This window comes from Puntigrus tetrazona, chromosome 12 (genome assembly GCF_018831695.1).
Source record: "Puntigrus tetrazona isolate hp1 chromosome 12, ASM1883169v1, whole genome shotgun sequence".
In the NCBI taxonomy this organism is placed as follows: Eukaryota; Metazoa; Chordata; class Actinopteri; order Cypriniformes; family Cyprinidae; genus Puntigrus; species Puntigrus tetrazona.
The window spans coordinates 16,223,943-16,350,823 of record NC_056710.1 but is presented as its reverse complement, the minus strand read 5'-3'; the positions used below and the strand labels follow the sequence as shown (position 1 = coordinate 16,350,823).

Genomic DNA, 126,881 nt, shown 5'->3' with positions numbered 1-126,881 from the left:
AATGAAAATAATGCATTGTGAGTTTTTCATAAATATATACATTCCAGGATTGGATTGTAATTAACTAAAACTTGAAAATGAAAAAATGAATAAATAAATAAAATACAATTATATATATATATATATATATATATATATATATATATATATATATATATATATATATATATATATATTTATATTTATGTATTTTACATCAATTTAAATCAATATATGTATTTTACATTATAGTAACATATACATACACATACATACATATACATATACATACCATTTTGATTTAAATACATAATCTTAATAAATGTAATTACACTCAAGTTGTGCTCTTGTTGGGTTTCTTAATATCATTATTGTTTAGTTTTTTCTGCAACAATATCTCCACATTCAACAACTCACCTCTGAAACAGTGAGTACAGATCATCCCTACAGCATCTGGTGCTGCTAAAGAGAAAAAAATAAAATCCTAATGATTTAAATGTGCTGATCTTGGTAGATGAAGTAGCAAAAGGCTGATAAAAATCTAGGTAAAATAAGGAAGAGATATTTGAGACAGGTCAATCCACCCAGCACAGATGTTGTGTGAATGGTTCATAAAAAAGGTCATGCAATGTAAATGAGAACGTGGAGGGGATCAGTAGTCACCTTTGATGCTATAAAGTGATTTTGGTCTCTACAAGTGACTCACACATGTAACATTTCTGACATTATATCGTGCATAAACACACGCACCCAGAGAGCAGTCAGCCCTGCGGTTGGCCATCAAGGAGATCTGCACTTTGTTTTCGCTAGATCTCAGAAGCTATGCTTAATCTTCATAATCATCTGAGCAAACACAATTCAAAAACGCAGCCTAAAGCCTGTATTAATAAAAGAGCTTCGTCTCGGATGGGTTTTTAAATGGTTTTGTTTCATCTTCGTGTGGACGTACAGTCCAGACAAAGAGCAAGTGATTTTCAGATGAGGCAGAGCTCAAGGCCAAGCGTCCTGGGTAAACATATCAAAATCTGCATTTAATAGACTCATTTGTCGCTGTCACGAAACAGACTACTTCTTTTTAGGATCTGATTAAGAGGTATTTTATGAACAGATGTCACTCCGACTGGAAATATGTTGTTTATAGAAAGAGTTCTTTTCAAGTGCCAGCCTGGAAATAAAGAAAATGGACAAAATTGGCCAATTTTAGAGCAAGCGAATGTCCCGTTATAACACTTGGGATATTAAGACATCTGTTCAAGAGGAAAACAGCAGCACCTCTTTAGAAGACTTTATATTGCAATTAGCTCTCAAAGAAAGTTGCGGCTTTTCAAGGAAATATTAATCACGATTTCTCCTCAATGCCCAGAAAAGCCAGGTAATGGCAGTCTTAACAGACCAGAGTTGGACAAAAAGTTAAAGATGTGGACAGGTAGATGAACACATTATTTTGTGTGTATCATATACACATACACAGATAACGTTAGTGATACCTTTTTAAGGATTGTTTTAAAGATATATAAGGGATTATAAGGACTGTTCAGCATGCACATTTAATAAATGTTATTCTGTGGAACATTTAAAGTGGATCAAAATCTTTCATCAGGGTTGTGCCAAAACCTAAAACCTAGTCTTAGGACAAATTTGATTAACAGTTTCAATTTAAAGTTTAAAGTTTTCTTTCCTGAATGTTTCTCTTACGCACACACACACACACACACACACACATATTTGTACATTTGTACATATTGTGTATTTGTATATATTTGTAGCTTATATATAGTATATATATATATATATATATATATATATATATATATATATATATATATATATAGAATAAATTTTCAACTTAGACAGATATCCTGTGTCTGTACATTAAAAGAGTATATATTGACTTCATGCTGACTTGACATTTTGTTTAGCTTTGAAGAATTGAAGAAAAACTCTGAAAGCAGATATTTCAAACCGAATTCTAGTAAAAACCATGTGACACTGATTTATTGCAATAATTGACTTTTATCACATTTGGCGGGAGGTCCTCTTACACTAGTGAACACGATGAAACCGTATCACCCTATTGAATCCGCCGAACACGAAACACTCGGTCAGATACTCCATCAAATATGCATGCTGATAAATGGCTCGTCCTTGTGATAGGGACAGTAAGAAAGCGCAGACGCGTGAGACGAGTGGGACTGTCTTGTTTCCTGGTGGCCCTCAACAAACGGCTCTGAATAAGTAATAAACGAGTTAGTCTATCCAGCGAGTTTATAAATTAATGAAAAGCTCAGTGTTTACCCCGTCCTCATTATAAAGGGCAGAACCTGAAAACACTACGACACACAGAGCGCATCGCATTCACACACACACACAGATGAAACCACACACACACACACTTGAACAACACAGCTCAGTCAAGCAAAGCAAGTGATGATGAAGATTATAAATAATTAACGCCGCCCGAGTGCCAAAGTGCCATGCTAAGAGATGACATGCAAACAGACGGGGGGCAAAGTCAGCGACTTGAGCGGGAATTATTCATGACCCCGGCACGCTGGATCAAGAAGCGCTGGGAGTGATGGACAGGGTGCCACCTAAATAGTGTGCTTGTTTGCCATCCCAGTCAACATCACAAAGGACCACACTCGCTGAAGAGCTGAAGAACGGTCTGGAAATGCAGTCTGCTCTGGATTTATTGGGTTCTGGGCTCTGGTGTGCCGACACTTTCTGCCAGGGTGCTGCTGGATAAATCAAGCTGCGCTCAGGAAGCCTGTATGTGGTTACGATGGAAATTGTGGAGAGTACATAAATTCTGCTCGTGCAAGAAAAGGCCAAAGGGCGGCAATGAACCTCCTTGGGGAAGGTGAAACAGACCACTGGAAAATTTCTGGGAGAGTCGGGGTGAATGAAGTAGAGAAAGAAAGAGAACAATGGCTGATCGGCTCATAGGGAATCAGGACGTCCAACAATCTATATTTACTTTTCAGCCTACTCTTATCACAGCATGAGTTTCCTACTCCTGTTTCGCCCCATAGGACAGAAAAAGCAAAAATTGTATATTTCAGATGATTACAGTGGTGCGCCGCAAACCGAGAACACACAATTACCTCATTTTAAACAATAGGAAGAAACAACTGCAATAATATTAAGTTATGTCAGCATGATATAGAACTGAAGGTTTTATATGCAAAGTAAATATCTATATGCTAATAAAGTCTGATTTATTCGCACGTGAACAAGGCACAGTTATTAATTTTATGTATGTTTGAAAATATCATAAACTGAATATTTTGCACTATTAATATTTTATTAGAAATTTGGGAAAATATAATGCTAATTAAAAATAGAACCAAGCAAGCACCACGTGACACTGAAGACTGGAGTAACTGCTAGAAAAACTATTTTATATGATCTTTATATTTTATACTTTTACTGTTTTTACTGTAATTTTGATCAAATTAACGCAGCCTCTGTAAGCATAAGAAACCTAAAGAAAATATTTATGTATTTATTTTTTTCATTTTCAGCAGTCATTATGTCAGTCCTCAGTCTCACAGGATCCTTCAGAAATTTGTATATGCTGGTAATAAATTTTTAATGACATGAAAGTATTAATAACTGTGAAAAATGTTTTTCACTGTCATCTTGTATCTGAATCTGTATACTCTTAAGTAAACATTCATCTCTTCTAAACAATTTCTTTCTACAGTAAATTTACTGTAAGGAATTAAAGGAGAAACATCTGAGAAAAAAAACAAAAAAACAATTTTAATTCAAACAAAATGAAGAAAATCACACTTTTCTCCATAATGCGTCATGCAATAACTTCCTCGTTTATTTTTTTTGTTTCACCAGCCATGACATGTGTTTTGCCGTGAAGTTCAGTGAGTCTATAAGACCCATGCAGCCACAGCCTTATAAATATGCAGTTTGTTATTTTTCACAGTAGTGGGTTTTCTCAAGGTCTCGCTATATGATTAATGCATCTTAAACCTGACGACAGTGTAAACAGGTTATATTACGTCTGAGCCAATGCCGAGCCAGACGAGTTCACACAGACATTCCATGTTTGGCTTTAGCATGACATGAAATGTGCCATTGTTTGCTTGAGGCACCTTTTCTTGAGACATGCACATAAGTTACTGTACATATTTATGGAATTTATCATGGAATAAGGCCCATAATTACAGACAAACTGGCTGGCAATTTAAAAAATGAAAGAAAGACATAAATTACCCAACCGTGTTTGCTCAGGTGATTGACCTCTTGGTAAACAAAGCCTATGTTGTAGCACTTAACTAATGTGCTGTATATAAAATAGCATGTTAAGCTAATTTTTACTGGTCTGCTTCATCTTAGAATATTGCACATGTATCACTGCATGATTAATTATGTGCAAATGAAATCAAGCAAAACCAACTTTTACTGCAGCCCATCTTTGGCCGAGGGTGATATAGGGAACATGATCCAGGTAAGTGTGGTGGCATCTATGTGTGTGTACTAGGGTCAGATAACAAAGTCCAGGTGGCAAACCAGGAGCACCCTGAAGACATGCTTGAGAGCTTTGTTTTGCATTTCTAATCCCTCGTTCCCTTTCTCTCTTGTTGGTGTCACCTGATCCAAGGTGAGGTGAAAAGGAGGATCGGATCAACACAATGAAGCCCTTTTAATTAGCAGCAGCGCTGGGATTCGCTCGAGAAGAGCCGTTGAAAGACGAGCATCGCCAGCACAGGCTATACAGTAATTTCTCTGTGCTTTACGTTTTATCAACTGACATTAAATTATTGAAGAATTTGGATTCAAGCCAACAGTATCAATTTCTACAGTCAATATGAAATCAAAACAGACCTTATTTATTTAACATACATTCCTGGCTTTTGCTGTATGCAATTCACCTACTGCACAGGGGCAGACTTAACATTTAAGCAAGGTAAGCAGCCGCTTAGGGACACAGGGAATCAGAGGGGCCCATCTGATACATTTAGCAATTTAGCCAATCACTGAGATATCGATTAATTTTCTTGAGTGCAATGACCAGAAGTGTTTTAGTTAGAATCCACTCATCTCTCCAAATGCTGAGTTCGGCAAGCTTGGGAACCGTCTCATTAAAGCTAAGTGTGGATACGATGTAAATAAGATATTCACTGTGCAGTGTTGAGAGCTTATTAACAGAATGTTGTGAGATCCCAATGAACTGAATGAGTGACAGCTTTTAGCGATTATATGAGGGGGAGCTCTTTGCGTGCATTCTAGGCTATACAATGTATTCAAATATTGTATTTACAGCAGTAAAAAGATTTTTTTCCTTGATGTTTCAAATGACTCTCTTTGTTATTTTCCTAAGCACACTGGTGTGAAATGCCAAGATTTGCTCTTGATAATAGATTACATTTTCGATTAGCTTCCCAATAAACCCTACCACCTGTCTTCAGAACCCTGGTGAAAAATAAATATACTTAAATGTTTTTTAAATGCAATTAGTATAATTTTGGTATGCTAAACTGGTATACTTTAAGTCTGCTAAATTGGAACAACTAATTTTGTATCTCATGCAATTTAATTGTGCAGATGAAGCGCTGATGTATATTTTATTGTGCTAAAGTGGAGCTATTGCACTTATACTTCAGGTACGATTGAAATATTTTGCATTTAAAATTTGATCTTATTCAATACATGCAACCCTCATCAAAAGTGACATTAAAAATTTTAGACTTTGTAACCTTCCAAGTACCTCCCGTCTTCCAAGTTATAATTTTTATATCTGCAAGTTTCGAGTTATCTGTCAGTAAATATGTTTTTTGAGTTGAATTATACTTATTATGGGATACATGTATTTTAAATATAAGCCTATTACTTTTTTATTAGGGTACATGAATGAGTTACATTGGAAAAAGTAATACTTGTAAAAAGATAGAAAGAATTTATAATTTATTAAATTAACAAGTGCTAGAATTATTTTTTGTTCATGTCATCTTTTGTGAAAGAAAGGTAAAAAAAAAAAAGTAAAAAGGTGGCCTAATATAGCTTTAGAATAGCATCAAGTGGACTAAAGTCAGGTCAAATAGAGTAACCAAGAAACATTAGCATGTTCCTAAATAAAAAAAATAGGATAATCATGTAATCAACATATGAAAAATACTATTTTTATGAAAATACAGATAAAGGCTGTCAGTAAGGTTGGCAGGGAGTGTTCATTTTCAGAGAAAAGAAATGTTTTGAATCAATTAGTTTGACATTTAGCACGGAGCAGGCATGCCGTCGCTTCTAACCTCTAGGTTACAGAAAGCCTGTATTTGTTTAAGCCCTCTCTCTAACCCACATTACTGAAATATTGCTTCTCATAATGAGCAACACACCATGGCTTCTTTCAACAGCGGAAGTCTGACACGCCTGCTGGGCCTTTGGCTCTCCATCTCCCTAGTTTAGCAGTCCGACCACACTAACATCCCCAAAACAGCCCCCACTACAGTATACCACAGCACACGGGACCACCGTGACAAATGAGTCACTGGAGGAGAAACAAATGCCAACAAAGTACAAATGAGGCCTCTCTTGAGATTTAGAGGTGAGGTGAGCTCACCTATCATCACACGAATACAGTAGTCCAGGGCAACTTTCTCTTGGCATTAGGTCACCAAACAGATGCATAGGTTCTCAAAGAAGAGGTTAGAGGTCAAGTTTGTGTTTTGATGGAGCCCTCTCTCTGGATTTTCTCAGGCAACGGTTCAGAATAGGAGTTTGACTTTGCCTCAGGGCTGTCTGGGGAACAGCGATCCAGGATGACGGCCAAACGAGACATCGATAAGAATCATGACAGAAACAGGGTTGTGTTAAGTCACTCAGCAAGTTGTTTGAGTAGATTTTAAAGATGAATAATGGTAAAAGAACGAGCAATACATCAGCACGTTTCTCGATTTGTCCAAAACAACATACGCCAGCAATGTCAGTAGGACATGAATGAAAAGAACTGGACCTTCCTTGGTCCTTGTGGAGCCTGTGGGACGTCTGAAACGATGACTATTTCAGCCGCTTCAATATCTCTTCATGCCAGAGCAGGTTATATGGCCCGTATTAAAAGATCTTTATTTCCTGGTTTCAGATGGCGTCCTCTCCAGCACACCATGGAAATTGAGTTTCAGGCCAAAAAAAAGCAGTGGCAGCAGCAGCAAGCCGTTAAAATCTCTACCCAGCCTACAGACTTCCCTTTGAGGACTAACCAGGCAAAACGAGGGAGGACTGGCTCTTCGTAAGAGTTATGGAAGCCCTGATCCCATTACTCGCCCCTTGAAGAATGTATATGTGTGGCTCGAGCGCTTTTAACCTTTCACTGCTCCTGGCTCTGGATCACCAGGGCAGTCCAGCGCCTTTTTAAAGCGTTGCTTTTTGTCAACCTGATGGGCCTTCCCCTAAAGAGCATCTGTATTTCAGGGAGCTTCAGTTAGGAAGTAGTATATCCTCATTTCGAGAGCAATAGCCTCTGGACACATGGAGCAATTTTCAAACTGAAGAGCAATGGAAATGATATAAGCGCTGTCAGTTTGAGCAAAGCAAAGTCATTAGTAATCCTATAAAACATGCGAAGGCAATCACAGTAATAGTTGAGGAAAAGACGCAGGGTTAATCAGTTAGTGACAGTGGTCTGTATTATTCAAGCTGAAATACTCTTGAGTTAACTCAAAAGGTTGCATTTGGTTTCAGTGTAATCTTTTTACTTGCAAATGGGTTTGTATGCAAAACAAAAACAAGGTGTGGATGAATGGAAAGTGAACACACCCTGGCTGGTTAATGCTAGTTAAGATGTCTTATGGAAAGAGCATCCGAGGTACAACAACAACATATTCTGGTCTTTTTAACAGGATTACCAAAAGCACAGGTGGAGGAACCAGGTGTTTTTATCTCATTTTCTATACCAGCAGTCAATATGACTTCTTGGAAAGAATCTAACTAAATTCTAAGATCAAATAGGTTGTTAAGATCAATTAAAAAGACCAAGACCCGATGTGACGCACTGCTGTAAAAGTTAAAGCTATTAAAGTTGAGCTCTGAGCTAGCACCAAATTTGGACTTATTCTTCATAATGTATCTTTATCCCCCTTTTGATGAGACAGGTGCAACAGTGATGTGAATGTAAAATACATTCTTAAAACCATGTGCATATGCCAAAAGTACTCGACAGATGCCAAGAAATGGATTCCTACAGCATGTGAACAACAGATGCTGGATAAGCAACGCTTCAGTAACATGTCTGTTTGCACAAAGCCACTAAATGATTAACAGGAGTGGGTGCATTGAGAAGCTTAACATTAAACTGTACAAAAATACAAGTGGGAATAAACACAGCAAAAAATAATGACCAAAAACTAGCAAGCCTCGAGTGATAAGTGAAGAGAGAAATTGTAAGAGGAAAAAAATTTAAATAAAGTACTGTAATGAATGAAAATGGAAAATTGGATTGAATTCCATTGAGCATATCAATGGTCACACTACCAGTTTGGAGCTGTACAATATAATGCAAAATATCAAGTTTCCTAAAGTTTAGGAGGAAAAGATGTCTAGACGTGGTCTAATGTGCTATATTTGGTCTGTTTTTCCATCAGTTTAGTGATAAAGACTGTGGTTTTGCCTCACAGACATCAGCTCTTTAATTTATGAAAAACAAATTGTTGAGTTAATCCCTGTTGTTATGGGATTTTCCAGTCCTGAAGATCATAAGTTATCCAATTCATCAGTTCATCAGGTGAGACTATGGCTTTACAGCTTTTGTGAATTTTGCAAACACAAAATGGCTAACGTGTTACAAATTTATAGCTTTTTGGATTCAAGATAGATTAAATTGGCCAGATAGCTGTAAAAAACTTGTATCGGTTGCAAACCGCCGAATGCATCTTTTTAAAATATAGATCCAAAGTCACTAATGACTTCCAGGAATACAGAGAGGGAAAAAATCATGGAACATTATATTCAGACGCACACATTTTCGTAATGCTGCGGTAATGTACGGAAAAACGTCGTAAATTTGACTCTATAGTTCATGCTCTTGGGGTTCCAGGGCTCAGAACATTTCATGCGGTTCTAGATTGTTAATTTTAATGTAAGGAGGTAAAAGTGTAAAGGTAAAGTGTGGAACACTATCAAATCTTGGTCAATGAAGCATCAGAATGGATTTTTAAGAAGGCCAGTGCCTACACATGAGCTTGTACAAAGAGTAAATATACCAAAATCCATTAAACCTACATCTATAAAGCTTTCCTAACTCAAAAGACATTTTCGTTTGTAGCGCTCTCCTTTTACCAGTGGTTACAGAAAATCAGAAAGCCATCATGACACTTTATTTTCGTCTGAGTGCCGATGTTGTGATACATTCCAACAACTTGTTCAAATCCCTGTATTCTCAGCTCGTAAATCGCGAAGTGTTGACTGGTTTACTGGTAAGGTTTCTGTGGCGACAAGTTCCTAGGTGATGGTTTGGTACTCTTGGGGTCTACAGTGCATTTTATGAATGACCGTGGCTGTTTAGAGTTGATCCAGTGGCTTAGAAAAAGGCCCAACAGCACAGCTTGGGAACAGCTGTAGAAACATTTTCTCAGCATGTTTTTTTTTGCTCGCAGATTCAAAGAGTTATTAGCAGCTCCACGATGAACCTTCAGCAGGCGCAGTGGAATGGATTCCTCTGAAGGGGACAAAAAGAAATATTTGGAATATAATGAATAGGACTCGCAGTAAGGAGCATGTATTCAATCCACACCAGAGGTTCGGTTTGTCTTCAGATCTCCCCTCCAAAACCATTCCCCAGTCTCTTCATAATGGATTTATGATCGATAATCTCATCAATCTGTTATATATCAATTGCAGTCACGTCTGTGTTCTGAATGCCTAAGATAGCGGGTCAGCTGAGAGATGCTGTCAGACATGCTCGGAACATACTGTTGAAAGAACGCAGATGTTAGTGGTGGGAGAGAATGAATCTCTGACATAGCCAAACGTCCAACTCGCATACACAAATGGCAAAAACACACACACACGGGGATATTCTGACTTTTAGCAGACCCATAACAAGTTATTTGCTACAAGCTTATTAGTCAATACCACAAACAGTATAAAGCCAGTTGTAGTTTTTATTTATTTATTTATAGACAAGGCAATAGCTTATTTAGTAAAGAACTGTTTGGTTAAAAAAAATAAATAAACTGAAAACATGAATTTAATACAAGTTGTGTATCCAATCTTAATAATGAGGAAAAAAAAATAAAATAAAAAAATAAAATGGCACTACTTAATATGACTGCCTCTGGAAATGTGATTTATTATTTAATTCAGAATATTTAACATTTAATAAATAATAGATTTTATTTAAAAATTATAAATAAATACTCAAAAACATAAAAATATACATATACATATACATATATATATATATATATATATATATATATATATATATATATATATATATATATATATATATAACTAGTGCTGTCAAACAATCACATCCAAAATAAACGTTTGTTTACTTAAAGTTTGAAGTTATTTTATATGCATGTATATACAAACTTTTATTTTGGAATATATATATATATATATATATATATATATATATATATATATATATATATATATATATATATATATATATTTATATATATATTCAAAACATTTATTAAATGTATTATACTTTCCCTAAATTTCTGGAATCAGTCTACTTACATGATTCATCACAATTAATAACAGAAAACTGTGCAATGATTTATTGCTACTTTTTGGAGTGCAGATATTACAGTACAGACAACTGGGCAATTATTCTCTGGGCAACATATACAATAAAAAAATTACTATTTACAGTTTATAGGATAATTGACCATGCACATTCTATCCATTCACAAGTGCAGCAACGGTGCTCAAGAGCAATACTAACAAACTGGGGTGCTAACAGAGCCCTCTCAAGGTCTCTATCCCCATCTGTTGTTTCACTAACAGCTCAAACTTACTCAAAACCTTGTGTAAAGGTCATGCAACCTCACAATTTTACATGCACACTTTCTTTCTGCTTCTGGAAGCTTCGGGTGCAGCCGTGATTTCTTTTTGGCAGCGCCTGGCTCTCAGCAGCAACGCTACAACAGATGTGTTAATGCTGATGCTCTCTCTCATTCTCAGTCATTCTTGTTTTCTCATTCCTCTTTCTTAGTAAGTGAACGAAAACCCTCTAGAACAGCCCAAGCGACAGGGGGTCTGTGTGCAAATATGATAAGAGCAAACAAAGAAACAAAAAAAAGAGCGAAACAGAAAGAGAATCATGGGAAAACAAAAGCGTGGAAAAGGAGTTGAATGAAAAGGCGGATTAAGGGACTAAGAGAACGAATAGTGCACTGGATAAAAGGGCAAGCAGCAGCAGCAGAAGTGATGGATGAATGAGTCTGGTTGTGTGGATGAGTGGAAAGAGGTCTGGTTGTGGGATGGCACGGATTTTCGAGCAGGTTGCGGGGCTGGTCCTGGCAGCTGAATACAAGCCGTTTGTTAACAGCGAAGCATTAACGACCTCCACGGCCTGCGCCAAAAAACATGAACGAGCTTTAATCAAACCGTGCCTGTGTTACAGCTGTAGAGGCTCTCCAAAAAAGGAGAAGGAAGAAGGAAGAAGGGGGCCGGGCGCAGGTCCGGGCTTGGCCAGTTGTGGTTTCTGGGATGCAGAGGTGGGAAGCTGCGAAAACAATTTGGGCATCTGTGTGTGGAGCACATGTGGAGGAAATGAGAGAACATGCTGATTATTTGAAGCGTGGGGAGAGATGGAGAGAGCATGAAGAACAAACACAGACACAGAGTTTTTGGCTGGTACTGGCAAATATTGAGGAAGTCCTAATATACTGGACAGAATTTCTGTGTATCTGAACATCAGTGTGATGCCAGGAATTAGTAAACATTACTTTGTTTGAAGGTACACTGCAAAGCATTTGTCAAAAAATGTATTAAATAAATCAATCAATCAAAGAAGTGGTAAAAAGATTTTAAAATGATTTAAAAAAATTATAATTTTGAGCCAGTCTATAAAAAATGTGTTATTCCCTCATCTTGGTAAATCACTAAAATTAAGTAAAATTAAGTAAAAATTAAATAAAATGCAAAATAGTTTAAAAATAAATCAATTGTAAAAAAAAAAAAAAAAAAAAAAAAACAATGAGATGTTTAACAATAAATAACTTTTAAAATAAAAATGCTTATAATAAATATAAAAAAATTAAAGATTTTAATAGATAAACTATTTAGAAAACATACATTTTACATTTTATATATACAATTTTATATTCAATGGTGAACTAGTTTGATCATAAAGCTCACTAGCTCTAACTAAATAATGAACGTTGTTTGGAGTTCCTGTTTTCAGCAAGGAAACTAGACTAATTCAGTTGCTTAGCTGGTTGTACTCACAAAATTGAGTTAAATGACAACTCTGAGTGAGACCACTGCACAACATGCTCTATCATTCCCCTCAGTAGTGCTCCGATATAAAAAAAGGTCTGCGATGGTTTTAATCGTTGATTAATGAGACCTGCCTGCAGGCTACATCTGTGTCGCATTAACCTGTTTGCTGAATCATACCGGTTCCTGTTTATAGTGACTTGTCTAAATAAACCAGGCAGTGTAGCTAATGAAATCAGTGCTCTTCTGCTCCAGCAAGAGCACGCATTTACGGCATCCAGAGCAGCTGTTCCCAAAGTGCTACAGCTATCTCTGCACTACACCTGTTAGTTTAACCTGGATAGAAGTTTCTGGAGCAGAGAGGTTTAGTTATTCTGGAGGAGGCCCAATGGTCTCACAAAATAAGCGTAATTCGGGTTCAAAGTTTGGAAAATGCACTATAATTGCATTATTCTCAATATACAAGGTACAAGTGCTAAATAAAAAGAAATGCATTCGAAAATACAATCTGTATGGAGGGATATGATGCTACACCTCTCGAGGCTTTCAACAAAAAAATTTTATAATCATTGTATACACAAATAAAATGCAAACCATACACATTAACTACAACAAAAACAACAACTCATGTTTAAATGCTTTAAATTACTTTTTTGCAAATCAATCTATACTACACACAACATAACTATACAGCAAAAAACTGTTTTTTAACATCTATATATAACATATACAGTATGTTATGTACACACAATATGGACACACGTTTTAGTGCTAGGCCAAAATAAAAAAATAAGTTATGCATGTATATTAAATGTTTTAATATATTTTAATACACACACACACACGCACATGCATTTGAGAATTCTTTGAAAATGTTATATTCAAGCCACTGGGACCATTCTAAAGAAAAAATGACCACTAAGTCAAAGCCTTTAGAGTTTGCCCAAGGTTAAGATTGCCATGCGGTCACTGAATGAGGCCACAACAATAACATAAATATAAAGAAATCCAAAAGAATTCAACAGTTGGCTTTGAAAGGTGTCATGGCACCAGTGATGAGTTAAATTAGACAACATAAAAAAACATAAAAGCAGACAAAAGGGTGAAATTATATTACCAAGTTTCCAGCAAAGAGGGAAAAACTGCAACAAAAACCAAGACATCAAAAGGACATGAGAGAAAAAAATGTGTGTGGAGCTTCCTGCTTTCCCGCTTTTATAATAACACTCTCTCTGCTTCCAAAGCTGGACTTTATTCTGTTCCTTCAATTTAATGCAGCTTCTTGCAGTAATTAGGTTGATAGCTCATAATTTGCTACTACCGCTCATATCGTGATTCAAGCCAGAATGTCACACCATGGAAAGGATAAACCACTGGCCTAGAACCAAACAATACACTTACACTGACCACTAGGGAAATCTGGTCATTGATTGGTCCAGTCAGTGCTTGGGCACCTTCAGGAGCTCCTTGAGGGAGTATGTCAAGTTCAGTGTTCGGAGGAACATGTTTTCCTTTCCTGACAAGCTGTTTTGTGAATGACCGCAATGCGTTTCTCCTCCGCGTTATCTCGTGCCCTTTCCCTATCGCCTCTTTGTCTCTCGTCCCCCAACTCTTTTTACTTCTCTCCCGGCGAGGGGAATCTGCTCCGAGACTTTGGCTCACGAAGAAAGGGAAGCTCCTCGGTGTAATTGGCAAGCTCCCTGCAAAGCAGCTCTTTTTCATTACAAGCTTTCACAACAAGCTGTTAGACAGATATCATGCATTATAGAGCCCACAGAACAGCAAGGCCAGGTGAGAAGCAGGGCATGGGGGGAGGCAGCTCGCAAAGCAACGACCGTAATGTTGTCACCAAGAGATTTTCCCCTCGAAGAACGACCATTCTTCAGTATGAGGTTATGGCTGAAAATTACAGTACAGACCCCAAGGTGTGTGACAGGGTGTTTTCTGATGGACAAATGAGAAAATAAGGGAAAATGGAAACAGTCGGGGGTTCAAGGTGCTGGCAAAGTGCTGGCTAGCCTCTACTTCACATTATATGGTTTCCTTTGTGGTGGCGGGACTGTCATTCTTAGTGATTGAAGGGTCTAGTACTGTGCTCCCAAAGCAAACAGCAATAGTAGACTGTGCTCCCATGAGCTTTAAAATAAAGAAGGATTTCATTTTCATAAGTATGATTTCCAAGGAGTATGCAGTGACATTAAAATCAAAGTATTTTACGATGATAACACAATATTAAAGGAACACTCCACTTTTTTCGGAAATAGGCTTACTCTCCAACTTTCCCAGAGTTAATAAGTTGAGTTTTACCTGAAAACAGCCAGATCCTTTTGCTTGCACATGGAGCGTGTCTTGCTAGCTGGGGACTATTTTCCAGAGGAGCTGTGTGATATCACTGCACCTGCTGCGGCCATCTTACGGCAGCAAACCTGCTTGATTATTACGCCAGAAAGAGTATAGTTCCTAGTTATAACGGCATAGAAAATCGCAACTTTTCATTTCTTTCCAGTCTTAATACATGATATAACTACAGAACAGTCAAGTTTTAAATAGGAAAATACTGAAACTGTTTTGGTCATTTTTGAATGCCATGCTATTTGTCTAATTGGATTCAGTCATCTATGCTAAGCTATGCTAAAGATGCTAATTTATTAACTCTGGGGGAGTTGGAGCATGAGCCTATTTTCAAAAATAAATGGAGTGCTCCAGATATAAAGAGAGAAACATAAAATGTTCTCACACACTTTTAAAATTTAAAACACACAACCTAAAATAAATAAAGTACACAAGTTGTTTGTCAGTTTGTTGTTCACCTGCTTTTGCTTTTAGATCTCTAATAACAGTTATCAGATTTTCTGAACCGTTTAGCCTCGGGTCGGTGGACTCAACCGAAATGTTTTTAGCAGACAGTTGGAGATTTTCAGGTTCATTAACTTGACCAAGAGCCAGGATTCTTGTGTCAATAACACTGAAAGCTCTATCGATTTGTAAAAACGGGAGCGGGTTTCACAGATACGGTGCTTATAGTTTTAGGAGGCTTTTCTAAGAACTGTTCAGAAAATCTGATGAGCTGTAAGTGCTCTTCACTGAGCTGTAAGTGGTTGCCGCCATTACCTACAAAAAGTGTTCCTGCTGGGATCTGAAGTGGAAACTCTTTACCACAGGTCTCTGTTTTGGATACTTCACAGTAGTAGAATCCATTGTTTCGTTAAAACAACCCCGGTATGTTCTGAAACTTACTCCACTGAGGTATGTAACCTCCCAACACCTGTAACAAAAATAAATAAAATTTTCCTCAAAGTTGTGCTTAAACCTAAAGCAAAATGTTTTCTTGTTTTAGTATTAACTTTGATTAACTTTTTGATTAACTTTTTTCCCCTTAAAAAAACACACACACACTTGAGTATCAACACTGTCTCAGACGTTTCTCTTAAAATTCATTGTCTTTATTTTAGTTGAAACAAAACTATTTAGAGAACAGATTTTTGAGATTACTTCACCAGGTAGATTACTAAAATATGTCTTAGGAGAAATATCTGAGAAACAGAACTTTAGCAGTCAATCATTCAAAAAAACAGTTCTTCATTTAAAATAAGATTTTAACATTTTTAAAAAACACAGGGAAATAAACTGTATGTATTGTAAAACTGCTATTTTTCAAATTAACTTCTTTTGGGTTTCACAGAAGAAAGAAGTCATTCAGATTTGAAGGATATGAGGGTAAATGCATGACAGAATTTTCAATTTCAAGTAAACTTTCCCTTTAAACTCATTACTGCCTAAAACATTTGAAATATTGTCTGTCATTTTTGTAAACTCACAGAATTACTGGAATAAATTCACATTTTTTTTCACTTGTTGTTGATGCATGACTGAATAAAGTGTTCTGCAGTCTGCTAAATTGAAATTGCAGTTGCTTGTCTAGCCTCTCTGTCTTTAGCCAAACGTTGTGGTTTGTTTATGAGACAGGAGGGAGGGATGCAGGAAGAGAGAGAGAGAGAGAGAGAGAGAGATTTGGAATCGTCTGGATGATGAGACTCTCAATCTCAGACTCTGAGCAGAGCTCGAAAGCGCACGACCGCCACGCACAGCAGGATCCATGTTCTGCGGTTATGACAGGAAAAGCACAATCTAAAAGAACATAGTCTAAGGAAGCAAGACCTTTAAATGCTCCACATATTTATTCTATTTAAGATGCACCAAATTAGAAATGAAGGGGCGAACTGACCGACATCAACCGACCAGTCTTCCATCCAGTTCATGTTTTTACATGAATAAATTCATATAATGTACTGGCAAGCTCAAGGATATCTTGTTTACTTGCTGCTGGCTTGAATAAAAACACAAAATTTTAAAGATTCAATTTTATGAACCTTTGTCACTAGCAGTTATTCTCTCCTTACCATCACTCACTCTCCCCGACTCCCAAAATTTTAACAGAATTAATTATTATACAATTATTGTTATTATTGTATTGACAATATTTAAGTAGACTACAGTCCAAAAAACATGTGCTTGCTTGTTTTAAAGAAGAGAAGTTATTTAAATATACTACTATATTCTGAGACCTCTCAGAAGACATCTTTTACACTCAGCAAGACATTTATTACACTAACAAAAATGGTTTTCAATTTTGCAATGTATTTATTCCTATAATGGCAGAGCAAAATTTTTAGCAGCCATTAGTCTTCGGTGTCACATGATCCTTCAAAAACATACTAATACTATACTATAATACTTCTGATTTAGTGCTTAAGAAACATTATTATTATTATTATTATTATTATTATTATTAACCATGTTGAAATCAGCTGCTTAATATGGAAATGTGATATATGTATATAATATCGGTTATGTGAAAAAAAAGTATTCTGAATCATTATAAATGTATTTATTGTTTATTCTGTTCAATTTATTGTACACTTGCTATATACGAATATAAAATGCCAAAAATTATTAACCTTCAACATGTGAATATTTATTGGTGCTTAAACACAGGCTCATTATGTGAACCCTGGCACTTTTTTATTACATTGATATAGGTGCGTATCACTGTGTTTTTATTACATTAAACATCAAGGGACTGACACTAAATATGCCCTAAACCAAATCTAACCCTAAATCTACCCGATATTGTTAGCCATTTCAGTTTCCTTTTATGCAGATTTGAACTGTTTAGTAAAACCATTGTTACACAGGATTCGAAGGACCTCTCAAGTACATCTCCCAAACAGACCGTCTACAAAAATCCATACATATGAAGCTGGATATGTGCGATGCTAACATTCAAAAGCATGTTTTCAGTTTTCAAATCTTCCAGCATATCAGTGTTGTATTGAAGCCTTTACGTTATTAACTAAAACTCTGTAACTTTGTGTAGAAAAGGAGTTTTACTGCTTCTAGTGTCCATTAGACAAAAACTGCTTATTATATACATACCAAACACGTTCGTTCCATACGTGTGCCAAAATCTATTTTTGTCTATCAATTCCACAGGTTTTCATTTTTATTTGGCATACTATTTATACACATTTACATGAGACGGGCTCGCTGAGACTATAGAACATTTGTGAGTGCCTTGCATTAATAGAGGCTTTTGGCATCAAACTAACAGGTGCATGTAAAAAGAAACATTCATTTTAGTATTTTGACATTTAGTGTGCTTTGACATTCAGCCATTCAAGCTGCTTTTAAAAGAACAAAACCCTCAAGTCATTCACAAATATGCAGCGATGGCTGAGCTACAAAGACCGAGAGACCTTCAAAGTACAAAGCCCTTTACTTGAAGATGTCTGTAAACCTCTAGAGAAGCTCCCAATTGTGTCTTTTTCACCTTCTGAGTCTTATGTCATTTTTATTACTTTGCTCTTTTCATGTGTGAGAACACCTGAAAAACATTAATGCACACTTCTCTCTCCCACTCTATGCATAGAGAGCATTACATAATGCCTCTGCTGACAGTAACTGGAGCTGTCATGTTGATGTTTTCATGATGGTTAGAGGCTGTATTACCTGAACGTGAGTAAATGCACGGCTTTGGCATTACAGCAGCAAAAAAAACAGCAGTTTTGTATTCTGCATCTGTTATGTTTGTTTAATTAACTACTCGATGCAAAGTTAAACTTTCACATATGCAACAGCTTTGCAATATAGAAGAAAACCCTCAATGTACAACACATGACTGATATACTAGGGATGTGGCTATAAATCCAAACAAGAGCAATAAAAAACTCAGAAAGGAAAACCTGTAAAAGCCTAAATGGAATAAATAAAAATCCAAACTAAAAAGCAGAGGAAGAGCCTTATGTCTTCAAAAAAGAGAGAGCTAAAGATGACTCAAACCTTTTTCTCTCCCTAAATCAAACGTATACACATATATGTGGTGATTGAAAAATATTATTTAGAGAACACTAGCCTGGAAAGGATATTCAGTCAAATCAAGCTATGCTTTTTTTTTACTTTCAAATGAGTGTAAATGTTTGTGTATAAGAAGATGATTTTCTTTGGGTTTACAAGCCACTAAGCAGACCAGTGGTTTAATTAAGACAAACTGGAGACTTTGTTTATGTGACAGAAAGCAATATATCGTAAGCCAATTAAGTCTTACATCATTAAAATCAAAACTGTCTGTAACTAATTACTGGTTATCCCAAAACACTTTCCTTGCAATAATACACGCCCCAAAAAAGAAAAACATAACGTTATGTCCATTTAGATTAAAGTAGGGTCAATCACAAGTTTAGGGAAGTTAGGCTACTTAATATTCTTGCTTGTTATTCTCACAAACTCTGCATGAATAAAGATTCAGTAAAATGCTAATTCATATTTTTGCTGAAAATGTGGTATTTTTTTCAAAAGATTATACGATTGAACGAATAGAAAGTTGAAAAAGTTTAAAATATGTTATATAATAAATGTCTAACATAACAAAAAATTATTTTTTTTAGTTCAGATGTAGATGAAATAACTAGAGTAAATTAGCATACATGTAAAATAAATAGAACACAAAAACAACTAGTACTGGTCAATAACCAACATGGTACCTATATATCGTGCATCTCTAGCATGCATTTTTTTACATAAGCTTGCATCTCTCACGCTTAGTCAAGAGTCCAAAGTCTAGTGTGAATGCAACTTCGGCTGCTTTTTTATGCAAATAGGACTTTTGGAAAAGGCACTTTCCAGAATATACAATGTCATAACGACAAGTATGTGTAAACGGTCTCTTTCCAATCAACACAAACTACAGTAGAAACCACAGATCAGTTCACTATGAGATTAAAAGATAATCATCATCTCAGTGCCAAGGATTACTTGAATTACAGAACTGCAGGTGATGAATGGACGCATTTAGCTTCGACGTTGTTTCAGCATATTTTTGTCTCCACTCCGCTACACGGTCATTTGCATAGAGCAGGGGGTCTCCACATAGCTGTGGTCTTGCTGAAAAACACAGGGTGGTGCAGTTCTAAAGCCTTTGGGTTAAAGGTGGCCAAAGGCCAAGTTCAGGGTGGACCTCACGCTGGCACAATGCCTGCAATATGCTGCACAGAGCCAGAGCATGTGGAAGTGCTTTAGGCCTGGGGAAGGAGCAGCCAGCCTCGCACAGAATCCCTCGCCGCAAAGACAGAGAAGCTGAAAGCAAATTACTCTTCATTAGAGCCACACAGCCTGTTGCCAGGGACCCGAGCGTGGAAAAACAACAGGCCTCAGAATTTATGATGAACGCATCATAAAGGAAAGAGGTTGACATGCAACATGCCACCTGCTGAACGCACTTCAATTTCGCTTCGGATGAGAGAACGGTGGCCCTCATCACCGATGATAAAGTGCTTTTGCATCTGTGTGCGAACTGCACATTCTTCTACTTTATAGTTCTGTCTGTTACATCGAGAAACGCCAGTCGTAATTCTGCCGATCCGAATTCATGTATTTCCAGCTCCCTGCGGAGGCTTTAGAGTTAGCATTCTCTGTTCCTACGCGTTGGTATAAGAGCAAGCGAATTTTAATGTGCATATTGAAAGTATTACTCCTTAAACAGAACATCTTGTCCTTCAAGATCAAGTGACAACACTAGGCCAAAACTGCATAAAAAATCCGCTAAGTCCAATTGAAAAGATTTGCCGAAGCTTTCGCAGATGTTCTGAAGAACTTTTTTTTTTTTTCGGAGCTACAGCACTGTGGTAAATTGAATTGCTATAGATATGGTTTCGTAGAGGCCATTACCCTCTGAAATGTTCCAGTCTCCACCGCGCCAGAGAGCAGAGACCCATTACGTACGCCGGCAGCACCCCTGGCCCTGATGACAGGCCTCAGCCACCCAGGGATATCATCAGCTCTAGTCCAGCGTCTCTGCTGTCGTAATATCACCGTCTCCGAGGTGTCGTGATAACCATCATTTTCTCCTGCGCAAAAGCCTCCACCCGGCCTCTAATGAAAACAGCCGTCTCTGAAATCTGTTTTCGCTCTGGTCTGCATTGTCGCTGAAACATTTTCATTATATTACACCCCACAGAGTCATAATGACCCCCACGTAGACAAAACAGGACACAGAGCTATGATGCTGTCTGGAATCGGTTGTTATGGTGCTCAAGAAACCTGGTCCAAGGTGAGGCTGATGGGGCGACTGGCTACCAGCAAAAGTAAGCAGCGAACTCAAGTACTCCTGAGGGATTGCTCAAATCTTTTCATGTGTTTCACTCGGTTACTGCAATAAGAAAAATCCCTCAACTGACCGAGTCGCTCTAATACTTTAAAGATGTCTCAGTTTATGATGTAGTAAAACAAGGAATATATGAGATTGTAGCCTGAGCCAAGGCTGATGTATCTGGAGAACCTCCAGGTACCAAGTTGGACAATTCCAAAGCCAAAACACAAAAGACTTCCATAACAACAACCTGGAAAGAGAGAAGGTAAAAGACAAAAAGAACAAAAAGCCACCAAAGAGCTTTTTTTTCAAAGCCACATTAAAAAAACATAATTTCGTACCTACTTAATTAGTGTAATAACCTGACATCTAAATCTAAACATAATGCCAAGACTACTTATTTGAAAAGTCTTTAATTATTGTTTTATCAGTTAATTTAACTCAATGTCCACTTATCCAAAGTGTAACTCATTAAAATAATGTTAATACATATAAATATATCTAAATATATCCAGTGTTTACACATACATTATACATAGCATTTTTGTGCATATTATGTACACACACACAATACACACACAATACATATGTGTGTAAATCTGTAGAGATGTTACCATATTCTTTTTTTTTAGGGCCAAAAGAGTGAAGAAAGGCACAGCATGTCTGGCTGTCACAGCCAGTAGAAGTCTCTTGCAGTCACACTTTTGGATTCAAAGCGAGTGTGAAACGAAGTTGCCGCCACCTCCATCACCAACTGAAATCTCCCATTCTGAGTTCGTCATTCGGGCCAAGATTCCCATGCTGGGTGTGACTGTCTGACTGTGCGTCTGCTTGGTGTTCCCCCAGATCTCTAATGGGATGAATGAGCATCAAAACGTTTTGAGACAGGAAATGGGCTTTCGTCCCAACCTCTGTCTTCTGAATTTGATGTATTTGTTTACAGGCAAAAATAGATAAAATAAATAAATAAAATGAAAGACCATAATGAAGTCTGCACTTGCATACCTGACCATCCCTCTTTTATAGCACATAATCTGTGGTCAACTAGATGATTTTAACTAGATCTAGATCAAGGTATTCTGGTAGCAGCTTTGGGTGGCAGGGCCTTGCCTCTGTTTTGTGGCAGCTAAAGTGACAGCATACTTGTTTGCGACGTGCCTGTCCCTGTAATTATGTCCGCTCATCACCCAACCCTCTCGCCTCTGTCTTCCACATCATTTCCAAATCAAATGTGCAACTTGAAGCCAGAGACAGAGTGAAAGCTTGTTCTGTGGTTGACAGTAAACAGCTTCACCGGCTATATTCAGCTCGAGTCTCGAGGTGTTATGACAGTCCCCACGACATGTAGAAGCTGTCATTTTGAATTTGTCAGAGAGAACGGACTTACGATTTCTTTACATTACATATTTCCCTTCAGTCTGTTAGGAATAGTAATTCATTCACTCCCCCTGATTTGCAAAAGATGCATTACGTATGAGCAAATAGCTTCACTATTATTTTAACGCTTTTTTTTTAAAATATTTTTATAGTCAATTCAGATATTAGCCGTATCCTGTAATATTACATTTCAATTGATTAAAATGAACATTTTTACTATTTGTAAGCTAAAACGGTACAAGCATGACACGATTCAACACATTACTGTAAACTAGCAAGATAATTTCTGACCACTGTCACAATCAAAACTTATTGCATATATCTATTTTTATTAAAACGCATCATGTCTTTCTGCTCACAAGGAGTAACGAAATGGAGACAGTAAGCGCCACAATCTTCAAAGCTCTTTTTCAATATTTAAACATGGCGCTATCGATAACAAAAAAATAGTGAAACACTCCCACTACAAACGTCTTCTACTATTTTTCACTCTTTTGCGAAGAACGCTGCAAACGCAACACGTTACTTCGATGTAAATTACGCGATGATGTCACGTATCTGCGCGTATATGCAAAACTAACGTACATTTGTATTTTAAAAATATGAGATAAGTGAATAAACAAGCAATTAAGCAATAAACGTTCATTTTAAATGTTTTTTATCATTAACCCACATAAAAACAAATCTTACGATCAACAAGAACCCACAGGAATGTATGCATACCTCATGCTACTACGCTCGTGACATCACTTCCCCGCTCTGTTATTCTGTTACTCTGAACTGTGTATGAGGCACAGCTGTCCCACTCCTGAGTGCACTAGTTGGGCAGCACACCGGGACAGCAGATGCTACACTGGACTACTCATGCACACATTCCTGATCCTACATGATTGTCTGTAATTACCAGCTGTAAGCTGATAGCAGGGGGAATAAGGAGTCTATTGAGCTGTCAGCGGAGGCAGAACGCTGACAAGCACAGGTACAGGCTGAACTGCAGAACACCGTAACCATACACTGACATCCTTTGACTGACCAGGAGAGTGAGTGTTATCGTCTCATACTGAATATTAAAGGTCTGTCCAACTATTACCATGCACTGCTTAAAACACTACAGTTTAACTATTTAGATAGATAGATAGATAGATAGATAGATAGATCTAGACCAGATTTAAAGAAGAGACAGAACAGGAGGCTTGGGGCAGGAAGTCAGAGAGCTTGTTGGGGAGGCACCTAATTGTCTACTGCGGCATGTAATTACAAGCTTACTCAACATAAATCTTTCATTATTAAGCGCTATTTCTGTCCTGCAACACTAACGCTGTGCATCCCTCAGCGAGCGAGAGAAACCTCTGCTTTTTGCCTAATTCAGAGCGAGGATCGTGAAATAAAAGGCTGAAAAGCAATGCTGTTTTAATGCCATAAAATAGCGTTTTTCGTTTTAATCTGCAAAGAGGAGAAGCAGATTGAATTAAATCTGTCCAAAACAAGAAAACGGGAAACCTTGCTCACATCAGAACACAAAGAAGGTTCCCCGAGGCCACAAATTTTCCTCAATTCATATCCTGACCTTTAAGAGCGAAAGTGGGGGGAAAAGATCCAATATGATCTTGTTGTGAGATTAGATTTTGTTCAGTGGAGCCAGAAGCATCCAAAAAAAAAAAAAAAAAAAAAAAAAACGTGGATGCAATTATGGCATTGTTGTGAAGAGGCATGCGTAAGTGTTCACCCGCAGGCTGATTTCACATATGCCCTCAGGGTCATGAAGATGCATTTAAATGCTTGTTCAGCTTCATCTTATGATTTTGCAGGATAAGCAAAAATTCCTCTTTTAAATTATTTAGTGGCTCCTTTACCATCAAAACTGATGTTAATAGACACTCTCTATCCTAATGTGATACTATTGACTCATCAGTGCACATTATTCCAAGAAAAGCTATATTTGTCTTCATAATCTTTCATCAAAATGTAATCGTTTGCTTCACCTCTGACATTACTTTTCGGCTGACCTCACGAAGGCCTCTTTATTTTTCAACCACCTGCCATATAGAGACCACTTTTCATCATCCAGCCTATTCCCAGCAGACAAACCCAAGCCATTTTTCACTTGTAATTACACCATATTTTAAAATAAAATATCTGAACACCGCTTCAAGCAGATTTTGAATATCAGATGAGCCTGCTGTTGAGAAACTTGAATCTCTATGCATTTCTGTTACTTTTTTGCCTTTAATAATGTATCGTGTTAAGATGCATGCAGCATTTTTGAACATGGAAATATGCACAATGCAGCTATGAAAGCCAGCATCGTTGTTTTATGTTGATATTTTGCCTTTAGACTGCATTTTAAAACCTGTCCATATATGTAACATCTCGATCTCTGCAATAAGGACCTCTAAGAACTTTGAGAAGGACTCTTGGCCTTCTATCTATCTTTTGTTTGTAGATACTGCCCCCTATGCTTCAAAAATGCAATAACATTCTCCTTTTTTCACTATGAAAAGAAACTCTTGAGCTGGTAGTTCTCATAGAGTTTTAGTAAAGAATATGTTTGAAAAAAGGCCTTTTTTACAAGAGAAAAAAGGTTTTGGTAATGAACAGACGATTGTATTCATGAACTCTGTGAAAGTCATAGCAAACCACTCAAAGAACAGAATAAGCGATGCATTAAACGCTTCTCTCTTAAATCCTGTTTTCACTGGCTGATGTTTTCTGCACTTCATTACTCAGTTCATGTGCTGAATCTACAGTAACAGTCAATCCATTCTTAACGCCACAGAATTAGCGTCTGGGCTAAATGCCAGCCAGGAGGAGTTGAGCTAAACGCTAGTTTCGCTAATCTCATCTGTCTTCTCATTTTCACCTGATTGATCACGTCTGTAGTTTGAAAGAAGTAGTTCAACCAAAAATTAACATTCTGTCATTACACTCATCCTCGTGATGTTATTTTTTGGAACTCAACAGCAGAAATGAAGTTGTTTTTTCCATTTAACTCCACTTCATTGTAACCAGGTTCTGTCAAGCTCAAAATCAAAATACAAAAAAACACCATAAAAATAATAATAGTAGGCTTCTGAAGCCATACGATGAAATTAACATCTTAATTCTCTGACAATATTCACCTCGACTGTCCAGAATTAAACATGGGACTGTAAATTGACATGATGGGTGCCAAAACACTAACAGCATTTCAACTGCGTGCCATGGAAAAATGAACAGCGTGATGGACTGGAACAACATGATGGTGAGTAAATAATGCCAGAATTATCATTTTTGGGAGAACTAGTCGTTTAATGTACCCTTTTACTTCATTATAACGCTGTGTGCTTTTTCTCTGTGTATGTCTCTTGTTTGGTTTCCAAGTAAACATGAGTTAAAGGCACCAATGTAATCACAGTTTGGAGCCATACTGCAGGACGGAATTGCTCGATTCAGCAAAACAGAAATAAATCGTCGAATTAGATGTGCAGCTCTGTGTATAAATTTAAGAAGAAGAAAAAATAAAGTCAATCAATCAATACAGATGGTAAAGCACTAAATATATCAGCATTAAAGGTATACTGTAAACATTTTATTTAATTTACTTTTTAGATAGAACAAGACACATTGACTTTAAAAATGAAAACGACTGACTAAGAACCTCTATTCATCAAAACAACACTACATTACTATAAACCTCTGTATAGACAAGGAGAGTGTTTAACTCCCCCATAGTCTGCGGATCTTAAATTCCGAACTGCTTTTCCAGCTGTTGAAAGCACGGAAGGCATGAGTGAGATCCACAGAGGAGTAACGGATGTCTGTCCTGTGGGATTATCATGCTGAACAGATCCCCGTGCTGAGAAGCAGCGGATTTAAAAGCACTTTACCGATAATAAAGGCACTCCTGACTGAAGAACAAGACCCCTTAACAGTAAAGGGGGGAAAAGACACTGTAAGCTAAGCAGAGTGCTGCAGTAAAGAAAACACTGCCTCATCTCTGGACTCTTTGAACTCCCTAACCACCTGCTCTCTAGCAGAATAATCCCTTGTTCTTTGCTTTCCTCCCTTCTTCTCCACAGCACTATAACACATGTCGTAGTACAGTGTAAGTTTGTTTCTTCTGTAATTCAAAGGATGGGATCTTCGGGGTTGTTACAGAAGGGGAAAGGAATTTGTTGAACTTGTTCAGCTTCTGCACTGCAAACATTTTAAGTGGATTTAACTTATTATTATTTAGCAACTAGTTTATTTCTCCAAAGTGTTGTTTTTTAGTTGGCCTTAACTTTATTTTTTGCTCAAGCAGTTTTATAGTTCATTCAACTAAATGAGTTTTTTTGGTCCAGCATTTAGAAAAATAAGGCAAAGATTATATCAGTTCAATTTTAAGCATTTACTCAGTGTGTTTTATATGTTTCCTAAACTAAGATTTATTACATAAGCTAGAAGTTGATGTGGGTTAGTGTTGGAGGTGATTGACTGACCTCTATTAAGTTTTTATTCCACTTAAAGATGATTGAAATCGCAGATGCGTAACTGTTGCATTTTGTGGTAGTGGTATTTTGGGGTAAAATTTATAGAGCATTAAAATGAAAAAAAAAAAATCTGACAAATTTTTGATGGCTAGCTCATAAAATCTACTTGGCTGTGTTAAGGTAGCTCTTAGTGTTAGCAAAACTTTTGGCTTTTCAGCATACCTTTTTAACCTGTCAAAACAATCCTTATAATTGAATGAGTTCTCGACATCGTGGTTTTAGGTCCTCATAGCAAGCCACTGTTTCAGCCCCGCTGATAACTGTAATGTTTTTGAAGAATAACCAAAGTCTTATAGAATTGGATTGAAATGAGGATGAGTAAGTAATGGAAGTGATGGTGAACGGAAGAAACACATTTATATTTTTAGACAATGTACAGCATCTTAAATAAACACAAAGATTCCAAAATACAGAATTCTGTACTAAATTGAAGTACAAAAGCCACATACATGAACAACTAAAAGAAAAACACGCTGACATTTGTTTTCAGATGTGCACCTTTTGTGCCCAAGCGCAGCGGTGTGTTCGAGGAAATCAAGAGTTTGAATCAAAGACATCACAGGAGCCCTGTTCATCTTAACTGACTCGTCACACAGACCCTTTCATCTTTCTCAGCTGCCATCTTGAAAGGTCACAGGGTTTTGGGCAGCATGGGGCAGAGCATGCTGGGATACATAGGCAGTGCAGAGGCCACCCTCCAGTCGCCCTGACCTTCACACGCTTCTGTGCCACTTGTAGCCAGGGTGAGCTGCCAGCTGTCTGGCAACAGAAGCCATTGACATTTGTTCTGGTTCTTTCAACAACAGCGCTTTAATGTTACCACTTCACCTATATTCAAATTGAGTTTTGAGGTCAAACTACACTTGAATCCATCTTTTCAGGCCTATGCAATGTTTGCACTTTTGCATTTAAAACCAATAACGACTAAACACTTGGTGAAGAACAGCAACAACAACAACAATAATAATAATAATAATACTAATAATAACAATAATAATAATAATGCATAAGGAAACATGAAAATATTATTTAATTACCTAAGTTGACATTACAAATAAATGCACAGCACACTGGTTGAGGTTAAACATCATGAAGGGGAAAATAGCTTTTTTCTTAAAAAATGATTAAAACAAAACTGAAACTTTGAATGAAAAATGTAGAAAAAGTTAAAAATTGTACTGGCTTTTTCTGGCTGAGCTTAAACCTATATCATGAAGGGGAAAAAGAAATATTACAATAAAGCTAAAACATTAAATAAAAAAATGTAAATAAAATGTTTTCATTTATTTTTATTCTTTTTTGAAGTTTTTTGTTGTTGTTGTTATTTTATTTCAGTTCACATTCATTTTGTTTCACATTATGAATGTTTGTCATGGTTTTAGTTTTAGGTAAATATAATAATCGTACATTTTTACTTTAAAATGATTGCAGTTATTTAAATTAAATTTTTTTGAAAATAAATATAAAAACTGCACAAGTAAAATTCTTTATTTGAACTGTATTTCTTAATATCAGTGTGCAAAACAGGATATCATGATAGTTTTTGGTTTTTTTTAGTCCATTAGATTACAATAATTAGATGGATCTGTTTCAAATTAAAAACTGTGTTATATATACATTGGTGTTAGTGTTGTGTGCTTTGAATAGCATTTTTGTCTAACATGGAATTATGCCTGCCCGACAGTTCTTCAGTCTACAAACCTGGCAAACCAGCATCATTAGCTATAAATGTGCTTGATCCCTGCCCTAATCCATCTGACTAGACATGTTAATGCAGACTAACACCTTAAGTTCCCCAATTAAAGTGATCAGACAAACAATGTTCTTGTTCATTTTCTTTAATCCGCTCATGCAGAGGGCCCAGCAGTGAGGGAATATGACACCGCCTATTCGAAAGTGCTGAAAGAAGTGAATACTTTTACTTAGCAAATGTTTCAGTAAATAAATTAAACTTTAAAAATAAACCCTGATTTCAAATCTCGGTCACAGGAAGCAGTCGCTCCGAAGGGACTATTTGGTGAGTTGAGCCTTTTTTTTACATGCATAAATACGTACAGTCGTATTGTGGATCTGCGGGCCCTAGTTTCCCATGGAAACAATGAAGGAAGGGCTCCTGTAACCGGAGAGGGCCGAATGGTTCACAATGGCACCGCTGAGAGATAAAATGAAATCAAAACAAGCTGATGACAGTGATGGCACTTGTGTCAGAATTTGAGACGAGGTCCACCACCACCCTGCAGAGATATTTCAGAACGTCCTTTCCAAACACACACACATACTCATGTCCGTTTCGTATTTGTAGCCAGTTGACGACTGATAACTATATCCTTTCATTCACTTTTAATAACCTGCATTTCAACACTGAAGTGAAGGTCTGAACAAGCGAATTATGAAATCATATCTGGGATTACAAAGTAAAAGCATTTATGTCAAAAGCAGGGTGAACCTGATTGGTCGGGCCCCCCATCACTCAGCCGTATGTATGGCCTGTCTTCTTTGAGGGGGTCTATGTCATTCTCGTCCACTATAGGGATCAGTCACACATCTGCCACCATCCTTTGGAGGCCTACAAAGACATGGTCATACGCTGGGATTTCTCTGATGAGATGTGCCATCAGTTCCCCTTTCCTTGACGGTTATAATGGCAACAGTGTCAGGTTCCTTTAAGCGTTGCTAAGAGAAAAGCTAGCACACCGAGGCCAGAGCTAGGCTATGAAATGACTAGACCAATCTCTTCCCCTTTAAAATGAACGGCTGTCAAACCACGATGGAGACTGTCGTTAATATAGAAGATTGAGGCTGTTAAAAAGGGTGGTTTTCTATACAGAAAAAAGTTCTTGTTGAAGGTCTTGCACATATTTATCAATGCGGATGAAACACAGTACTATTTAGTACTAAAAAACAAAGGGCAGTTCACACAGAACGTGTTTTCCTGTTCTATTGTTTTCTTTGTAAACATGCTAGATAATGATTTGATCTTTTGCAGCATTGTGTGCAAAATTCGTCATTATAAAAAAAAAAAGTTAATAATAATAAGTTCAATAAGTTAAATTGAGATATAGGTATATAGATATATATGTATATATAGCATATTGAGAAATATTGGTTTTAAAAAAACGAATAATGTGAGCAGTCAAATGGGGATAAAATTTTTTTTTTTTTTAAGTCTATTATTTTTCATGAATCAAAAATATAATTTTAGCAAATCTAAGTCTCACTTCTTGTAGTAGCGTAAACCTGCTATATATAGAAAAATATATTTAAAAAAATGACTCAAATGTGTTCTTGGTTGCCAATGAAGTGCATGCATTTTAAATTCTGCAGCTTTTAAAATAAAGAATGATTTAAAGAATGAGCAATCCAAAAGTTCTATAATTCAAATAATTATCTTTTTTATTTCTTGTAGCTCAAAACGTATACAACCAAGGTTATGAAATGTAAGTTCTCCTGGATAAAATGTCTGCTAAACAAAAAATGTAAATATGAAATGTAATAAAATCATGTAATGTAATTTGATTAAAACCACATCAGAAGAACTGTTCTTAATCGTTATGGTTACCATCCCTTTTCAATTTCCAAACACAAAACACCAGTCAACAGTTTGAGCTCACCTACCCCTTTTTTGGAAAACCACTATAAAATGTACATTTTAGTAAAAATAATTATTTAGAAAAGTAAAGTCATTCGAATTATGGAAAGTATAGGAAAAAATGCACGCATCACAAAAATGTTAAACTAATATTTAGCAAAAGAAGCTATTCTTTTTCAAAGTGTCAGGGAGCACTTTTGTTTGATTCAGGTCCTCTTAAAATGTTGCTCTCTGCCAAGCTTTATAAATCCACCAGTTCTGATTGACCACAGGAGTTTTGCCCATTTTCCTAGTCAGCCTTAACTTTTTTCATTTTGTTCAAGGAAGTCCAGGCTTTACCCCAATTAGACCTGTTCTGGAAACATTACACCATAATGGCAGATCTTGAGCAGCACGTGTTTTTCATTTGGGACAAGTCTTGAGCCTTGGCAAAGTATAATTTCAAAACAATTTCAACAATTGGATGGTTTACATTTTTGGTACTTTGTCGGACCTCTCTGAAATCGAGCTCTGTTGTTCATTAACTGCAGACGAGAGCTCGTATTATCACCTGCTTCGATGCAGGGATGTACGACTAAAAGAGTCAGCATAAATTTCGCATTCATGCCACGTTGTTGATTTGGAACGACTCGGCTTTCCAACAAATCAAACTTAAATGCTGCTACTTAGTCAGTGTTGCTTTTGGACCCTTCCAGCTCTAATTTTGCATTGCTAAGGCAGCATAGCAACATGCCGTCACTATCAGACTGACTGTATACGACTTGCATGTTGCATGAAAGGATACCCTTGTGGTTTCAACCCATTCCCAATTTACGTTTTTTCCGGAACTGGCAAGTTTCGTGCTCAGTGTAGGCCTTTAAACACCTCTGAGCTCCCATACTCGACCCACCACAGACACTGGAGCATCTCAGCGAGACTGAGGCAGACAGGGATGAATTGGAGCCCACACTGCTTACATCCAGCTGGGTCATTAAGAACCACATCCTGGGCCAAATCAAACACAGCCCCTGCCCACAGACAGCCGACAGTCCACTTCCTCCAGCTTTATGTTGGAAGGTATTAAACCGAACACGGCTACATTTTGGACGACGATGTTATGAAATATATTCATTAATCTGCACATGTCAAACATATGAACATTGCCTGTTGTTCAGGGGTTGAGATCTGCATTCTTTGTGGTTCCGATATTCAAATATCTTCCAGGTTTAAAGCCACGTAGAGAAATGTGTAAAGCAGATTATGTGTGATATATTAAAAATAAAGTCTCTTGTGGGGCCCCAGAAAACATTAGCTCTCACTTATGCAGAATTAACTTGCTATGAAGTGAAATTTAAATATTAGTGTTTACATTCGTGCCATCTAACTCTGTTAGTTAGTGTTTCCCCACTAGTCATAACCCTGTTGATTTTGGATTTGAGGCCTTCACCACAGAACACTCAAATTTATACAACTGTGCTATGCCCTGACAGACGACTTCATTTGGAAACTACACAAATATTACTTTTTAGCATTACCTGCCATTTATTAGTAAGAACTGGAATCATAAAAAATGTAATGGGGTGGATTCTGCTGAGTCCTCAAACAAGCTCGGTCCCTTAACTGTTACGATAACAATTCTTTTAGTAGGGCTATTAGCAAGGAATAAATATTTGGAAAAAAGAAATGCAATTTCCTCGCCAAATGATTCGATAATTTCGATATGTTTAAAATAATTCTCGCAGAACGTGTTTACAAAGGCTCTAATGACTTTTTTATAGTGCTTTTAATCCAGTAACTTTCCTTAACTATATTTTAAAGAACGAAAAGCACAAAAGCGTGCACACGATGCCCTTTACGAATAAAAGAAATCTCTATTCAGAGTCCGTAAAAAAAAGGATCGGATTGAGTGCTTAGTGAATACTAAAAAAAGTGCACTTAATTCAAAATAAATAATTAAAGCATTCATTAATTTATTATTTTTTTCCATTCCATTTTATTTTAGAGTATTGATGCATATAATGAAAAGAATCGTTGCAGTCATTTTTTCAGGAGTCATACATGGTTGCGCTGTTATGCTGTATGTTATTCACAAAAAAAAAAAACTGTCTAGTTAAATTTGCTTATTCTGAAACCAGACAACATCGGTTGTAATTTATTCTGTGACAGTAAACAACATTTAAAGAGCCTGTTTAAAGAGCGACTGACTCGATAATGATTCGAAAACTGCTAACATTCAGAAAATCACTGGATAATGTATTGTTCTTCCCTTTTCTTTGACCTGTATTTAGTTGTCTTTCCTTTGCTACAAGTAGAAACTAACTTTTAGTAGGACGTGGCCTTCTTTGCATTAGATGTGCCAGATGTATTTCATAAGTCATTCACAGCCTGTCTCATAACATTACATTTTCCCAGGATTTATAGTACAGGCACCTCTTACGGGGCATTTTCCCTCCTGTCTTGCAATACTAATCAACCTGTAAAACTCACACTGCCGCACCAGAGTGGCGAAGCAAAAATAAACGGTGATCAACCGGGCGTCTATAAACTTTGGGCACAATGCCCATATGCTCATAAGTGCCACGGCGGTTCCTGTAACTCAACAATGAGAAAAGTAAATACGCTGATGGATGAATAACTAGTTTCGTGCAGAGTAGGACTTACTTGTGCACTTTATCAATCCTTAAGAAGGAGTCAAGTTTTGACTGGTTAGCACGGTCTGGTTAGCTACTGAAAAATGCTGCAACTACAAAAGTAACTGTATATTCTGGTTATTTTTCCTTCTTTTTTGGCAAAAAAAATTATAAAAAAATGCAGTTTTATTATTTATTTAATTTTTAAAGTTCATGGATGGATAGGTAGATAGGCTTCCTAATTTTAGGGTATTTTTTAATCAAATTTATTACTATTTTATTTTTCTACTTTATTCTAAGCTAGTGCTTGATCAGATCTATGACTTCATTCTAAAAAAAAAGTGTCAGTGGTGCCTTGTGGCAAATGACATAGACAGTACAGACAGCTGACAGTCATTTCGTGTGAAAAGTGACACCAGTAAACCACGCTTGTGGGTCACATTAAAATCATCTTTTCTCCAGTCTGTAATTATATGTGACAAAATAAAACAAACAGAAGGACAAAAGCAGATCTGTGTCTTTAACTGTGGATCAGCATCCAGCACGCACGTTTCAAATCCCACGTTTGGGGAATCAGGGAAGACTGCACAGAGGCTCTTCTTGTCTGTTTGATTTCCTTTGCATAAGACATGCTTCTCACATGACCAGATAACGTTCTTGTCCTCCAGCAGCTGGGTCAGACAGGTGGGAGCCCTCCATCTGATTGGACAAATTCAGTAGCCAATGTCTACCTACACAACTCTTTAGACGAGGGGTCTAATTGCTTTAAGCCGAGGGTAGATGAAGGAGAACATGTTCCAGAATGAACTTGAGACGTTTACCCAAGGGGCTGACAGACAAGTGGGGGACTGCTGGCACTTGTAATATTTGACTCATTGGGCAAGCTGTGGAAGGCATAAAGGGGTCCATCAGGAATTCCAAAACAGCTTTGTAAAATGACGACTAATTAACCACTATTGTGTCTCACAGCCGGTCTGTTTGCGTTATTTTACTGACAAGTTCTTGAGACAAGAAATTTCTATTTCTACATACTGTATTTTATGTTTCATTAATTTCCAACAATCAAGAAGTGCTCCTGTGGTCAATACTGTTTTAAAATTATTGTATCTCTTAATTCAAGTTTTAGCTAATTTTGTTTTTGTCTTTATTATGTCTCTATTTTTGTCTCTAATTATATGCAATAATATTTGATAGCAAGTACATTATTTAAATAAACTGTATTATGGATCATTTATTAGCTTAAGTCCATTACATTTATGATTCTAGTCTTTAAAAATTTTGATCTTTCATTTTTGAGCTTTCATTAACAGCTCAAATCAGTCATGCTGTGCTTAATAATTATTAATTATAAAATAGTTACAAATAAGTTTTATTGACATTCATAACAAGCCAAACAAACTGTCTACAAGCAACTGAGGACTTAATATATCAGTGATTTTGAAAGAATCGGTTGAATAAATAATTCAATGACTTGCTTGTACAATAGATACCCGTTTTGAGTCTTAAATGAATCAGTGTTTGAACAAATCAATGGAATGAATGATTCAACTCACTTAAAAACAAAAAAGTTAATTCCACCTACTGCACTTTCAAACACACACACATTTAATGACATACACTCTGCAATGGCTCCATTCAAGTTTCTCTTCACGTATCACTGGGGATAGTTATAGAAACAAGACAAATACAAAGAGACAAATTGACCATGAGCTGTTCTAATATATCTCACAGAGGAACAACAGTTTTGATGTCATATTTCTAAATGGAGAAGGAGCCAGAACCACTAATATGTCTTTGATGTGTGGGGTTTTCCATAACCAGATCTGGGGACTGAATCTAGTGACAGCAGGGCTTCTCATTATTATGCAATTAAGAGAGTTTTTCTCTCTCTGGCTGTATAGCTTACTCAAATAGAGTGTCTGGAATAATTAGGGCTCTAGTCTTGTCTGGTCTTGGAGAGCCGGACTGTCTGCCAGGAGATGCTTAAAAAAATTATGGAAAGCAGGAATTTAATGGAACAATTTAGGGACAGTGACAAGAAGCACAAACAGTTTGTAACGATAATGTGGCCAAAACCAAAAACTCTTTACAGAATTAGAAAGTGGTTACTCCAGCATACTTGAATGGCAATACCGTAAATCTTTAGTGTGTACTTAGAATCTGAGTACAAAATTCTCCCCTAAGATCTTTGTTTTAGCATGTGACGATCATTGCCATGCCCATCGGCAAAGTCAGAGGTCAGAGTAAGCCGTGACCTTGAGGTCAAGGCCTCATTAGGCCACGCTGTTCTGCCATGACTGATTACCTGACAGCCCAATCAGTGAACAGAACAGGTTGATGTATGTATTAGAGCCTGTGGTGTCATGCATAGATGTATGAGCCGAACGCAGACGGCAACGCACCATCAGGACATCAACGCAAGCAGCAGGCAGCTAGACAGATGACTTTAGCACTTACTAGCACACACACACACACACACTCTCCTGCCTAAAAAAGCTCTGGTTATTTATTTCTGGCAGTCACAAGAGTGTTCTTCATCTTGGACTTGATGACAGGTCTATACTAAGAATGCACTCTTCAGAAAGTCTCCATAGGAATCATCTTCTCAGATGTGGTTACAAGAGAGAGCGGTTTGTTCGTTCTATCAGCGGGTAGGTGTGCTTGTACCAGCTGGGGTTTTTCATCAGGGTGAACCAGCATACGCAGAGATCTCGAGGGCCGTGTCTCCAGGCTGTACTCCATTGCAATGTTCCAAAGACTTGAAGTCATCAATCCTTCCCTCAAGTCTATATATATTTTACCTCCTTTGTATAACACCTTTATATATTCAATACACACATACACATTTATATCTATCTATCTATCTATCTATCATTATGCATATCTATCTTTCTATCTTTATATATGTAGTGTCTAGTGATAGTTCTACGGATTTTTCTATTTATCGTTATGAACTATGTCTGCCTTTCTGTTCATTGAATTTTTTTTAGATTTAAAAAAATGGCTGTAAAAAGAATGCCTATATTCTATTTTTTTTTACTTTTAAATACAAATTAAAATTCTTTATCTGATTTGAAATCCTGTTATTCCTAAAGGGGTCATATGATGCGATTAATATTTTTCCTTTTCTTTAGTGTGGTATATATAGCTGTTTGCGCATGTATTAGATCTACAGACTTACAAAAAAGTCTCCCACAAAAGGATTTATTCTGTCTAAAAGAGAAGGCTGATCCAGCCCAGGTTGAAACACACCCACATATGTCCATGTCACAATGTGGTGATGTTTGCATAATTCAGCCCAAAAGTCCACGCAAAGAAAGAAGGCATGGTTTAAGTAACGGCATTAGCAGCCATATCAGGGAGACGATGTGTGTTTCTGTGCGAATGCAAAAGCACTTTAATTGGCTTTCTGAAAGTAGATGCAGTTAGAAATCATTAAGATTATTTACAACAGAAAGGGTCTAGTGTGTGTGTGAAAGAGAGGGTCGCATCACAGTGAAGTCAATCGAAGCTATGCATTCTTATGGCTTTCAGCCAATCATATGCACTGGGTCAGCTGGCCAATCAGAGTAGACTGTGCTTGTCTGAAGGAGGGTTTTTTTTTATAAAATTATGCGTTTGACAGAGGTATTAATGTACAGTATTTTTAAATGTATTTGTTTTTTTTAACATTAAAGCCGGTACACATATTCTGTTACACCAAACGGCATCATATGACCCCTTTAATTTAGCTTTGAATGGTGCAAAACACTGTTGGATTCATAAAGACTGATAAAAGAATTGCACTAGAATTGGCTACAGCCAACAGCAAAACAAAACCATTCGGATTAAAACACATCTGCCTAGTGTAAACACAGTACGCTGGCTGTGGATTTAGGCCAGGTACACATCTGAACCCAATACACAAACTATTTTTACCCAGCTGACAACTGGAAAAGCACTTATCTTTGTAAAAGTCGAGTGGTATCGTTTTCCATCATTTAGAGGCGTTTTATGACTACTGTGAGGCTCAAGGGTGCTAATTAAAATGGAATTCGGTGCCTTTTACTATATTTCGCGACAAGGTTCTGCTGTGCATTTGTCAAATGGTGGTAACCGTGTTTTCTCAATTAGACAGTATAAAGCTGTCATTAGCTTTTCACTGAAGGAACAAATACTGTGTCAACCGCCAACTTCTGGTACACGTGCAGCTCTGTAACTCTCCCAGTGATGTTTTTGCTGCATGGTTCCATGGGAAAAAAAAGACGCCACGGAGGATTTTTTGAGCTGACTAATATCTCACACCCCAATAATGTGAGTCTGTTTTCAGCTATTTTCTCAGAATGAATAGACACTTCTGTCTGTGAGAACTCTGTTTAGTTTGGGGAAACATATAATGGCAAGCAATTGGTCTGGAAGAGATCAAGTGATCAGATGAAGAAGAATCTACTTAAAATGAAATGTGTGCACACTGGAGCAGTAGTCTTGATTTAACAGGATGTCACGGTTAATGACCTACAGACAGAGGGGACTTTTATGTCTGAACATCTCAGTATAATAACCAGCATTCATATGAAGCAAATAAATCTGATGAGGTTATTCCGACTTTTCAAATTACAATAATTTAAATACAAAATATTTTGGTTGAAAATAGCCAAGATGTCATGATTAACGTAATCATTTAAGTTCAGGATTTTACATGACATTAGTGTTTAAAAAAAAAAAAAAAAAAAAAACTTAGTTAAAAAAAACTACAAAAATTTAATTATTAGATTAGATTAAGAAAAAAAAGGCCAAAGACAAACAAAACTTGAAATGTAAAAGATGACAAAACAGAGACATACAGGGCAAGTAAAGCTATGAATTGAATGCATAATAAAATTGTCTTGCACATATTTATCATATATGCAGCTGTGTATATATATATATATATATATATATATATATATATATATATATGCTGTGAAAATTTAATCCAATTATGTACTTTATATATTTATTATGAATGTATTAATCCACAAAAATTCATGTATATATTTTGCTTTGCTTTATTTATAAATATATTTAATACATTACATTTTTTTAATAAATATATTCATGCATATGTTTATTTATATATCCGTAATAAATATGCACAGTACACACATGTTACGTAAACAAAAACCATTACAAACTTTTTATTTGCATCTGGTTACATACTTTTACAACAACCATTAAAAATGTATTTTCAGGCAATATTTCATTTCTACGTGTCCATGCTGAGATCACCACTGCGAAGAACATTGCAGAACGTTGCCAATGGCACATCCCAATTTATTTTTCTTTCAAGCCCGCCATCCGTTCCTGCAGGGTACAAAGCTGCCCTGCTATGAGGAGCATTTCCTGTTTCCCCCGACAGCCGTGATCTCAGGTAAGAGACCATTACAGGACTGCTGAGTTTGCTGAGACAGAAAGAAAGACGGTGGTCGCTCTTCAGGTAGCCGGCACAGTCTGCAGGTGGCATTGTTAAAGAACAAAGGCTAGACAAAGCAAAATCATGAGCGACGTCTATATTTCCAGGAAGACGCTTATAGAACAGACACAGTTTGTTCTGGTTAACCAGGGCAGCTGAGCAGGGGGGCGAATAAATCTAACGGTTAAAAGAGGATCTTCTGTTCATCAACTCCTTACTAGTAAGTCTGCAATTAACCACCAGGCATCATCCGTTACAGTAATCGTGGGTAGGGCAGACATTAATAATCGCATGTGGCTGTGATTATTGCAAGATTATGAGCAGAATACCTTTCTGTTGCATTGCGAAGTCAGACTATAAATATCAAATGGGTCTCATTTTTATGCAGAGCAGAAAATAATGAAACTGTCAAGTCAGGCTCAATATGATCAATGATGGAAAAAAACTCATCTGGGCCACGTTTGTTGGATACAAACAAAATCAGTGTTTGTCTATTTCTTGGCTTCCTTGAGTGTGATGTATTTTTTTTAATAGCACATTGTATCTCTATCAGACTGTGACTTGCCAGAGACGGTTTGCAAGCCAGATGTGTGAACTAAAAGCAGCAGTCAAGTTTTCAAATTTCCTTATTTTTACAATTATTTATCCTGCTTTAATGCAGCATAGGTTTCTAAATGAACTGCAATGATTTGTTCATTATCTTTATTATTTTGCTAGTAAATGCGTGTGATCTTATTTCCTCAATGTTGTGGTCTTGACCACCAATATTCAGCGGATTTTAAATGTTCCATGCATCAAGAGAAAAGAGTCGATGCGATAAAACATTTAAGATGGACCGTCTGATGTCTGTTTTCTCCCTCTTGTCTGTTCCGGGTCTCATGGGCATCAGCAGAGAAGAGCGAGTCTAAAGACAGATGTGGATCATCAATAAAGATGGTGTCTGCAATTTTAAAATTCATTTTACTCTGGTTTCCAAATTCTACTCTTTTTCGCATCAAGTATTAGGAAGTACATCTTTCACTCCCACTGCAGAAAAATGCCAAATAAACAAATACAATTACAAATACATTAACTTAGATTCAGTGTATGTTGTATAGAATTAATTATATTACACAGAATTAATACTATTATAAAAATAATAGACTATATATGGGTAAAAAAAGATGTTAAGAGGTCCGCATTGAAGGAAATTTACAAAAGTGATTTTTTTTGTCCATAGAAACCACATTAAATATAAGTGAAATGTTTTTTTTTTAAGGGTTAAAATTTTCATCAAAGATTTTGGAAAATAAAATGTCAAAATTTGGTTGAAATAATCTTACATTCTCATTCAAAAATTATAAATTATGAAATAAAAATTAATCCAAGGTGCTTATTCTGACTTGTACACATTAAAAATATCTAAGAATAAAGGAGCATATTACATTTTGTGCTTTAAATGAGTAAAGAATTGTTGCTGGGAAATGGGCAAAACCTAGGATAGTGACAAATTGAAAAAATGTAAATTAAAATGAATAAAAAATTTGTCTTTTAATGTCATAAATCGATTTTTGTTGTAAATATGCCTTACAAGATTGTTAGAGTGAATGACATTTTAAATTTAGTAAATTAGGGAAAAAAATGTATGATATTTATTTTTGCTCAGAAAAACAAAAACACAAAATTGCAATATCGGTGAGTTTAACAAATTCAGCTAGACCTGACAGATGCAGCACCGATATCTGTGGCGTCTAACCCACTGGAGGTTCAAAGAAAATCTGTGCTTTTCACTACAGTACACATAAAGCCATTCCCTGGACTGAAGAACGCCCATAAAGTGGATGGGTGTTCTTTGGGCAGCTTGCGCTATTGCTGTGAATCAGCTGACGTGTATTTGTTTTTAGGGCCAATAACTCAACCGTAACGCTCTTGGCTACTTCCTTGGCTTGTCACTTGGAACACGTTAAAAATGTGAATGTGAAAAGAAACACTCGGAAAATGGAAAACTACAATGGCAATAACTGTTGAAGAGAGACCGAGAGAGAGAATATAATCCAGATCAGAAAGCACACAGAGAGAGTTGTTAGTGAGCATGAGATGAAAGCTTATTTGGATTGGCGTGGGTGTCTATAAAACTGTTTTTATTTCCTTTATTCCTCATCAGTGCTGTAATGAAAGGCACAGATCATGTGGCTCTGGTCAAATGAATGATTGAATACCTTGGCTGTTCTTCACTTTTCCTTTAAGTCTACAAGTCTCTTACACCAATATACATGACCGGTTCTGCATCTTCTTAGTCTTGGTCTCAGACGTCCCACCCCGGACCACCCAGTCCGGTCACTGACCATTTGATGGATCCTGCACACAACATTGGAAAGCAGTTGCAAGATCACAAGATCAAGTCAGACTGTTGGGCGTCATTCAGAATTCAACTGAGAATGACTTTCAATTCTGAATTTGATTTGAGCTATGAAAAAGCTGTCACCTTTACAAAGGTTGCATCCTTATTTACCCCTAAAGAATGCATATGAATTTGTAAAATATCTATATTTTTGTTAAATACAACAATCATTTTTAAGCATATTTATCAAGACACAATCAAAACAACTTGATACCATCTTTAATTTAAAAAAGGCTCTAAAAAAAACTAAAAACAAAAACAAATCTATCTATCTATCTATCTATCTATATATATATATATATATATATATATATTATATATATATCTATATATATATATATATATATATATATATATATATATATATATATATATATATATATATATATATATATATATATATATACCAGCAGAACCAGAACACATTGTCTCAGTAGCTTAATTCAATTTAAATTCTCTCTCGTGTCTTGACAGGCAGCCAATTCTTCAGTCCTGAGTTAATTATTCATATAAATATATTATAGATTCTGCAATGGTTTTAAAACAAATGTGCATAAGCTCTGAAGATTCCATTTGCATTCATTTTAATAGCATCGTGATTAGATTACCATCCATGACCTGGCAAGCACTCCTCTTCTTCCTAGGCATCCCTCACCATCCACGTTCAATTGCTTTACCCAGAGATTTTACAGCTGCTGTGCTGTACAAATGGAGCGTCTGAAGGGACTTCTCAGGATGTGGACTAACAGCTCTGGTCTGTTTGAACGGTGCGATAAAAGAAGAGAGGTTAAATGCGCAGGAAAGTAATTCTCATCCGAGTCATTAAGGATTCCAATGGAGAGAGTAGATCCAAAGGGACCATCCTTTAGTATCACTTAGCCCTAGGGCAACGTTATTTGAGGGCTTTAGTCCAGATACTGTCAGGGGTGAAGATGTGAAAGTGATCTTTCCACTTGTGTGATGAGAAAGAGATGAGCTGCTCTACAGAGGATTGATGAAGGAGCAGCCAAACCAGCTACGATTGATTTGAGCCGGGTGACTGTGTATCGGAATGTGGAATCTCTGGAAGTTCACGATTCTTTTTTTTTCTTCTGATAAAAAAAAAAAAGTAATGCCTTTTTATCTCACAATTCTCAGAATTTATATCAAAATTATATTAAATAATAGTAATAACAATCGGTTTATATATATATATATATATATATATATATATATATATATATATATATATATATATATATATATATATATATATATAGATAGATAGATAGATAGATAGATAGATAGATAGGAATGCTTTTTTACAGTAAAAAACTTCAGTACTATGAAATTATTTTATTTCAAATTGGTCATTTAATTGATGATAGATCTCTGAAAAATTAATCTCTTGGTCTCAGCAGACATTCATTTCTTATTAATTTAAAGTACCTCTACCATCGGTAATGAAGGATTCATATTTTGGTTTTGGAAGTCAGCATACAAGGTCAAAAACACTTATTTTTACTTACTTGCTCAATGACTCCAATAACTTTATACACAGATTTAAACCTTTGCAGGATGTTTTCATTCACAGCTGTTCTACACAATCCATAATAGGGGCAAATTTGAATGTTTTAGCATGTGTGCAAAATATTGTGTACAATTTGCACAATAACTAAATACACATGGGTTGCCGATCAAAACTAATAAGTGAAAGTCATGCTCTTTACAACTTGTAAACATTCTTTCATCGTGAGAGCTATCACATGCAACGACCAATTTACTGTTATGTAATGTTTTGGGTGAGTTATTACGCTTTTGCAGGCATGGAATAGACTTGTGACATCCCATGTAACAGTTCATTTTACTAACAGAGAATGTTTAGAAAAATGAGCCAAGGCAATAAATAAGTTCAATGACATCATATTTATTTAACACATTTACCTAATTTGACAATTTCATTCTGTTCTGTGTGATTTCTGGTGCTGCATTCAAGTCATTTTGAAAGTTTCCATCACTTACCCCAGCCTTAAGTATAAAATGTTTGAATAAATGAAAATTCTGTCATCATTCAATCAATACTTAATCTTTTTTATTACTTAAAATGATAAAACGACAAAAAACTGTAACAGAGGCTTATGTAGTGAACATTTATCTGCCTGAAATGGGTTTTTTTTTTTATACTGTTGATTGCGTTAATATTTGTAGATGGGTTGTGCTGGAATTTTTTATTTTCTTGGGGTAAAGAACAAACTCTTTCTCCAGAAGCATCTGGACTTATTGAGGGGAGATGGGGGACGTTGAGATATCTGCTGAAGTGATGGCTTTTTTTCACCAGCAAAAAGATCACAGCTCATTTGTCAACCTTGTATTCCCGTGACAACGCATGAAAGGAAAATGGAGGTCTGTTATTCCGTTCTGACATGCCAAACGTCATGATGTATAGTTGCATGATAAAATCCCTCATACAGATCTTACTTCAGAGCTGTGTCCATCGAAAAAGCTTCTCAAGAATTCAAGCAGAACAGAAAATTCTACAGTCGATTTAGATAATCCGGATTTATATATTTCCCGCTTTCCAGTATTTCTCGTCGCTACTTTTTAAAACATTTTTAATTGATGCTTTTCCAACCTGGTCCCATTAATATGTACCTCTTGTGAAACACCATAGGTGAGACCTGCAACATGTTTTCTTTTCTTTATGTGAATTTAAGATAAAGTTAAGATCCGACCCAAACATTACGATGCTCTCAGATAATCCATACCTAAAAGATTGCAAGTCTAGTCTCTTGTCTGTATAGCAATCTGTCAAGCGTTTCGCATCAGAAACTGTAGAAAGGTTTAAGTGCGCTGCGTGTTAGCTTGTGTGAGCAATAGCGTACGCGCGGCTGTTAATGTAATGGGATAAACATTCAACTTCACTCCACTATCCATCACTCCCAGTTTATTTCTAGACAACTCTGGAAGTGGATGCAGGGGTCTGTTAATGACATTACACCACAAACAGGAAGAGCGTGGAGCGGTGATGACTTTTAAGAGAATTGGACGTGTTAAAATGTCTGGCTATCTTACTATCTCTCAGAAACACACTCAACACGCTCTGCTTTTTGCATGTTCATATAGCTTTTGCAGTTGGAATCCATCTCACTCGAGCCATTGGAATAAACACAGAATTAGAAAGTTCTGCCAAAAGTGCCATTGGGGAAAATGAGATGTCATAATTCACGTGAATTTATAACAAAGCCATGTCAGGCGTGAATGAATTATGCTGAATTTATTCATACACATCATTTGTGGATTAGTAACTGGTCTTAATTGAAACCATCTCGTGCAAGTCGGCCCATCGCGTGTCGGGTATAGTCAAACAGGGCCTTATGCGTTCCAGTCCCATAATGTTCGGTGAAATATGAAGAGCACTGGCACTTTCAAAGGGGGAATTATGGGTCTTTATTTTTCCTAGAGGAACCAGGTTGGTAGGTTTTGTGGTGAGAGGCAGAGCAGGAGGTTTTGATGGAGACCGAGTCTGCTGGTTTTGCACCTCCTTTGCATTTTGGCAGCTATGCTGCATTTGGGCTTGTGGAGACTACTTTTATGCTGGACTTAATCACACGTTACAGCTATTTAATATCTCAATTGTTTCTCATAGACCTCAATTAGATTAAACAGAAAGCAAAGGGAGACTATATAAAGAAAAAAAAAGAAAAGAATCCTTTAAGTATTGGTTGTAAGCCGTGAACAGTCCTCAACCCAGCAAAAGATAAATGGTCTGACAAATAGCACAGATCAGGAAGAAAAACATAATTAATGACATTATCAATTATTAAATATGGTATAATTAATTGTCATTCATTTGTTATTAATGACTAGTAATTTATTACTTATTTATTAGTAATACTAGTCACTCACTAAAAAAATATTGACTAGTAATGTATTTCTTCATTACTAAAATAAGTAATTTATTAGTTATTTAATGTACTAGGTGAAACTGTTGTGTCTATATTTTTCTCTTTTTTTCTATCAGTGTCTGTTCCTTTTTTGAACGTAAGGATAAACATTAATAGTTGATAGTTTCTCTGAAAATATAATAATAATGATGATAATGATAATAATAATAATAATAATAATTCTTAAAGAAAATGACACCAATTTGCTTCTAGTGATTTAGGCAAATTAATAGATTAAAAATAGATTCTGATATTTGCGACTCAACTCATGAAGCCTCAAAAATGTTAACTCAACAATATTTCACAGTGTGCTCAAATGGTTTGCAATCAAATATTACATTTCATTATAAACCAGCTGTTTCATCTGCATCTATTTTTATTTAATTTTAGGAGAAATGTATGAATTCAGTTGATATGCCACGAACCCTAACTCTAAATTAATTCTCCAGATCTATAAATAAAATAAAATATAGAAAACCCAAGTCCAGAACATTATGAATTATTAATTGTGACCCAAGCGCTGCTGATGATTTATCGTGCTAGGCGAGTTAAATAATATTGTTGTAAAAACGTACAACCACAAATCGATTTTTGCCTCAACTCATAAAACCTCAAAAATCTCAACTCAAGAGTCGTGAATCAACCTCTTGCAGCTGTCTCGCTTTGTTTCTCACTCTCTCTCTCTCTCTCTCTCTTTAACACATACACACATGGGACGCCCATGTCTGCTTTTCGACCCAGTGTACATGCCTATCAATCTCTATGATATATTCAAGTGGGAGACAAATTGCCCCGCGCCTGGTCTGCACCCAGTCAGCCTGTCTGGCGTGAGCTCATTGGTGGCCTGCTCTCTCGTTTGTCTTTGACAGCCGCCTGTTGTTCGCCACCAGCTCTATTCATCTCAGTGTCAGTCACTAAATAGGAAGTCCCACGGTGAAGACCTGCTCATTAATATAGATCTGATCACGGCCAGACAAAAGATGGAGTGTGTGGATGCCTTTTCCACTCGTGACCCAGGTGAGAAACTGTCTCACATCACAGAAATGTCTAAGAGACAAAACACAGCTGGCCGAAGATGAGAAATGAAACGAATGAGGAAATAATATGCAAATCTGTCAATGTGCCATTTAGAACGAACACAAATGCAACACGCATATCAACGCAAGATACCTTCTAAAATGCTTTGTAGTAAACTGCTGAGATCTTTTCCTACCACATATACTTTTCTGGTTGGGAAATAAAAGACTAATACTAAAACTAATTTTGAAACAGCACAGTTCTGTTACAGACCTGAACTGCTTTCAGCAAAAAAAAAAAAAAAAAAAAGCTGTAAATAACAGACACTAAATAAATATCAAGTGGACGTTGTTGAAAAATGAATAGAAGCAGACCTTTTCGTCAAGTGGGAAGAAAAAAAAAATGGCAGGCAACTGAACCTTCTGATACTCATACATTTTTCATAAAAATGTTTTTTTAATGATGACCTTTAAACAGAGAGACGAGGCGAGAAGGAAAGAAAAAATACTTTCTTCACCAATACAATCGGTCGCGTACCACTAATACTTCTCAGGGGGGAAAAACAAACAAATAAATAATTAATCTATCATCATTTACTCATAATCGAGTCATTTCAAACCTGATGGCTTCATTTCTTCTGCAGAACACAATATAAGAATTTCTAAAGACTGCTTTTGTCCGAGCAACGACATTAGATTCAATCTCTTTTCGCTGTATGACAAAAACCCAGCGTACGTTATTGCAATTTTTATCAACTGTAAAATGCGAAAAACCTGTTCTAAATAAATGTATATGCAAGCAAATTTATATACACACGTATGCACTCGCACACACACACACACACACATACACAAATATGAATACTGCTTCAGAATAGCTTCGCCAACACTGGTAGCAGCACCTTACATTTGTGGTATTATTCGATGAATAAATACCAGTACTTCAAACAGTAGAACTGAATTTCGAGATGCTGTCCCACCGACATCATGGGATTTTTATGGAATCATTGCTTTCAGACCTAAAATAAAATCTGGTTCATTTGAGGTACAGTTGAGAGCTGAAATGACCATTCATAAGTCACTTGTGGTTTGATAATGTTTGGTTTGCAAATTGATTTTTGATGGATGTACATTTAAATACCCTTAAGAGACCTGCTTATTACATTCACTATGCAAGTCCACCACCAAAGGGCCAAGACATACAACAGGCCTGCAATTTTTTTGTCAGAGTCACGGCTGGAAGCCTACATTGTAATTTACACCTTTATTAAAAACATGCCTTTCGATTTTCTACCCCTCTCCATCTCTCTTTTTATATCTCAGATTTCAACACAACCATCTCCACCACTTTTTATCTGTCTATCTATCGCTGTATGCATCGGGCAACATATTCATTATAACTCACTGTTTGACTCCTCTGTGCTTTTAAAAGCCGTGTTATCCGTCCTCGCTCACTGTCCCGGTTCACCCTGCACTCACAGCACCTCTTCTCTGAATCCCAGCCAAACAGGCCAGCCTTAAAAGGTTTCCCGCTTACCGGCGTGGACACTCACAAAAAAAGGGGGTCAAGTTTGAAGCGCTCATCTTGTTATCTCTTTTAAGCCAGCAGCAGTCTGGTGGCTTCAACGCTATTATCACTTGTCTGACCATGTATGAGTAAAGCTGCATGGGGAAATATTGCACTTGGCAGTGGAGCCGGGATTTTACTGCGGCCAGGAAAAGCGCCTCATGTGGCCATGCCTGTTTTCTTTCATTTTCAAAGGCTATGCTTGTGCCAAAGAGAGGAAGAAGAGTCAGGCAAATAAGACTAAACTTCCATCGTCTAACAATTTATACGCACTACTGTTCAAACATTTGGTGTTGGTAAGATTTTTTAACAGGAAGTCTCTTATGTTCACCAAGGCAGGTTAAATATTTGGTTTAATATACAGAAAAAACGTACATTTAAAGTAACTGCTTTGTATTGTAATATATTGTAAAATGTAATTTATTCCTCGTGTCAAAGCTGAATTTTCAGCAGCCATCTTTCAGAAATTGATTTTTTGTCCTAGGCTGATATTTATTTATATTTATATGTCAATAGATGTCTAAAAAGTGTCAGTTTCCATTAAATCTCCATTAATTTATCTGATTTGCTCAAAAACACAGATTCATCTAGCAATGAATCATGACAAAAGCGACTGTCTATGAATAAAATAATGTTAAAAAAGTGACTGTTCCCAAAATGGACATTCGTTAAAATGCTTCATGCAACAACAACGGTTCATTCAGAAATTAAATAAGTACTGTCCTTATGAGTCATTCTCGCAATTTACTTGTTCAAAATCACATTTATATTTAGTGTCATGAGTGCTGTGTTGCTCAGAAATACAATGTATTCATATATATATGAATATCTTGAGAGAAGAGGAGCTGTGTGTCTTTCAAGGCAGCGATGTTGCTACTTCAACACTTCACCCCCTCGCCAAATAACTGCATTGAAGGCTGTAAAGGTGAAAATCACACATATTTAAAAATACCTGCATTAATTGGCTCTCCTTTTCTTTTCAGTGTCCATTTACCTCCTCGGGGACTCACAAAAAGTACCCAGCATCATCTGAATGAAGGACCGAGAAGAAAAGAACAGGGGTTTCGGCTTTTTGATATTAATGATATCGTCAGCCCTCTAAAGCAGAACCAAAAAAACAGACACCTTGAAATTTCCATGTCGGCTGGAGGATGTGGATAAGTGTGTGATATTTCACACTCTCCCACTAATCACATTGCAAAGTGATATGAAAGACTCTCCTTCATGGTCATCTGAGAGCGCTGCGACTGACTGAAAAAGGATGGCACGCTATTCTGAACTGCAGCTGCACTGAAATCAGGAATATCTCGATAGGACACAGTGCAGCAGACATTCCTTTTGGAAATCTGTGGCTAATTAGCCATTTCAGAGAGACCTAAGGTGGGTTTAAGTTAAGCCTATAAGGTTTATGGCTTATACCTGTTTTTTAGAATTCCTCGAAATCTGCCAGAATTCTCTCCTCATTATTTAGGTTAGGCATTATTCCCATTGCCAAGATTCCCAGATGCTGCTGATGCACAGCTGGAAAAAATGAGCTCATGGTTCTGTCTGGGAGAGACTCATCCACCGGAAAATGTCTTACTCTGTGAATGAATGACTTATAGTGCTGTCATTCATCTCAAATATTCAGTCAAATGCATCCTAACATCATTTTAACATTAGTTTAGATCAATGTTTTTTAAGCTTTTAAGCTACATACCCTTTCCTAAGATATCAAGGCAGCTTCACTACTATTCAAAAGTCAAGTTTTTGAAGTAAATCAGTTAACACGTTAAATTGAAGTGTCAGGCGTGTGGTAAGCAGGAGAGCACACAACAAGTATAAATGAAAAATAAAGCGTTTTAATCTACTCAATGACGAAATAAACAATATAAATGCAGGCAGATAAAACAAAAAAAAAAAATCACACGCACATAAAGACGAGATCGGACAAACAGAACTGAAATCACAGGACTTAAATACACCAGGTAAAACACTAAATTAATCACACACAGCTGAAGACAATAAGCACAATTAACTAAAGTAGGTAACATGGAACACATGGCACACAACAAAAACAATAACACAAGTCCAGAGAACGTGACACAAAGACATTTATAATAAAATATTTAAGTTTTAAATGTGGTTCTTTCTATATATATACATACATATATATATATATACATATATATACATACATATATATATATATATATATATATATATATATATATATATATATATATATATATATACATATATATATACATATATATATATATATATATACATATATATATATACATATATATATATATATATATATATATATATATATATATATATATATATATATATATATATATATATATATATATATATATATATATATATATATATATATATATATATCTTTCTATATAAAAATATAAATGAACAATTTTTAGCATTTTTAGCATTGATAATGATTAGAAATGTTTAGGCACATTTTCTGAAGGATCATGTCACAGACGATATTCTTAAAATATATCGAATACATAAAAATATATCAAAATAATAAACAGTCATTTTAAATTGGAACAATATTTCACAATAATAATTTAATATAAAATGCATGTAGCATTACGTGGACTATATATTTTATGTATTTAAATCTAAAAAATGTTTGAAATGTTATAGTACCACAAAAAGTATTTAAATACATTTTAAATATAATTTGCTATTACTTTTTGTCAACTCAAGGAAATTACTTTGACACTGAACAATAAAAAAGGAGCACGTACTGTATTCATTTTGGTGGCACTTTTAACTGCAGGCATAAGCAAGAGCATAGATGCATGTGGGGTTAAACGACTGAAAAAAAAAGTTTGACTGAATTAATTATGAAAACAAAGAATGGAGAAATAAAAAAAAAAACATGATGAAAGAAAACTATAGACGGACCCAATTTCAAGACCCCCCTCCTCCGGCGGAAAGATAAATCGTCTGAACCGGTCCTGAACCTTATCACTGTATGAACTGAAAGAGAATCACTTCATTAAGATTCCCAGCTCGTCTATCCTCCTCTTCTCCTGCTGTTTATTAAGTCTAGCTCTATCGGCATGGCACTTATCTCTGTTTTCATGTCTGCAGAATGTTTATTGTCATTTCAAGCTTGTTTTCTGTGACTACAGGGAGATTGTATTCCTCTTGCTGTCATTATTAATCACGAGAGGAGGAATGCATGCGGAATTAGATCCACCGACACAATCACGGCAGCCATCCGTTCACAGGTCTTTTCAAAAGTGTATTTTAAAGCGTGCTTCGCTTTTGTAATCAGACCGGCCCGCGAAACGCTCGACTTGCATGCGATTATTAACATGCTGTTCAGAAAACTATGATGTAGCACCTTTGATAGGAATTTCACACATGAGTGAAACTGGCTCCAAACAATCTCATTTTTCGAATTTTCTCAGTGTTTATCCGTGTCTGGTTTATTTTCCAGGTCCGTACGCTGTGTGAAACCAATAATGAACTGACAAAACTGATGTCAACGGTTACACAATGCTGAACGCCTCACCTGTAGCTTACACTGGGAGCACGAGACCTAGCGCTAAACCCAAATATTAGGGTTGAGCGTTTCTCCCCCTTTTCCCATGATGCAGACAGCGCTAACACCCTTTCCATCATTCTAGGCATGTTTACAAGCGCTATTGCTACAAGATCGTCCAAAATCAGTTTGCGTATGTCAAAAAAAAAAAAAAAAAAGCTTAAATATCGCTTAAAGCGTAAAGCATTCTTTTTTTCCTCCGTAGAGTTGTTTTTATGTATGAATGTAAACCTTTTTAGTCAGACCTATCATGAGCACTAAGATTAAGTGGTGATATATTCATTAGTAGAACACAAGTGTGCTTTAAATATTGTATAATATCAAACAAATGTGCAAATAAGAAGGGAAGAAAAAATAAACCGCAGCCCCATCCACTCCCACGAAGCCTAGCAAATTACATAATCCTGCTATACTCTCACAAAAAAACTCTACCATGGAAAATAAACCTCTTTCATGCTATTTGTATCTCTAAAAATTAATATAATTTTTCTTATGTTTTTGTATGTTAAGTTTATCTTCTAGATTTTTATGTCGAACCATAGGACACTAATATATACACTACCCATATATGTAAGCATCTAGAAGCCTATATTAATGCAAATAGTACTGCAAGTCAAAATTTTGTGCAGTTTAGAACAGTCTGATTTATAATAAAAAAAAAAAAAAAAAAAAAAAAAAATTATAATAATAATAATAATAAACACAGAGACAATAAATATTAAACATGGAGACGGAAAATGAAAAAAAAAAAAAAAGTATGAAAGGAAATTTTGTCATTACATTTCTGACATAGATCATATTTTATTGTTTATTTTAAAATAAAACAGTTATATTTTGAACCATTAAAAAAATATATAATTTTTTTTATTCCTGTGATGGCAAAGCTACATATTCAGCAGCCATTCTTCTGCTACCAGTCTTCAGTATTACATGACATGACTTAAGAAATATAATGTACCCTTGTGAAATAACAATATCCATTTAAAACAAACAAACAAATAAATAAATGTACTAACCTCAAGCTCATAAAATGTGAACCTGGATCAAAAAAAATCACCTTTAAAGCTGTCCAAATTAAGTTCTTAGTAATGTATATTACTAATCAAAAAGTAAGTAGGAAATTTACAAAATATCTTCATATAACATCATCTTTACTTAATATACTAATGATTTTTGGAAAAATAAAAATGGATCATTTTGACCCATGTATCTTTGGCTACTGCTACAAATATACCCCAGTCACAAAAGACGGGCTTTGTTTTCCAGGGTCACAAATGTAAATATATTAAGAAATAAAATCTGAAATAAAATCTAACCAAACTCGCAGCAGCATTTTGAGTAATAAACAACGGTTTATTTTGTCCATGAAACCGTAATCATCAGTGTCTCGCTATAGCTCTCTGCAGGTGAATGTCTATGAAATGTCTGCTATGTTGATCGTGGAATGGATAGAGGATATTGGCAGCCACTACAATTCCTTTCCAAAAGCTGTACAAATAAATGCAGACCTCTAGCTAATGTCAGCAGATATGAGAGGAAGTAGGCCTGGCAGGACATTCTGACACTCGTGGGGCATAAACAGAGAAAGAGCCTGAATGGGGACATCAGACATGCTAACCGCTAGGCCGTGGTATGTTATTGTTGCCGTGGGAGAAAAGGGCGTTAAAAAGTACACAGAGATATTTTACTCTCCCAAACCAAGAAAAACATCCACGGTTAGACCTTTACAGCTCCTGAGCATTGGGGTATTGTTATACTATAACGGTACTGCAGTGCACGTTAAAGCTAGCGCTGCCAAGAAACATGGTTTTTCATAGATATTCTCCAGCCTGGGTACATTCACACAACCGGAACCACTGAAATATGAATATGGAGCGTTAAAGATAAACGAGCGGATGGAACGAGGAACAGCCCTTGCGAGTTCAGTTCAACTGTATCATCTCCAATCTGATACCGAGCCAGTCATGCCCACTGCTCACATATGGAAAATATGTCTTTTTGAAAGGCTTTGGATTCAATCAAACAGCATTCGCGGCTCTCTTACAGGAAAAGGCTATTATTTAGGGCCCACTGACATGGCGCAATATCATCTGAGAAGGATCGGGCGAGAGTTTCCTTTTAAAGCGCACCGCTTGCCCTTGATGATGACAGATTTAATACGGGCATACAGACACAAGGCAGATCTGATATCAAACGTATCTCGCTATTTTATTCGTCTCCTCTGGAGTTATTTTCAGCCGCCTGTGACAAGTCGCGCAGGTCGCAAAATACCATCCGAAGCCAGACGTCGAAAGGCCTGGGTGGGCAAAACCACAACGTTTTCGGAGTTTTCGAGACCTGAACGTGGACGGCGAGTTGGTGCTGATTAGCCATGGAGATTATTCCCAGTTGGTTTTCATTTTCCCACCTTGTTTATAAAACATTACATTCCCCTAGAGTCCCAAAACAGCAGCTGAGGTTTCAGCAAGATTACACACTGTACACGGAGAGAACGGGGTATTTGTTACTTTAGACGAGGCTTTAGAGTACAATTGGGTAAGTCAAACATCCAATTAGTTTTACTGAAACATTTGCGGCCAGCCTTTACTGTAATGTTTTAATTGCGCAGTCTGTTGGCGAATGTTTCGTGCCCGAGTCCTCTCTGTGCTTTTACTGGCTGACAATGAGCTTGCAAAGTAGGTGGTGAATTACAACGTAAACGTGTCATATATAAAGCGTTCCTCTTTCCAAATTGGTCGTGATGTATTGATGCCATTAGCGCGCTTGGTCTAATCATAAGCACAACTTGTAAAGTTAGTTTTGGCCACCAGTGATGTGATTATACACGTTATGTATGTATTGGTAGACATCTCAGTTTCAAATTCATTTATCAACACATTGTTTGAGGGGTGACATATTTTTTCTCTTATAGACCTTTTTCAGGGAACGCAAAATTACGATTATGTAGGGAGTATATATATATATGTATCTAAGTAATAAAGTAATAGATACATATGTATGTGTCGCTTTATTGCATAGTTTGCTTTTTCGCTTAGAGTAATTTCTTAATATGGAATTTGAATAATGTGACAATTAGAGATTAGACTGTAAAGAAATGTTAACATTAGTAATTTGAGAATATAATACAATAATAATAACCCATGGATGGGATATAATTCCCGCAAGGAACTGCAATGCCAGGTTTTCGAAAGAAGCAGCCTTAATATAATACACAGTTTTTACATATTAGTAGTCAGACATAATTTATGTATTTATTAATTTATTTTTTTAATCTACACTTCTGTCTGCTATGGAGTTTTGAGTTCTGATCAAGTTGTCATAATACAGATTTTATTTTAGTATCTGTATAAATATAAATATATTTTATGTATATACAAATATTATATATATATATATATATATATATATATATATATATATATATATATATATATATATATATAAATTGATATTATCTACAAATATATTTAATGTATAAACATAACATATGTTTATATATTAAATATATTTTTAGATAATATCAATTATAAGAATATAAATGTATATACATGTAAATAGTATGTAATAGTATGTATATATATATATATATATATATATATATATATATATATATATTTTAATTTTGGATGCTGGATTGATAACATTCACTTGACAGCACTATTAAATATGTTTTTGCAATGATACAATGCGTCACTTGACGACATAAAAGGCTAAAATATCAAGGTGCAGTAAAGTCACTGTATGAAGTTACAGAGCACTGGCACAGAATCTAAGGAACCTCAACAGGATGTGTTTTTATGATGCATCCTCAAATGTCTAACCCACTAGAGCTGTGGGTGACGGCCAGCAGTGTGCGTCATACTGTAGCCACCAGCGGTTGGATGCTTTGCACTTTTTCCCCTTAAAGGGACATTTGCAAGAAGCCATAACCATTTGCTAACACTGCCTGCTTATACTTCTCTCTCACACTCATTTCCATTTTTACAGCTTGAAGAACTTGATGGAGGTTTGCTGCTAGCAAACATTCTCATAAAACGAGAGATGATATCATAATGGCTTGACACATTTACAGAGTGTGGAAACATGAGATATAGCTTGTTTGCGATGCCATTATAATCTAAAACAAAATTGAAAAGAGGAATACGGACTCGTTATACACAAGCTGTAAAAATAAAAATATAGCATTATTTTATTATTATTGATTGAAAATTTTTGCTATATTAGTCTAGATTTATATTTTATAATCAATATATACTTTAAAAACACATACACACACATATGTATATGTATTATAAATATATATATATATATATATATATATATATAAACTCTTAATTTTCAGCAATTTTTCATTTTGGTGCGTGTACATTTCCCCAAACCTTGAAAAAGTTCCAGTTTGGGAAATCCAGAATCCAAATGGTGTCACAGTTAAATTTTGTCATTCACAAAGGAAAAAATTATGAAATAAGTAAATAAAACCGTGCTCAAAAACATGTTGAGCTTTGTGTCCATCTGGAAAGTTTAACTGTGTGGCAATTGTGGGCTTTTATGTGACCGTGCAAAATTGGTCAGTAAATTTGGTTACTCTACTGAGACTTTCATTACTTGCAGAGTTCAATGGAATTCAACTGGAAAAAATACATATAGATACATTTTCCAAGATAAAGATACAAAACCCATATATCGGATGTCACAGTTTTGCTTTAAACTGAAAGGCTTCGTTTTACTTTGGAAGCTGGTTTAAGTTGCCATCCTAATACACTCGCTCTTTCAAAAACACTTGCCTTTCAAAGCCAACCAGACCATCAAACCACTCTTGCAAAAAAAAAAAAAAAAAAACTAAGATGTAATCATCCCTCGATATGCACAAATCCCAAGATATCCACTCTTTTGGATAAATTCTGATACGGAATACATTGTCTTGGGCAGAAAACGGACTTTCAGAGATCATTTCTGACTTCTCCGCATCAAATATGTCAGCATACAAACCCTGACGCATGTGGAAGCCTGACATATCTGACTTATCAAATCAGATCAGGTTACCTCTTCGGGGCACTTTTTCTCAGGCTTCAACCGCATGAGGCTCTTAGCAGTATTGTCAAGATCGAGGACCCCATTACCAGCCCATTCAGCAGATTGCAAGTGATATTCGTCAGCCGCTGTCGCTTTGCCCTTTATCATATTCCACTGGCAGAACTCCACCGTTTGCCCTAGTTAAATTGTAGATATGCTCTCTATCCATCTGGCAGTAAGTACTTAGGACTAATGCCAAAGAGAGTTTGGTTAACACTCCAGCTACCCATTTGCATGCCGGACACAGCCAAGATGCTGAGGGATCAATTACTTTCCAATCTTGTGCAATTGTGGCCGCATAAACACTCCAAACAATGCTGTTTATATGTTCGTAAGGTGGCCAGCAATATTGTTTTATTATCTAGTTTTGTAAACTCTCACTTCGGCCTCTTAATTAATTTCTGTGCAGCTGTTAACAGATGTTGCGAGGTGAAACCCTGAAATATGTTTCATTAGAATCGTTATAGGCGGCCGGGGAGAGCGTAATAAAACAGGCACGTCAGAGCAAACCGACAGCCAAACGGACGCAGCCGTGAAAACATTTGCTCAGAGCGAAGAAAACTGACAAAAAAAGCCACCAGTGATTTGTGGGTCCTGGGAAGGTTTTGCCCACTTCATCGCTTCGAAACCAAGATAAACAAAGTTGAAAGAGATATGAATCTGTGAACAAGCTTTTAAAAGCATCGAGGGACAAAATTTGCGGTTTGTGTGTAATTTTATAAGTCCCTGTATATAAGTCCCTGAAATGGGGTATTAAAAATTTTGCATTTTAAAAGCATCTTGAAGCTGTTTATCAGGCTAATCAATTGCATCTAGATATATCAAATATGAATATTTGTAATTAAAACAATTATATATTCATATTAATATTAATAATTTCAATAATAAAAATACATATAAATATAAAATTAATTATAAAGTAATTTGGAATTTAAAAATAATAAATTTAAATATTTATGTAATTTTTTTTCTAAAACTTCATTTCCCCCAATGAATATAAATAACTAAGATTAACGGCCACTTTTTGTGTGTGTGCAAACTTTTATACTTTTTTACTGCATTTAATTTTAACACATCCTCTAATGTTGATGGGGGGTATAGCACAGTAAAAAAAAATCATATGTGACGTTGGACCACTAAACTAGTCTTAAGTCAGTGGGGTATATTCATAGCAATAGTCAAAATGGGTCAAAATGCAATTTTAAGACATAATAAGACATTAATTAATGGCCTCTCCAGTGGACCCAGTGAGGAGATGACCTTCCTGCGATGACGTCGAGGAAAACTGAACCTTCTGTCTGGACTAATTCTATCTTGAACTTTCTGCATTGTAATTCATCCTGCTATTTTGTAACGCATCCTGCTGTGTAGTGACTTGCTTTTGTCTGTGGAATGATTTGCTTTTGTTATATAATAATTTGCTTTTGTGAAGCTGCTTTGGAACAATAGCCATTGTAAAAAGCGCTATACAAATAAACTTGAATTGAATTGAATTGAACTGTTCTGGACTGCTTTTGGATTATTGTGATGTTTTCATCATTCTGTCATTCTGGCCGGAAAGCATCCATTGGTGAGTGATTGTTTTAATGCTGAATTTTTCCAGATATCTTGGACGTCATAAGAGTGAGTATTTTCAGCATATGATTCAGCATAGCTATTCCTTTAATACCTGACTTAAAAGGAATATTTAGTAAACTACTGCTTTAAAACCTGACAAAATTATACATTTTTTATTATGCATTTTTTTCCTTCTTTCCTTCTTCCTTCTAAATTGCATTCAATAAAAAAACGGCTGCTAAAAATGTAAATGTACATTTTAAAACACAAACATGTGCACAACTACAAACATGAATGCACAAATGTGAACTCTCTTTCTCGAAGCTATAAATTAATACCATTTTGCCGCTAAGGAATACAAAAAGTCCTTTTACGGACCATATTTAAATCATAGAGGAGCCAACATAGCAACTGACCTCCATTTTCTATTCCAAACAATTTGGTTAGCGCTGAGAAAATCAAAGCGGCCTACATTCCATGTTTACCTTCCCACAGACTCCATTAAAAGCCTCGCGTTCGCATGACACAAACACCCAGACTTACTGACACGAGTAACACGTACAAACTGCAGAATGAAGTGGATCTGGACGTTACCACATCAAAGGCAGCTGGTTAACAAGGCTCCTCAGATGGTCAGAGATGAGTGGACTAAAGCGCATTTTATAGAATGTCAAAAGACTAAGATGGCCGAGTGTGTGTTTGCAGCTGTGCAAAGTTGCACTGAAAGTCCGCTCTGGCTCTATTGTTTGGTTAACATGACAAATGCTGGTGGTTGTTGTGTGTGGGAACATCATCATTCTGGGTTTGGCCTGCTCTTAGGACAGTTTCTGATTTTATTTTTTATAACAATGGAGACCAGTTTTCTGGTTCACGAGAATGGAATTCTCATGAACATCCAACAATCCCTTTAAATGGTCCATCAAACCAGATCCCACCCATAAGGCTCAGTCTTAAAACTTAGTCAAATGTTTATTGCTAATTTAAAGTATCGGATTGAGAGGAGAATAATACGAATTGAGAATAGATTAACTTATGTGGAACATTTTCAGATGAAACAATATGTTTTAGATCAGGGTTGTCGGTGAAATTTAAAATAATCTTTTGATGTGTGAAGTACAATTCTGATCAGAAACAGAATTCTACTTCACAGATCAAAAGATTATTTTAAATTTACTTTATTTAAAAATGCAATTTTTAGTATCAGTATCAGACTAATATATATATATATATATATATATATATATATATATATATATATATATATATATATATATATATATATATATATTAGTGCTGTCAAATGACTAATCACATTTAATCGCATCTCAAATAATAAAATTCAATATAAATATGTATACATAAATACACATAAACACTGTATGTATTTAATTTTTTTTTTCTAAAAAGATACATACACATGCATTTATAAATACATAATATATATTAACTGTATACAATGAATATTATTACAGTGCTTATATTATAAATTAATGTAAAATTTCTTGAAAAAGTACTAAAGTAATAATCCGTTTTATTTAGTGTATTCATAACTGCATCCATACCCTGGTAACAATTGCATCAACAGACGTTTGCAACAGTACCAATCAGACCCCCACAAACAAACAAATATATACGCTTAAAAGGCACAAAATCAAAAGCTGAAACATTTTAGCAGCTTTATGTTTCTCTAGCATGGCTGTAACAAGTCCCAGGGTTTGATTTCCCAAAAAATGCACAAACTTCGAAATACACCTTCAATGCAACGTCTCTTTGGATAAAAGTGTTAGTATTAAGCACTGAAGCACTGAACGTCTATCCTTCTCTACGCTGCTCATCAAGATCACTTTTTTGACCGAAGCGGAGGCTTTATTCAATACCTATTCTGTCATCCACAAATCTCTACATCGTTACGTTTTTATAAGACGGACTGTTTACATTTTTCACACAGCTGCCATGAAAGGTTTCAATGTGCTTCATGTAGTCACTATTAAAGAATTTTCCAGAATGTCAGCAGACGTATCTCTCAGCCTCAGCACCTAACGGCGCTCAGAGCGGGCTCTGTTTTCACCCTCCCCGACCGAGGTGTCCATTACACATCACTGGGGACGAATTGAAAACACCTGATGAACAAGGCGGATTATTACACTGAAGGTTGTGAATACCGCAGCTGAGAGGAATGTCAGTAGTCGAAGAAACTCATGCCAGTCACCGCAGCTCCCTAACAGACCTGACTCACTCTGCTTGGCACCTTCAGCTCCACACGGAAACAATCATCGGCGTAATTTTGAGTGTTTTAACAGCTGACTTGCCGAGCGCATCTGTATGAGTGCGCTTTGTGACTGGGAAGATGACAAGCACAATACCCATCATGCCGCGTGTCAGTGCCCGGCTCTCGGAGCTGTCGACCTGGGGTCACTGCTCGGCGAACAGTGCTGGGGTTCATTTTCTCACACTTTAGCCTTAATAGTGGGTTCAGTTTAGTCCTGGGAAAAGAAAAGCCTTTTGCTAACCGCATGTTTCTATCCACAATGTGAAAGCCAATGTTTTTTTTTACATTTCAAAACCGACTGCATTAATTATTATTATTAACTCCTCCTTAAGACATATAACTAGTGGACTTCATAGTGAGTTGCTGAATTACTAAAGCAGGAAAACCCGACGCAATAACAGAAAAACCATCCCCAGGATTGATTTTTCTGATCTGTGAGCACAAACTATCACTCAGACCAGGTACATTTGCCAGGAACAATTATGTTAGAAAATAAAAAAGGTTCTCTACATGCATTTTGTCAAATTTTCCAGTTAATTATAATAATTAAAAATTGTTCTTCATTTCTGTAATAATTTGGGTAGGGTTTTTTTTTAAATATAATGAAATATTAATGAATGTTAATTATTTTGAATGTTATATAAAATTTTATATATATATACATACATATATATATATATATATATATATATATATATATATATATAACAAAAATCTTTATTTTGAATATGATTAATTTCGATTAATTAACAGCACTATTTTAAATGTAATTTATTCTCGTGATACAAAGCAGAATTTTCAACAGTCACATGATCCTTAAGAAATCGTTCTTATACGCTGACTTGGTGGTCAAGAAACATTTCTTATTATCATTAACAATTCAATATAAAAAACCATAATTCATTCATCTCAGGACTTTCTGATGAAACAGAAGATCAAAAGAACATAATTTATAAAATTTCATTATTTTATAACATCGCCTTGGCCCTTTTGATCAGTTTAATGCATTCTTACTAATTAAAAGTAGCAAAAAATATTTTCTCACAATATTCCACAACTACTGTGGACCACTGTACCCTCTACTTGAACTGCAACACATTAAAGTCTCTCCAATCGGTAAAGTCGATCAAAAAAAAAAGAGGCTTTCGAACATCTGGTCTCGGAGTATAGGTTGTTTCCTACATTGCAACAATTGACAATAGAACTCTTTTAATAACGTAATTCAAAACACAAATCATTCGTATGGTCCATTTTTGATGTGGCACTTGAGTTTATGTGAAAAGGATCGCTGGTGAACAGTGAAGTCAGTCAAAGAGAACAATGGGCGCCTGTGTGGAGAGGCCATTGAAGTTGTGACTTAACATTAAACAGTGTCACATAAGGGAAAGGGCGTCGCAAACAGAGTTACCGGTTCTGAAAAATGAACAAGTTAACTGACATTTAGATTAAACGATGAAATCATTCATCAATGACTTCCTCGATCCAGCCAGAACATTAATAACCTCAACATAATTGATCTTCTGAACCGTGAAACATTTGAGTAATGGAAAGAAATGTAATTGATATCACCATTACAGTGTGTTGAAGTTTCGCTCAATGTTTATATTAAACTATAATGAAATGTGTATCTATTTTGAGTTTGTACTCGAAGCTGATTGTGTTTTAATGGGGTTAAGTTACAGATTTTATCACTTCATATATTTCAGCATTGACTGTAGCTCTACTGAACTCAAGCCAAATCTTACAGCCTGCAATCCCTCTTGTACCAGGTTAAATCCAGTTTAAACCCACAGCTTGAATTTAAATCTGATCAGACAAATCTGACAAAAAAAGTCTTTCCTGATAACAACCACTATAGTAGCTCAAATGTATTTCAAAATGTGTTTTGTGCATTAATGCGTCTCTCTAAACGACTAAGCTTTCTAAATAACGTATCGCACATTGTTCTTCTGTTTCCTGTGCCTTTAAGAACTAAGAAAGAGTAATACCTCTGGCGAGCGTGTAGTAATGGCTAATTGCTTGTTAAAGCAGGATGAAGTTTTGGAGTCGCAGCCCTTAGGACGTGTCTAATAGCGCTCTTCATTAACTGTTATGCTCAGTGACCGCTTTGTCTGTGTTAGCCGACTAATCCCATCGATTAGCACCAATTACAAAGCAGCCCTGATAGTGTACCGGGGCAGAAAGAAGTCAAACCCCGTTCTTAAAGTGCTAAATAGATTAGACTTTTTTTTAACTGATAGGAGTAAATTGGCTTCGTACGCATTTTGGTTTTAGGTTTTAGGATAACTTTGATGAAAGGTTTTGATCCACTTAAAGTGTATATGAGCTAATTATTCACATTTAGTCCTATAGATATATTCACAGCAAATTCCAAGAATAAAAATCGCAGAATGAAGCACATATCTATTTATTTTATTATTGTTATATAAAATTAAATAAGTGAATTTAGGTTTAGGTAGAATTTTAGGTTTTGTAGACTTTTGTAGACTTATGCTCAGTTTGTTTGTTAATATTTAATATTTTTGTCATTTAGTCACATTTTACACAAAGAAAAAAAATGAAGGTTTCTTTAACACCTCTCTTGTTTCTCCTAAAGAACATTGAGATACACTACCTTTAAGTTTTTTTTTTTTTTTTTATTTTTTGCTTTCTGTATAAAACAACAGCAGTTTCCCCATTAACTTTAATCAATTTAATTTAATTTAATGATTTCTTGCTAATTAATAGTTTTATAACTATTTTGGATGGTTGTGTAAATTGCAAGAAATTATCCCATTAATAGCACACGTGTTCCCTTTTATAGTCTCAAACTGTGCTCGGATTTCCCAATATACCAACATCTACTATTAAAAGTTAGATTTTAATACGATCTTTCAACTTTCAAACTGTATGACAGCAATTGCAGAGTTTGTACTGTATCTGTTTCTAATTGTTCTGCAGGAACGTAGAGAAACATCTAAAACAAACTTTGATAGTATAATAAAATATAATCAAGAACTCACTGCCCAACACAGACCGCATAAATCATCCAAACCCAACAATAGGCAATTGAAAATACATTAAAAGAATAGCACAAGATCTCATAAACAGAGAATCCAATCCTGCGAAAGACCATCTTATGAGCAATAAAACTTTCCTCTTGGTCGCTGTGAGCAGGCCTTTATTCGTCAAACGAACCTAAATTCATGGAATCTGTGCATAAAACTCTTACTGCAGGACTATTTGATTAAACATTTGGTAAATAACTGGAAATGCCCTGAATACACAAATTCTAGAACGCTCGTCAACTAACCTGTAGCTTAGAATGACAGACGGTGCCTGCTTGAATTAGACTTCCATTCATTTCAGCTTGGCATTAAAAGTCAGAAAAAAATAGCAAAGCTTGCTTATGGAAATCTTTCCTGTGTGAATTGGCTACTTGTTTGAGGCTGCCTCCCGCCATTGCCCCCCTCAGATCAGGAAGTTTTATGCAGTTCACCTTTGACTTTCACGTCTCCGTATTTATGCCTTTGAAAACAGGCAAATTATAACAATCATCACTTTCGGCTCTACATGTCTGGGTCACCATGGTTGACCAGGACTGAGAGCCTTTTAAAACTCCAAAGTCTCCTCTGAGAATAAAACCAATAATATTATCTTCTTGAATAGGGTGCTTGTCTTAAACACACGGGTTGCAAAAAATGGTGCCAGCAGCGGCCATGAAAAGTACCATTTGTATTCTGATTTGTTTTTTAAGACTTCCTTTATGGAATAAATATGCAAATATTACATTAAAAAGTTAGGCAACTATTTACATCATACTTTTTAAGTGTAACCCAAACAACAACCGAATAAATATCGAAACTGTAGAAAGTTTATAACCAAACAGTTTCCAGTAGCCATTGACCTCTATTAGCAACTATTTGGTTACCGACATTCTTCAAAATATATTATATAAAATACTATTCAACAGAAGAAATAAACTTATGGAGTACCTCAAGTGTGAGTAAACGATGGCAGAATATGTAAACTACAGCTTTTAGAGGAAACTGGAATTCAAATGGTAGAATAAATGTCAAGTGGCATGGTACAGTTACTAAACTGATGAGGAGCTGACAAAGTAAAATGCCGTATTTATGTGGAAATAATGACAGGCTGTTGCATGAGGCTGGTAAATCATTTCTAACCAGCAGCAGCGTAAGACTTTTTCATTAGCAATGTGTAGATCGACGGCACCACCTACAGGTTATTCCTTGCCCTCAGGTCTGTCAAAAGTTGGTAACCTGAGCCCAACAGGGAGGCATCACGGAAAACAAAGACTGACACTTGAAAATAACATTCTGTCAACTTGAAAAAATCAGCACTCCACTCTTTGATCCACACTTTTCTTTCCACAGAGCTGAACCAATCAAGGGCTCATTGAACAAGGTAATGTTACCAAAAACACACAATGTCTGCTATTGATAAAAAAAAAAAACAATCAATGAGCAATCAGGTTAACGATATGAATTAGCTAGGAAGGAATTAGTCCAATACCAAAGCTCTGAATTAGAGGCAATTGCCCACCCAAGTTCAGCTTACGTTTTCAATCCTTATCGGCAAAGCTAATTGATCCAACTTATATCTGCTTTTTCTAGAAACGTGACCTACTAGCAAAAGTTCCCAGTTAGCTTTAGACAATCCACAGATCTTTAGACACTATTGTCCTTACACACATTGAGGCTCTTTTCAAAAACCTGAGCTGCCTGCGTACTCAGCATTTTAAAGCATTATGGGTATTTATAGGCATATGCTGCTTTCTGAGATATGTGATCTCTGTGACAGCGCTAGCTATTTTAGTATTAATTATATGTAATTATATATATAGCTTTTTAGCTATTTCAGTTTAAACAATTTTAGTACTTCATCAAAGCTTTTCTAATATACATATTTTAACTTTTTTTTTTAATTTAAGAAAAGATTTTAATAGATTTTAATGATTCTTTTTTTTTTAATCAAGGTAATCTTCACAAATTACCAGCTTTTTTAGAATTTTGGAAACAATAAAGGGTGGGGTATTATTAGAATAAAAAACGAAAATATCTTAAGCTTATATTCACCACAGACCTTATTTCAAGGCATTTATTCAAGAACTCACTGGGACAATTTGGAAGTGCAAAAATATCTAACTTATTTCCAGGATCAACTCTTTTTGTGACATTAATATAAATCAAATGTCGAGTCAAACCTTTTGTGCACTTTGTGCTCGTGTAACCCTCCCAAATCACCTTCTTGTGAAGTTATATTTCTTAGAAGGCAGTTCACTTCGTTTTAGTGTCTTAAAAAAAAAATGGCTTCAACTGTTTTTGTATTTAAGTGACGTCATCAGGTTTAGATAGAGTTACAACATCACGCTCCTGACAGAATATTTAGTCAGCGACTGAAGTATTTACTTCAGCCACTGGATATTTAGCCTCAGATTTCTCTCCATAGAAAATATTATTAGGAAATAAAGAGAAACACAGTTTTGACAAAGAAAACCAAACCATCTGTTTCTACTGTGTTTCCTTTTCCCATCACATCCTGCTGGAGAATAACACGTACTAGATTTTTGATATAATGGCGATTCCTTTGTTGTGACACTGTGGCTTGACGTTATGACACAAGCACTTCTGGACGGAGAACTAACACTGGACTGCACTATGAATCATTTTAAACCTCTTAAATAAATCTATCTACACGTCAATCTTTTTGGCAGAAATTTTCTTACCAAAGACTTACAAAAAAACATTTATGTTGCTGGCAGTACATATAAGCGGGCCCACACAGAATCTGTGGTCACAGAACAGCCCTCATGCCTTACCCTACCCTGAACTACACCTGAACTTTGCATATTTATCTAGTATTTGCCTAATGATAATGCTCGCATCAGCTGACAGCTGTTGATTGAACTTCATGGACTTGGTTTCAAAGGAACAAAATGTATACTTGATCACTCGATATGTGTTTAGGATGACAGCATATACATTTCCTTGCTTTATTTTTTTAAAGTAATACTTTTATTCAACAAGGATGCATTAAACTGATCAAAAGTGACATCTAAGTCATTTACTGTCAGGTATTAAGACGTTTCTGTTGTTGTTTTCCATGCCCCATGTGCTCTGTGTGTGCCCTACTTTCTGTCCTCAGTTGATTGTCTCATTGTGTTCAGGTGTGTCTTGTTAATTAAGTAATTTCCTTTCTCCTATTTAAGTTCCTGTTTGTTCCATGTCAAATCATCCGGTCTCGTCCTTGTATGCGTGTTTCCTGTTTGCCTGCTTTTCTTCCATGGTGGATCATTAAAGATAATTAAAAGTGATATTCCTAGTCGAGTGTTCCTTCCCGCTCCCACACGCCTGACATTTACATTGTTACAAAGGATTTCAAATAAATGCTTTTCTTTTAAACTTTCTGTTTATCAAAAAAATATCAAGCGGTACAACTATGTTTAATGTCTTTTAACAGTAAATTAGCATAATAAAATTATGATGCTGAAGACTGTAGTAATGGCTGACTAAAATTTGCCATCACAGGAAAAAAAAAAATTTATTAAAAAGAAAATATATTTTAAATTAAAAATAGTATTCCATATTGTTACTTTTTTCAAATTTTTACATTATTTTTTTTATATAAAAAAATGCAGCCTTTGTGATATAAAAAAATTCACCCCAAATCAAATGGTATCTGTTGGTTTACTTTTCTTCATATAAAAGCTAAACTAGTCATTCATTTCCTTCCGAAATGAGGCCTAATTAATGTAGTTCCTCTGTATACCCTCATTCTGTCATGTCTACCCAGCCTGGGGACAGTTCTGTCAAATGTCAACATGCCATGCAAATAAACTGTGGTTTAGGAGTTAAAATATGAGCCGCCGGGACCTTTAAGCAACCTGCCACCTCCATCTAAGCAGCACATCTGCAGCAATGTGATTTGACAGACCGTCATGATTAAATCCCTTTCGCTCCCAGTCAAATGGAGATCACAAGCCCTTCTGGCCATTCATATGCACCGATTTCACCTCATTGTTCAGGTCTGAGCTGCTTTATGCAAAGCAGATACTTTTTTTCTAGAAAACTCCTTTCCTGCGTGCATCCAGCCCCCTCACCCCAACGAACAGCCTCAATACGTCCCCCACCCCAGATCTCAGAGAGGGACAGGAGGCTTGTGCGCACTCCTGCATGAAGCATGTCTGTTGTTCACCTTTGCTTTGATTTCATGCTCGTTATCTCACCATGGAGCCGCTGACCCCAGACAACAAGGCCTCTACCTGGGGGAACAATGCAGGGTCTTCAGGATTTCGGTGTCCACTGAGAAGGCTTTTAGGAGTGCGTTCTCCTCCCCCCGATTTCAGACACAGTCACTGGTTGGAAAGAAAAGAGGATATGGTGAAGCCCAATTTTCTGCAGATTAAATCAAATTAGCACAAGAGAGCTCTTGAGAGTGGACTTCAGGGGTGAGGGGTGATTGCTCTTACTGCGGCCCACCCCTCACTCTCCACTGCTTTCACTTGCCGTTTGCTTCCTCTGCTGCACCGCTGCACAGCTGTTGAATGCTCGAATGGACCCTCCTTGGAAAAGAACCTCATCCGCACCCTTCAGTAATGCCTTAAAGGCACTGATGGACAGCAGGTGGCAAGTAGAAAGAAATGATCAGGATGGGTCACCAACAGCTGCTGGACACAAAACCAATGGCATCAATGGTCCAACTTTGAGAAGTATCATATGACTCATTTCAGCTGCAAATCACTTTGTAGTGAACACATTTGTTTTGAATAGTGAATCAAAGAAAAAGAAACTCACCAGCATGCATTGTGCCCAGAAGGATCCAATGCTTGATTGATGAAGGCTTACCAAAGAACACATTGTCTGCGGTGGTGACTAAACATATTCCGAGGCAATATTTTTCATGAAACTTGCAGATAACTGATCTTGAGATGAACTCCATTTTCAGTTCATTCTTAAATAGAGAAAGCTGGCTAAACAGAGATGACAGAATAAAAGAATTGCTGAAAGCAGCAACAGTATGACAGCTAACAGCACAAATTTTCATCGCTGCTGTTTTTCATTGATCAATCAGAAGCCATTTTATTCAAGTTGGCTTTTATATTAAATTTGGAATGAAATGGAAGTACAGTCCTAAAAATAAAGGTGTTTCAAAAGCCATTGAAGGACCATGTTTGGTTCTAAAAAGAACTATTCAGTCAAAGGTTCTTTAACGAACCATCCCTTTCTTGCATTTTTATAATCTGAAGAATCTTCTTTCACCACAAAGATACTTCAGATGTTAAAGGTTTTTTATGGAATTAGGTACATTTAAGTTCTATCCATTGGTTGCAGACTGGATGGACACAATTGACTGAATGTAAGGTTACAAGAAAGGGGCAGAATTTAAGCATACTAAATGATTGGAGAAGTCATTTCACCAGAACATCAAGGATTAAGAGTTAAAAATGTCAAATGATGATCACTGGATGCAACTCACATAAAACTCAAGATCAAAATGCTACGTGCATATCTTTTAGAATTAAAAAACCTCAACAGATTTTGATGAACATCATTTGTTCAAAGCAGATAGCTTTACATTGCCTGCCACATCATCTACTTTCAACAGTAATAAACCTCTTCTCACAACTTTTCTCTGTTTCAATCTTTAAATTAGAACAGTTCCCTAATAAGAATCAGAAGAGACGTGAAGTGTGTGGCAAATGTAATTTATTTTGTCTCTCCAACATCAGCAAAATATGTGTACACTTCTTGTCAGCATCTCTCATTAATTAGGTAGAAGTCAGTGTTTGTACATGCATGCAGGACTGGTGATGAACGGTCTGAAATAATCAGACATTCTTAAAACACACAAGTAAATGTATAAAGATTACAGTGTAAGGCAAAATATCCTTTAAAATGTAAATATTTACAACTATTTTAAATAATATTCATTAGTTACATACCACCCATAGAATAATATTCATTTGATATGATTTGATTTGATATTTTAATTTGTACTTTGCTGCCCCCTAGCAAACATGTTCAAGTATACAAAAAAGACACAAAAGAAAAACATGGCACTAATTAGCTCAATTTGCATAGATATAATGCTACATCCAACAATTTAGCTGTGTTTTGGATCATGGTTTTTACCTAGTAGAAGCTTATAGACCTGGTTCCAAATGGTCTAGCTAATGATCAGCTTGTACTGTTGCCTCTTTATATTCTAAACAGAGTTACCCTCTTAAATGAGATTTTCAACCAAATGCAACATAATATTTTAAATATTGTATTATGTTATTATATATGTTACCTCTACAGAGTTCAACATTTTAAACTGAGAATTCAGTTTTGACTTTTTACACTATGACAAAAGTGCCATGCCTTTAGATTTTAGTACCTTACTGATGACAGTGACTCCTCTGCTTCCAAACAGTTTTAGCTTGGTCATCACCACTGCCATGATTGTAACTCTGCTGCTGCCTGCTACACTCGTGAATGTAAGCCTCCAGTTGAGTGTCCGTCCTCAGTTGAAAGTCTGCTTGTTCCCTGAAGGGGTTTAGTGGGACGTGATATGAACTACACTTGTTGGTCATTTCAAAATCTTCATTGGAATGTGTGGGCATGGAGGGTCGCCTCAGAAACAATCGTTGTGGTGTCTTGTCATCTTCAGGGGAAGTTGTTTTCAGTGGGCCGATCTTGTTTGTTCTAGATCTGGCTACTTTGATTGCTCTCTGGGACTGTTTGGGAAGGGAGTGGGGGGTAAAGCAGGTCTGTCTGGAATGTGAGGAGCTCTGAAGTCTGAGGTCAATGCTATGGGTAGTGAATGGGCTATGGATTTCAGGGTTTTTTTTGGTGGTGTTTCGAAACGATGGTTCTTTAGATGAATCAGGTCCCCAGGCATCGCGTACTCTGGCATTCAGCTCCATGTTGGACCTTGCCAGGTCACTGTACTGGCCCTGCTGGGCACTGCTGGTCCTTAGCAGGATTAGGTCTTGGGTCATTGGATGGTGAGGACCTCGTTTTCTCACCCTTTCTCGGGCTGCCTTCTCACTCCGGCTGAGTACCGAGCGTTTGGTATCTTTAAATAAGGAAGCTATTTTCATGTTTCAAGCGTGAATATTCTACTATAATGATGTCTTTATTATGTTATATAAAGCTTTTAGAAACCTTTGCATATCAAATAATTTTAAAGTTTACTTTCTTACCCAAACTTCTGGTGGAAGTGTTTTGTGTCTGGCTGACTCTGTTCTGAAAGTCCTTGTATCCACTGACAGGCCTGCCTGCTGAAAGAACGGATCGAGGCCTGGTGCGGGACTCAGACTGTGTGCTGATGGAGGCCCTGCTATGACAACAAGCCTGGAGTTGACTCCATGTCGCCGCCCTTGTGGACTCCTGCTGAGGATCTAAAGTTAAATAGCAATGCTGTACGTCGGCATGAAAAGAATATTCAGCCTATTTATTTTCTAAATACATGTTCATTATTCATTGATGCATGTTTTATTTCCTTTTGCAATTTTGACCTTATAATGTTAAAAATATCATAACTTTTTCATCTTCTAATGGAAGCATAATGGAATTATCCTAACATTTACTTTTCTTGCAGTAGACTTGTAGTGTGAACTTTCAGACATCCATCCATCCAATGTAAAATCACAATCCAACATGTTTTTCATTTTTTTTTTGGATAGAAAATCACTTTGGACCCCACACACCCAAAGCGTGTGCGGTCTACACTCTCTTCAAACTGTTGCCTTCTTGTCGGCTCACACCACCAGAACAGCCAGACATAAATCTTAATTTTTTTTTTTTCCCGCAGGCAATATTCAGCCTAAACAAATAAAATTTTCTTAACTATACACTGTCCATTATAACTGACACTATACATCCAAAATCTGTAAATTTGTAAACTGCACACTTGTTAATAACATAGCTGTACATTCATAAAAACGAAAGCAAGAAATGTTAATGGTTAATATTGTTAAAAGAAACAACTGGATCTTTGATAGCGGTATCAGCTGCTTTTTGTTCAACTGCCATTTGAGCTAAATAAGAAAAACTTTATATACTTCTTTTTAATTAAAATTTTATTCTTTTATTCTATTATTTTAATCTTGACTTGAAAAACAGTTTTATAGATTTTGGTCTTTCTACACGAGTGTATAAGAAACCTGTTTGAAAACAGCCCTCATTTTTGTCATTAATAATTTTTTGTTGATACTAGTGTGACAAATTCCCTCTTTGAGTGTGATTAATGCCAGCCACATCAGATCATTCTTTGGCAAGACAAAGCAAACTATTTAATAAACAATGCATTTATTTATTTTAATTGCATAAATATTTGCTTATCGTAGTTCACAAACCACTCTAAGCAAAGATTAAAAATTATGTTCTGTGTATAAATGTGACTATAAGCCATGTGAAAGGCTGTACCTTGTGCATTCTGCATAATAGGGGTTATGAGGCTCTTACGACTTTTCAGTGTGGATGAGCTCCCTTGAGTCATCCGTTCAGCACTCCGAAGCACATTCTCAGCGGAGACGTGGGACTGCTCCAAAAAATTCCTCACAGGACTGGCAGAGTAGTCCCAGTGAACCTCTGCAAACTGAAGCATTAGAATACTGCTTCTGTTGTTTACAACCACACTGAAAGCATGACAGAAAGCATCAGTCAAAACTTATTACAACATCTTTTTCCAATTACGTAAAGAAAAAACAACATTTCAGAACTGTGTGATATGTCCGACCGTAGGGTATACTCACGTGTTGTGGTGCGTGTGCAGAGAAAGGACGGGGCATTGCTTCATGTTTGTCTTAATAACTCTCAGGCAGTCTCCAGTTAAAAAGTTGAAGATCCGGATCTTTCCATCCATGCAGCCAGTAATGATCCGCAGGAACAGGAAAGACATGGTCAAAACCTCTCTAAAGATTATAATGGAGAATAGGCAAGAGAGAAAAACATTTATCAAAGTGCACAGTTATGGTATTAAAGGTTATTAATGAGGATATCCAGCTGTTAGTTTATTGATGGCAAAACTGTTTAGTTACTTCGGATGCTGGAAGATCCTCAGGCACTTCTTGAAGCGAGAGTTGGTGCTCCATGCCTTGACCACCCCATCTGAACCCCCAGAGAGGATATGCCACTGATCGATGCACAGACACAGCACTGCCCCCTGGTGGCCACTGATTTGCTGTAACGAGAAAACAAATGAGGAAGAATATCGAGCATTCAATTCAGTATACATTTTATCTACTATTCAGTAGATGTTTTACAGAGAACGTGATGCTGATGTATGGAACAGCAATGTTTTAATTTGAAGGATTTCTGTCTTTTGGAAAAGATCATGAAGCATCTCACCCTCATTAGTGATGCTGTCTCCATGCTCCATATTCTGATCTGACCTCCAGCACAGCTACTAATCACCAGAGTTTCATTAATCCTCACACACATGATTGGTTTAGGGTGTTTAAACTTCAGATTCTCAACACACTTCCCAGTCAGTAGGTTCCACACTGTGATAAATATACATAAATAGACATAATACTCTTTTAAGCTGTGAGGTTTTGATCTGTTGTGTACAGCATGCCAGTAGAGACAGTATGTAAATGACAGCACATTAGATCATCCCAGAATGGCAATTTTGCCTAATTTTGACCAGGATGATACACATTTGCTAATAATACAGGGATGCAATGTCCTGCATTAAATATATTTTCCTGTTCAAAAAGATATTGTTCCTTTAATAACTGAAAATAAAACATTTATGAATGTTATAAAATATTTATATTTCAAATATACACTATTCTTTTGAACTTTCTTATCATTAATGAATCCGGAAAAAAATATATCAGTTTCCACAAAAATACTAAGCAGCTGTTTTCAGCATTAATAATCAGAATATATAATACTTTTTGAAGGAGAATTAGTTGCGTTGTTATAGCTGTATAAAGGTCATAACTGCCTACCTTTAACTCTACAGTCTTTGGCTCCAGACACCAGTCTATCTTCATATAAATCCAGGCAGTTTATAGTGCCAAAATGTCCATTAAAAATAATTATACATACACCTGTCTTCAGATTCCAGCACCTTTGAGGAGAGAGCAGAAATGAAGCACTGTTGTCTCTGATCTTACTTCTTTAAATAACCACAATATTTTTTGACTAACCTGATACTGAGGTCATAGCTGGCGCTTATAACTAGGTCTCTCTCTTCACAAACCAGCACGGCTCTTATACTACCTGCATGTCCTTGGATCACTGGAGGAATCTCTTTTAGTGATGGAACATGCAGCAGCCTGATTATACGGTCCTTGGAGCCAACCGCCACCAGCTGCCCCCCAGCATAATGCATCACTCTACTGGGATCTTCTCTAAATGGAGCAAAATATAAAATGGCAGGAAGTAATGAAACTATGATGTATCTGTATATTTAACATGTATCTTACAGAATATTCTTACATGTTTTCTACCTTTCCAACAGGACTGATATGTTATACACTCCACAGTACACGTTGCGTTCTTCCAATCGCACGTTCTTGGTGTTAAATCCTTTATAGACGGAATCCAAATCTTGCTCTTGTAACTAAAACACAGAAGCTGCTAAGACCATACAATGTTTAAAAATGAAGATATCAAAAGGTTTGTTTTTATTCAGTGTGCAAAAGGTGGCTTTTATTACCAGCTTATGTTTGGGGAAAGATTCTCCATGCTGAAAGCACTTGTCCTCCTGACCGATCGGCACTACAACATTACAGATCTTTGCATAAACAGGGTTGACCTTAGAGGCTGAGTTACCCTAAAAATGCATACAAATGATAAGGGTTGAACTGTTACATTAACAACAATGTTACAGTCATTTGAACATTCATGTATTAAAACGATCACAGTCACAAATCTGTTATTTTTTCCTAGGAATCAAACCCATGATCTCTTGCTAACACCAGGTTTTGCCAGCTTATCTGCAGGTTACATTTATACATTTATATATTCGATATCCATGAAACGTCAAAAATAACATAGATATAGTTTATTTTGCTATGTATTACCTGCAGAATCATGGCCTGTTTCTCAACACACTTCTTTACTTCCATCTCAGTTAAGACCTCCTCTGTTAGGCTTTGCCAGTGCAAGGACACACGCCTGCAGCTATACAGTGAGACCTTATCCAAAAGCCCTAAGTGTCAAATACGTAAAACAGGAGAACAAGATTAATATTATGTCTAAATATGTGTCTATACGTCTGGGTGCTGCTAGGATGAAAAATGCATGATTGCGTAAAGATCTTTTAATATAAATGCATAAATATAATATGTTAAAATATACATGGCAACTAAAGCCCGGATTTAAAAAAAATTCTGATAAAAGCGGTTCAAAAAAATAGTTCTCTTAGAATTAGAGCTCTTGAAAAAATATTTGTTGCCATTAGTGAGGTTTAAGCTCAGTTGCTAAGTCTTTTACACTCTTTAGAGTCAACCTGACCTTTTTGTCCACAGGCAATAAAATTGTTTCCATAGCAGCACGAGTCTAGACTATTTCATAAGTCTGAAAAGAACAACGAAAATGAAAACAAAGGACATGCACTAAGCATGCACTCATATATATATACATACATATATATATATATATATATATATATACATACATATATATATATATATATATATATATATATATACATACATATATATATATACATACATATACATATATACATACATATACATATATATATACATATACATATATACATATATATATATATATATATATATATATATATATATATATATATATATATATATATATACATATATATACATACATACATATATATATATATATATATATACATACATATATATATATACATACATATATATATACATAGCAATTTAAAATAAACATCAAAATGTATAACACCTGAGAATATGAAAAGTGACAGACATTATACAGAATTAAAATAAAATCTATTCTAGTCTCTTAATGTAGCAACGTGTGGAAAAACTAGACTAACCTAAAATCCTCTTTGCAATGTCAACTGGCAGGCTTCTAATGAAATCTCTATGACGGCTGACCCCTGACAGAGATTTTGACGACCTGGGAACAACAGTGAGGGCAGGATCTGGATCGTCCAATCGGTCGGAGTCTGAATCTTGGCTTTTTGTTCTTCTCTTCCAGGGGTCTACATTCTGAATGTCCAGCTCAATCTCATCACAGATACTCTTGAGAGATTTGGAGTCATTTACTGAATAATAAAAGGGGTAACTTGAATACTGCACGCACACAATGTATAAATGCTATGGAATATCCGATTACTTATGCAAAAAGCGAATTACTTACGCTGTTGTAAAAGCTCCTGTTTTAAGACACCTGTTTGACTGCCATCGTAAGCTTCTTGATGCATGTCAGCTGACTTATATTCAGAACATGCTTGGATGAGAAGATCCAGATCTGTGTGGTCAGATTCTGCGCGGTAGGAGACTTGTGACTCTGTCACTGAGAGATCGGGATAAAAATCAAGATACTGTATTTTAATAAAACTAATATTTAACTGCTTTTTCAATGTGTCTGATAACAAAATGCTTACAGAATGTTTTTAGAACTATCGTACAGTTGGCGTTGCTTACCAGAACTGTTGAATTGTAGAAATTTGTGTTTCTCCCTAACAATCAAGATATGCACCAGATTTCCTAACATGTGCAAAAGAGAGGTATCACATACAGACAAGAGCCCCAGCACATACTTGGACTTGATCCAGTCTGGGCTCTTCCTAAACCATTCCCAGGTTTCCGCGTCCATTCCTTTCGGTTTTGTGTCCAGGGCTCCATCCATGCTCCATATGCATTCCTCGGATCGGCTGATCTGGCCTCTGGACCTGGCATATGTGAAGTCCTTGCCTGACGTGACTTGTAAAACACTCTGAAGTTTCTCCAGAATTTGAAGGTTGCGGCATTGCACCAGAACGCCAGTGAGAAACTTCATCTGGGATGCTCCTCCAGCCTTTTTCATCCACTGGGTGGAGTGGTGCAGCTTCTCAAAGAGGACACACGATTGACAGTGTCCACAAATGCTGAACACCTCATCCTCTCCTTTACAAGACCAATCGAGCACTGAATCGCCAGCTTCTCCTCTTAAACATTTCACTTCGGTCATGTTAGTGATTCAGAAATGTGAAGATCCATCCAAGTGCGCTGTTTTTAAAATAAAAGCAGGTGAGGAATTACAAATAATGATAATTATTCGATTGACTGGACAGACTTTTGTTAAGCTACCGAAGTCTCACACTTTTCAGTTACGTTACACCCCCCTGGAGACTTTACACAAACTTATGGTGCTTGTTGCCGAGCAACAACAACAAAAGCACTTCAGTTCACAAAATGGCATCCTACAAGCTTACACTTAACGTTACTTATTTAGGAGGCGTTTTTATCTTTTATATACAATAGATGTACACTAAGAAAGCAGTAGTAACATTAGCCAAATCCTCATATATATTATGATTAAGCTGTAGCAGTTTAACAGTAGTACACCGAGCCTTTCACTACTATAGTTGTTTACCTTAGTTTCCGTGGAGAAAGTATGTGTTCCGGGAACTCTGTATCTAATGAAAGATCATCAGTTTTGGGTTTTACCGCAGCGAACCAGATTTAGTCTAAAATGAACATGATCGGATGCTTTGATTCATTCAAGCGAATCTTTTGAATCTATTCATTAAAACGTTCCGTTCAGAAATACGTCAGTTGCTGAGTGATTCATTGAATCTTTCACTCGACGGAAACGCCAAGTATTCGTTCAGTTGTCCCAACCAATGAAATGCTCGCTCAAATGCTATTTGCTCGTACAAAATGCAGTCTTTGAAGGCAAGCAGATCATTTTGAACGAAAAACGGTAGCTATGTATATAACGTTACCTGCGAAACAATCATGTATATCACTCACCGCCGGTTAATGTTGTGAGGAAAAGCAACCAGGTGTGTGGCATTAGCATTTTGAAACGTTAATACGTTTGGCTGCTGCTGTTAGATCGTGATTTGATTTTTGTTTTATTCTGGAGGGCTTTAAAGAAATTGTGCGCCGCCCGGGAATCGAACCCGGGTCGCAAGAATGGGAATCTTGCATGATACCACTACACCAGCGGCGCGTGCTGACGGCGGGATGCTGTGATGGACACGAAGGAAGATGATCATCCCTATGTGAGCTTTATTTGATCAGGAATGACTTGCGGCAAAACGAACGATATACAATATAAATACAATATAAAAGAAAAAAAATATAGAACAGCACGGTACTACTAAAGTAACATTCCACACACGCAGGGCATATTATAATACAAAATTACAAATGATGCGTACTAAAGTAAACTAGTAGTAAAGTAAGATAGATAGATAGATAGAACGCTGCTGCGATGATTTTGTCTTTTAACTGTGATTTGCATATTTGCATCTTTCCCAACACCTGAAATTCTTCATAATAACCACATGATGGCGCTTTTACTCTTCACAGTAATGTTGGAACTACAAAGCAGTATGACATTATGTTGCATTGTATTATATTATTATTTCGAAACAGCCCCCTTGGACGTTTACAGCTCTAAATATAGAGGGGAAATTGTGTTTTGTGGGGATTTCCCATTTACAAATGCAATATGCAATCACTTGCTGGTTGGATCAAACATAATTTGAATGACTAAGACTTTCCAAACACTTGCTGCAGGTTACTGATTCAGCAACTCAACAGAAACTGCATGCTCGCTTGCAGGGGACATTGTGCTTTTTAAAACAAAATTATAAAACATCATGCCACTGGAAATAGTGTAGAGAATACAAACGGTCATTGTTGTATTCTAAATCTTTTTAATTTCAGTAGAAAACAGACAAAACAGTCCATTTTCAAGAAAAAAAAATTGCTTCCTTTCCCCCTTACGTTCTTTTTTTTTACAGTTGCTTTTAAGACTCAAGCCTGCCAATATCTTAAGATTAATGAGCTCTGTAAATAATCTTTATTTAAAGCAGCAGCCTCTCATTGATTCTCCTAAAAAAGTGAGCTTGGGAAACTGTTAGATTCAAAACCGACCGTTGCTTTGCGGTCTAAATCTTTTTCCTTTCCTAATGCAAATCAGTGGTTTTCTCCATTATTATTGAATGTTATCTGCTGCTGTTCACCAGAATGGATGAACTGCACTGCAAGAGCCAGTCACTTTAAATAGTGCAAACAAAACTAGTGCGCTTCAGCTACAAACCATGGAAACTATGACAGCAGAGCATCCTGTTTGATAAGAAGCTACCAAGACTACACCGTGCTGGTTTAAAAAGACTGTAAATGCATGAAGATAAAGAGTGAGTGGCATAGAGTGTTGCGATGAGAGAGAGGAAGGAAGATGGAGTGACAGAACAGCAGCAGGAGAAGACGTGCTAGCAGTTTCTGCTGTATGAAGAAACAGTTCAGTTGCTGGTCCGACCTTTAACAGGAAACGCCAACTTCCGCAACCTAAATGAAACACTGCGCTCATAAACATGAGACGTTTTTGAAGACTCAACACTTCTGCCCTCAGGCGCTGTTTGATATAGCTAAATAAAAGCTGCGAGCAAACGTTGCTTGGATTCAGGATATCTGAAGAATCGGGTCAGGTGTGAGGAGTGCAGCTGTAAAATATGGTTCCAGTCCAAGATGGGGCATCCACACAAGGGGAAAACCTACTCCTTCCTCCTAAAGAGGTTAGTAAAAATGCACGACTTTTTGAAATTCTTTTTCATTTGTGGGGTCAAAGCAATGCTTTGCACGTCGCACGCTCAACAGCGGTGGTATGAGTCGAGGGAAGTTGACATGACAGTGACAGCAATGGCCTGCGGTGACAAACTAAAACTATTCAAACTGTTTTTATAATTCTTTGACGATTTTTCGTCAAAGCACCAAGCAACGACATTTGTACTTAATGATTGGAAACACAAAAAATAATAAAATTCACAATAAAAAAGAAATCGAAATGGCGACCAGTTACGTAAATAGAAACATTTTAACATAAAGCCTTGATGTTAAAAACATATATAAATAAATTGAAATAAATTGACTTTTTAAAAAATATTTTAAAAAAATGTAAAAATAATTTAAAATTAAATATTATCACATTTTATTCAGTAAGAACAAGGCGTCTGTACTTTCTGCACATCCTAAACCCATGATGGTGTGTCAGTATGATGAAGTTTTCTTACTGCTATTAATAAGGAAGTGCTGCAGAGAAGATAGGCCAACAATCATGTATTTGCATGGGCATGTTCCATGTGGAGCCCAGCGCCTGACAACTGATTACAAAAGGGTTTATGAGGAATTATTTTTATAAATGACTCAAATTCTGCTGAATATTTTACAGCACTAAAAATAGTAATATCAGGAATTAGGATCGACAATGTCATGACGTAATGATATCGTATGTTTGTTGTAATGAGTGTAAGGATTCATTTTTGTGTCTGAACACGTTAGCAAACAAGTTACTTTTAATGTGCTTTCTGTATCATTGTTAACGGTGTGATGATTGCAGATTGTACGTTTATTATCAAGCACTCTGTTTGTTTATATCTGTAGACCCACATTGAAAGCACAGGGTCCAGTCGGATCCGACAGAGGCAGGTAATGTGTAATCATTATCTTTAATTTTACATTTCTTTCTAAATTTCTGCATTTCTGAAATGAAACTCTTCTATCTCTCTCAGTCCTCTCCTGCGAGGAGAATGGGCATGACCAGAAAACTTAACAGAAAGGTAAGGAATCGTTCATTCTGTTATTTCTCACGATTCTGAACTCTACTGACGCTATTTTGTAAAAAAAAAAAAAAAAAAAAAAAAAAAAAAGTATGATGTATTATGTAAAAAAAATTATTGGCTACAATATAATTTAACCATCAGGATTTCAAAGACTCTGAGAACCCAGAGGAGAGTCAGAAGAAACATAAAGAGAAGGAGGTAATGATTCATCAGAGACTGATAACTTTTTCCCGTGAGCTCTGTGGAATAATGACTATTATTGTCCCTTGCAGCTCAAACCTCTGTACAAGGAGCTTCTGTACACAATCGCTCATATGTTAGGAAAACCTCACACAAAAGAGCAATACAGTGCCAAGCAGTTACAAAACTATATCAAAGAGGTAACACGCTTTTCTGGATTTGTTCGTAGTCTTGTGTATACTGTATATTTCTTGTATGTATACTGTATGTTGTTGTTGTTATTGTAGCATTTTGTATTTTTAAATAAACCGCGGCTTAAAGGTTCATTCTCCATGAATACAGGCATTCTCCATGACAGAAGATGAGCATAAAACCTTAAGTGAAAAAGTCCAGAGCTTGCTGGTAAGAAATTGTGACGTAAAAATATGATAATATAATCTCACGTGGATTATAATCAACATATTTGTAATGTATAAGGTCTATACCACACATAAAAAGCCTTTAAAAATAGGTAATATTATCATTTTAGTCTGTATATCATTGTTTATTATGTTGTTATTTACTGTACTATGTATATTTCTTTACGGCTAGGCCCCAATCTATTGCCTCATGGTTACAGTGAAACAAGCAAAGGGAATTCTGGGAAAGGACATTAGTGGTATGATTATATCTTTCTTTCAGAATAGCATTGACAAACACTGCTATCACTACTATCCGTTCAGCCTCTACATGTATCTAATATTTGATAACAGGATTCAGCGATCCGTACTGCCTGCTGTCGATCCTTTGTGAACACAAGGAGTCTCCTGGTGCTGGATCATCCAATAAACCTCAGAAAGCAGTAGTGCGGGATTCAGCTAAAGGAGAAGTGTTGCAGACAACCATAAAGAAACAGACGCTCAACCCCATCTGGGATGAGACCTTTAAACTGTGAGCATCCGTATCTTCCATAGAGAGAGTATGTACAGCTTTCCGACTGATCGTTTTATCTGAACGTTTGCTTGTTTTTCAGGGAATTTGAAGACATCTTAAATGCCAACTTCCATATTGAGATGTGGTGCGTGAGACGAACCGGCTTTTTTTAGAAATAAGAAATACTGATTGTATTGTGCTGTGTGTTTCATAGTATGTTTTAATTCTAACCACCACAGTGATGTCTGCTTTATAGGGACAAAGATGAAGAGGTGTCACTCGTGCAAAAATTTGATGAGTTTCGCACAAACATACATGGACTTAAAAGGTTTAAAGCTTTTAAATTATACAAATTTATTTTTTAATAAATACGTTTAAATAATTAATTTAAAATGGTACGGGCATTTAATTGACTTCTGGGTGTTTCTTCACAGGATGATAAAAGACGCAAAAAAAGAGAAAGGCCAGGATGATTTTTTGGGAAATGTTGTTCTAAAGATGAAGGTATTTTGCATAACACTAGTCAATGCTCATCATTTAGATTTTCCATATGATCCATTTCTGTCACAAGTTCTTAACATAGACGCATACTATTTTATGCCATATTTAAAGAAATATTATAATTAGTGCTGTCAAACAATTAATCGCATCCAGAATAAATGTTTTTTAATACATATGTGTGTTCTGTGTATATCGTTATGTATATACAAATACACACATGCCATATATATTTAGAAAACATTTACATAAATGTCTATATTTATATCCATATAATTTATGCTATAAATAAACATATTTAATATATAAACATAAAATTTTATTTGAAATATATGCATGCGTGTATGTAAAAAAAAACTTACTCTGCAGTATTAATAATTAGAACTTTTACTCTAACTATAAATAAAGTACAGAGATATCTCTATCTCTCATATTCAGCTTCATGGTATGTGCTTCATTTACTGTATGTGTGTTGTGGGCAGGACCTGCATTGCACAGAAGACACGTGGTATAACCTGGAGCCCCGAACAGAGACATACCCAGACAGAGGACAGTGCCATCTTCAGCTTAAATTCATTCATAAGGAGGTGAAAGCTTGTTTTTTTTTTCTCTTCTACTAATCAGCCGGCCATCAAGTTGCACTTAAAAATGTGTGGTTTTTGTTTGGGTTATTCACGAAGGCATCGTCTACTGTGTTAAAGAAGTGTCATTTTAAAATATCTGTTTTTAAAAAGCGAAGTGCAACTGTGTGACCAGAGCATGTGGTCTTATTTTCAGTTCATCTTGAACTAGTTTTTTTGAAATGCTAGACCTGAATATCTATGCATGTGTGGCAGGGTTAATATCAATAGCTAAAACTATTGAAACTATTAAGCCATTGAAATAATGCTGAAATGAAATACGATACAATAAATTGTAAACTGGAAATAAATAAAAAACTAATTCGGAAAATGAAATAAAAACAAATGAAGTCTAAATGGTAATATTTAAACTATGCTGATGTGAAGTATGTTATCTAGTTCTTGTACACTGGCCGGATATTTTCTTTTTCTTCAGATATTTTATTGACTTTTATGTTAATTCGATTCATTTATTACAGAGAGATGAGACCCTCAGTGCTGGACGGAGTCCTTACGTGAACTACTGTGGCATCCTGCAGCAGTTTGTTCAAGCTCATATCTCCAAACAACAGGTACGCTTTTAACAGAGACTTTAAGAAAGCTTCACTAAACATGATGAAATATCTTTAACTGACACTCATTGTGTAAGCATCAAAATCACTTCCTTCTGCACACTTACTTTTTACATACTCTAAAGTTTCAACTTTTCATTTCACAAAACGGCATGCATCTCTCTCTGTTTTCTTAATGCTACTCTGCCCTCGGCTCTCAGGACAGTAAGCCGTGGAAGGGAGAGTTGTGTGGGGAGGGGACGGCCCTGCTCGAGCACTACGCCAACCAGAACGACATTTCACCTTTTCTCCAAGACTTGGCGTGCGTTTTTTAATCACACGCCCAGTACACTGAGCTCAGTAGTGTCAGCATGCTATTTAAATGTAATTAATGGAGCACATTTAAATCTCTTTTGCATGCGTGTGGGTTGTTTGTGGTGCTACACAGGAAGTGGGTGGCTTACAGCAAACTTTACCAAGACCTGGAGGTGGACTCAACCGTGCTTTTCCAGCAGCTAACCAGTATAGAGTACCACTGGGACCAACAGGAACTCCCCTACCTACAGGTTGGTGATTCCTATGCTTTTTTTTGCCCCTGCAATATCAAAGCAGAAACACATCATAGAGTGGGTGCAGATGTATAGAATTCGAAAGTAATTTCTACGCTGCCTCACATGTTGCAACATTGTCACGTTATGTTTTAGCAATTTATCGCATAAATCATCTGCGTTGTGGGCTGATATCATCATCCTTGCTGTGGTAAAGCTGAGCTGGTTTTGCTCACAAAAAGACAAACATTCATCAGCAGCTAAAATGTTACATGACAAACATTTCAAACACTTTTGTTCTGGTCATTTTTGTGTTTTGTGACATATTGTATGCATGTGCGTCTGTAATTTTTATTCATTTAAAACACTTGCATTAAAGGGAGAGTTCACATACATGAAAATTCTATCAGTACTCCCCCTCAAGTTGTTCCAAAACCTCACGAGAGTATTAGAGAATGTCTGTAACCAAACAGTTTGTTGGTAGACATTGACTTCCATAGTATCGTTTTCATACTTACGTAAACTCATACAAACAATAAATAGACATCATTGAAATAACTATTTAGTATGTCCTTGTTGAACGTAAGTAATCATTTATTTTGAAAAAAATATATAATATACAAATTTTAAACTTTTGAACGCTAATATATTTCAAACCAAATCAGCGTATTTGAATGATTTTTTAATGGGTAACTTGACACTGAAGCTTGAAGTAGTGGCTGACACAAATTCAGCTAATGGAAAACGTTACTTTTTTGAAATAAGTTAAACATGTTTGCATGCTAACAGAAACAGGAGCTTGGTGACTCTCTACATGGGTTTCTGCAGTATGGGCTCTGCTTAGTGTCCAAGTACAGGGACATCTATCCTCCAACCCCTAAAACAACACCACGGCTACATACACTGCTCAGGTAACATTCATTTTTGTATAAATCATATATTTGATATAATTGTGTGTGTGTGTGTGTGTGTGTGTGTGTAATATACATTGTTTTTATGCAAAAGTCTCAAAAAGTCTAATTATGTTTTGGTTTAGAGTTCTTGTTCAGATCTGTAAGACCCGAGCGTTTCAGAAGCTTAATCCTGCTCAGTTTGACTTACATGTTGAGGTCACAGATGCTGTTGTCGTGAGTAACAAAATTATATATAATAAATAATCAATATAAAGATCTTAAACGATACTGTGCATCACAATAGCATGCTCTTTTTAATGTTTTTTTTTTTTTTTTTTTAATTAGAAACATGACAGACATTGGACAGTTTACATGTTTAGTCACCTAAAGCATATTCTGTATTATTCTTTTCTCCCAGAATGGCACAGAAGAGTGGTTTAACATCAAAAAAGGTTTACATCAACCCATGACCAAGGTGAGAAATCATCCAGATTCATTCTATATGTGTTTGAAACATCTATCATTCCAGTGAGTATCGAAGTGAGTTCAGATTCTTCATGAATCGTCTCTGACAGGATCCGTTAGAGACCATCAGCGCCCTCTCTCGGTTGATCGGAGAAGTCCAAGAAGACGTTCGACTTAGTAAAGATGTCTGGAATAAGGTGTTTGTCAGGTAAGATTAATGAACTGTATGTTTTAAAATGTAACTAATTAGCCACTCCAGTCCATCACGTTACTGACGAGATGTAATGAATTTATGACTGTATTTATAATAAACACTCTCTCCGTTTCCAGTGCTGTGCAATTGGATGTTTTCACTGTGGTTTACCGAAAACTGGATTCTCTGGTGAGAATCAAGAAATATATTATATAATATATATACAAGCTACTGTGCATTTTTCTCAGATCAGTCTTTATCTATGGCCAGTATATCACCGATTTTGCCTTATTTGTGTGTGAACAGCTGGCTGATGAGTTACGAGCTACCCTCTCTCAGCTGGAGAATCAAATAGATCAGCCGTTGGCAAACAGCCTGTTTCCTGTTTATCTCACCTTGCAAGCCATCCACAAAGACAAAGCTTTCTTACAAAAAAGGTCAGTCTGAGTTGTTACATAAATTACACATTATTTTGTGATCTACTCAGAATCTGCTAAATTTTAGCGAATGGGAGTCTAAACTGCTGTTAATTTTTTTTTAACATCATATGAAGTTAAATACTGCCTGTTTGTTAACAAATCCACCATTAAGACATTTGAACTGAACTGAAGAGTAAATTATCAGCAGATGTTTTTCGAGGGGGTGAACAACACCTTATTGCTTTCTTTGGTTTTGAAACAAGATATCATGAAGAATGTTTGCAACCAAGCAGTTTTGGGTCTTATTCTGTGGAAGTTAATGCGACCTGAAACTCGTTTGGTTGCCAACAACATTGACTAAAATAGAATCTTTTGTGTTCCACAGAAGTTATACAGGAAAGACATGCAAAGGAGTAAATGACAGAATGTTTAGTTTTGAGTGAACTATTCCTTTTAACATGAAGGTTTGATTTCCCCTTCAGGGGGAAATTATTGCAGCTCACGAGTTTCCATGAGGACTTCAGAGATGCTCTTCCCTACTGGTTAAACAAAGCCTTTATCACCACAATGGAGAGAGTGGAAAAAGCTGTGCAAGTGGATCAGGTAAGATGTTCTAAAGCCCCTTTTTTAGTGAAAACAGTTTTGTCGTTCTACTTCTGAATTCCCATTAAGCAAAAAATAAAATATATCTGAAGGCAACTGCTCGGTCTTTCTCTCTTTTCTAGTTGCAGCCGCTGCAGACGGGAGGAGTTCCCATCAAGCACAGCTCCTCTGCAGTGGACATTGCCGCATGTTTGCATCCTGTCGCTCAGCTCTGGGAACAGTTGAGCTGGCCTGACTCAGAAGAGGCCTTCATGCTCATGGTCAAACTCACAGAGGTACACGCACGCACACAAATTGTAGCATTTAATTGAATTGTGGAATGCATAAATGTGCGCCGTTTGTTACAGGATGTGTGTAAGATTGCATCAACGTACTGTCAGATGCTGAAGGCTCGAGTGAAAGAGCTCTCTGTGGACTCAGATCGCGAAAGTGCGATCAAAATGGTGAGATGATGATGACGTGGTACTGCATGCGGTGTGTGTGTGTGTGTGTGTGTGTGTGTGCGCCTGGTCTTTAACTTTGCACCGTGTTTTGCTTTGTTATCTGCATGTTTTACAGTAACTTCTCATGGTTTATGTATGTTTAGCTGTGCGTGGTGGTGAACGATCTAGAGCATCTGCACACAGTTTTGACACGTCTACCACAGCAGCTAAACTGGGCAGGGCTTCGGGAACGCACTCGACACGTGATTGGAGACACTCAGTTCCAGAACACACTTCCATCGCAGCTGCAACACACACAGTCCGCCCTGAACCGAGAGATCCGCTCTGCAGTTGAAACACTGGGGAAAAAGGTAGCATAACTGTGATTGCAGCTTCAGTTAAAGATTCCTTTCGTGTTATTTTATAGTTCTGATGATATCGCTAATGAGAGTGGGTGTCTATAAACTGGTATACTGTTCCTGCTCAGAATCCTAAACTCATTCAGAAATGAGTTGCTTTTTTGCTCAACAGAGTAACAGGTAGTGTTATAACCTCTCTCACTAAGTTTCCCATCTTACATGAGCGCTGGCTCAGAAAGTGCGATAAGACAACCAGAACACACATTTTACCACGTTTCTTAATTTATCGCCTTTTGACTTCCAGCTTACTGTAAGTAACTTTGTAACTGCATCAACTAGCAGTCATTAGAGTATTATTAGACTCTCTGCATTAACACTTTATTTTGATGATGCTTCAAAAGACATTATATTGATTGTATAGGTCATTGCACACTGAGTCTGAAATTTGTGTCGATCACATTTATCTCTGAAACTTTCACCCGATGTAAAATGATTTGAATCTGGTTCAATTTTCAGAGTTTTCGCATATCTGTAGCATGCATTTGGTCAGAAAAGGACAATGAATATGACAATTAAGGAAAAACACACAAAAATTTTGGACTAAGTGTACAAGAACTTTGCAAGTACTAGCTGTAACCTTAAACTAACAGTCCACTAATAAATTAATAAGAGCTGGATGACACATAGTTGCAGACTTAATAGATCTAAAGTGGACTTGAAATCAAGTGTAATGGTTTCTTGTGTCTCTTTTTAGTTGAACACGGACATTGAAACACATGTTCGCAAAATGGCTTCACGTCAAAGGCTTCCCTCCAGATCTACTGAAGACGTACGAGAAACGTTTTATCAACCTGAATCATAAAATGACATGTTTCTGAACCGTTGCAACACTGAGAGTCTGGTTTCTCTTATCTCCAGGCCGTGGTTCCTTTGATGAAATATCTCGAAAAAGAACTGCAGTATATGAATGAGAATTTGGTTCAGGAGAATTTTAACAGGTATGTCAATGTTTTTTTACCTTTTGGTTGTTTTTACTTTTTGCTGTTCGACCTTCATGACGTGTTTCGATTTCCTCTTTCAGTCTTCTTACTCCATTGTGGATGAACTCGGTTAAGATTCTGCATCAGGTATCTCTGCAGGAGGACAGTAACTTGGTTTACTTTCAGAGATTACTGTACACTCTGCAGGTTAGTCTCTCAGCCTAATGCTAAATATTACACTTTATCTTGCGACTGGACTCATACTGTTTTTGCTAGAAACACAAATGACCCTGAAATTGTGTGGTTTGTTTCTGTGAGACAAGAATTCTCCACCCAGGGCAACATGATAACACATTGACTCAGCTCTAACACCTTAGCAACCACCTCATATCTTATATTTTATTCAAAAGTGTATTTTCATGTGTTTGTTCTCTGGCAGTGCTTAGAACAGTGTTTTCATGCTGAAGGGAATGGACTTTCTCTTGAAACACTACACACTGAGGAATATAAGGTCAGTGCTATCGTTTTACGCTCTTCGTGTGCTTATTTTCTTCCCGTACGTTCCCATTCATATACGAGCATGATCTGATTTTTGTTTCCTCAGACGCTACGAGCAACCCTGACACAAAACTCTTTGAGCTGTAATCAGCTGATAGAGAAGTTCTTCGAGAGAAAAGTGTGGGAGCAGGTGAGGAAATCACCCAGATCAGGAAATCATCCATAAGACCCAACCAAGTGTTACTGACCTGGATTTGTTTACATTTCCTACAGAAAGTGTTTAATGGAGAGAAATACGGAGCCGTTACTCTCATCACCTCATACAAACGTGCAGAGAACAAACTGCATGTAGAGGTTCTCAACGCCATCAATCTAATTCCTCTCGACTCAAATGGTGAGAATAAAAGCACATTTTATACTATGCCGGTTACTCTTGAGTTTATAGAAATTGGTAAATCAAGAGCTAGTAGGTCTTACATCTGTTGTGCTCTGACACTGCCAGTACTTGAAATGATCTGAACGTTTTTTATTGCAGGTTCCAGTGACCCTTTCGTTCAGCTGTCTCTAGAACCAAAGCACATGTTCCCTCAAGTAGAAACGCGATCCACAAAAATCAAGAACTGTGATCTCAACCCGTTGTTTGAAGAGTCCTTTGAATTGTACGTAAATGTGCAGTTTCAGTATCCAAAGTCGTACAAAGCACCCTTTTTTCCTCATAGTTCCTACTAGATTCATAGGATTAAAAAAAAAAAAAAAAAAAAAGTATTTTAAAGAGTGAAAGGGAAAAGCATGGAAGCTTATTTCCACCATGGATTAAAAAAAATAAAGGCAACGAAGGTAATTCAAATTATGAAATATAAATGAGCAGTTCTAACATAAGAACTGTGAGATACGAACTTGCAATTGTGGGGAAAATGTCAAAATATAGTCAGAAAAGCTGACATTTATTTTATTCCATGGCATAAAAAAAGAATGCAAATAGATTATGAGATGTAAAGTAAGAATTGCAAGAATAAACTAAATATATAAATAAATATTTTAAAATGGAATGTTGCAATTTTAATGGAAAACAGTCAGAATTGTTAGATAAAAAGTATAAACTACCCTTTTTTTCATTTCAAATTGCGTGGCAGAAATAAGCTCCCATAGAGAAGTCCTTCACCCTCTTATAGTTCCAAACCACACACATTTTCATTTTCCAGCTCTTTTTTGTAGAAAATCCCAAAGCTAACGTGCATCACCTGTGCTCACTCATTAGCCCAGTTTATTAGCATGTTGTTGTGTGGTTGTAATGCCGTTTCTGTCCTCTGGGGGGCACAGTATCATTTCATTAGATCAGTGCCAGTCTCCCGGAGCGTGTCTGCTGGTGACAGTGCTGGACCATGACACTCTGAGGAGCGATGACTTCGAAGGAGAGGCCTTCTTGTCTCTTAAAGCGGTGCCAGGAGTCGGAGGTGGACAGAACAATCCCACACCGGCACAGATCCGCTTACCTTTGATGCACCCCAAACCCAACAGTACGTCACTTCCTGTTATACACACATTTAGTGCGTTAAACAATCATCAGTACTGTTTATGTAAAATTTCTTACGGGTAGATTATACTTGTTTCACAAAGGAAAATAATGTGCGGTTGGAATAACAAAATTATTATTTTTTTTTTTTAAACAAGGACATGTTACATTGATAAAATCTGAAAGAGTATATATATATATATATATATATATATATATATATATATATATATATAATAAATTATACAGTTGTTGTCTTTTTGTACTTCCGATTCATCAGAGAAACTAAACAAAAATCCTGGTAAAAATGTTATGATAATACATGTTTCTTAAGATCCAAATCTGCATATTAGAATAATTTCTTAAGGATCATGAGACAATGAAATTTCGAGTCGAGTAAAGACTGCTGAAATTTAAGCTATATATATTTAAATAGAAAAATATCTATTTATATATATATATATATGTACCAGCCATAGCTACTTTTGACAGTAGTATCTTTTTATATTTCAGATGTCACATGTAGCAATTCAGTATAGCATAACGCTATCTCTTTTTTTTTATATAGGTGAAAACACCTTGAAGTTGCTCGAGGCCAGAAAAGGCGAGAGAGAAGCTCAGGCCTTCGTTAAATTACGCAGACAAAGAGAAAAGAAGTCTCAGGAAATCTAAGAGGACAAAAAGACGAATGAAAACAAGAAAATGAACATTATATGTTTTCCTTTTCTATTATTTGTTATTACAATATTATTTAATTATTTGAGTCTTATTGTAATGAAGCGTAACAATGATATCATTGTTATTACAAAAATTAAACGTACAACATTTTCATCCAAAAATATACATTTGTTTATTGTCTTTTACAAAATCAGACTGAAACACTGTATATGAACACAACTGAGCAGGTGTTTTCTGAATTCACAGTGAAGCTCTGTTTCAAAGGAAGTCATCTGTTGAGCATCCCATATAACTGTGCCTTCAAACTGAATTCAAAATATATCATCTAAATAAACTCAAACACACTGAAGTCAAGCCCTCTTCGACAGCCGTAGCTTATGCTCTCATGTTTTCTAATCAGTGCACATGAATTATTCTCTTCTCCACTGGTGCTGGACATAAAACGCCTCTACATGAATGGGAATGTGCTGTTGGTTTAGTAAACAGGAAAATTATTCGATCAATGCATTAAATAAAATATGCGCATTGTATGAATTACATTAAAGAGAGTGTTAGCCTTCTCGCTCTCACACTCCGGGTTTACGTGACTCCTAAAAAAACAAACAAAAAAAAACCTGAGAAAGAAAAGCTGCGAAACCGTATTTATTTTCCATTTTGCTGTATAGCACTTCCCTGGAATTTCTCTTTTTTTAAAAAATCCTATAAATGCAATTGTAAATTTCCTATATAGCTACTAACTATGCTAAAATCTGTATCAATTACGAAATCTCCCCATGTCTGAAAAAAAAAAAAAAAAAAAAAAAAATTCAGCTGCACTGAAGATGCACAAACTGCATTTCTACTGTAAACATTTCAGAATGTTCTGGAAAGACATTCTGCATTTCGATTTAAACATTAAAAAAAATAGATTGTCTTACTATACTGTATACGTGTTATGCTTCTATATAAAGCATATAGGGAATATGGGATTTTGGTATCATGGTCATCACTTAAATATTTCCTTAAAATCTCTATACGTGTTGTCATGTCAGCACTAACTAAATCATTAGTGCTAGATCTGAATACTAATGCAAGTTATATTTGCTCTGTTCCCATTTAAAAGACACGGAAAATAATTACAATGAGACATAAGCATATCAGTATACTGTATCCGTGATGTTTTGTCCTCACAATAAACAACAAAATGCTGATGCGTGTCAGTTTCTCCAGTAATTTTCTTTCTTTTTGAAAATATGGGGTCCCGCTGAGGTCTAGAACTGCCTGCATGTTAATGTAAAGGACGTGGCATGGCAATATTAATCAAACTAGATCACATTAATCAATTAAGATAAGGCTTTGGGCTCTGTTGAATACATTGAGTCGTAGTCGTGATGAGAATTTGAGATCTAGTGAGGGGTCAGGGTTTGCGTCTAGTGTGTGGATTATAGATTAGGATTATGACTGCGGGATGTTCATGCTCTGCTGGTGTTCGGTGCAAAGCGGGCATTCTGTCGACGCTGCGCATCGCTCGCAGTGCAGGCCATGTTGGCATGGCAACGTCACTGATCCCATCTCATCGCAAGATACACAACATAATCTCTGCTTCCTGAACACAGCCTGAATGGAGAGAAAAGAGAGATTCAGTGCAATCCAACGTGTCTTATTATTAGGTAAACCTCAAAGAAATGTCTAGGCCATATTTTACCAGAATGAAAAGAAAAAAACTCAAGAAATTATATTTTTCACTAGAAAAGTGAAGTTGAAAGTAATATTATTTACATAATAATGAAACGCACCCCCCCCCCCTCCTCATTTATTAAAATTATTTCCATTTATATAAAAACAAAATAAAAGCATTTGTAAATTAACTGTAAATCAACCTAAAATTAAAAATGGCTTTAAAAAAGCATAATTTGTTTTTCTATAATATAATACAATACAATATGTGCTTTGAAATGATTATTTTTATTAAAATTAGCATTTTTTAAATGATCTGTCCATGTGTGCGGTTTATATTTATTATGTATATATAAATACATATGCAGTATATTTTGACATATTTACATGTATATATTTACAGTGTTTTAAATATGGGTAACACTTTACAATAAGGTAATGGATTATAACTTTACAATAACAATAATGGATTAATATCATAACTAATGGGACCTTATTGGTGTTACCTATAATATATATATATATATATATATATATATATATATATATATATATATATATATATATATATATATATATATATATATATACATACATACATACATACATACACACACACATAATACAATAATACTTTTATATTAAATAATAGAAATATGTAGCATACAAGTTTTGATGTCTTAATAATATAAATATCAATTCTTATATTTCTTCCTTTTATTTTTTTTATGAAATAAAACACAGACTTTTCGTGTCAGTTTGATCAGGAGATGCATTACCTGTTCTACAGTGCGTAAGCAGGAGCAGATCTGTGCCTGCAGGCTGCAGATGGAGCTCAGGGGAAGTCTGTGCAGTAACTGTAGCTGGTGAAGCTGGAGATGTGGGTTTTCTGCATGCCGTAGGCTCTCTAGCGCCTCCTCCAGGAAAGCCGCTTGCTGTTGCGCTTCCACTTCAGCCTGTCGAGCTCGCTCTGCCTCCATACCCAGCTGCCCCGCCAAGAGACGAGCGTCCTCAGCGTCTGCTTTTAAGACCGCCAGTGACTGCGGCAGGTCAGAAAACAAGTCATTTAACTGAATTTATTACGTATTAGAAGTGGATTCGGTCTTGGAGAGATGCTAAAAATATGCTATTTGAAATGTAAATTTAAATAAAGAGACATTTGAGCAGACACATTTTTAGGTGACCTTTACATGAGGTGTGTTCTAAAACAGAATGCAGTGTAATTTAAGTAAATATTACTGACGTTAAGTAAGCATAACCCTACATGAATTAGTAATAAAAGTAACAATGATAATAAAAATATCTGCATATTATAATGTATTTTTGCGATTAGTTGCGCATCCAAAATGTTTCATTACATAAAACATGTGCTTTCTTATATATGTATATATAAAATACAAACACGTGCAGTATATATTTTGAAAATATTTACAAGTATATATTTATATCCATATCATTTATATTATATATAAATATATTTAATATATTAACATAACATTTTCTTACATTTATACATGTATGTATGTGTGCATTTATAAATTAATAAACATACACAGTACACACACACATACTGCATGTTATGTAAGCAAAAAAATATTTTGGATGTGATTAATTGTGATTACATTTTAGCACTATTTTTAAATTATTTTTCTTAAAACATACACATATATATATATATATATATATATATATTCATTTCATGAGAAGGTCATGGAAGGCTAGATCACAGGAGATCACATGAGAAATCACAGGAGTTTTTGGTGGGAAAAAAATGTTGTAAAAGTGTGAAATAGGGTTTGTTACGTACACAGTTCCCCATTCCATTCAGATAAGCACACACACACACACACACACACACACACACACACACACACACACACACACACAAATGGAGTCTGACCTGAGCCATCTGTCTCCAGCTGTGGTCCCAGTGTTTTAGCACCCTGTGCGCCTCCTCCACTTCCTGTTTGAGACGTGACGCCTCAGTGTACATGCTCCCTGTGGAAAGCAGGGCAGGAGGGGTACCTGGCGAACTTTGGCCTGTTGAAAAATGTTCCCAAATACTGCTGCTCATGCCATTTAAACCTACGAAAACAAAACAAAGCTATCATGCTTGACTGGATCTGCCACACAATCTATGCAGTTCGTTACGGCGAAACGACACGGATAAGTGCACTTGTAAACAACAATGTTGTGACCTACATATATCACAGGAGCCCTTAACTCATTCTGATAGAGACTTCTTAATAGAATGTAATGTGGAAAGAAATTACAGCAGACATTAAAATGAATGAAAGTAAACAAACCTAAAGATCCATGGGAGGTCCCCAAAAAGCTGCTCTCTGATTGGCTGGGCTGCGGCAACTGTGCAGAGAGGAATGGAGAGTGGTGGGCTCTGATTGGTGGAGAAGGCGAGGGCGACCTGAAGGGGGAGGGGCTACTGAGGGAGCCAGGGATGTTAACAGGTGCTGAACTCTGCAGCTGACTGCCTCCTGAGGAAAACGATCACAAAAACAGAGCTCAAGATGGATGTCAATGTGCAAGTTACGACACTACAGAATCTTTTTTTGATAAGACAGTAAACCAGTCACCAACCCAACATGAGGCCCATGCTGGGCAAAGCTGAACTCTCCAGACTTTTCTCAAGAGCAGAGACTCCAAAGTCATTCAGGTCTAGATCATCCAATGCCGACTCTGGTCAAAAGCAGAAACAGACAAAGTTTTAAAAGTTTTTCCATCATTCTCTTTAACCGTAAAGCTCAATTATGTAGATTTTTACACAATGATAAACATATTAATAAAACAACACTGATTCTCAGAACGGCATTTTGTGTTTCACAGAGGAAAATGAAACTCACTTGGAATGAAAAAAATAAAATAAAAATTAAGTATTTCAATGAATCATGCAACTTGATTTACATTTGGCAGTTCACTGGTATTTCCGCCATTATTTAACGGCCCAAAAAAAACATATCTTAAAGCAGCATGTCTGCCCCGTTTCCTAAATCTGGCATTAAGAGGCATGGTATAAAATCAATTATTTGCCACTCACCCACTACAGACTCCACTGTGTCACTTGTAGGGTAGAAGGGAAGAGCGTTGGCGTTCATGCCTGAGGACGGGCCGGGGGGTGCAGGGCTGGGAGGGGTGGCTGCTAGACTGGAAGGGATGCTGGAGGACATACTGAGAGGGCTGCCGACCGGCAGGAACACCAACAAATCCTGAAAACAATAATGCAAAGGGCGCTAGTCCTATTTGTCATTTTCATTCATGTCCGTTTTGAATCTGTAGCTTTTATACCTGTTTGCTGTGCATGGATGAGATGTCTCTGCTCCGCTGTTCCATTGAAAAACTTCTATGTCTGGCCTGTATGAAAAAAAATAGCTTTTAATAAACAATGTATTTTATATGATTATTTGTATCTCGGGTACCAATCCTTCCTGCAGGAATCCAATTCATTCAAATGTCATTCAAAAAGGTTTAGTTTATAAAGAGATGTAAATATTCAAAAGGTTTGGGGTCAGCAATAGTTTTTATTTAATATTATTATTTTTTTTAATTAATTAAAATGATATTAAAAGCAGTTAACATATAATAAACAGTCAAATATTAAACAGAACAATAATGTTTTTTGAGCATCAAATCAGCACATTAAATTGATTTCGGAGGGATCATGTGAGGACTGGAGTAATAGCTTCTAAAATATTCAGTTTTGTCGTTAAAGGAAGAAATTAGATTCTTAAAATAGAGCATTTCACAATATCTTTGCTTTTTGTCAGCCTTCAAAAAACATCTTACTAACCTTAGACTACATATCAATTCTATCCAATTAAATATTTTTGAGCAGTAAATGTACCATAAGATTTTTTTAAGATGAAAAATTTTAAGATTATTTATTTTTATGCCTTTTCTCAGCCTAAAAAGTTCCCAGGTTTTGTGAAAGAAGAAAGAAATCTAACCGACGCCTTCAAATAAAATCCTTTTATTGCTGTACCTGGTCTTCCCTCTCAAACCCAGGAGCTTTCCCATAACCCCCCTCTCCTCCCAGACTGGCATCGAAACTGGAGGACTCTTCAAAAAGAACCCTTCCCAGCAGCCCCTCCTCTGTGGTGCCGCTCGGCCCGCTCTGACTGAAGTCTTCTAACGGAGCACAGCAGGAAGTTTCTAGAGGAGGTGAACTGCAATGTGCGGCCAGATGCTCATCACTGATAGTCACTTCTGTGAAGCAAAACACCACAAACATTTACAATAAACTGGAATCTATCGGATAAGTTACCGTGCAGGGTGTTTAACATCCAATGTAAATGTAGAGCGTAATTAGAATCATCACACGGTAACATATAAACGTACTTTCTAAATGAGCAAAAGCACAAAACGGCCCTCTCGGACAGTTGCCGCTCTGCTGAATGTCATTGCATTTCGTGGATTTGTAGATCTGTGGAGAAAAAAAAAAAGTTTAGAATTAGATCGAATTAGAAAATATGAGTGGCGCTCGGTTTTTCAAAGCGCCAAAAATATCAGGATGTTGCTGTGCTTTTAAGAGGGCATCAAGAGAATTATTTCAATTAAAGGAACACTCCACTTTTTTTTGGAAATGCGTTCATTCTCCATCTCCCCCAGGGTTAATCCGTATACTCTCATTCCGGCGTAATAATCAAGGAAGTTTGCTGCCGTAACGCGGCCGCAGCAGATGCAAGAAACAGTGGAGAGTTCCTTTAAGAAATAAAAACAAACTAAGATAGTATGTAAGGTAGTTCCAGAGAGAAGTGTTATTTCTATATAGTGTTTTAGAAATTTTTACATTGTATTAGAAAACTTTGTGTAATTTAGTTTTTTTAGAAATCCAGTATTCCTATACAGCACGTTGCCTTTTTCCACGTTTTAAGATGAAAATCTCATCATCAGGATTAATGACACGGGTGTGACTAACATTAACGCCACTAATCATTAATCTAAAAAAAGAGCCACTTACGCCAAAGGGACGAAAAAAAATAGCTACCATAACGAGCATCACAAATAAAATATAATCCAATATTCGCGGTTTTATTAGATTACATCCAAGCACCAAGCAATAAAACAGATGACCTTGTTCTTACAGGAAACTCTGATGTTAAACAGAGTCCGGCCGCATTAGATTGAGTGTGAAATACCTCCGGGTGGAACTGCTGCTCTGTCCGAGTGTGGCAGTACTGGCAGCTTTCTCCGCTCTCACATTTACTCGGGTCCCCCCACTCATCACTGTGCTTCACTGAGGGACACGGCAGGGCTCTTCAGGAACAAAACACAGCACCGTTAAAAAAGCATCATGATAGAAAATCTCTGTCGAAAGGGCTTTAGAAAAAGGGCTTTAACTTGCTACCTTTTCCACCACAAAAAGCTGTCGCACGACTTCAATTTGAAATATTTGACCCTGGACCACAAAACCAGTCATAAGTAGCATGCATATATTTGTAGCAATAGATACACCGCATGGGTCAAAAATAAATATATTTTTATGTTTTATTTATCAAAAACCAAGTAAAGATCATGTTCCATGAAAATATTTTGGACATTTCCTACCGTAAATAACTTTTAGTATATTTGGTTTTAGTAATATAATACTTCTTTTGGAAAAATGTTTTGATAAAAATAAAATTGAAATGATTTTGAAATAGTTGTATCTCAGTCAAATATTGTAACAATCCTAACAACACACCAATGAAAAGCTTATATAAATGTATATGATTTATAAATCTCAATGTCGAAAGGTTTTGTGGTTCATGGTCAGATGTAGTGTTTTTGGTCACTATGATATTAAAAGTTGTTTAAAAATTATTTAAAATTATTAACATATTATTTACATAAGAATTAACTTTAGTTAAGAAATATTTGTTGTACAGACCTGTATTTGTGTTTGTGAGGGCTCCGTCTGCGGTCTTTGCTGTTGTGATAGTAAGGACATGCATAGCCCTGACGGCACAAGCGGGGAGGCTTTTTGCAAAGCTCCGTCTTGTAATGGGAGAGGACGAAACTGTTGTCTGCATGAGGAGAAATAAGGACAGAACGGCATGAAGTATGACGAATGAATGTATCATGGGTTCATTTTAGCGTCATGTGGAGAGGCTGCTCTCACCTTGCCAGCGTGGATCTTCACTCAGGATCTTCTCTATGAGTGCAGTGCTGGCCACAACTCCTGACTGCCCTTCTCCGGACGATCCCTCAACCAAACCAGTAGCAGATTGGGCTTCTAATACCTGAACCTCTCTTAACGAGACATTAAAAATACAAATCCACAATGTACACCACTGCTCAGAGGTTTAGGGTCAGTATGATTGTTTTTTAAATGAATGGGGTTTTTTTTTAACAGAGATGCATTAAATTGAATAAGAAAGACATGAATAATAAACATCAACATTCTATCCATTAAAGTTAAAAAAACAACAACATATATACATACAAACATATATAATTAAAAGTGCAATGTTTAATTATATATATTTTATATATATAAATATATAAAATTAAATAAAAATACTAAATGAAATAATAAAAATATATAATATAAACATAAAAGAAAATGTCTACATTTTAATTTAATATTTAAAATATTTTTGATTAAATAAATTATTATTTAATAAAAACACAAAATCTCTACACTACTGAACTTCAGCGCACCGTAATAATGAATGCAACTTAATGACTTCAAATTAAAAACACACTATTTTTGTGTCCCACAGAAAAGAAAGATATAAGTTTGGAACAACGTGATGAATAAATGATGAATGCGATTTTCATATTCAGATAGATTATTGATTGAAAATGTACCTGATGTCATAAACGGGGCTACGGAGGTCATGGGAGCCGTGAGCAAAGGCACAGTGAGGGCCGTTCTTACTGCAGTGACCCTTCCCATCAGTCTCGTGGATACAGGAACCAGTCTTATAGTACCGCAGGTGATACCGCCTCTCCGTGTCTCCAGCTGTCCGGTGCAGAAACGGACACCTGGCAGTACATAAATAAAGGCATTAACATCGATTCAGACGACGTGACTTAAAAAAGGAGTTTGTGCTGGTTCTTACTCATCTCCGTCGGGGCATGTCCCCGTGCCCTCGTCGTATTTAACACAGTACACATCAGGGCTGTAATTAAATGTTCCATCTCGTCTGCGAATGGGCCTCCGTCGCCTCTGGTTCAGGAAGTGCCAGTGGAAGCAGGTGAAGGGCCGGTGCTGAGTGCACTTGTGCTGCACAAATAAGGGACACTGCTCTGTCCTAAACTCTTTCAAATACCTGAACACAGATAGAGAGATACGAAGAGTAAATGGACAAAACGCTGACTGAAAGCACATTAGGACACCATCAGCTCACAGGTGTCCGATGCTGTTCACGAAAGCTCTTTATCATCCCGCAAAGCTCAGCTTCAGCCCTGATCAAATGAACCTGAACCAGCTCATTATACTGTATATGTTATGTTATGTCATTTTATTGACCTGCTTCTGGAATAATGAAAATTATAGCAAGGGAAAAAACATCAGGCATTTTACTGTTGTTTTTTTGAGAAATTAATTTTAAAACCTTAAAATGTTATGTAAATGTTGTAGTCGAAACAGTTATGCTCATATTAATTATACTACTTAACATAAATAAAAGTGCAATGTTTATATATATATATATGTATGTGTGTGTGTGTGTGTATATATATATATATATATATATATATATATATATATATATATATATAGTTAAACAATAATCTTAGAACATCATGGAAAATTTGTGTTGTGATTTCTATAATCTTTTTTTATGGTAATTTTGGTTTTCTATTAGGTTGTATATTTAACTGGCTCTTTGTTAGTGTAAAAAGTACAGCAACAGGAAAAGCTACAGATGTAACCAAGATTGGAAACAAAACCAAACAGTCATAAACACATATGATCAATCACAACCCAACATTTTTATATTTAAAAATGCCAATGGTGAACATAGCCATAACTGAAATACAAAGCATGTTTTTCAAAATTTACATACGCCTTTGCATTGAAATGTAGAGAACATAAAAGGCATTTAATACAATAGAGGTGGATATACAGTAAAGCAACATTTACTTTTCACAGCTCTCAAGTTTGATTTTTCTAACCCTAGGTTGTAAAACTTTGGGTAAATCTCTTCTGTGATAATCAGCATTTTTTAAATCAGCATAACATATTTGTCTTAGGTCCTTAAATGCCAACGCACGACTGAACAATTTCTCTGATCTAAAAGTGTGGGCACCGAGTTCCGTGGTGCTTCATGAGAGATCTGGATGGATGTAGCCTAAACCACGATTTCACGATGACATTTTGCACTAATGCTGCGTTGTGCAGTTTGCATTCTTTATTGTGTTTACAAATCACCAGAGCTCGTGCCAGGATGCTCAAAAGCACATTTCAAAACACCGTATCAATGCAAACAATCGCACTGCTAGGCCTCTGTGAAACACAGCTCGATCCAGCTCATCACAGCAACGAAAAACTCATCAGAGGCGTGTAAAATAGTTGATGCATGAAATATATGTGATTTGCATGAGTGATCAGGTGGGTGTAAAGGTGTTTCGTTACGTACGTGTAGTGCTGGGGTTTCTCGGGCTGTGCGTGCAGCACGTTGGCGGGGGACGTCGTGCCGCCTGCCGAGGGTGAGGAGCAGGAGGAGGACGATGAAGGTCCTAGGTTGGCCGCGGCACCCGAAGAACCGGGCTGAGATGGTGCTTTCGACATGATTTATGAAATTATGGCCATCAAACAATTTAATATTGGGAGAGCTGCGAAGTCCGCATTCTTTTTCGATGTGCGCATGCGCCAGATCTGGCGAGGAGGAAATTCCGGGCCATTGTGATGACGTCGTGGTAGTGCGCGAGTCGGTTCTTTTGAACAGCTCGATTCGGACGCCGCTCGGGCCGATTCAGTTCAATACGCGCAGTACTTGTTGCGTGAACTGATTCAACCGATTCATTAAAAGGAATCAAGTTTAAATAAAGACTCGTTCACTAAACGAACCCTTCTACGCCACACGAGAGTGAAGTTAGAGATAACGAACACGGATAAATCTCCAGTTTAAGAGGGAGATGTGTTTCAAATTCAAAGTCGCGACTCGCAGATAAAGGTCTCCAAACGTGATCGTGATTTCTTAAGGATAAAAACCGCAAATCAGTTTAAGTTCGTTTGTCCGTGCATTGCTTTTTATTTTTACACTTTTATGATTCTTGAAAATATTCTCGAAGGTATCTTTATATTACAACGATAAAAATATCCTTGTTCTTTTGTGCCGACATATTTCATATAGCATATTTCAGTTTATCTGCTGAATAAAATTACATTTACATATGTGACCCTGGACCACAAAAACCAGTCATAAGAGTACATTTTTGAAATTGAGATTAATGAATCATATAATAAATAAGCTTTCCATTGATGTATGGTTTGTTAGGACTGAGCCATTTTTTTTACTCACATATAGTATTTGACTAGAGACTAAGAACGGTGCATTTATCATATTCATTCTATGACATGTTTTTATTGTACTTGTAAATATACAATGTTCTAAACATTTTTATGAGTTTACATACAAAAAGCACATAAACGCATGTTTGGATTACAAAGTGTGAATACAGTTTATGGGTGATTTTAACTTCTTGTTTGTTTTAAGTGTTTTATAACATGTGTATTTTGTGAAAAACAAATCTATAGATATAGATAAATAGATATATAAAAGCATAAAATCTTGTAACAAAAAGAGGCTCAGAATTTTATGTATTTCTATCAAAACAGCACTACACTAATACAGGGTTTATCGATAATATACAGTATACTATTAAAACAAACGATAAACTATATTGTTATAATATGGAATATATAACAATGCAATATATGTACGGGGCTGGAAACCCTGGGTCACACTTCGGAAGCTGTCCAATCCACCAATTTTCATACAAACCATTCCGTATGTTTGAACCCAGCGGCTGCATCAATGAAGAAAACACTTTATTAAACACATTATTAGCACTTGACGTAATTATTTCATTACATCAATACCGTGTAGTTTCACTCTCACCTATACGGTTAACAATCTCTTCACACTCGCTGCTTGTGGCGGCCTGTAGGACCACGCAACAGAAGCCTGACTGTTTGCCCGTTTGCGGTGAATCTCTGAAACCAATTACATGGTTAGTGCTAAAAACGCAAAGCCTAGAAGAAAAGTAAGCATATGGAATGCAGTTAAACCAGCCTCATATCCCGTCTGCCGTTTATCCAAATTCTCACACGGCAAATTTCAAATACTGAAAGCTAGTTTTAACTGAAAGAGGGTTTCGTATCAGAGAGATTTCAAGAAATCAAGCTCAGCATGAAACAGCATGCCGTGCATCTCGTTTTAATTACTTGAATCGACATATATCTGCATATATATCTTTAAAAATAAAATACTTACAATACACAAAAAGCAAAAATGGTTAAATCGGGTTGGCTTCCAAACCTCCCAACACACGATATCTCAGGAAAATGGTGTTGAAACAGCTCCTGATCAAAAGGAGAAACTTTGGTTTAGAATTACTGTAACTGTAACCTGTATGCTATTTGTATTTATACTGAAAAACACAAACCTGCTTATTGGACTTGTCTATGCAGGTCAGATGCGTCTCCTTTACATCCAGCAGTACTTCCTATAAGTCAAAAAGCATGCATGCTATATTAAACAGGTCTTAAATTTACCTTACATATCTTTCTACATAAAACTCACTTGCTCAATTGTAGATATACCTTTCTTGCCTGACTGCTCTCCAGAACCACAGGAATGACATGCTGCAGGGCCTCCTTACCGCCGTGCTTAAACAAAAATAACATTCATATTAAATAATCGCATGCTTCAGGATCACATATTGACTTAAAAATACACATGCGTGGATTAAAGTGAAACAAGAGCACCATAAAGAGAGATGTTTACACAACTACTGTACCATTCCTATGTTTGCTTTTCCTAAGAGGTGCACGCCGTACAGGATCCTGTTAATGAAACACGATCAAACAGTTACAGGCCGGGGCTGTTTATGCTATTTGTGACTAATACAATTGCAAACATACGCGGGACTACCTGCCGTCTTTCACACACTGCGTCTGCCCTCTTTTCTGACCCGCAGTTCTGTCCTGCTGAGAGGTAGCTTTTGGGCCAAACTGAAGTGAGGGTTTTTCCTGTTTGAGCTGCCGTAAGTGTTTGACCAGCGGCTGATAGATAGACCCATCTCCTCCTCTCCAACGTATCAAGTGAATGGAAAGGGGCTGACTCTTCATCTTAGATAGAACCACACCTGCCTTTGGATGGGAAAAGCGTGTGAGCTGTTAGTCAGATATCGAGCTCTGTAGCTTTTATCCCCATTTTTTCACAGATCTCTCTCAGTTGTTGATTGAATGTTGATTTGTAATTGTTTGACTGTAATTGTGGGGTCACACTAGCAAAATTTCAGTGAGACAAGTTAGGCCCATTGTCTATAGTAGATTGAGAGGTGATGTATGAAGCACAAAAGTCACATTTAAACTAAGTTGGTCAATGCTGTTAATCTATGAGACAAACTTGTTTAGAAACCCAAATTTTGACACATTTTGCCCTTATGTGAAATTCCCAAATGTGTGAATTTGTAAAATCTTGCCAAACAATGTTCATTTTGACTACACTTGTAAAAGGGCGACAGGAAATGAAACATAAGCATGGATGAATTATTAACAATAGATCTGGTGAATTTCCATTTCTTTAAAACTGCTGCAAATGGGATTTGAGCACTAAGACTTACATTGTAGTCTGTCGTAAGCTATTGTATGTCTTCAAATCGCATGACTATTTTTTAACGCTATTTTAATGATCTTTTTTTTTGTTATTTCAGGAGCTGTGCGGTTTATTTTATCATCCACTTTGTGGAGAACAGCGGCTCAGGCATTGTGGCTAATGGGAAGAATGCGAAACAGCATGAGGGTTAGTAAATGATGACAATACTGTAATTTCCGTGTGAAATTGGGAACTATTCCTGATAGGAGCCATATCTTGTGACGAACGTGTCTTAGAATCAGCAAACACAATGAAGCTTATCATGATTATATGATCAATTCCGGCAAAGCGGATAACAGAGTACACAGATATAAAGCTGTCTCTAAGATTCATTTATGATGGTATGTTGGGTCATGCTGACCTGTCCATTGCTAGCATTCCTCAGTGATATCCCATTGATTTCATCAATGATGTCACCAGGCTCTGCAAACATATCCACCTGAGCTTGACTACCCTGAAGCAGGTCTAGTACAAAGACCCGTCCGTCTAGGTACCTTTAAAAAGAAAAATGCTTAACATTTGTGATATGAATAGAAATGCTGATTTGGAATATGCAGTTGAGCATGGCTATTGTGAAACACGGAGAGCTAAAAGGTGATCAGAATGTGTGCACAAATAATATTTTTTAGAAAAACAATGCAAAAAATGCAGCATTCAGAATTGAAAAGACATGCCAACATGCTAACCTGAGCACCATCCCCAGCTCTCGACAGGGAACAGCTTCATAGATCTGACACACCTAAAACACAAGCAAGGTTTGCAACATGCAGTTCAGCGTGAACTCTTCATGCACATACAGGTAAATCAAGTACATCAGAACATTAAGAACCTACCGGAAGCAACCAGCTTTCATCCAAGAAGCTGCAGTTCTGAGATTAAAGTCACAAATAGAATGTAATTAGTAAAAAATGAAGATCTGAAACTCAGCAAACGCAGAGGATGAGCAGTTCATACCTCAATACTGATCTTAAAGTTCATTTCTGATAGCACCATAGACAGCGAAAGAAACGGTTCTGTTTGGAGACATTTCAGACAGGAATTACAGCAAAACAAGCAGTTTAAAACTGCTAAAGTATCTTGGGCAAATGCAAAACTTACCAACAAACTCCTCATTTCTCAGAATAGCGATATTAGGGCAATACCACTATGACAAAAAAAAATTACATTGATTGTTTGAGCAAAACCATTTTCAGTCATAACTTGCGAACGCGCACCAACCTCAATGACCCTGTTCGTGTGCAGCAAATGTTTCACAACATTTCCCAGGGTTCTCCTCATCAGCATGAGCCGTATGAAGAAGCGTCCTCGGCCTTGAGAAGTGATGAGTTTGCTGCAGGCCGTGGTCTGCTGCACGGCTAAAGAAACTGAACTCAACCTTCAGGAGAACACAGAACATTCTGATCAGACAGGCCACATTTAAATGCACTTTCTCTTCCATTTTCATCCAATCCGGGGTTGTGATTAATCAAAATATTCTATTCATTCTTTGTAATATTTTAGTATTAATTAGACTTTTAAACCTATGTTATGTTACTCTAAAAATGGAAAGCAATAAGTGCATAATGACTCACCTGCCACATGTGTCGTGATGCAGAAGCTGTTCAAAACAATTCCAGTAATCTCTATGTGCCAAACTGAGAACAGGCTCTAAAAACATTAATGTTCATTATGTAATAAACATCGTGTCACGTGCATATATTTGCTTGCATGTTAAAATTTTAACTAATGCTAAAGGTAACACTTTACAATAAGGTGTCATTTAACATTAGTTAAACTATAAAATAACACAAACAAACAATGAACAATGCATTTATTACACAATTTATTCATCTTTGTTAATGTTAGTTAATGAACATACAGTTAGTTTTCAGTATCGTTCATTCTTAGTTCATGTTTATTAATGTTGTTATCCAATGTTAACTAAGGAACCTTATTTTAAAGTGTTTGCATAGTAAACAGAAAAAAGAAAATCTAAGGATAAAAACTACTATATTGAATTATTATTAAAAAATAATAACATTATCTCTACAGTGCTAAAATAGCAGAATTGGTGTTTCTACTTTACTATCTTGTACAACTACCAGTTTTGTAAAGAAATGCTTACGTTGACAGTTTGTGAAGCGCTGAATCACTGTATACATAAAATTGTGGGAAGCATAACCTAAATTTATGCGTGTCCAAACATCTATTGTACGTAGACATCCTTATTCTCTGTAAACCTCAATAAAAGTCATCCTGTAATGTGTACGGATTTTCCCACAGTGTGTGCCAGAATGTGTAATGGCGGCTCTTTTCTGAGTGTTTGCTGACAGGTGATGATGTCCAGGTGTACAGGAGAGTGTGTGTTGGTGTGTGGAGCTCACGCTGCAATCCCTTTCGCAGTATAAGTTCCAGGAGCTCACAGCAGGATGAGAGGTGTGGGTTGGAGTCAGTCACACTGCCTTCCGATTTCAAGTTCAGAATGCACACTGAGAATAAACAGGGAGGGCGATGGTTAATGGTTAGTTTTCTGTTTTTAATCACAAGATATTATGTAATGTAGGTGGAATAGGCCTTGCTTCATTAACCCAGACCAAAACAGCACACGCCACAGCACACACTGGCATACTTGGTTGCCCTGGAGCACACCACAGCTGTGTGTGTCTTTTGTTTACCCCAGGAATATAGCGGGCCGTTCCTTTCGAGCTGCTTTTTAATTGTCAGTAAATGCACACGTATCAGACAGATGTATTTTAATGTTGCATCATGCCTCACTTGTTTTTCAGCGTCCTACGCCATGAGTATCACATTTACACAGGTGTAGCCGCATTAATAAAAAAAGGTATATTATCAAATGTGTGTTGATGCATGGACAGCTGGTCATGGAGAAGTCACTTTCAAATCAAGCAGCTTTCTGTTGGTGAATACAAATTTACAGTATATGGTGATTTTTTTTCAACCTCACTTAATACTAGTCAGGGGTGCATTACCCAAAAGCATCATTACCTAATTATGGTCGTTGCTTCCACTAATTTCTATTGGTATAACAACAGAACTTGCAACCGTAGTTGTTTTTTGGAATCACAACCAATGTAAGACACCATATTGAATCTGTGAGTGGTAGCTGTATCCAAAATAACATTCTTCTCTACAATATTGTGTGAAAAATAATAGACCAAAACAGTTTTATATTAAGAATTAGTAATGTTATTTGAAAAACAGTAGGTGAAAACTATGACTTAGTTTAAGATAAGTCTTTTTTTTTGCATGGTTTCCTTCAAGTGAAAAATTTAAAATTGAAAAACTGAAATGAGAGGAGAGATATTAGAACAAGACTGTTGTATAAAAGGGGAACTACAGAGCAAGTATAGACAGTTCTACTAAAATTTTAAACTGCTGAGCCATGTGCTGATATACCCCTGTTGAAAAAAAACAGCATATGCTGGTTACATGTTTTAAATTGGTAGGCTGGTTGGAGCCGGTTTATGCTGGTCCTTTTCTGGTTTAACCTTGTTCTTAGCTGGTCATGTGCTGGCACGAACAGCATAAAACCAGCAAAGGGCGAGCTTAAACCAGCATAAACGCTTCAAAACATACATAACACATGCAGTTTTTTTTTCAACAGGCTCGTTTATTATTATAGCATTTAAGTATGCATTCTCTCAATAGACAAATGCTGTTTTTATTCAATAAAATGTTAGTTTATCAAATATTGCAAATGACTGCATCTCTTGTACATACAGCTGCAATATTAAGAAAACCAGCATATGCTGGTTAGGTATGTTTTAACTCGGGATGCTGGTTGGAGCTGGTTTATGCTGGTCTTTTGCTGGTTTAACCTGGTTCTTAGCTGGTCATGTGCTGGTCCAACCAACTTAAAACCAGCAAAGGACCATCTTAAACCAGCATAAAAGCTTCAAAACATACATAATCAGCGAATGCAGGCTCATTTATTTTTATAGCATTTAAGTACGCATCCTCTCAATAGACGAATGCTGTTTTTATTCAATAAAATGTTAGTTTAGCAAACACTGCAAATGACCGCATCTCTTCTACACAGAGCTGCAATATTAAAATCGCTTCAAATCATCAAGACGGCTTGTCTGAGCGCGCAAAACAAGCACGCTAGCTGTCCATCTACCAGCAGCAGCCACTGCTAACCGAGCAGCAGACCCACAACAACAGCTGATCAGTAAAACAGCGCATCGAAGGTCAGCTACACAAGAGTGTGATAGCATATAGGATGTGAAACGTACCTTTAAGTGTTTCGATAAGTGGGTCTTTTGCAGGCATTATTGTGAACGCGCATATTCCGCGACGTCCATCCAGTTACACTGAAAGCAAATACTAATAACCTGTCATCAGACGTTTGTTTTCTCAAGGTTGGTACATGAGTGATATGTGAAGCACATTCAGTGATGACACCTGTCATGAATGTACATTAGAGAGTCTTTACCGCCCCCCATACGATATGATATGATGATGATGATGATGATGAAGATGGTGGCGCTCGCTCGATTAATTCAATAAATCAACTCTACAAATGCTGTATAGTCGCTCACAGAAGACTCCAAGACATTATTCAAATTGTGAAATAATTTCTTTTTTATTATAACTAAAAAATAACGAAATAAGGACGAAGAAAAAACAGTAACCTGTTATATAAACCTGTTATATAAAATACTATTATATTATAATACAGCAGTTTTTCTCGTTTATCTTGTCTAATAATATCTAGTAATATCTATAGATTCATTTCATGAGGGAATTGAAATTCATCAGCCACTGGTTGTAGTAAGTGCTTTTTAAATTACCTTTTTAACTCAGAATTATCATTTACTCAAGTTTAAAGCTTATGTCTAGTTACCTTGGTGATAATTGCATGTTATTGGTACAGAAAAATCATGCTAGTAAGTGTACCAATTATATTCAAATTTGCTGAAAATGTACTCCTATTTTTTTTTTTTTTTTTTTGCATTGCTTCACTTGCTCAGCTATCCTCTGCAGTGAATGGGTGCCATCAGAATGAGAGGTCAAGCAGCTGATAAAAACTGTTACAATAAGCAACAAGTAATTCACATTACTGCAGTCTATCAATACATGTCTTGTAAAGTGTAAGTATCCTGCATTAAGGCATTTTAAATGTAAAACTTCACATCTAACCAGAACAGTCCATAATAATGGTAGTTTTACAAACATGCAGCTTTTCACTTCACTAATCCTCACTTGATGGACTGGAGTCATGTGGATTACTAAAGGTGAGTATACATTTTCTGCAATTTAGCATTTTTTGCGTGAACTGTTCTTGTAATATTTCCATTAGAATCATACCAAGCTGAACGATTCTAAAAATACATGACCTTTTCTTTTTAATTTAGCACAAAAACACACACTTACAATTCCTTTAGTGCGATGTTGGGCCTTTGTTTAACAGCAGTTAAAATGTACTTTTCTTGTTGTTGAAGAAAACCTAAAGATCCTAACTGGACCTACTTCACTAAAGGCACAAGTCTGCTGGGAGGCAACATCTCTGTTCAATTCTCAGAGCATGCTTTAACTCACAGGTTCTTCCATTAGAACTGATTGGAAGCATGAGGTAAAGGACGGCCTCTGCCTGTTACATCCCAGTGTGATGTCTGAAATGATGGAGCTTATGAAGGATGCAGCAGGATCTGGAATTCAGCAGTGCTTACGTTCAAGAAAACTGCATGCTGCTGAGATGAATGACGATTTCCTAATTTTTCAGCCACGATGACACCGTAATGGAGCATATGTCAAGCAGTTCTGACTATATTCATGGCAGAGGATTCATATTTACAGGGTTAGAGTTTTAGAACAAACCCTGAATAAATCAAGAAAGCACTGCAATAGCAAGCTTTCAAGTACAGTACAATGTGCAGGCTATCAGTGCGAACACTGTTTACTTTCCAACAACTAAGCCGACAATATCCATCTAGACAACATCAACAGCTTTCATTTAAGCTGAGTCTTTTCTTTCACCTTTCCCCTCAGAGAGATAATAAGGAGGCATTAGGAAAAAGTAGATGATCTCCTCATCTGTGCACACCGAGGTGTGAGGTGGGCAGATGTGACATCGTTACGGAGAGATAACCTTGCCTTATCAGCATCACATAAGTCGTCTTATGCCCTTGAGAGGTAAGACAGAGGAGTAGCTTAACTGGTGAACTTTGATTTGACTGTAACACCAGACTATGACTTTGTATTTGCAGAAGAGACTTATTACAATGTATGGGGGTTGGTAGACTGAACATCACAAACAAGAATAGACTAGAAAAAATGCCAAAATGTACCACTGTGCAGGACTAGTCAAGATATTAAACCTGAATTAAAGAAACACTTCACAACACTTCGCATTTAATCATTATACAGATTGTTCAACGCTGCTTAGAGGTGGCATGAATGTATTTACACTGCAATCACAAATGCATATTTGAATAGGGGCAAAGGTGCAGTCTTAATTTAATCTGGCTTTTATCCCACATCACATATCAGTTAAGGAATAGGAAATTATTAATTATGATCTCAAGTCAGTACAACTTGTTCAACTACCATGCCCCTCCTCCACTGCAGATTCTACCCGGCAACATATTATCACTGGTAGCCTCTACCATTAATATTGGAGACTTTTGTCTTTATTTATTCACCTTTCTGTCAATCCTATAATTTTTTTTTATTTTGTGAACCACAAAAGGAGAATCTGATACAACTATAGTGCTTTGTGATTAATTCCGTTACACATGCAGTACACATTGTCTTTATTCTTTTTCTGACTGCCTTGGTTTTCCATTGACTGTCGTGTCTGTTCTGTGTCAAAAGGTCATATCAGGGTTTTGCTCCTGATGAAGAGCTGAGCTGTTGACGGGGAATAGGATACATGAGGAGAATAATCATGGGGAGCAGAGGGGCATCATCATCATCATCATCATCATAATGCTTGGTAGTGAGCTAGAATTGCTTTTGGAGTGGCCAAAGCTCTCCTCTCTGCATATGGCAATCAGTTTGACTGCAGAGTGCTTCTTGAAGAAGAACCCTAAGTATATGGTTCATGGGCACCCAAGTATACTGCACAATTGCATAGTGCATGAAGAGACTTTTGACACCTATGAAGGACACTGTAATTAACATATTCAAATTCAATGACCTGTTTCTTTTTGTAATGCTACTGAAAACCAAACTACTCGCCAGAATGGCAACAGCGTGTGCTTTTCAGAGAAGAGGTCCTTAGAAATAGATGCCCTAATACCGTTTTTAGCACACGAGCAGCGTCATGGGAAGTATAAAATAACCACAGATCTGGTTAAATAGTGATTGTACAATAAATACTTACGTCAGTCGTTAAATGAGGCTGCAACACTGGGATTTTTCCACTGATGGAGCAAATCAGAGCGCACATATTACCCACAAACTCTCTAAGCAACAGCTGAGCTTAAAGCAGCTACACAAGAGAACCAGCCAACTGGCACATTCCCAGTAAAGCCAGATGCAGGGAGAACTAAGATAAGTGGATGTTCTTATGCGCCTGTTTCGTAACGGCTTGAGAGAGATTCTTACTGTATACATTCTGTTGCTTGGAAAGATCAAACCGTATTTTTCATTGTGGATTTACTTGTGAACAATATTTTATTTATAGGTTGTAAATTCTTTGTAGGCATTTTTGGCCGAAACTGCTGAACATTCAGAATTGCCATTACAGAAATATATTACAATTGCGATAGAAAAGTAATATTTTACAGTAGTGATGTTTCAACTGTTTTGGATCAAAACATTTTATTTTCCCTAAAACGTCGAACTGGCCTCAAATTTTTATTTGTAATATTTGTAATATTTTGGGATGTTAAAATATTATTCTCAAGATCAAAAAGATTGAGTTCTTAAAAAATGTATTCTTTTATTTCTGTCATTACTGATACTCTAATAAAACCGCATTATGCAGCCAACATATATTACAAAAAATATACACACACACACAAGAAACACTTTACAATGACCGCATGTGCTTTAAACTAGTTTTCAACATTATAGACACTGTTGACTCAATACATCAGATCATGCAGGCATTAATCCCAAAGGACTGAGAACATAAATTGTTCAAATATGATCATATTGTTATAAATGTCCGCCGTGAACAACTTGACGCTGACACTGTACTCGTTTAATTGAATCTGCTCGTACCTCCGGAAAACCCTACCATGATTCACAGTCAGAAAACACACAGCCACCACTGCACAGTGACGAAAGCTGCCAACACTGACAAAACACAGACGCGAGAGAGCTTTTCATTTTAAACATCGGTCTCTGTCCTCACCAAGAACACAAAAAGCGCTGCTTCTTCTCTACCTGACAATCTGTGCCTATATGATAACTTTTGTTATGTAATCACAGCTCAAATGCTGTTAAAAGCCACCGGAACAGAAGAGTTTTATACTTTGGTAGAGCGCTGATTTGACAGTAGGTGAGAGTTTAAGTGGATTATGTCACATTAAATGTCATGAAGGCACTCGTCATCATCTTCTTGCTACTTTTGCTCCAAAGGCGACCCCGGTTTGACCCGTCGCTATGATTGGATCCTTCGCATGAAGCAGCTTCCATCAGGCTCACCATCTGCGCCGGCTGCACGGCGTGGATCCGGTTTACGACCCGGTTACGAAACGAGCAGCCAAACACCTTCTTGAAGCCCTTTCGAAAGTGTTTAGACACCAGGGCGTAGACGATGGGGTTCAGGCAGGAGTTGGTGTAGGCCACCAGGTGAGAGAGGATGCGGAGTACGTAGGTTGTGTGGTTGAGCGGGAAGTGGCCGAACCACATGCACAAGATAACCAGGTGATGCGGCAGCCAGCATAAACAGAAGAGCGCAGCCACGATGATTATCATCTTGGTCACCTTGCGCTTGGCCTTGCGGGATTCCGACATGTCCTGCATGGGGTCCACGGAGGTCCAGAGGTAGCGGATGGTGCGGGCGTACGTGATGCCGAGAATGAGGACCGGGATAAGGTAGCCGAATATGAAGGTGCAGACGTCCATGGCTCGACGATGGTGGGTGTTCCACGCCGGGATGCAAACGGTGGTCCCGTCTAGATCCATCTGCTGGTAGTAGCTGAGATAAGGGCTGGAGAAGAACAGCGATAGAGCCCAAACGAGGCTGATGGAGGTCAGAGCATTACGAGGAGTTCTGGTCTCTCTTGAGCGAAGAGGATATCGAATGGCAAGATATCTGTGGGGGAAATAAAAACATAATGTCTCAATAAATAAATATTATTAGAGTTACACTCTTAAAAATAAAAGCACTTAATGTATCTATACTAATGGTAGCACTTATCAATATTTTTTCTACTTTACTCTACTAACGTTGCATTGTGTACCAAGACTGAGGTGATATTAAAACTTTTGATTTTCTAGAATGATATAAATAGAAACAATACTCTCATTCCAGTGTAATAAAACTCAGCAGTTTAAATCTAGAGGAGTTGGAAAGTGAGCCTATTTTCAAAAAAAGTGGCATGTTGCTTTAAAATTTTCTTCACAGCGATGCCATAGAAGGACCATTCAGTCTTTAAAGAACCATGTCTTTCTTCTTTTTAGAATCTTTCGGCAAAAATAACCTTTTGTGAAACAGAAATGTTCTTCAGATGTTAAAGGTTCTTTATGGAACTACTTAGACAAAAAAGAATCTTCTATGCCATCCTGTAGCACCTTTCATTTTGAGATAAAACTAGTGGTTAATTGATAAAACTTAATTGATAAAATTGATATTATTGATATGGGGATAAAAAGAGATGCCAGTGTTTCCTGTCGTAGTTATATAAAGCTGTTATACTATATCTTATTATGAATTTAAATCTGCATTTAACCTCAGAACTATCTCACAATAAAAAGAGTTAAAGGCTAAATTTGTGGTGGTTTAAAATGAAGTTTTTACAGTCTTAATTCAAGTGAATTTGAAAGTCTGACAGTAATCGTCTTTGTGTAGCGATGAACATAAGGTTAACCATATTGGTTTAAACATTTTAAAATTATTAACAGTTAAAAAAATTTGTTAGAAATTTAGAAAAGTGAATCAGTAATCAGTTAATAAAGTAAACTGATCAATTACATTACATTAATAAAGTAACTGATATAGTTACACTTAATATTACATTTTAAATAGGGTCATTTGTAATCTGTGACCTATTACATTTACAAAATAACCTTCCCACACTGCTGTGAAGGATTTTGGTTCTGTGTAAATGTAGCATTGACATCTTTTTCCTTTCTCAAATGTGTTTTTCATGGCTAAGAATTTCAGCAATTAACAAGAAAGGTGCAGTTTACTCATTATTTTTTTTAACAAATTCATAATAATACTGTGATTGCTGTAAGTTTAAAACATTAATCATTTAATATCTAAAGTGCTTGGGTGAATAAAGGTTAACTGAGACGACAGTCCCAATTTTTCTGAAGTAAACCCATATTAATAACTAAAATGCAACCAACACTTTAGCAGTTGCAAATCAATACCAAAATAAGAGAATAAAAAATATTTAAATGCACATTGCAGAAGACAATATGGTAGCAGTTAAAGTTTCTTTCTGCTCTGCTCTAGTTTTTTTTTTTTTTTTTTTTTTTGCATTCGCTGTTATTTTCATTGTGGACAATTGTTGCATATCATTGTCCAATAACATCTAATCAATTAGGCTGTGCGTTTCAACACGACTCACTGAACTGGAAAGAAAAGCCCGCGCTCATCGCGCGCACCAGGATAAGAACGCACCTGTCCAGAGACACCGCTGCCAGAGTAAAGATGCTCGCGTACATGGTCAGGTAGATGATAAAGTGCACAGCTTTGCACACAAACTGTCCAAAAACCCACTCGTCCATGGTGTAGATGGTAGCCTGGAGAGGCACGCAGAAGACGATGAAACAGAGGTCCGCAAGCCCGAGGTTCAGGATGAACAGGTTGGTGCTCTTTGTGTTTATCTGTCCGTTGCGAATGAGAACCGCGAGCACAAGACAGTTCCCCACGGTACCAACCAAAAAAATAAGCGAGAATATGACAGAAATGATTACCGACTCAACTTTCCAGTAGGAAGAGAAGTGGATCTGCTGAGATGCGTTCATCTTTCTGCCAAGTGAAACGTTTAAAATGCTTCAGCGCTGCATGGACTCCATAAGGACACGCACCGAGAACTTCTACGTCGTCATTTTGTTTTTTTGTGAAAAGACCTAAAAACGTACTTAAGCTCAACGATAAAAGAAAAGCATCCTCTGACTGGATGGTTTTCATGTAGGTACAGATGGAGTAGGTGTTGAACATCTGATGATCACTCCCATCGCCAGCCTCCTCCTCTTATACTCAACTATTCAACAAGAACTTTGCGCAAGATACAATGCAAGACGTTTACATAAATGATAAACACTAAAAATAAAATATTATTAAATAATATAATAAAATAAAAAAATCTATATAATATATAGGCCATTTCTAAACAAATTATACACACACACACACACACACACACACACACATATATATATGTGTGTGTGTGTGTGTGTGTGTGTATAGGCCTACAGCATGAAGGTTGGATTAATTAATGCAGCATCTGATGAGTTTAATTAGCAGCCTAAATGTAGTCAAATTAATTTACAAATGTAATATTGTCAAATAAAATTGTCATTTTTTTTTTGTCAGAGAACAATGTTTATTATATAAGATCTGAAAAGATAAAGTTTCACTTAAGCCTAACAAAACATTGCAGTTGTTTTAGATGTCTAATATTTTTCTGATAATAAAACCATTCCTGTATTTGAATTTTTATATCCATTTTGTCTGTTGTTGGTTAAAATGTAAAATTAACAACAGATGCTAGTAGCATTAACGATATCCTATATGAAGCTACAAGAATACTTTCTGTGCACAAAAATTACTTTATTCACCACAAAAACAACAGTGCGATGCTTCTTAATTAACAAAAAAAGATTAATGATGTCTTTAACTTTCTCTGTCTTGAATATGGTAGTTGCATTGCTGTGTTAAAGACTGGTCTCCAGAAGCACTATAATGAAAGTTCACACTCATGTCATGTCATGAACTGTGTGCCAATACAAAGACTGCATACTTTGGAGAACGGATCCTTCGAACCTTACTAGTAAACTGCAGCTGTCAAAGTTGCTAGGCAACAAGAACACTTCTCCTTCAGACGCATCTGTAGTTAGTAACTGTTACTATTTTAGCAATAAACTTGTTAGCAATTAAAATTGTTCGTTTCATTTGCAAAATTAAATTGGAGGAGTTTAATGAAGTACTTTCACATACAAATGACAAGTACTTAGATTTTAAATGCATAAAGTGTTTTCTCAATGCGTTATTGGTAGTTACTTAAAGTACTAAATACAACAACAATTCATTTTTAATTGACACAAATTGGGGACACAGCTACGAGGAGCGAAAACACAACACAAGACAGTCTGGGGGGGCGTGAAAATGTCCACCCACAGTTATAATTTATCTACAGTACATTCCAGACCCGCATGTGACAGCTTGTCATGTACTGAGGAGGTGCCAGTGGATTGTATCGTGCTGCTTTACAAATCCTCAATTCATCCCCATCACCTCTCCTGTGTACCTGCAACACATCACGCCACTTAACACTGCTGATATCTAGCTCATGTGAACTATAGGATACTATCGGATTTACCAAGGTTTTACCTTTTGGGGTCAAGCCTGTTCAGAACAATTTGTTATAATGAAGAAATAAGGTCAATGCTAAGGAACATTGTCAACAATCCTTTTAGCCACGGCTATATTCATAATCCAGCACTCAGCACTTCATTTCTTAAACACAATTGCATAATACAGATATTAAGAACATACATTTTCATTTAAACATTGTAAGTGAATTCAGTCTTTCTCCCACCAAATAATGGAAACCTACCTAGAGCAAAGATTAATATGCAATATACACTTTAGTAAGCGTTATCCGCCTTTCTTAAAAATGGGCGCCGCCATTAACCGCGTCCAGCTATTTTTAGCAAAACAGTTCGTTTTGCTGCTTGATATTGAAAATTGGCGTGTTTGTGTTACTTTAAGGTGTTACCTTAATTATGAACGCACTGGTTTATAGTGCAAACAGTTTTATAGTTTACTGCACGTTGTTATTCTCCTCGCTATTTACCTATAACGAACCGGAACAGTCTTACTTCCGCGTTCAGGAAAAGGGTGCCCTTATGTTTTCAGCACAGCTGTAATTGAATTTTTATATTTCATTATAAAATAATATAATAAATTACATAACATAGTGATATATAAATGATCAGAGACCTGTTGTTTTCGTGACCAGTGGTACACTTTTGAGTGGTAGTGGTAGTCTTAAATATTTTTACCTTGTTCTCTTGTCGCCCTCTACAGGTGTATGTAGAGTATTTTGAAAGTTCATTGAGTACAACCCCTGTAAAACAGTGTGAGTGCATGACATTAGATATACTGTATGCCTACCTTACAGATTCATGCTGTATAAATCAAACTGTGATATTCATATAAACAATAACGCTCGGTCACTCACATATCTATATGCTTTATAAGAGCCCAAGCCAACTTGTCACCAGTAAATCACAAGACACAAATTTCAAAGTTGTTACTGTATTTGACAGAAGCTAAATCTGTAGGTCTTGAACTCTGATTGCACCAGACGGAACTAATATCCAACAGTATCCCTTTCATCCGTCATTCATCTCACCCTGGACCCAGAGACCTGACCCAGTTCCCTCAGAAGAACCCCATTCAGCCAGTTCGCCCCCGTCTGAACCCCACCATCCTTACAGTGTGAGTCACGTTTTTTCCACTGCTGCACATACACATACACTCATTACTAAGTTTAAGCACTGCTTTTTATACCACTGGATATAGACTGAGCTTTGCCATTTGTTCCCTTCTAGATTCGGTTGCAATATAACAAGAAATTCAATTACTGGTAGCAACTTGAGAGAGGATGAAGCTGATCAGGTGAGGGTTTATTATATATATATATATATATATATATATATATATATATATATATATATATATATATATATATATATATATACACACACACACACACACAAACACGCATTTCTCTAGGCTTGATACGCATTACCCAGTCACAGAAAACAAAATTACTCGAAGTGAACTTTCATCACAAATTTACGTATGTAGACTTGCCTTTTGCAATTTTTAAATGTTTTTTTTCCTTTTAATGTCCGTTTTTGACCTTTGATTTGACCTCATGCAGCACAATGTATGCATTAGCACGTAAACACATGAGTGTACCACCTGAGGGCAGCACTATCACAAAAAATAATAAAACTGAAAAATGATGCTCATGCATTTTTAGCCTGCGCAGAACTATCCACCTGTTGGTATATCTTACATGTTGACATTAACAAATGAAGTTCCCAAGCATGTAATCCTGCTTAAAAACTTTATGGTTTTTACGTATTGTAAATAAATCAGCGTATTGTAAATAAATCAGCGCTCTTCTTTAGAGTATTAACATTTACACTCAACACACATTTCTGCTTATCAGCTTATGGGATTTTTATGGTATTCAGGGTATTATGGTTAATCAATATAATTTTATTCTTATTAAAAAAATGAAACATGTTAAAACTATAATAATAATATTTACTAATAGCTATGTATCATTGTGAAGTCATGACTACTAATGCTGACTTAACATTAACAAAAGTGTTGACAAAAACTCTCAAAGGTTCATTGACACTGATGGTACATTCTCTCCAGACTCTTGGCTGGTTGGTTACTACTTCTGAAAGAAATGCCTGAAATATCTGAAAGCTGAAAGTGGCCTAGGATGCCTCTGTAATGACTTAACCTTCTGTTGGTGGGTCTCTGTCAAAATAATGACTACTGCTTTCGGAGTCAACTAAACAGCACTCCATTCATTCAGGGAAAGAGAAGAAAAACAGAGGAAAAGGAAATTTTTCCCTTCCTTTCCCCTGACCATTTATCACTCTCTTGTACGTTTTTTACGTCACATAGTCTTTTTCTGAATACTCGCTGTCTGTTTCTGGCTACAGTTTCGCTGTGGTCTCCAAATCCTAGTGATCCTTAAAGAACTGAGGGTTCTATATTTTCCATTGGTCATAAATTGGTGCCTGCTTACACAACTGTTAATGCGGTGAGGTTCTTGTATCAGGTGAGGCTGGCCTGAATGACCCCTTTCTATGCATTGGCACTAGCGGAAATGACACAATAGGCTGTGAACTTGTTGCTCCGGTGGGCTTTGCTCGTTCAAAGCTGCTGGGTGATATTGGGGTAACAAGAGCTGACAGCCTCACGCTGGCCACACATGGGAATATTTTGGGGCCCAAATGCACGTCGGCTGGGTGGCTAAGAAAAGAGACACTATGGAAAGCATAAGCTCTGCACATTTCATTTAAAAGATCCATACATACCTTTTGTGAAAATCATAGGTAATTGAATTTATAAATAGAATTTACAGAGGTTTTGCATCCGGATACTTGGATGCTTAAACTACTAAATTCAAATTGAACAAAATGGGATTACAGAAAAGTGCGTACTGAGAAATAATGACAGAAAAACATACAAAGTGACATAACTTTGACCCGTTTAGTCCAATTTATGAACAAATGGCTCTCATGAATGTGAATCAAAAATAACATATAGCACTAGAATTCTTTAAATTAATTATTAAAAAAAACAATTTTAATCAATATGACAAATCATCCACTAAATAAAGAAAATAAGCATTTTAATTGCATACACTCTCTCCCTCTTTTTATTATGTGTTCAGTTGAGCTGATTATTATCAAATAATAAAAAAACAAATCACACTAAATCAGAATAGAAAGCTTGCGGTTGAAAATTAAAGTGGAAAATGTGTCTCGTTCCCAGTCTCATAATCCAAAGCTCTTGTGAAGCCTATGAACAAATCAGAAATGCTTTTAAATCTAATGAACAATATTTCATTCTTTCTATGAGCTTGCTTATTGTTCAGCGTGCCTTGCATCTTAGGAAGTGCAGAACAAGGGCTGCATAATAGTCACTGTCAGACTCTTAAGTAATGGTTTGTGTGTGTTGTGGCTGTACGCTCTGTACAGGAAGTTTTATTTCATCACTGGCTTTTTCACCAGAGCCGAAGCAGGACAGACGTGTCCGTAACTGTAACCCCACAAATCATAGCGACCCTATTTAGGTGAAACAGCCTCTATGCATGTGTTTTAACTGAGCAAAGACCTTTTGTGTGAATGCAATATTTAAGCAAGTTGCGCACATTTTTTTTTCTTTTCGCAAACCTGGGTTTCATAAGGCTCGAGTTCTCTTCATCCCCTAAAATGCCTCTTTCCATTCGTGATAGACTCACATGTTATGAATAGCGTGCATTTCTAATATGTGTGTGTGTGTGTGTGTGTCTAGTGGATAGCGTCACTACTTTGGGAAGGGGGCTAAAGGAGTGTTTCATTATAAACCTGTGCCATTAAAAAGCTGCTGGCGAGATCTGGCTTTCTTTTATACATATTTAGTGTGTGTTTGTGTATGTGTGTGTGTGTGTGTGTATGTGTGAGACTTCTAAAGGACCCCTGAGTGAGACCATTACATGAGCGGTACGACCTGATAAGAAATGAATTTATCAGCTTGTTGTGCTCTTGTTAAGCGGCGTTAATCAGCACGCGGTGCGAATCGACCTGTTGACGAAGTGCATTTGTAATGGAAAAACGTGTATGAATTATAACGGTAAGATATCACAAAAAGCATTCAGTTGAAACGCAGATGATCACGGGTCAGTGACTCGGTTGTGCTTTTATTATTTCAATCTGGAGCTCATCTGAAATGCGCACAAGAGAGGGTGAAGTAAGAGCTAAACTTAGACCACTTAAAGATGTTTGTTGCACTTTTTTATATTCTTTTTTTTCCTCCGGATCTTGTCCGAACAGTTCTCTGAAGTTCAAAGGTCACGGAGGTCAGGTGGCGGTGCGTGCAGGTGCTTCTGGGAGTTTGGGGGAGGAAAGGGGGAGCGTGTGCAGGCAGCGGAGCCACAATCACGCAAGCTGCGTGTGGTTTGGCACTGGCAGCCAAGACCTCTCACTCTGCGCGTCTCAGACTTTCTCCCAGGGCTATCCGATCTTTCCTCCATCCTTCCACTCACTCCTCCGGCTGCTGCCCGCCCCTGACTTCCAACCACACACAAATGGTTCGAATAAAAGACCGGCATGACTGGGCCATGTCTTCTGAAGAAATCCCAAAGAGTAATAGTTTACTTATCCTAAATACCCCCGATTAGACGAATTGAAACATTGTTGTTATGCGGTGGAAACTCAAGGACCCATTGGCCGAGGCTTTTAACCCAGTTCCGGAAAGGACCCACAGCAGTTTTCTGTCATAGGTGAACCACAGGTTCTGGTGAACTTCAAACAAACAGAACAAATTCAAAAAGGAACGGCAGCATCAACAAAACACCTCAATGAATTTCCAAAACATGGACGGCAAAAACGGTACAAGCTACATAAAACAGACCCGCCCGCAACCGTTTGGTCCTGCCTCAGGATCTCGTAATATTTTCCTCCCATATTTATAGTGCTTTAAGACATATTTTAGCATCTTGAATGCTTCCTGAAAGACACGGAATAACCTCTCAGACCGTCACGAACAGTTTAAGTTCTTGGAGGAGGATTAGATAAACCGGAGACCAGCATTTGACTTTAATAACAAGGCATTATACCTGTTTTGTAAGGAAATGCTAAATGTGTTTTGAGGGATTTTGCCTTTATTTACAGGATGTGTGGAGTGGAGAGTGGAAAACAGAGGTGGGATCAGGACCTGACCCAGGTCAGGCTTGAACTTGAGTCTCTGAGAGCCAACAGCTCTTGTACGTGTCCAGTGCATCACAGATATGTTTCCTTTGTATCTATTTTTATTTAGGTTTTAGATTACTATAGTGAATACTGTTTTCTGGTTAATGCAGTGAGTGCTGTTATTGATCATGAGCAACTATTAAAAGTAGATAAATTTACTAAACGTATACAGTTCAAAGGTTTGAGGTCATATTGAAAGATTTTTGTTCAGTAAGGATGCTTTAAATTTAGCAAAAGTCACAGTACAGAGTTTTACATTTCTGTTAAAAACAAATGCTTTCTATTAAAAAACGGGCATCACAACTGTTTTCAACATTGATATTATTTTTGTTTTTTTGAGCACTGTGACAGGAGTAAATCATACTGAAAAATCAGCTTTGGCATCACAGAAACAAATAACATATTGGATTATATAAAAAATGTTAATTTAAAAATAATTGTAAATAGTTTTTATTGTATTTTAGATCACACAAATGCATGAGCATCATAGACTTCCTTTCTTCAATAATGTAAAAATCTTACCTAACTTAAACTTGTAAACAGGAATATTTTATTACGTTTTGTCAACATGTTCATTGTGGAATTGTGGCTCACTCATACTTTGAAGAAATCAGTTCTTTCTGACTACTCCTTCTAGAAAACATTTGACACTATGTCGTTTGATTTATCTACCACAATTTGTGTCCAACAGTCCTCACATTACCAAGACAGGCAAAGGTCCATACCAAATCCAGCCATCCTGGAACTCACTTTTCAAGAATACCCATCTCCCATCTGCACAGCTGCAGATGCCGCAGACAAGAGGTCATTTTCTCCCCAATCAAGGTGATTGAGGCTCAATTTCCAGACAGCAGTGCTTTGAACTCTGGATGCCATGGCTCGAGGGCACGCTCTGCCGCTGCGCTCAGCCAGCTAGACACTCTCGTTTAGGTGCATTTGGCTGCCAAGGCTGAAGCTGGAAATAATGCAACCACGCATCTCACGTATTTAAACGGAGAGCGGCTGGAAAGCGCACCTGGATACAGCACATGTCGTCAGGACCTGGCAAAGCTCACATGCATATTGGGCCCTTCTGTGTCATTAACCACATTATCCATCTCCAGAGACATGAAGGCATTTGAATTCCTTCTTTGCATGAAGGTCTACAGGCTGTTTAGAGGTCATCACCTGAAAGAATTACATCATCTGGGAAACACGTTCAGTGTGATTTTTTTATCTACATTGTTGTCACAGTGCAGGCCATTACTAGAGAAGATAAACAATGCATAGCATCTTATCAAATCTGTTAGGCTGGGTTATATATATATATATATATATATATATATATATATATATATATATATATATATATATATATATATATATATATATATATATATTATATAATACTATATTATAACATATTATATAATACTTATAATATTGAAAATGCACACATAAGAATTTATTTTGGAAAATGTGACTTTGTATCTCAGAAATCCAACTTAATATCTGAATAACTTAATACACTAATAAATAATGTGGAAACAATTTTCACTCAAATTGCTAATATGTTTTACACAAAACTGCATAGAAACAGCAAATGATCTCACAATTGCAAATTTGTGCATCACAATATACATACGGCTTACAGTTACTTATTTTTTATTCAGAAGCAGAAATGTTAATTTACCAGTCTAATAAGCAAATGTTTATTAATAAATATTTTCCACTGATTTCTTACTGTATGTTAAACCTCAAGTAAAAAAAAAAAAATCACGAATTGCAAAATCAAAAGAAATCAAATCCCATTAGTTGCTAACAAAAAACCCCCAAAACATTTATCTGGACACAATTTTATGTTGCTAAAGTTTATCAATGCTTCTGTAAATACCGTAGGTCATGCATAATGAAAGTTTCCATCAAGGGTGTTTTTTTATTACCACTATATCAGCGAAAAGAAACAGTGATAGCACAATATGAAAATATCCAACATATAAAAGTCACTTACAGAGAAATCCATTTGAGCATGATGTCTAACAGTCAAAATGATTTGCAAAACTTAATCTTACAGGAGTACATTAATTCGAAATGCTCACACTGTGTTAATGTTCAGGCCGAAAAAATCTCTTAGTCAGAAGTATCCCCTACAGTGGAGCTCACTGATATCGGCATCCTTGGTGGATATGATCAAAGAAGGCTGTGACAATAAATTTGCGTCTTTCATTAGGTAATAAGAATTTAAAACGGGGGGGAAATATCAATATGAAATCTTTGATCATATTTACCAATATCATTGAGCACCCCCATCCTCTTCATCAACCTTGTAACTTGTATGCTCCGCTCCCTGACCCAATAACACTGTCACATCACCTGAGCCAGACTAAAATGATTCTAATAAGCACATTCTAAGACCCCTTCAGAGCCTTTAATATAGATTGAGAGAGCCCTTTGCATGCCTTAATTTCCTCGAGGGGAAACGGGGCTTAAAGTCCCGGCAGACACAGACTGATTTTCCACTGTTTTAATGAGAATGACAGAGAGAGGGGAGACCACGAAAGGGGTATTTATAGAAACAGCTGGAATGTGAAGGGCTAATTGTGCTTAGTCTATTGCTCCCTGCATAGTCTGTTCACCATTACAGTGTTTTTCAACAGTAAACGCCGAGAGGAGAGATACACCACTGGAAGAAAGGTATCTGAGTTTCTTGACCTATTTTCACCCACACTGGCAGAGGGAAAAACACATCTGGTCTAGAGGTAGCCTATATTTCTTGTTTTAAATGTGGGAGGTTATGGGTTCAATATTCGGATGAACTGTTTTGAATATTTCCTAAACTGACTTTACTTTTGAGCACAGTGCATCTCACTACTGAATCGCCACTGCTGAATCAAGAAACAAGTTATTTGTAGTCCACACTGAATGAGATGACAAAGGTTGTGCATTGCATGGTGTGTATATATATATATATATATATATATATATAACATGCATTTCTACTTTATTTCCATTGTTGCATTTAAATTAAAGCATAAACAATGACAGTGCAACCAGTTTAGTACAAATCACAGTCTTATTAATGGATTTTTCAAATAGACTCTGAATTTGTCTGAAACCATCAGAACTTGTTTTTGCATCCACATCAATTTCATCATTTCATCAATTCCAGTAATTAAATACTTTTATATTACTGGAACACTCATCCTTCTGATGATATTATATTTATATTTATGCATTTAGCGGATGCTTTTTTCCAAAGCAACTTTTTTTACCCTGGCCTTGCCTTTGCCGTGCTACAAGATAGTAGCGATTTTAACTGAGTCATTGAATCATTCAAATGACTTGTTCAAACACATTGATTCATAGAAAAATGCATTGCTTAGAGAGCTTTGTTTGGAACAACGGCAGAATGAAGACAAGCCAGGTAAATATATAGCTTCATTGCAATACAGGTGTCTCAAGTTTGAATCCTGGATGAAGACTTTCCTTAATCCTACTCCCACTTTCTCTCTTCCTGTGTACTCTACAATGTCCTATTGTAATACAAAAAGAAGAGAAGAACATTGAACTAATTCAACGGTTTTTCCTAGAAATTTTTTTGTTTGTTGTCACTAAAAACACAATCTCATTTCAGTTGTTGGGGATATTTGTGTGTGCGTGTGTATGTCTATAAGGGTCATATGAGTTTAAACTCTATCAGCAGAACCTGAGTGCTGAGATGAAGCCTGCTCCCCTGGAAAGGTATTCAAAGAAAAAAAAAAGCATCTCTGCATGATTGAACTTTAAAACATGGACATAATCCTTTGCAATATGAACCAGGCATTACACACTCACTGCAATTAAACATATTAAGCCGGACATTGCGGAGCAATCAGTTGATCCCCAAATGTATACATCAGAGCAAAGATTGACATGGAAAAACATGTCGGAAAATTTGATCCCATGGAACATGCTCACACACGGCCTGGTGTCACTTTTGCATGCGACTTTGCAGCCTACATCTGTGCAGCACTCAACTCCGCTCCGCACAAGGCCAAACACCCAGCAGTCTTTTGTTTGCATTTCTCAATGATGACAGTACACTGACCTGATGTGAGGGAAAGCCAGACTTTAAATAGCACATCCGCATATAACCATGTGAAGCGTACTGGTGCAAAAGGTACCGTTACCCTTCCTTCAAACCTGTGAAGAGTTTACAGTCAACAGACTATTCATGTAAAAGACTGTTTCTATCCAAACAGACTGTTATCTAAAAAACTGGACAACCTGTTTAGCAAACAATATACAGGCAAACACCTGTTAACTCCAGCTTAAACTTTGCCATGATTTTTTAGTCCCACATTAAAACCAGCTGCTCAGTAAAACTAACTGTGATTAAGGAAGATCATGTTAAATCTCTGAATACTGAGAATGTTAAACTTCATTGTATGAGAAGCTAATAACTTTTTGCTGATAATTCTTCTAAAGATCGGCTTAGATGTTTGAATTAGTCAAATGAGTTAATGAGTAAGAACTTAAAAACAACATTATTTAAAAAAAAAAAAATCTTTTGTAATAATATACTGTTCAGCATCAAGTTTTTTGAAAGGAATTAATAAGTTATAGTAAAGAAAAAAAAATATTTGTATTTCGAATAAATGCTGTTCTTTTTAACTTTTGACTCAGCTCTGGGAGGAAGTGGCACCTCGACACACACTTTCTGGTTTCTCATGGTACCCTTAAAATAAAATGGACCGTGTTGTACTTTTTTTTAAGGCTTCTCATATAATTTCTAATGAGAATAATCAAAAACAAATGCAGACCATATTTTTATAGTATGAAATGATTGCATAGCAAATTTTTAATGACTCCTTTCTCAGACTTATTTTTTCTTTCTCTCTCCTCTAGAGTTTCTACATGCATTTCAAGACGGAGGGCCAAGAACAACAGGGACAGAACAGGTTAAGAGCTCGTCTGGTTGTCTGGCAGACGGCAGCAGCCTTCTCACTGGTAGGGGGTCAAATCCTGGTAAAAGGCTTTAAAAATAACCAAAGAACAACTGAAAATTCTGTAACTGAAGCTTCATTGCTTCATTGCAAACCCAGATTGCATGCTGGATTGATTAGAATAGATTTTACAGGCCAATCATATCATAAAACAACAATGTTTCTCTGGCCACTCAGCAGGAAACAGATATTGTCGTGATTATTAATATCATTTGTTTTGTTGTGCCACTCATCTTGGATCAGCATTCTCAGTATAATTCGTTTGACTTAAATGATTCAGGTCAACCGTTACAAAGAGATGCACTGCCCAAAAATATCTTAGAGGGGTTCAGCGAGTTCTTTTTCACACGCAAAGAAACACCATGAAGTTCACAAACTTATACAACTACATTAGAAGAGCTGTAGAGTGTTATTCAATGAAAACTAGAAGCAAACATGACAGAGAGGCACAAATGGCTTTCCGCAGTTCATCAATTTTGTGTAACGAAGTGCAGAAGGTTAGCAGACAAATAGACATGCATGCCCGTCGATATAACGATTAAAGATTAAATACAGGTTTATAAATGTATACATTAGCTGAAATATTACTCACCCTCAGCCAAGATATACATGAGATTTTTAG

At 36.5% G+C, this 126,881-nt stretch overlaps 5 protein-coding genes, 1 long non-coding RNA gene and 1 other non-coding gene across 10 annotated transcripts; 1 reads left to right on the top strand and 6 right to left on the bottom strand.

The window, feature by feature from the left end:
* Positions 1-40,143: 40,143 nt before the first annotated feature.
* LOC122355834 lies at positions 40,144-48,749 on the bottom strand. Of its 2 annotated transcripts, XR_006252250.1 has the most exons (4): positions 48,560-48,749; positions 48,387-48,463; positions 41,537-41,684; positions 40,144-40,885 (listed from the first exon to the last, which is right to left on the bottom strand). It is a non-coding gene; the product is annotated as an uncharacterized LOC122355834 (long non-coding RNA). The 2 variants fall into 2 exon arrangements; XR_006252249.1 differs by having other exon boundaries at positions 48,387-48,749.
* A 19,845-nt stretch (positions 48,750-68,594) lies between these two features.
* Positions 68,595-76,148, bottom strand: fbxw10 (F-box and WD repeat domain containing 10). The gene is made up of 14 exons (XM_043253420.1): positions 75,509-76,148; positions 75,222-75,377; positions 74,896-75,126; positions 73,928-74,055; positions 73,561-73,677; positions 73,352-73,464; positions 73,049-73,252; positions 72,848-72,969; positions 72,240-72,394; positions 71,930-72,072; positions 71,645-71,803; positions 71,355-71,527; positions 70,091-70,288; positions 68,595-69,963 (listed from the first exon to the last, which is right to left on the bottom strand). The coding sequence occupies exons 1-14, from the start codon at positions 76,032-76,034 to the stop codon at positions 69,284-69,286; spliced, it is 3,105 nt and encodes a 1,034-aa protein (XP_043109355.1). The 5' UTR covers positions 76,035-76,148; the 3' UTR covers positions 68,595-69,283.
* An 802-nt stretch (positions 76,149-76,950) lies between these two features.
* On the bottom strand, positions 76,951-77,021 carry trnag-ccc. The gene has a single exon. It is a non-coding gene; the product is annotated as a tRNA-Gly (tRNA).
* Positions 77,022-78,126: 1,105 nt separating this feature from the next.
* unc13d (unc-13 homolog D (C. elegans)) lies at positions 78,127-90,133 on the top strand. The gene is made up of 34 exons (XM_043253899.1): positions 78,127-78,594; positions 79,460-79,504; positions 79,588-79,635; positions 79,780-79,836; positions 79,911-80,018; positions 80,161-80,220; positions 80,410-80,476; positions 80,571-80,748; positions 80,831-80,875; positions 80,987-81,058; positions 81,165-81,234; positions 81,711-81,815; positions 82,328-82,420; positions 82,621-82,721; positions 82,848-82,965; positions 83,737-83,858; positions 83,984-84,074; positions 84,259-84,315; positions 84,416-84,513; positions 84,636-84,687; positions 84,805-84,935; positions 85,400-85,520; positions 85,643-85,795; positions 85,868-85,963; positions 86,107-86,313; positions 87,056-87,130; positions 87,220-87,299; positions 87,383-87,488; positions 87,721-87,792; positions 87,886-87,969; positions 88,053-88,173; positions 88,315-88,438; positions 89,100-89,296; positions 89,861-90,133. The coding sequence occupies exons 1-34, from the start codon at positions 78,532-78,534 to the stop codon at positions 89,962-89,964; spliced, it is 3,321 nt and encodes a 1,106-aa protein (XP_043109834.1). The 5' UTR covers positions 78,127-78,531; the 3' UTR covers positions 89,965-90,133.
* unk (unk zinc finger) lies at positions 90,118-100,451 on the bottom strand. The gene is made up of 15 exons (XM_043253900.1): positions 100,206-100,451; positions 98,685-98,894; positions 98,431-98,607; positions 97,739-97,869; positions 97,508-97,643; positions 96,777-96,894; positions 95,977-96,061; positions 95,621-95,844; positions 94,927-94,992; positions 94,679-94,847; positions 94,222-94,320; positions 93,933-94,118; positions 93,527-93,711; positions 92,406-92,666; positions 90,118-91,566 (listed from the first exon to the last, which is right to left on the bottom strand). Exons 1-15 carry the CDS (start codon positions 100,355-100,357, stop codon positions 91,405-91,407), a joined length of 2,361 nt encoding a protein of 786 aa, XP_043109835.1. The 5' UTR covers positions 100,358-100,451; the 3' UTR covers positions 90,118-91,404.
* Positions 100,452-101,133: 682 nt separating this feature from the next.
* Positions 101,134-107,955, bottom strand: si:ch211-250n8.1. Of its 3 annotated transcripts, XM_043253244.1 has the most exons (16): positions 107,687-107,953; positions 105,815-105,919; positions 105,023-105,098; positions 104,670-104,826; positions 104,550-104,595; positions 104,406-104,464; positions 104,285-104,320; positions 104,138-104,190; positions 103,813-103,945; positions 102,726-102,943; positions 102,592-102,637; positions 102,395-102,460; positions 102,238-102,297; positions 102,066-102,154; positions 101,691-101,785; positions 101,134-101,598 (listed from the first exon to the last, which is right to left on the bottom strand). In XM_043253244.1, the coding sequence occupies exons 1-16, from the start codon at positions 107,721-107,723 to the stop codon at positions 101,564-101,566; spliced, it is 1,311 nt and encodes a 436-aa protein (XP_043109179.1). In that variant the 5' UTR covers positions 107,724-107,953; the 3' UTR covers positions 101,134-101,563. The 3 variants fall into 3 exon arrangements, 2 of the variants coding, with proteins under 2 accessions (XP_043109179.1, XP_043109180.1); XM_043253245.1 differs by lacking the exons at positions 105,815-105,919; positions 107,687-107,953 and adding an exon at positions 105,556-105,808; XR_006252186.1 differs by lacking the exon at positions 101,134-101,598 and having other exon boundaries at positions 101,733-101,785; positions 102,375-102,460; positions 107,687-107,955.
* A 3,091-nt stretch (positions 107,956-111,046) lies between these two features.
* Positions 111,047-114,889, bottom strand: LOC122355667 (galanin receptor 2a). The gene is made up of 2 exons (XM_043254197.1): positions 114,199-114,889; positions 111,047-112,662 (listed from the first exon to the last, which is right to left on the bottom strand). Exons 1-2 carry the CDS (start codon positions 114,543-114,545, stop codon positions 111,921-111,923), a joined length of 1,089 nt encoding a protein of 362 aa, XP_043110132.1. The 5' UTR covers positions 114,546-114,889; the 3' UTR covers positions 111,047-111,920.
* Between the last annotated feature and the right edge of the window lie 11,992 nt (positions 114,890-126,881).

Bases quoted from the DNA above. Each gene is read 5' to 3' on its own strand.
- fbxw10 (XM_043253420.1), bottom strand. From the start codon at position 76,034: ATGACCGAAGTGAAATGTTTAAGAGGAGAAGCTGGCGATTCAGTGCTC. The intron at 71,528-71,644 runs GTGAGTATACCC...TCATGCTTTCAG, and splicing joins CTGCACACGCACCACAACAC to TGTGGTTGTAAACAACAGAA. The intron at 69,964-70,090 runs GTAAGAAAGTAA...CCTTATTTAAAG, and splicing joins CACTTCCACCAGAAGTTTGG to ATACCAAACGCTCGGTACTC.
- unc13d (XM_043253899.1), top strand. From the start codon at position 78,532: ATGGTTCCAGTCCAAGATGGGGCATCCACACAAGGGGAAAACCTACTC. The intron at 80,749-80,830 runs GTGAGCATCCGT...CTTGTTTTTCAG, and splicing joins TGGGATGAGACCTTTAAACT to GGAATTTGAAGACATCTTAA. The intron at 87,793-87,885 runs GTCAGTGCTATC...TTGTTTCCTCAG, and splicing joins TACACACTGAGGAATATAAG to ACGCTACGAGCAACCCTGAC.
- unk (XM_043253900.1), bottom strand. From the start codon at position 100,357: ATGTCGAAAGCACCATCTCAGCCCGGTTCTTCGGGTGCCGCGGCCAAC. The intron at 97,870-98,430 runs GTACATTTTCAA...TGTCTCGTTAAG, and splicing joins AGCCCCGTTTATGACATCAG to AGAGGTTCAGGTATTAGAAG. The intron at 94,848-94,926 runs GTATAAAAGCTA...TATTGTTTTCAG, and splicing joins CATCCATGCACAGCAAACAG to GATTTGTTGGTGTTCCTGCC.
- si:ch211-250n8.1 (XM_043253244.1), bottom strand. From the start codon at position 107,723: ATGCCTGCAAAAGACCCACTTATCGAAACACTTAAAG. The intron at 104,191-104,284 runs GTAGGTTCTTAA...CTTGTGTTTTAG, and splicing joins ATGAAAGCTGGTTGCTTCCG to GTGTGTCAGATCTATGAAGC. The intron at 102,155-102,237 runs GTTTGTGTTTTT...CCTTTTGATCAG, and splicing joins TAGACAAGTCCAATAAGCAG to GAGCTGTTTCAACACCATTT.
- LOC122355667 (XM_043254197.1), bottom strand. From the start codon at position 114,545: ATGAACGCATCTCAGCAGATCCACTTCTCTTCCTACTGGAAAGTTGAG. The intron at 112,663-114,198 runs GTGCGTTCTTAT...TTTCCCCCACAG, and splicing joins GCAGCGGTGTCTCTGGACAG to ATATCTTGCCATTCGATATC.